This window comes from Sus scrofa, unplaced genomic scaffold (assembly GCF_000003025.6).
Source record: "Sus scrofa isolate TJ Tabasco breed Duroc unplaced genomic scaffold, Sscrofa11.1 Contig944, whole genome shotgun sequence".
Lineage (NCBI taxonomy): Eukaryota > Metazoa > Chordata > Mammalia > Artiodactyla > Suidae > Sus > Sus scrofa.
The window spans coordinates 556,325-696,650 of record NW_018085356.1 but is presented as its reverse complement, the minus strand read 5'-3'; the positions used below and the strand labels follow the sequence as shown (position 1 = coordinate 696,650).

The following is a 140,326-nucleotide window of genomic DNA, read 5'->3' as shown; positions in this document are numbered from 1 at the left end:
GTGTGCTCTCGTCAAGTCATCCGTCGGTGGTAATTTTTTAAAACATATCATGACACCAAAACCACAGGACTTGAAAGAAAAAATAGATAAATTGGGCTTCCCGTCATAGCTCAGTGGAAACGAATCTGACTAGGAACCCCGAGGTTGTGGGTTCGATCCCTGGCCTCACTCAGTGGGTTAAGGATCCAGCGTTGCCATGAGCTGTGGTGTAGGTCGAAGACGCAGCTTGGATCTGGCGTTGCTGTGGCTGTGGTGGAGGCCGGCAGCAACAGCTCCGATTAGACCCCTAGCCTGGGAACCTCCATATGCCACGGGTGTGGCCCTAAAAAGACAAAAAAAAAATTAAAACTTTGGTTCTTTAAAAGATACCATTGGGATAGTTAAAAGACAACTCTCGGAATGAGAAAAAATGTTTATAGGTCATCTATCTGATAAGGAACTAATATCTCGAATACATGAAGAACTCTTACAGCTCAACAATAAAAAGACAACCCAGTTTGAAAATGGGCAAAGAATCTGAACACACATTTTCCCAAGTAAGACACACACATGGCCAATAAATGCATGAAAATGTTGCTCAGCGTCACTGGCCACCAGGGAAATAAACGCAAGTCATAACCGCAGTGAGATACCACTCTCACCACTAGGACGGCAGTCATGCAGCAGGCAGACAATAGCAAGCGTTAACAAAGATGTGGAGAAACTGGAATGCTCACACCCTGCGGCGGGGATGCGAAACACGCAGCTCCTTCGAAAACAGATTGGATGTTCCTTCAGATGCTAAACATAGAGTTACCATATGATGCACAAATTCCACATCCAGAGATATGCCCCAGAGAACTGAAAACACCTATTTACACAAGAGTTGTACATGAGTATTTGCAGCAGCTTGATTCATAACTGCTAAAGTGTGGGAACAGTCCGAATGCTTGTTCGATGATTTCAAGTAGTGAATCGATCAGTGAAAGATGGAGTGTTGCCCAGCCGTGAAAAGGACGGAAGCACTGATTTATGCTGTAACATGGATGAACTAGGAAAACATTCTGCTGAGTGAATGAAGCCAGCCACAAAAGACTGTATGATTCCAGCTATACGCAGTGTCGGAAGAGGGAAATCCACATGGGCGGAGAGGAGAGGAGTGCTCGCCAGGGCCTGGGAGGGAGGTGGGTGCAGAGCGACTGCACATTTATTCTCAGGGTGATGAAAATGTTAGATATTAGACAGTAATCAGTGTTGATACTGGTGATGCCACACAACTTTGTGAATATACTAAAAACCACCGAATGATGTGCTTTGAAATGTGGATTTTATGGTGTGTGAATTATATCTCAAGCTGTTACTAAAAACAGTGGAATATTGTAGCAACTTTATTCCAACGATGAAATGGATGAAAACCTCGAAAGACAGACCTCACAGAAACCAAGAATAAATAGAAGTAGAATTCGTACTTAAAAAACAACCCAACAGAGAAAAGTACAAGTTCAGATAGCTTCACTGGTAAATTATATCAAACATTTAAGTAATAAATAATTTATTATCCACAAACCCTTTCAGAAAAAAAAAGCATGAAGTGCTTCCCAAATCATTTGATTAAGCCAAAGTAATCCCAATACCCAACCCTTACAAAACTAAAGAAAACCTACAGACCAATATCTACGTGAACATAAATGGGAAAAGTTAATAAAATATTAGCAAATCAAACAGCAATCCCAAAATAAGTTTAATCCATAATGACTAAAAGAGGCTTATTCCAGGAATGCAATTCAAAAGTCTATAAATTACACACAAACACTAACAGCTTAAAGAGCAAAATTCACCAGATCATCTATAGAGATACATTCGAAACATTGTGACAAAATCAAAACCCATTCATCTTAAAAACTGGCAGGGAGTTCCCGTTGCGGCTCCCAACTTGTACCCATGAGGATGAAGATTCAATCCCTGGCCTCACTCAGCGGGTTAAGGATCTGGCATTTCCGCAAGCTGTAGCATAGGTCACAGATGCGGCTCGGATCTGGCATTGCTGTGGCTGTGGTGCAGGCCAGCAGCTGCAGCTCCAATTCAGCCCTTAGCCTGGGAACTTCCATATGCCACAGGTGCAGTCCTAAAACAAAATAAAACAAAGAAGCAAACAAAGCTGTCAGAACACCGGGGAGTAGAAGAGAATTCCTGGAGTTATAAATGCATAGATAACGTAGTTTACAGTAAAATGAGGAATATTTTCAGTCTAAGACTGCGGGTAAGGCGAGGATGTTGGCTCTTACTATTTCTGCTCAGCATTGTACTGGTATCCCAGCTGAATGTACGAAGACGACAAAGAAAACTGACAAATGCAGGAAAGGAAGACATAATCCCATCTCAATTAACAGAGACTGTGTGTATGTAGAAAATCCTAAGAATCAAGAATAAAAATTATGGGGAGTTCCTGTTGTGGTGCAGCAGAAACAAATCCAACTAGGAACCATGAGGTTGCGGGTTCGATCCCTGGCCTCACTCCGTGGGTTAAGGATCTGGTGTTGCCATGAGCTGTGGTGTAGGTCGCAGAGGCGGCTTGGATCCCGCGTTGCTGTGGCTGTGGTGTAGGCCGGCAGCTGTAGCTCCGATTGCTCCCCTAGCCTGGGAACCTCCATAGGTTGTGTGTGCGGCCCTAAAAATACAAAAAAAAAAAAAAAAAAGAATAAAAATTATGAGAATTAGTAAGTGAATTAAACAATGTCAGAGGATATAAAGTCTCATAATAATCAAATGAATGGTTATACACTAGCAACAAACAATGGAAGATGAAACCATTTAATAGAAATAAAGAGAATCAAAATTAAACAATACTTAGGATTAAATTTAATGAAAGATGTACAATAACTAATCACAGAAAACTACAAAAAATTTTGAGAAAAATTCAGGAAAACCTACATAATGAAAATAGGTATCACGCTCAAGGATTGGACAAGGCAATACTGTTCAGATGCAAATTTCCCAAAATTGATGCTTGGATTCGATAAATCTCAATAAAAATCCCAGCAGACTTTTTTTAAAAAATAGAAAGTAATAGTTGATTCTAAAGTTTACATGAAAATACCAAATGACCAAAAATTGGGGGAAAAGAAGAACAAAATCAGAGAACTTATACTGTCTTCCTGACTTGATGACTCGAGAAAGCTCCAGCAGTTATGAGAGTGCGGGATTAACATAAAGGCAGAGAAACAGGTCAATGAGACAGAATTCAGTCCAGAAATAGCCTGGCGCGTGCACAGTCAATTTACCTTCAACCAAGCCTTCAAAAAATTCAGTGAAGACTCTTTAACAAATTGTGTCAAATAAGTAGTTAACCACAGGAACAAACATAAATTTCGATGCTTATCTCATACCAGACATAAAAATTAATTCAAGATGTGCCAAAAACTCAATCATAAAAGCTGAAATTGTAAAGCCTCTAAAAAGCATGTAGAATATCTTTGCAACTTTTGGATTGACAAATACACATACACAGAAATCATGAACCATGAAAGAAAAATGCTGATGAATTTATCAAGATTAAAAACAAGATTAAAGAGTTCCCATTGTGGCACAGCAGAGACGAATCCAACTAGGAACCATGAAGTTGTGCTTTCGATCCCTGGCCTTGCTCAACGGGTTAAGGATCCGGCTTTGCCCTGAGCTGTGGTGTAGGTTGCAGAGGCGGCTTGGATCTGGCATTGCTGTGGCTATGGCGTAGGCCGGCAGCTACAGCTCTGATTGGACCCCTAGCCTGGGAACCTCCATATGCAACAGGTGTGGCCCTAAAAAGACAAAAAGACAAAAAAAAAAAAAAAGATTAAAAACTGATGAATTTATCAAGATTAAAAATGTTCACTTATCAAAACCTATAATTAAAAGTATTAACAGTCAAGATATAAAAAGGGAGACAATATTTAATTACCTAAATCTGAAAAATGACTTGTATTTGTAATTTATAAAGAACTCTTACCAGTCAATAATAAAAAGACAAAGTGAGCAAAAGCCTTGAAGAGTCGTTTTTTGGAAAAAGAAGAGAGACAAAGACAAAGATATCACACAAATGGGTGATCAGCATCCTTAGTCATCAGAGGTTATGCCAGTTAGAGCCACAATCAGGTGGCACTTTATACTAACTATACGGCAAAACTTCAAAGGCTGACAACCCACGACCTGGTGAGCACGTGAGTAGCGGCCGTGCAGGCCAACCTGATACAGCGCAGAAAGCGGGGTCTGTGGTCAGCAAACCCTGTGTCCTTAGGTTCCTTCAAGGTCAGGTGGTTTTGCCAGCCGATTGTTGTGAGCTCGCAAATTAATTCAGCCCTAAATCCACAGTGTTTGGCATGAGGCCACCAAGCCAGATGTGACCCTAGTGAGGTTATCTATCACACAGCTCGGGACATTTTCAAAGCATGATCCAGGATCTGGCATCTCTTACAAACAGCTTCATTTCAGGGGAATCTGCTGGACGGACAGAGGGCTGTCTGGCCTGCCAGGATTTTCATGAGAAGAGATTTGGTCCCTTCCTCTGCTCTAACCCATGGGCTTTCTTCAGCTCTGCTGGCGTCAACCTCAGGTGCTCACAGCACCAGCCCTGCAGGAACCTCTGGGGTGAGCGCAGCGCCTGAAACACGGTCATCCAGTGTCAGGTATTTTAAGTGAATTCAGTTGTCTTTTCAGAGCCCTTCAACGCACACGCTTGGTGCTGAAGGAAATAAATTCAGAATGTTTCTTAAATCCACTTGTGTACCACCCTGCTTTTAAGCAGTTAAGAAGCAAAAAGGCATTCTTCACGCGGGGACCTACATCTATCTGGAGACTGCCACTGACCCGAGTGTTGGCGAAAACTAGGCAACCCCAACAAAACACTAAGCCCTCACCCCCTCCTTCGAGGCTCACTCAGGGCCCTCTGTGGAACATTACTGGGAGGCTCTGGAATGAGCTTAGAGTAAGCCAGGGACTGGGGATCTGGCTTGCTTTATTCCAGAAATCTCCAATACTCTCAGATAAATAAAGGAGATGGTAGCCAAAAACAGCAAGGCCATGCACCTGACGGTGCCCAGAGGAGCCGGCACATCTCCCAGCCAGAGGGCCCTCGGGTCTGCAAATGCTCCTGGGGACCCTGAGGACGAGGGAAGAGAAAGTCTCCCTCCCTGCACCCAGTCCTTCTCCTCCTCCCGACAGTGCAGCGGCCAGAGGCCACTCCCCAGCCTTGGCCACCTGTTCATGCACGCTGTGCCGGGAATACCTCCATGTGCCAGTGGGGAAGACTGAGGTAGCCTTCAATACACAGGAAAAAAGTAAGGTTCAGGTATTTGCAATTGGCCCAAGACCCCAGCTGTCAGGGGCAGTTTGGTTTCCAACCTAGGTCTGCCCAATTCCAACGTGTTTTTCTTTTTTTCTTTTTCTTTTCTATTTTTCTTTCTTTTTAGGACTGCACCTGCAGCATATGGAAGTTCCCAGGCTAGGGGTCGAATCAGAGCTGCAGTTACAGCCTACACCACAGCCACAGCAACACAGGATCCTTAACCCACTGAGCGAGGCCACACATTGAACCCTCATCCTCACGGACACCATCTCAGGTTCTTACCCTCTGAGCCACAACGGGAGCTCCTCAAAGTCTGGTTTTCAAGGGAGCACACCACATCGAGGACACTGCATGGTCTACAGGACAAGAAAGAGGAAGGTGGCATCCCTGCCAAGGCAAGAAGGACATGTTTCAGTGTGGCTGTGTCTGCAACGTTTCATGCACATTGAACCCCATGATGTTTTCGGGGAATAGATCAGCCTGGTCTAAAGCAACAGTGTGGTACAAAATTAAAATCAGTTTTCAGGCTCCTGAACTTCTGCAGAAAGGAAGCAAGCCAAGAACACTCAGCTGCAGATACTTATCCATTCTTACGGACAACAAGAATGACTCAACCAGGGCTCAGAGAACAGAGATGAGAGAGCAGAGGATTTTTCACAAGAAGTGGACGGATCAGTGCGGGGGAGCAGGGTTAGATGCCCAGCCAGGCCGGAGACCCCCATTTTGTTCCTGCTGAACAGGGCAGTTAGTTCATCGTGGTATTGTGAGCGTGCAGAGAAGACAACACATCTCCTTTCCCCATAAACCTTCAGAACAACAGGAACTGTCCCCAGGGAACCCGCCCTAAGGGGTCTCGTCCACACATGGACTTGGTTGGAGGGAAAGGTCCTTGACAGTGAGCGAGTGCCTGAAACCCCGTGGAAGGAAGCTGTTTGGGGAGGACTTGGGAGGAAATGAATCTGTCCTGCTTGAGGGAGGATTACAAACAGCCTGTCCAGGAGAGATGGCAGCGTTTTAAAGCATGACTGCAAATTCTCCGACACTTCTCCCTTCAGAGGTGGCAGTTTCCCACCCTTCCTTCTGACTGAGTGACCCTGTGACTCCTTCTTCGAATGGAGGACAATGGGAGTGACCCTCTGGGTCTCCCAAGGCTGGACCACGGAGCAGGTGCTCACTCTGGGGATCTGGCCGCCATGCGAGAATTCTGCCTCGAAGCTGCCATCTTGTAAGGAAGCCCAAACCACGTGGAGACGTGTGTATAAATGTACGAATCCATCAGAAGTCAGGAAAGAAGGGGAAACCCTAGGGAAGAGAAAGTACAGAGTAAGATGGTGGGGAAAAGCTTACATGTATCAGTAATTACTGTAATTGTAAAGAGATTAAATTCACATTTTAAGGATAAAGGTTAATAAGATGTTTGACAATAAAATGAAAACAATGTTCGACTCATTATGCTCACATGAGACACACCTGAAATAAACCACACTGGCAGGCTCATAATAAAGCAAAAGGAAAACGTAGGCCAGGTAAACCCTAAGTAAACAAAAAGAGTTTATGTTAATATTAGACGAAACAGCACTTTGAAATGTGTTCTCAGGGAGGAGTTCCCATTGTGGTTCAGTGGATAACGAACCCAACTAGCATCCACGAGGACGTGGGTTTGGTCCCTGGTCTCACTCATTGGACTGAGGAACCTCCAGATGCCGCAGGAGCGGCTCGAGAAAAAGGCAAAAAGACAAGGTCCCAGGTCCTCCAGGGAAAGGAGGACCAGGAGGCGGGTGGGGGAAGGTCCATCCTCCTCCCCCATGGCCTCAGACGAGGAGGAGGCCTGAGGTCCACTCCCTTTACCAGCGGGCTCTGGGGCCCCTTCCCTCTCCAGCCCCTGCCCAGCACTATTTCCAGATACCTTCCCTGGCAGGCGGACCTGATGGCCATGGTGCCCGGCCCCAGGCGTGTGCCCTCAATGTCCCCCGCCAGCCCCTCTCTCCACCACTTCCCACCTGCCGCCTCGTGTCCCTCCCTCAGCTGAATCCCTGCCTTGGAGTGCAAGGGGTCAGGGACAGGGTCCCCCCAGGACAGCACAGAGGGCTTTGCCCAGTCCAGCGGGGCTGCCCCCCAAGAAGGAGGGTCCCCACTCCTTTCCCTACAGAGCATGGGTCCCGCCTCTGCCCATGGAGGTGTGGACGCTTTAGCCCCAGCCTTAGCCCCAGCACAGGGTCCCTGCTTGTGTGGGGACGCGTGGGACTGGCCGCCCGGAGTCTGGGCAGCCCCAGGCTGCCTCCCTGAGCAGGTAAGAAGTGGGCCAACTGCGCCTGAGAGTGGGTCCCAGGCAGAATCCCGGCCCCTCTCAGCGCTGACCTGGCCGGCTGTCCTCTCTCCTGGTGGAAACCAGGGGCCGTGATGCACAGTCCCATGGCCCAGGGAGGATGGGGCAGGGGTCCCACTGGCCAGGCACCACGTCCTGTGCCCGCTCTCCTGATGGGCTCCACGAGGGGCTTGCTTTGGGGGGAGCTGCCTGCCTGGGGGAGAAGTGCCAACCCCAAGGTCCTGCTACAGGGCATGCTTCCTCTTTGCAGGGAGAAGGGCCAGACCGCGTGCAGGAAGGCCCTGCCCGGCGGAGTGCGCTGGCCCTGGTCTGGTCAGCATGGCCCCCCAGGCCCACTTCTTACCGCCCACAGCCTGCTCCACCCAAATCAGCACTAAATGCGATGACGCAGCTGCAGTGTGTGTGGCTGCACTCAGAGGCTGCACGCAGAGGAGAGCGGGCGCCCACCGGCTGTGTGGGCCCGGGGACAGTGGCACTGGGGGGTAGGGGGGGACTGGTGTCTGCACCTGGGAGAGGCCCCCATGGCTTATACTAGGACGAGCCGGCCCGCTCCCGCTCGTGCCCCACAGAACACGGACTGCGCCCCTGGACCGAGCCCCAGGGCCCCGTGTAGGGTGAGGTAGGAGCCATAGGCTGATGGACCACAAGGCAGAGAGGCCGCGGCTCGCCGACGTCATGTAGGATTTTGTTTTTACAGAGTTCAAGAGCAGACAGCACGGCAGATGGTGTCTCCTGGAAATCAGGACTGTGGCCAGCCTGGCCCGGGGGGGGGCCGGAGGGAGCCGACGCTTGTCCTCCATCGAGGACAAGCATGCAAAGCCCCAGGTGCCCGTCCCGTGGGACTGGCTCACCACACCCGGCGAGCACCCCTTCAGTAAACGGCCTGTAAGCGGACACCAGGCCCACATGAGGCTCTCGGCCGTCATGGTAGCCGACGCGACTGACCCTCCTGCTCGCTGCCACGTGCCACCGTGCAAAGGATTTTCTCAGCTGAGACCCACAGGTACCCCCCAGGAGGTCACCGCTATTCTAACCCCGGTTTCGAGTTGGGGAGCAGGAACCGAGGCTCAGGGAGGTTGAGCTACAGCCGGATCCCCGCAGCCACGGCTGTGCCGAGGCAGGCAACGGGGGCCTCCGAGGGGGCGGCAGGGGCTGCACTGAGAAGGGACAGAGGTGAGAGGACGGCCCAGGGGTTCAGGCAGAAGCGGCTGCCAGGCCAGGCGCCACACCACGCAGTTTGAGCCCATGAGACAGAAAACCGGGATGTGCACAAAACCACAAGCCCGTGTCCCTTCCTTGCTCCGGAACCTGCCGTCGTGTCACCGTGGGGAGGCCCCGTCGTCTCCTTTGCAGTGGGGGTGTCTGGGGTCTGCCCACATGAGGGGCAGACGGGCTGGGAAACAGATGCCCACAAAACGCAGAGGCTGAAATCAGGTTTGTGTTCCCGTCTCATTGCTCACGTCTGGGGAGCCGCCCATCCAGGCTCACTCTGAGCCCGCGGGGAAAGCTGTGGAGGGAAAGTTGCCGAAGCCTCCAACAGGTCTTCTGCTCACGCGGTGATGTCCTTCCAGCCCCTGTGTCTCCGGGGACACCCGCTGATGGCACCAAGGAGGACAGGTGACGGGGCAGCAGTGGGGCTTGCGAGCCACTGTCAGAGCTGCTGCCCCCCGGGCCCAGGAGCCCGCCTCCATCAGGCGCCCGCGGAAGCCGAAGCTACAGTGCTGAGCCCGGGCCCGTGCTCCCCCTACCCTTCCCAGCCTTGGACTGGGGGGGCCCCACCCCGCAGCGGGCTGGCCCCACTCCCCAGAAGTCTGGGCCTCTGCTCTCTTGCCTCATCAGGAGCCAAGGGCAGCTGTGCGTCACCCCCTGCCCCCCCCGAACATGTCAGTTGACTCTAAACAAACACTCCGAGAGCGCATCTGCGGGAGGGTTTCTTCTGAATTGCAAGAGAGGAAAGGGGCCTCTGAGGGGTTGCCGGGCCCTGGCGGGGCACTGGGATGAGGGGCCACGGGGCAGTGAGCACCTCGGCCAGCTGCCTCCTCTCCACAGGCCACCGTCCAGGGCCCCAGGCCCCCAGGCCCCCATCACCCTCCAGAGCCCCGCAGGGCAGGGTGGTGGGGGGCTCCCAGAAGGAGTGGGGCCGGCCCCACCCGCAGGCCTCCCCCACCAGACTCAGCAGCTCCCCGCGGGCCGCAGCCCCGGGCGGGCGGCTCGTCCAGATGGAGTGGTGGTGACGAGGGCCTCCTGACTTCCCGGAGGGTGCAGACGCGGGTCACCGCCACATGGGCCCTGGAGGGTCGCCCCGCAGCCCAGGCCGCAGCTGGCGGGCTCCTAGCCAGGGTTCGCTGGGAGCCAGGGCCTCCAGCAGAGGGAGGGGCCCTCTCCGGCTCAGCCAGCGCTCCCTGTTCCCTCCGGGAGTAAATCAGCCTCCCCGTGGGCTCCTGATTTGCGAGCCCGCACGTTTGTCCGTCGGGCTGTGCAGTTAACCAGCGCCTACGCTCTCGTCAGCTCTCCCCTGGGGGTCAGGACGCCCTTCCAGGGCCCCCCTACTTTTTCCAAAAGCGGACAGCTATCAGGCGCCCTGGGAGGGCCTCAAGTTTGCATCCAGAGGCCTAAGCAGCTCCGAGGAGAGGCCGGGGAGGCTGGGCGGGGGGGGGGCAGGGAGGGTCTGCCCTGGGGAGACGCTGGTTGGATTGGAGCACAGGGCCAGGGTCCGCTGGGCAGGGTGTTTCGAGGACTCCATGACCCTAGAAGGGGGCGTCTGACTTGGTGGTCCCGGGAGTAATGGTACCAAGACGACAGGGCTGAGAATCTCGGAAGAGCCTCCAGGGGCCCCTCCACGTCCTTATCGCCTGCAAACAGTCTGGGTGGGGGAGGCTTCGTTGTCCCTTCCGAGGACAGGAACAGAGGCACAGAGCAGCAGGGACAGTGGGTGAGCCCCCCGGCTGGGCGGTCCAGCCTCACCCCTCCTGAGAGGTCCTCTTGGAGCAGGGTGGGGGCCTGGGTGACAGACTGAGTGGCTGCGGACGTCAGGGGCGGGGACCCGGCCATCAGACTCAACACCCTTCGAGTTCAAAGCCCAAACTCTCCTGCCACCACTGCTGTGATCTTCAGGCGGGCTTCCAAGGATCTGCGTGTCACCAGGGCCAGCGACATGCACGCGTTTATCGTACCGGGTGACCGGGCAAGGGCTGCACGGTTCACTGCGGACCAGACAACCCAGCCGGGGCCCCTCCGTCCTTGCTCTTGGGACTCTGAGCCCAAAGTCTCCCTGCAGGTACATCACCCACCCCCTCCGTCTCTGCCTCAGCAGCTCTCTCTGCCCCTTCTCTCTGTCCTACAGGCACACATGCACACACATGAACACACATGCATATGCCACATGCGTGGCTGCAAACAGGTAAACGACACAGCAAGACCCCCGCCCCCACGTTGGACATGCCCCGATCTCCCCTGGAGGTGAGGGTGAATGCTGGGGAGGCTGGGGAGGCCCCCCGAGAGGCGACCCAGACCACTCGGAGGAGGCAGCTCCCCACCCGGGGTTCAGGGTACGAGCCACAGGCCAGCAGCTGCTCCCGGAGGCTCTAAATGTTAGAGTCTCGGCCTCCTGCAGGTGAAGCGTGCTCCTTCTCTCAGGGCCCTTCCTCTGCGTGTGAACGTGGGGACAACGCAGTTGGGCCACGGCCCAGGACTGGGATGTCTTTGGCTTTTTTCTGTTTTAGTAGCACTCTAACCCCCCCAGTCAGTGAAAAACGAAGATGCGAAGAGTGCTGCCCTCAGGACGGGAAGCGGGATGCACAGCACAGGGCACGGCCAGCGCCCTCCGGACCCCTGAAACCCTCCAACATCGGCTCTGGGCCAAGGCTGATACCCGGGGGCTGTCGGCTCTTCCCCCACTTGTCTGTCCTGCCCTTTGCAGACTGAGGCCAGTCGGGCTAAGAAAGTGGGGAGGGCTGTGTCCTTCCAGCTGTGGTCCTTGTCCTTGGAGAGTCTCTTTACTTGTCGTTTTTATTGTTTCAAACAGTAATACATATGCATTGAAATGAAAGGGGTTTCCGTTACACTGAGACGTGGGAGGAGGGGAGCCAGTAACAAACAGGAACCCACAAAGGATCCCACTTCTCAAATCAGTGTGTGGACATGTGGGCGTACGCATGCCTAGACAGCATCACGGAAGGTCATACGCAAAACTATTAAGAGTGGGTAGGAATGGAAAAAATAAAAATCATCAAAAACATTTTTTAGAAAGCCGATAGGATGGGGTGCCAGGTGGGCTTATGGGTGATTTATAAGTTATTTGTGTATTTTTTGTAGACTTCATCATTTTCACAGGGGACATACAAATTTTCTCTCTTTTTTTTTTACCAGGAGTACATTTTTTTTTAGCTATAATTCACAGTCCATAAAGCTCACCATTTTAAAGTGTCAAATTCAGTGGGTTTCCGTATATCCACTGAGAGGCATGCCGTCACCATTACCTAATTCCAGAATACTCTCATCACTCCGAAGAGAAACCCGGAGCCCTCATGGCCGTTCTCCCTCGGCCAGAGCCCGGCAGCTACGACTCTCCTCTCTGTCTTCGTGACCTCGCCTCTTCTGGACACTCCACGTGCCGTACGTGGCTTCACGTGGCTGGCTTCATTCATGCAGTGTGCTTGCGGGGCTCATCCAAGCCGCAGTCTAAACCAGGACTTCATCCGTTTTTATGGCCGAATAATATGTCACTGTGTGGATAGCCCACGTTTTGTTAATCCAGGCATCAGCTGATGGGCACGGATTATTTCCATTTTTTGCTATTACGAGTCATGCCACCGTAAACGTTTGTGTACGAGCTTTTGTGGGTACACTGTTTTCAATTGTCTTGGGTACCTCTGAGGGATGGGATTGCTGAGTGACATGGTGACTCTATATTTAACTCTTTGAGAAACTGCAGAACTATTTTCTAAAGTAGCTGCACAATTTTACATTCTCACCAGCAATGTAGAAACTTCTAATTGCCCCACATCCTACTCAACACTTAATAATACCCATGTCTTTTATTCTAGCCGTCTAATGAAATGATATCTCTTAAAGGTTTTGACTTACATTTCCCTAATGACTGGTGAAAATGAGTGTTCTTTCATGTACTATTAGCCATTTATATATATTCTTTGGAGAAATACCTTTTCCAGTTTTTGTCCATTTTTTAATCAGTACATTTGTCTTTTTATTATTGAGTTTTAAGTGTTCTTTCTGGAGTTCCCATTGTAGCTCAATGGTAACAAACCCGATTAGCATCCATGAGGACATGGGTTTGACCCCTGGCCTTGCTCAGTGGGTTAAGGATCCGGCATTGCCATGAGCTGTGGCGTAGGTCACAGATGCAACTCAGATCCCGTGTGACTGAGGCTGTGGTGTAGGCCGGCAGCTGCAGCTCTGATTCAACCCCTAGCTGAGAACCTCCATATGCCACAGTTACAGCACTAAAAAGCAAAAAAAAAAAAAAAAAAAAAAAAAAAGAGTTCTTTGTAGATCTAGATATGCATCCCTTTTCAGATATATTATTTGAATTTCCATATGAATTTTAGGATCAGCCTGTCAATTTCTGCAAAAAAAAAAAAAAAAAAAAAAGATGGGATTTTAACAGAGATTTCGATTAATCTGTGGCCCTCTTAAGAATATCATGCCTTCCAGTACATGTATATGGGATGTCTTTCCATTTACTTTACATCTTCTTTCATTTCTTTCAACAGTATTTTATAATTTTGATGTATAAGCCATTCACTTTCTTTGGTTTAATTTACTTGTAAGTATTTTATTCTTTCTGATGCTATTATAAATGAAATTATTTTCTTTTTTTTGTCTTTTTGCCTTTTCTAGAGCTGCTTCCCATGGCATATGGAGGTTCCCAGGCTAGAGGTCTAATCAGAGCTACGGCTGCTGGCCTACACCAGAGCCACAGCAACGCGGGATCTGAGCCGCCTCTGCAACCTACACCACAGCTCACGGCAATGCCAGATCCTTAACCCACAGAGCAAGAGCAGGGATCGAACCCGCAACCTCATGGTTCCTAGTTGGATTCGTTAACCACTGCACCACGACAGGAACTCTGAAATTATTTTCTTAACTTACATTTCAAATAGTTCATTGCTAATGTATAGAAACAGATTATTTTTGTAATTTAATCTTGCATCTTGTCACCTTGCTAGACTCATTTATTAATTCTAATAGTTTTTGCGTGTTCTTTAGAATTTTCTATAAACAATATCATGTCAGTTGCAAATAGAGAAATTTTACTTCTTCCATATACTGTCCAAAAAATTCACTTCAAATATGATATAGGCAGGTTGAAAGTAAAAGGATGGATAAAAATATATCATCCAAACATTAATCAAAGGAAATCATACTATATCAATATCTGATAAAGTAAACTTCAGACCAAAGAAAAAAACTAACAGAGAAGGACATTACATAATGATGAAAGGATCAGTCTGTCAAGAAGACATCACAATCCTAAATGTGTATGTATCAAATAAGAGAGCTGCAAATGCAATAGGTAAATTACATATTACAGATACGTACAAATATGTAAAGCAAAAAAACCAAAGGGGAAATAGACAAATCCACCAACATGATTAGTTTCTTATTGTTGCTATAACAAAATACAACAAACTTAACACAAACCTATTGTGTTACAATTCTGGAGGTCAGGAGTCTTAAACAGGTCTCCCTAAAGTCAAGGGGTTGACAGAGTTGATTGCCTTCTAGTGGCTCTAAGAGAGATTATGTTTTCTTGCATTTTCGCTCTAGAGGCCACCCACTTTCCTTGGCCCATACTTCTCCTCCTTCTTTTTCAGAGTCAGCGCAAAGCATATCTCTCTGACTCTTCTACCTCTTTCACTTTTAAGGACTTCAGTGATTACACTAGGCCCACCCTGATAATCCAAAATAATCTCTTTATCTGAAGGTTAGCTGATTAGCAACATTAATTCCACCTGCAACTTCAACTCTGTTTTTGCCATGTAACCTAACACAGTCACAGGTTCTGGAGATAAGGACATCAACATCTTTGGGGTGGGGACAGTTATTCTGCCTACGACAGTCAATTTCTTGTTTGCCTCAACTGTTATTGCCACCTCAGGCAGCTGGGATATTAAACAATTGCCACTGATTGTTTTCAGCAAATGCCCTTAAGCAAAATTCTGTTTTCACTATGCAAGGTCTGAGTCAGAACATATAAAGACAAACTCCATGTATGGGGCTGTCTAGGGAACTGCAGAAATATCACATAATGATAATTCTCTAAGAATGGTATTTAGGGGGATGTTACAACACATTAAGCCACTTCCAGTGGCTTCTAAGCTGCTGGTTTTCAAATTCATTGCTTAAGGAATTGAGAAGAGGGGCTGCCTCTGCAGGCGGGACTCCTAATCTGGGAGGTAGCCTGTGAGCGCTGACAGGGACTCTTCACAGCCCTGCGCACTCAGGATCTGCATTTTCTCCTATTGGAAATGAGATCTCAATCTAAAAATAGGCTCAAGCATCCACACAGTTTCACTTCTCTGGGAGCCAGTCACTCTTTTTAGGAATATTTACCAAAGAATTAGTGTGAAATGCAAATATTTGCTCAAATTTTGGAGGCAATGTAAATGTCCATCATTACAGGAACCTCCAGGCACAAGGAAGTACTCCCTGGGAGGGAGCCTCCAGGACCCCAGCATCTGATGGATGAAGCCTTTACAGAGGTGAGTGCCCAGCTTGGCACTGACCACACAGCCTCTACTCTGTAACACAGAGTGACACAGGGTGAATAGCTCATCCTGAGGGCAGTACAGGAGGCCTGGTGGGGGCTTTGCAACATGGCCAGGTTCAGGTGGCCTGGCAATGGCTCTGCCCCCAGGCCAGATGAGGCCAGGCTCGGGTTGGCAGAGGTGGGTTTGGGGAAGCCTCTCGGAGGAAGGGCTCACCACTTGTTCTCAGAGGAAGAGGACCCTGGCCTGAGGGGCTGGGCTGAGAAGAAGGTGGAGGGGCTGTGACAGTAACTTGAAGGTGCTGGTCCCCATGTTCCAACACTTCTGGAGGCACCAGAGGGCAAAGCTCCCTGCTGACCCAGAGAGGGGACATACAACCAACTCTGGACTCGGGCCACCTGAACAGCCCACTGGGCTTGTCCTCAGGCTCCCATCTCCACTTGAAAAATTGGAACATTTGATAAAGAAACAAATGCAGTTCAGTGGAAGAAGGATGCTCTTTCCAATGAACAGTGTTGGAACAATTCATCATTCTTGTGCAAAGAGGAAAGAAAAGAAACCACACATCCTGCCTCACATCTTATACAAAGATAAACTCTAGAGAGCTCCTGTGGTGGCGCAGAGGTAACAAACCTGGCTACTATCCATGAGGACGTGGGTTCAATCCCTGGCCTTGCTCAGTGGGCCAAGGATCTGGCATTGCCATGAGCTGCTATGTAGGTTGCAGACGTGTCTTGGATCTGGCATGGCTGTGGCTGTGGTGTAGGTCACAGACACAGCTTGGATCCCATGTTGCTATGGCTGTGGTGTTGGGTGGGAACTGCAGCTCCAATTCGATCCCTAGCCTGGGAAACTCCACATGCCTCGGGTGCAGCCCTAAAAAGACCAAAAAAAAAAAAAAAAAAGATAAACTCTAAATGGATTATACACCCAGAGGAAAACTTAAAACTCCACAACTTTTAAAAGAAAATAACAGAAAATCTTTGTAACATTAGGTTAGGCAGTGAGCCTTAGAAATGGCACCAAAAGCATGATCAATAAAAGAAATAATTGATAAACTGGACTTCACCAAAACTAAAGATTTTTCTCTCTGAAAAAATGTTATTTAGAGATTGAAAAGACAAATCACAGACCAGAAGAAAATAACTGTAAATCTCTTAAATTGACAAAGGACACACCCGGAATCCAATCAGAACTCTCAAACCCAACAATTGGAAAATAAGCAACCCAATTCTTAAAAATGAGTAATTTAAAAAATACGTCACCAGGAGTTCCCGTCGTGGCGCAGTGTTAACGAATCCAACTAGGAACCATGAGGTTGCGGGCTCGGTCCCTGCCCTTGCTCAGTGGGTTAAGGATCCAGCGTTGCCATGAGCTGTGGTGTAGGTTGCAGACGCAGCTCAGATCCCGTGTTGCTGTGGCTCTGGTGTAGGCCCATGGCTACAGCTCCAATTCGACCCCTAGCCTGGGAACCTCCATATGCCGCGGGAGCGGCCCAAAGAAATAGCAAAAAGACCAAAAAAAAAAAAAAAAATACATCACCAAAAAGTATATATGATGACAGGTGAACCCATGCAAAGATGTCCAGCATCACTGGTCACCAGGGAAATACAAATTAAAGCCACGTGAGACACTACCACATACCTGCCAGAGTGGTTAAAATTTTTTAAATTAAAAAATTAAAAAACCTCTGAAAAGTCAAGTGACAAGGATGCAGAGTCCCTGGCGCTCTCGCACACGGCTGCGGATACAGGCGGCACCAACAGTCGGTGGCTTTGATAAAGACACATCATGGGACTCAGAGAAATGAAAATCTATGTTCACCAAAAAACTTGTCTGTGAATGTTTACAGAGGCATTGTTCACAGTTCCAAGAACTGGGAAAGCCCAGATGTCCTTCAGCAGCTGTGGGGCTTTACAAAAACTCTGTAGCAGCGCAGGACCGGCCATGGGCAGGTCCACCCGGGGCTTCGTGCTGAGTGAAAGAAGCCAGAGCTGAAGGTGGGAGCCGTGGGCTCCACTCACGTGGCCTCTGGGTAGCACGGAGCCGTGGGCGTGGGGCAGGTCAGTGGTTGCCAAGGGCATGGGAAGCGGGCAGTGCTGACCACACCGCAGCACCAGGGGATTTGGGGACGAAGAGCTATTCCATGTCCTGATTGTGGTGGGGGATCATGTAGCTTTGTGCATTTGCTCCTGCATGAAGAACTTTACATAAAATACCTAAGAATCCAGTAAAAAATGGATCCCATTTACAGACCAGGCGATACCCTCCATGCAGGGTCAGGTGCAAAGAGAGCGTCCATCTAGCTCAGGAAACAGGGCCCTTTGGAGCTACTGGGACATTCTGTGGGGCCTGCTGGCCCAGCCGAAGGGGTGTCTTTGTAGTTTGAATGCATCTTACACAGAAACGTTTGTGAGGCTTTCCACCACCTGCACACTAGAAAGGATTTCGATTCAATTTTCTGAGATGATGGTTGACCCCCAAGACCTGCCCCCACAGAAGCCCTCCCTCTGTAGAGCTCTGCAGAGTGTGGGGACCCCCCGGTGTCTTTTCTGGGTGCAGACAGACCGCCCCCAGGGCCTGCCGGCTTTTGAAACACTCTGGTCCTGTGGCTGCGGCCTGGGGACAAGGTGTCGGCAGGAAGTTCATCTTGAGCTCCCAGCAACAAACAGGCTTCGCGTAGTTAAGCTGCTGCTTCTTTTTTTTTTTTTTTTTGTCTTTTTGCTTTTCCTAGGGCCACTTCTCGTGGCATATGGAGGTTCCCAGGCTAGGGCTCAAATTGGAGCTGTAGCCGCTGGCCTATGCCACAGCCACAGCCACGCGGGATCTGAGCCACGTCTGCAACCTACACCACAGCTCACGGCAACGCCAGATCCTTAACCCACTGAGCAAGGCCAGCCAGGGATTAAACCTACAACCTCATGGTTCCTAGTCGGATTCGTTAGCCACTGCGCCACAACAGGAACTCCTAGTTTAGCTTCTTATTGTCCTCAACTTGAATAATTTCATGTCTGTGTCTCTGTCAGCATGCCTCCCCTCGGACGGTGCATCAGAAACCCAGGCCAGGCGCAGGACAAGCCTCGGGCAGGAGGCAGCAGGCCCTGGAGTGAAGGGTGTGAAGGAGACACGGGGCCACGCGAAGCCCAGACAGGAGTGCTGGGCACTGGAGGGACCACACTGGGCCAGTCGTCCCAGACCCAGAATTCCAGCAGTGGGGGCAGGGGCGATGGGGGGGCAATGCCCTGTACGAGCCAGAGGGACAGAGAAGTGAGAGGACAGGGGCAGCCGGTGGGGGGGGGGCGCCTAGGAACCCACACTGCTTGGAACCGCTGGTGTCCGGTGGGCTGGGCTGGGGGACCTGAGCCGGGCCCACCACCGGCCCTTCCTCCGTGTGAGCCCCTGAACCGCGTCAGCGGATGCAGGGTGGGGGCAGTCTCCTGGGTTCTGGACTCTGGACCGGCTCCGGAGGCCGGGCCCTTGAGGGTCGGAGCTCAGATGACAGGCTGGCGTCATCTGCGCCCTCGGCCAGGTCTCCACGCCGCAGCCCGCTCGGGGCATAGTCCCACGGGGCCCTCCACTTCCCCGGAAAGCTGCGGTTGGGGAGGTCTCCAGGCCTGGACGTAGCCCCAGATGGCGACCGTCACGCCCGGACAGCTCCGGGCAGTCCTCCCACGCTCGGCCCGCGGCTCCAAGAAGGCGAGGAGCCAAGGCCTTTCAGCTCCAAACTGGGGGTTTTCTGAGGATCTCGGCGGTTTGCCCGGGAGGAAGGAGGCTGGCCGTGGGGAGGACCGCAGGCCACGGGGGGGGGGGGGGGGGGGACCAAGGCTCGCGAAGGGAGGAGCCGGGGGAGGGGCTGTGGGGCCTGAGCTGCAGACAGAGAGGAGGCCCGGGGCCCGAGGGGGATGGGCGCCTCCCGGCTGATCCCCAATCCAAGAATTACAGCCGCTGAGGGGAAGCCAGACGGGGCGTGAGGCTGGGCGGGACGTCGAGGGGCTTCCTCAGTGACACGGGGGCAGTGGGGGCGTCCCCCGGGGAAGAGCTTGGGGGAGCCTCCCAGCCAGCCACCTGGGCACTGCCACCCGGACCCCAGCCCTGCCTCCAAGGGACGTGCCTCGGTCCTCAGGGACAGACAGCACCTTCCCCCTGGCCGAGCAAACCCAGACGCCTCCTTCTTCTGGGCAAGAAAAGGGAACGCAGCTATGCCTGCCCCAGCAGCGGGATTCGGGGTTCTCCCACGGGATCCGGAGAGTCCACCCAGCTCCCGAGACAGGACCCCAAAACCACCCAGAAAATCACCAGCTGGGAGATGTCCTCCAGTTAAGAAATTAACTCCTGCTGTCAACAAGCCACAGCCCCTTTCTCCCCAAAGGCTGCTTTCTTTCCCACACGCTCCCTCCTGCAGCCACCTCCGGGCCAGTGCTTGCTGTCAGAAGGGCTGAAAATGTGCCCAAACTCGCACTTTGAGTCAGGAGCAGCCGAGACTCAAGCCCAGGGCCGCCCGCCATGGAGCCACCTCGATGGTAACCGGCCCGGGACGTGATGCTCGGGTCAAAAAGATTTGCTGCCAGAAGATCAGATGAGAGTGCATCTCAGAACAATTGTTTGAGTGTGTCCAGAACACAGAGGTGTGCCTGGGGTTGCTTCGTGAGGCTTGCAGGTGATGCGGACACGGCAAGGTGCACCCCGCCCATCGGGCTGCCCAGTGGTGTGGCCATGGACGGAGGACAGCACAAGCCTGTAGCTGAGGGGCTTCCGTCAGGACTGAGTCTTGCCCCAAAATATGCCGTTAGTGCCCAAGAGGAGAGGGCACCCAGGTGCTCAAGCGGGTTGAGAGGCTGAGGCTGAGGCTGGCAGTTGGCGTGGCCTTGACGGCCTAGGGCCCTGAGGCTCTCGGCTCCTGGCCCAAGACTCCTGGCTCCGCCCAGTTCAGGGCCTCACAGAGAACCAGGAGCTGCCCTGACCATGAGGACAAGGGGGCCTCGGGGAGGACCTGGGACCTCAGCACGAAGCCTACCTGGAGGCGGCGGCAGCCAAGCTGCGAGTCATAGCAAGTGGGAGGCTCAGACCTGGCTGCGGGCCCAGTGAGTCGGCAGGCAGCAGAGGAGGCCCTGGGTCCCCGTCCCCGCGGAGCTGGCACCCGAGCTCCCCAAGACGCACCCTCCTGCGGCAGCCCCGTCCTGCAGCCCGGGCTCCCTGCCCCCGACACCAGTGGTGCCAGAGCCCGTGAGGGGGCTCACGGGAGCCTGAGAGCCAGTCGCTAAACACACCTGTTACCCAAATCAAATTATATAACCTTACAATTCAATACATTGTATTAAAAAACAAAGTTGGACACACAAACCTCCTCACTTCCTCGTCACGTGACTCCGGTTTCCCCGCATCGTGTTTGGGAGGCACTTTGCTACTGAGGCTGGGCCCTGCTTCCTGACCACCTAGGCTGGGACCCAGCCTCCTCTGGGGCATCTGCGCCCACTCAGAGGTCCCCCCACCCAGACTCTGGAATCTCTCAGGGCAGCTCTGCCTTTAAAACCTTCACCAGGGGGTATCCTGTCTAACAGCCCCCACTTTGCCTCTGGCACCAGTGCCAAGGGGTGTCCCACCCCTCCTCCTGCTCCGTCAGTCCCCACTTGTTCCAGCCTGTCCTCATCAAGGCAGGACACATGTTCAGATAATCAAAACGAAGGCAAGAACAAGGAAACAGAAGCATTTTTTAAAGGGAGAAGAGGGGACGCAAACACACACAATAAAGCGGTGGGTCTGTGTCCAAACCCGCCGATAGTCACATTAGACCTGAGTGTCTAAAGTAAAGAGGGCGTGTCAGGGTGGATTTAAAATCACCTGTCCCTACACTCTGTACAAGAAACGCATTTCAAATATGATATTGGCATACTGGTGTTCAAAAGATGAAAAAAGTACACCTTCTGAGCACAAATTTTAAAACGGAGTCCCTATATTTGTAACAGATAAAGGGGATGTCAGAGAAAAAAGTTCATACATGAACTCAGGAAAACACAGAAATAAAAAGAGAGGTTGATGATAAAAGTGTCACTTTGCCAAAAAGACGTAACAATCCCAAATACATATGCACCTAACAACACAGCTTCAAAACACATGAAGCAAAATTCACGAAGAGAGAACTAGAAGGAAAGAGAGTCAAATGCAGAATTATAATTGGAGACTTCAGCACTTTTCTTTGAGAATAAATAGATGGAAAATCAGCAAGTATAAAGAACTGAATATCACTGTCAACCAAGGGGATCTAACTGATTTTTACTATACATTTCACCCAAGTGGAGGAGAACAAAATATTTTTCAAGTTCACATGAAACATTTACCAAGATAAATGATGCCCAAAGTCATTAAAAAATCTTTAGCAAAAGGAAAGAATCATACAAAATATTTTCTCTAACAATCATGGAATCAAACTAGATATCAATAATAGAAAGATAAGAAAAAATATCTCTAAGTGCTTAAAAATTCAATAACACTCGGAGTCCCCATCATGGCACAGCAGAAACAAATCCGACGAGGAAGCCTGAAGTTACAGCTTTGATCTCTGGCCTTGCTCAGTGGTTTGGGGATCCGGCATTGCCGTGAGCTGTGGTGTAGGTCACAGACACGGCTCAGATCTAATGTTGCTCTGACTCTGGTGTAGGCCGCAGCTAGAGCTCCAATGGGACCCCTAGCCTGGGAACCTCTATATGCTGCTAGTGCAGCCCTAAAAAGCAAAATAAATAAATAAATAACACGCTTTTAAATAATTTATGGGCAAAAAGAAAGTCTCAGAAAAATTATTATATTTAACTTAATGAAAATATAACATATCAAAATCTGTGTTATGCAGCTAAAGCAACACTTAGAAATTTACAACATTAAATGTTTGTCGTAGAAAAGGAGAAATATCTCAAAATAATAATCCAGGATTTTGCCTCAAGAATCTATTTTAAAAGAGCAAAATAAGTTCAAATCAAGTAGAAAGAAGGAAAAAATAAAGATAAGAGAAAGAATCAATGAAATTTTAAATAAGGCACAATGGAGAAAATCAATGGAAACAAAAGCTGGCTCTCTCAGACAACTGAGATCAATAAAATTTTAGCAAAACTGACAAAAAAGAGAGGAGACACAAATTGGCAATAGCAGAAATGAAAGCAGAGATATCAAAATTACATACCTTGCAGATGTTAAAAGGACACTATGCAAATAATACAAACTCTGAACACATAAAACCAATGACTTAGATTAAAAATCAATTCCTCAAAAAATTCAAACTATCGAAACTCACCCAAGATGAAACAGATGATCTCAATAGTTCTATAACCCGTAAGGAAATTGAACGTGTGGTAAAAATCCTCCTAAAAAAGAACTATCTAGGGCTGGATGGCTTCACTGGTGTGTCCTACCGAACAGTTAACGAAGAAAAAACACCAATTCTACCTAAGCTCTTCCTGAAGATGGGAGAAAACCCTTCAAGGGATGTCATGGGTCGCACTGATGCCCAGACTAAAGCCAGCACACAAAAGGGAAAACTGGGGAGCCCCTGGTGGTCTGGTGGTGAGGGTTTGGTGCCTTGACGGCCGTAGCCCAAGATCCACCCCTGGTCTGGGAACTGAGATCCCACACCAAGCGGCTGCGTGCTGCCACCAAAATAAATAAGTAATAGAAGAAAACACAGCAACACTTTCCATGAGCAAAGATGCAGAGATCATCCACAGTGGTAGCAAATAAATACACACTACGTCACAACAGCAGTAAACGATGGCCAAGTGGGGTTTATTCCAGAAACGCAAATGTCCTTCAGCCGGCGGGCGGAGACGCGAACCGAACCGCGGAACATCCGTAAAAGGAGCCCGACTCCGTAATAAAAAGGAGCAGACTGTTGACACCTGCAACAACCTGGATGGATCACGAATGCACTGCATGCAGGGAGGAAAATCAGCCTCAAAAGATTACCTACTGTATGGGTCCGTTTACATAATATTCTTAGAAGGGCAAAGTCATACCGCTGGGGAACAAAACCGTGGCGACCGGGGCTTGAGATCCGAGGGAGAGGGTGACGGTAAAGGGATGGCGCCAGGGAGCTCCCGGGGTGATGAAAAGTCTACACCCTGCTTGTGGTCGTGCCCCCACACAGCTCTAGATTCACGAATTTCACACCAAGAAAGAGGAAGGAAACCAGGGAAATCCAAATAAGCTGTTTAATTAAGAGTTTGGTACCAGTGTCAGTTTTCTTGTTTGGTTTTGCTTCTGTTTCTCTTTGGGCCACCCCAGGATACGGAGCTTCTGGGCTGGGGATCAAATCGGGGCCACAGGTGAGACCTAAGCGGCCACTGCGGCAACAGCCAGGTCCTTTAACCCACTGTGCTGGGCTGAGGTTGGAACCTGCGTCCTGGTGCTGCAGAGGTGCCCCCAACCCCATGGCACCACAGTGGGCACTGCCGCTTTCTGGCTTTGATAAGCTTTGATTTGATACTACTTCGCGGGGACGTGTCACTGGGGAAGGCGGGTAATGGAGCGAGGGAAGCCCGCAGTGAGTCTGCGGCTTCCCTGAGTCTAACGTTATTTACAAATTCAAGGTTCTTTTTTTAAAGGGAGGCCAACAGGACAGACCCTTCGCAGAAGATCGACCCCTGGCCCGTGGATCTGTGAGGCGGCACTCCGCGTCATTCGTCACCAGGGAAAGCAAACTAAAGCTCCGAGGAGACGGCCCCGCTCACCCGCAGAAAAGGCGGAAACGAAAAGCACCGACAGCCGCAGGTGTTCGGCGAGACGCAGACGCGGAGGAACCGGAGGAACCGGAACGCTCACGCCGCCCGGCAGGGGAGGTAGAGCCGCGCGGTTGCCCTGGCAAACGGGCACTTTCTGGACAGTCAAGCCCAGACATTCCACTCTGCAAGTTTGCCCATGGGCAGCGCAAAGACGGGCACTTCGGAAGGGCTGGCGCAGCTTTATGCGTCATGGCCCCAAACCGGGCACAATGGTGGACAGACTAGAAACATCGGTGCCCAGGTGCCTGGACAGAAGGACTGTGGAACAGCCACCGATGAAACACGGAGCAATCAAATGTGGATGCATGTCAAGCACATGCAGAAGCCAAAATAGCACACGCACGGTGAAATTGTGTGATACGAAATTAACATAGAAACAGGAACGAGATTCAGAAGATCCGTCAGTGATGAGGTGGGGCGGGTGGGGCAGTTTATTGTAAAAGGCTGTGGGATCCTCTTGGAGCAATGCATACATACGTTCTCCGCCTTGATCATGAGGTGGTTACACAGCTGTATAAACGTGTCAAAACGCAGCAAACTCTGCATTTAAAAGGGGTGCCCCTTACTGTATGCACCTACACAGACAATGCATACTGAAGCTCAACGCATCTGATTTTTAAAAGCCCCTCCTGCGGGAGTTCCCTTTGTGGCTCAGCGGTTAACAAACTCAACTAGGATCCATGAGGATGAGAGTTCAATCCCTGGCCTCACTCAGTGGATTAAGAACCCGGCATTGGAGTTCCCGTCGTGGCGCAGTGGTTAACGAATCTGACTAGGAACCATGAGGTTACAGGTTCGATTTCTGGCCTCGCTCAGTGGGTTAAGGATCCGGCGTTGGTGTGAGCTGTGGTGTAGGTTGCAGACACAGCTTGTATCCCGAGTTGCTATGGCTGTGGTGCAGGCCGGCAGCTACAGCTCCGATTCGACCCCTAGCTTGGGAACCTCCATATGCCGTGGGAGTGGCCCTAGAAAAGGCAAAAAGACAAAAAAAAAAAAAAAAGAATCCGGCGTTGCTGTTAGCTGTGGTGTAGGTTGCAGATGCGGCTCGGATCTGGCATTACTGTGGCTGTGGTGCAGGCCAGCAGCTGTAGCTCCAACCCAAGTCCTAGCCTGGGAACCTTCATATGCCATGGGTGTGACGCTAAAATAGCAAAAAAAAAAAAAAAAAAAAAAAAGTCCCTCCTACATTTCTAAACACCCCCATGGGTGATAAACCCACAGAGAACCACTAATCTGCAGTGACTATTATTCTGGGCCCAGTGGGACTCACCTGTGGCTTTGCAACTTGCCCAAGAGACTCTCCAGAGCAAGGGCGGTCGGAGAGCCATGGCTACAGCAGACACCTGCCCGTCTGCCCACCACCCACTCCCCATTTTGCTTCGTAACGGACCCCGTGTTACCCCCGTGTCCACCTTCCACGCCTGGCTCAGCTCCAGGGACAGACCCAGAGCAGGGAGGGCAGCCAGAGCCCATGACCAGGCTCTGCTGGGCAGCAGGGCACGAACCATGCCTGGCAAGGAGGTGAGCGAGGAATCTGCTGGGGGTTTCTGGAAAGGTCTCCTGCTCCAAGGAGATGCCCCAGGGCGAGGTGGGCCCTTCCTTGCTCTGCCATTCCCAGGAGACCGGCTCCGGGGTGCCTGGCACCTCCGGCCCAGCCCGGCTGGCCGGCAGCACGAGGAAGTTCCTTTCCAAGCCTCCCTGAGCAACGTCCTTTGCCAAAAATGGAAAGACTCTCGCATGGCCAGACATCTGCGAATCCAAAGCGTGGGGCAAAGGCAGGCGATGCTGCAGGAAGGGCAGGGAAGTTCACGGAGAAGGGGAGAGAAGCAGAGCAGCCGAGCTCACCTGGCCCTGCTTGGACCTGACGGGGCCTGTGGCTACTTACCTGCAGAGAAAGCTAAACCCTGGGATTCAAGATTTATTACAAATTTTACCCGTAGTTTCCAAGAACATTTCATCAGAGCCCGTCTTTGCGCAATCATCGTTGCCTCCTCCCAGCGGGGAGGGAGTTTATTATTTTCTTCTTCTCCAGGTCTGTTACTCACAGGGCTTCTACTCTTATTTTTAAGTACGCAGATTTTTTCAACCAGAAAAGTGTTTAATTCAAGATTCACACTTGGAGACCCCCTACCCCTGAGGAAAAACGTTAGTTTTGCTGGACACACAGCAGTGTTTAATGGGTGACACGCGTGGTCACGTTGCTTTTTAAAAAGGAGGTGATGGCAGAGGCCCACGTCAGCCCCTGAATCAGGAGGTTCGGGGACAGGCCCCCCCTTCCTCTGGGCAGATACACCCCCCCCCCAGAGTGTGTCCAACCTTGACCCAGGCTCTCCGGGTCTGGTGACTGACCGGCTGACAACGTCCATTCCAGGGGTGGCCTGGGAAAGAGAGCGTGAGGCCTGGCCCCGGCTCAGAATGAGGCAGGGCTCTCAGGGTGGACAGGAGAGCCGGAGCCAAGTCACCACGCCCAGCAGGCTCAGCAAACACAGCTGGCAGGACAGGTGTCTCTGTGCCCTTGCTCCCCGGGGCCTCGCCCTGCATCGCACGGGGCCTCCTGTCCCAGGGGCTGCTCAGGTCCAGGCAGGCACAGGGACTGTGCTAGAAAACCGTCAAGGTCCAGCTTCAGAGCAGAAACCCCCGGGCCTGGAAGCAGGGTGGCCCTGGGGAGGGGGCAGTGAGGGGCAGGGTGATAACACGGCGGCTGCACTGCAGGGGGAGCTGGGGGGGGCCAAAGCGGGAGAAAAAGCAGGGGTGGCGGCCGGGCAGAGCCAGCCTGGCCCCAGGGTGGCAGGAAGCCTCCATCCTGGTTTCGAAGGCGGGACGGAGGGGCCTCAGCTGTGCCTGAGGAGGTGGGAGGGAGCCAGAGGCTGGGAGGAGGGCCTGTGGGGTCCCCCTCGGTCAGCACCCGATTTACACGGAGCCCCTCCTCAGATGACCTACTGTGTGAGGTCACCAGCCCTTCAACTCGTAGAGCGGTCAGAACCCTCTGACTGAAGCGGGGCACCCTGGGCCCCAGGTTCCGCCAGCTCCCCAGCTGGAGGCCCGGGCTGCCTGGCGGGGCCTGGACAGAAGAGCGCAGGAGCGCCATGTGGGGGCCAGGTCCCAGGTGGCGGCTGCATCCACTGCCAGCTTTGCCCAGACAGGTCAGCTTTGTGATGCAGGTGCTCCCGGAGGCCTGTGCATCCTTAACCCACACGGACCTGCGGCCCCTCCCGGGGGCAGACAGCTGCATCCGCCCTGGGCCCTGAGAGCCCCCTCCTCCACTGCCCCCCACCCTGCAGGCGCTGTACCAGGAGGGGGACCTGAGGGCCACGTGGGAGGGAGCCGCCTGGGGTGCCGGCTGGAGGCCTTCCGAGGCCGGGCCGGTGAGCACGGCGACTCCCACACAGAGGGACACAGGCTGCACGGGACAGGCAGCAAGGCTCCATTCCCTGGCCACACGGAGTGTCCCTGGGGACAGCCTGATGCAGCCCAGCTGTCCCGTGAGTCACGCGGACGCCCACATCTGGAGGCCCTCGGCCCGCTGCCGGCTGGCACGCAGGCCGCCGTGGAGACGGGATGGGAGGAGCCTCCGGCCCCACCCGCTGCCCCCGCCTCCCCCTCTTCCCCTGAAACAAGGAGCTGTGGGTTTGCCTTCTGCTGTGGGGGACTAGGTGCAGGGCCAGTGGTCAGGCGACACGGCGGGGAGGGGCTGGCCCACCTGCAAAGTGTCCTGAGATGGCAGGAGAGCCTGGGGCTCAGGGCCTGCTGACCACTCCAGGCAGCCCACCCAGTAGGTCCAGCTGGACAGGGAGAGATCTCGCAGGGAGCTGTGGGGTCTCCAGACAGGTCCCCAGGGTCAGGCGGCGTGGTGGCTGATTCCCTGTGCCCTAGAAAGCGAGCTTGGGACCAAGGAGTCAGGGCCGGAAACCAGCCAGGGCCCCGAGGCCAAGTGCAAAGAGGGCCCTGGAGCCCCCGGGCAGGGCTCTTCATCTAACAGAGCACATGGAGGAGGGACGAGGCTGTGTTCCCCCACACGGGTCCCCCCTCCCTCCCTGCGTTCAGGACAATGGTAACATAAGCAGGGGAAGACAGCACGTGCCAGCCTCTCCTGCAGCTGGTGGCCCATGAGCTGTCAGTGCAAGTGTGGGGACAACCAGGGAGGCTGCAGGGAGAAAGCTGACTTTTCCAGTAAGAGCTGCTGTGGGTCCCTCCCTGGTGTCCTGGGATGTAGGCGTGAGGGCAGCAGCTCCAGCAGCCATTAAGAACCATGAGGCAGCTGTGAGGATGGAGATCACTTATTAAGAGTGGCAGAGCAGGAAGACTGGTCTGCATCCTCCCTGCCGGCGCAGCAGAGCCACCAAACTGCGAGAGGGTAAACCCTGTGCGGTCGGCCACCGTTCGGAAACAGGCTGATTCAGTTCTGGGCTGGGCAGGGCTGCTCCGTGGCAGGAGGAGGAGGTGCAGGCTGTGAGCCGGGGCCTGAGTCACACATGCTCCTCACTCAGCATCTCTCCCTGACGCTCTTGTTGTATTTCTTTATCTTTATTTATTTTTTGTTTTTTATTTTTTATGGAAGTGTCATTTCTTTAGAGTGTTTCAGGTGTACAGCAAAGTGAGTCCGTGATACATACATAGAGATACACACATATATTCTTTTTCAGATTCTTTTCCACTACAGGTTATTACAAGATATTGAATGTAGTTCCCTGGCCTCCACAGCAGGTCTGGTTTTTATTACATATAGCAGGGTGTATTTGTCACCAAATTCCAAATGTAACCCTCCCCTCTCCCTTGGTAACCGTAGGTTTGTTTTCTATGTCTGTGGGTTCCCAACACCCTTGAAAGGCCTGCCCCCCACAGCAGTGGGTCCTGAAGGCAGCTGATCTCAAGACTCACCAGGGAATTCTGTAGGACCATCAAGCCCCTGGCCCCACCCAGGGCTCCACACGTCCCGGTGGCTCAGAGAACATCTCCACCGTCTGAAGACTTAGCCGGTGGGTCTCAGAGTGGGGTCTAAAGACCCCAGGGTTCCTGAGCCCCCTCCAGGGGTCTGTGAGGCCAGATCCGTTTCGGCGATAACGGATGTGCCTTCCTCATGCTCCTTCTCCAGCACATCTGCAGAGCCCACAAATTCCCTGGGTGGGTTTCAGACCCCACACGGCAACAAGCCCTTAGGAGGTGAATTTTATTGGGTTTTGGTCTTGTATCAAAGGCCATCCACAGCCATCTAAGAGTATCCTAGCTACACTCTTCCCTCCAGCTCTGGGTCTGGATGAGGCCAGGCTTCATCACATACTTTGTCCAAAACAACCTGTCACGAGAGCTTCCAAAGGCGGATCTGAAAACCAAGCTTTCCTCTGGACGTCGCAACCTTGTACAAGGGAACCAGAGCGCCGCTCCTCCCACAGTGGTTTTATTTTTGGTGGAAAATATAGCTTTTTAAATTAAAAGTTTTTATGTTAACGTGCAATGGGTGTATCCTTGCTAAGGCTCAATAAATAAATACTTTTAAATGTCTGGTTTCCTTTCTAATAGCACATTGGCAGATAGGAAGCGCTGTGCAGTTCCCACAGCAGAGAGCGGACTAGGCCTGTGAGACCGGAGGTGGCTGCAGCTGAGGTCCCTGGAGACAGGTCCCAGGTGGGGTCCCAGAGCCGGGCACTTCCAGATCTTGCTCAGCATCTTCTTCCCGCCCCTCCTCCCGTCTCCAGGGTTACGCCCTCTCTTTAGCCCCGCAATCCTTACGGAAAAATGTGGCGTGGGTCTGGCAAAAGATGCCAGGCCTTGGAGACTGTGGCTGGGCTCCCCACAAATCCCCGCCGGACGCCACCCTGCAGCTGGGCGTGCTCGGCGGCTGCTGCAGCGAAGGGCACAGGCCTTACAAACGATGAAGCCTTTCTCCTTGTGCCCGTTACGGTCATACTTGACGAGGTACAGCTCATAAAAAAGCAAGGACGTATTTTAAGTGTAGGGTCCGACGACTTTTCACAGATGCACACAGCATGTGACGGCCCCTTCATTATGCTCTGCGACCTTCCCGCACCCCTGGGCCCGGAGCAGGTGGTCTTCCCTGGACCCTCCCCACCCCCCGCCCCCTTAGGCTGCCACTCACCTGCTCCCAGTCACCAAACATGACCTTTGCCTGTTCTAGAATCTCTCGGGAACAGAATCACACAACACGCCTCCCTCGGTGCCTGACTGACCTACCTCCCCCCCCCCCCACGCTGCCACGAGTATCAGGACAGGTGGTCTCACGGAGGAGCCGTGACCTGCAGTGTGGACAGACCAGCCTCTCTCCCTGCCAGGCTCTGGATGGTTCCACTTTTTGACTATTACGAAGAAAGCTGATGTGGACACCTGGTGCACGTCTTTGTGTGGACATGTTTTTACTTGTTTGGAGGAAATACTTGGGAGTGGAATGGCTGGGTCACAGGGAGTGTAAATTTAACTTTATACAAAACTGCCAGTCTCCCAAAACTGCCGCACCACGTGAAACTCCCACTGTCAGAGGCTGAGAGCCCAGTGGCCTCACACCCGAAGGACGGTCAGCATTCTAGCACACACGCACTAGCAGCTTCGGTGGAATCTCGCCGTGGCTTTAATCTGCATTACATTAATTACTTATATTAACTATACGTGATCTATAAAATATATTCCATGTATTAAAATGACTGTAGCTTTATCCTAAGTCTTAACAGCAAATGCTTTAAAACCTCCAACTTTGTTCTTCTTTTAAAGATTACTTTGAACTTCCACGTAAATTGTAGAACCCGTTTTCAACGTCTGGTTTGCTTCGTGGGGTCGACGGAAATCACATTAAATCTAAAGGTCAGCTTGAGAACAACTCTTAAGCTTAGTAACACTGAGCCTCCGGCTCCATGACTGTGATCCACTTCTCTACCTCCCAGGTCTTCTTGAATGACAGCAGCGAGTTTTAGTTTTCAGTGTTCGGGTCTTCAGATTTGCCGCTAAGTCACACGTGTTTTTGATGCTACCGTAAAGGAGAAGAGGTTCACACTTTTCCCCGCTTGAACACAGACATCCAGGTGAACTCTCGAATCGACGAGGCGCCAGGCCGGCGAGCGTGGATGTCCAGTCCGCAGGTCCCACCGCTCAGGGGGCAGAGAGCGGGACCAGGACTGCGGGAAAGGGCCCCGAGGCAGCGGCCCCTGCCCCGCCCTCTGCGGAAGCCTTTTCATCTCTGCCACCCGACTCCCTGGAGCCGGGGGCCTTCCAAAGTCAGTGTGTCCCCAGGGCTGCTCCCTGCCGCAGTCCTCCCCGGCCCCAGCGCCCCTCTGGCAGGACTTCAGAGGGACCGCCAGCCTCCTCGCCCACGTGGCCCACATCTGGCCCAAGCACACACTTCCTCCCTCCTCCTCCTCCTCACCTTCCTCCCCCAAATGGAGCGTGCCTGGGTCCCCTCGTCCCCAGCCTAGCCCTGAGCCTTCTCCGCTGGGCAGCGCGGCAGGCGGGGCCCCAGCAGCCGAAGGAGGGGCACCTGCAGCTGCTGCCCAAGGACAAGGCCTCGCCAACCTCCCGCGTCCGTGAGGCTTGCGCTTGGTGACCGGGCCCCACAGGGCGAGCCCAGCGGAGGCTTCAACCCCAACAGCGTCGTCCGCGTCCTCCGTGCACGGAGCCGCAGCAGAGTCCGGAGCCTGGGAGGTAGGGGGACAGTGGAGGGCGCCCTGGGCTGGCGGGGGAAGCTGAGCGCTGCGACAGGGGACTCGCGGGTAACAGACAGAAGCGCAGTGCTGTTCCACGGTCATTCAGAGCAAACGGATCCAGGGGGTCGCTGGGGAGTCAGGATCCTTCCAGCAACGGCTCTGCCCCCTGGGGCCTTGGGTACCTCCCCCGAGCCCTGCACTCAGGCAGCTGAAGGAAAGGGCGTGTGGACGGTCCCACAGAGGTGGTTTCAGGAGGCCTGGAGGCAGCATCCATCGCCTCCACCCACAGCCCAGGGCCAGCGCCCACCCAGCCCATCCAGCGGGAAGGAGCCGGGGACCAGTGTGAACCACGTGCCCAGAGCTCGGTGAACGCACCGCGGGCCTGGGTCCAAGCCCCAGGCCTGCCGCCCAGGCCTGTGCAGCTCAGCACCAACGGTCTCTCTGGGGCAGGTCTCCGCCCGCCCGGGGGCGCTCTCCCTTCCCGACCCTCCACCACGCCTCTCTGGGGCTTGATGTTCTGAGACCCCCGTGGTCTACAGGCCAACAGGGAAGCTCAGGCCAGGAGAAGGAGCTCCAGGCCCCTCTCTGCGACTCCCGCGGCCGGGGAGGGCCACGCGTGGGCCCACCTTGCAAACGCACACTGGCCCGTTGCACGTCCCGACAGGAGACGCGCCCTCCCGAAGACCTCAGCTTCCCCACCCGTTAGTCACCGCTTCATTTTGACACAAATTGCCGAGTGAAGTATCAGTGGCCGTATCAGCGCTGTGCTGTGGTGGATAATTCTGCACAGAAAACTGGGAGAAACAGGAAACAAAAAAGAAAGAAAAACCATTTCGAAATGAAAAAGTTGAGTCCTCGTGGCAATAGACTGAAAACTTAAAAAAGAAAAAAAACTGAACAATTATCGCTCCTGCCTGTTTTTCATTAAATGGACAAATCTGTGGAGGCTTGATTGTTTTGTGGCCTGAACAAAAATACCATGAAAAGTACATGTATGAATAGCTTCGCTTTGATCCTTGCCAACCTCGCTCAGTCGTAACTTCGAAAAAGAAAACACTTTTTCATTAACTTTCCACTGATTTTAAGGAGATCAGACATGAGACCTCCTTTTCCCAGCTGAGGATCTCCCGGCCCAGGCTTTGCTAGAAGGTGCGCTCGGGGACCTGCAGCTGGTGTCGCGGGAGCCACACGCTGTCCCTCCACGCACCGACAGCCCTCGGCAAAGGGCCAGAGCTCCCGGGCCACGAAACCTCTTTCCTTCCCCGGCTGCTTAGTCATCTCCCAAGTCGTTGGCAGTTGTCTGTGGCCCCCTCAAAACGTTTCCATTTATGGTTAGAGTTCGGCCTTCCCAGCTGGTCACACAGATGGGAAAGCTTAAGCGAACAGAGCAGCCAAAGCCAGAGCCGGGGGCTGCTGGCGGAAGGGGGCTCCTTGGGGGGATGATGGACAGACCGCCCAGCCAGGGGCCTGTGGGAAGGGCCAGCTCCGGCGGGAGTCCACGTCCTTGCTGCCTCCTGCCTGGCACGCACAGCACACCCGCCCATGCGGCCACGGGGCTGCTACGGCCGGTCTGTCGCCCGGCTGGTCCTATGTTTATTTAACATCGAAGGGTCCCCGGAGACTGTGAGTCGCCCGGGGCAAGAGCCACCAGCCCACTTGGGGGGGGCAGAGGGTGTGGGAGGGCCCAGGGTGCCCACCACGGCCCCAGACACCTGGAGACCAGAGGAAAGGACAGGCACCGGACAGGAGCCCCCAAGCCTGGCACCTCCTTCGAGCCCACAGCACCTGGCGGTCTGGCCCCGCAGAGCCCACCTTTCCCGTCTCACTCCTCCTCCTCCTCCTCCTCCTCCTCCGAGGCCGCCCGGAAGGGGACCCCAACCGGCCAGCAGTCTTTCTAAGAGGAAGCCTCCCGTCCTCCTTCACGCTCTCCGCTAAAGCGCCACTTTCCAAAGAGCAGTTTCTCCCTTGACGTCACAGTAAAGAGTCAAGAGAAAAGCGTTCAGCCCTTGCCTCTCAGTTCCGTCACCTGGACGAGAGCTGGGCTGTGTCTGTGCCACGGGCTGGGCGCGCAGTGCAAGGAGGGGTGGCCTTGGTGGAATGTTTGCAGTTTTACTCCACGCCTTCAACAGAGAGGCTTACTTTTGTTCCCACAACCACCATCCCTTCCCAGAAAGAACAAAACCTCCGATTCTCTGCGGGCTTTCCTCGCTCACCCAGGCCGGACCTGTCGTCACGGCCCAGAGAAGTGTCTGTGTGCCGGAAGAGGTCCGGATGAAAGCAGGCAGGGCCCAGCTCTACCCAGGCCGGTCCTGGCATCCTGTGGCTGGTGGAGCAGGTGGTGGGGCCCTGCCACCCTCATCTACAGCTGCGAAGGCTCTGAGGACCTGCTCGTCCTCACTGACCAAACACGACGTCCAGAAGGCTCAAAGCATGCCTCTCACATAAGCCCAGGACGAAGACGAGAACAATGCTCCTGGCTCCCTCCTGAGGAAGCAGGGAGCAGGCAGGGCCTGCTCGGATGGGCCTTAGAGGAGCAGGGACGGTCTGCCCTCAGGGAAGCCTTCCTGAAACAAGCCTCTGAGTTCTGCCTGCGGACAGTCAAATCACAGCCTTCAGAGTTACCACGGAGGGAACCCTGGCAGCTGGGGTTTCTAAATCTTTCTTGCAATGCAAGTGCCTGACTTAACTGGGATTGCCAGTCAAGGCCGCCACTTCCAAGCCCGCTGTCTTGCATGACACAGTGCCAGGCCCAGCAAGATAAGAGCCAGGCCGACCCCTCACACACCCGCCAGGCTCCTTCATCTTAGAGGTCAGGCTTGGCTGCAACACTTACGGACCATTGGGCCTCCTGCTTTTTCTCTTCCTGCTCTTCAAATTCCTATACTTTGTTTGAAATCCACCAGCAAAGCGTGAGCCCAAGAAACCCTAAGCCTCCGCCCATGACCCCAATAAAAGCCGAACCCCAGGTCCACACGTGCTCTCTCTACCTGTAATCTGATGGGCAGGCCCAGGAGTACAGTGTAATTTCCAGAAACTATAAGTAATAAGCCTTTACTTTTTCAAAGTTTCCTGACAGTTACCTCCAAAGGGCATCTTGCAATCGCAGTAGAAACACCAGGGCCAGTCCAACCACAACCTCCTCACTGACATGCTGAGACCAGCACCAAAGAGCTACCCTCTGCAGAAAGGGAAACCAGAACGGAGTCGGAGTTGCTGAAAGAGCCTCCAAAACGAGCCAGGAAGCCACAGAGGAAGCAGGACACACGGCCTTCTCAGCGCAGATGAAACCTGACCTTCTGACCACTTACTGCCCCAACGAAGGCATCCAGGGCATCGGACAGAAACTCGACATACTCACGGGACACCTGCCCTAAACCAGCTCATTGTTGCTTAAGGACAAATATCCCAACTTCTTATGTCCAACCCAGTTCTCTCTGGGCAACTTAACCTTGAGGCCTTCTGTCTTTAGAGGCCCTGACTCCGTCTCTTCCCCAGAACACTCTGGGTTTTACCCAAATCTGTGTCTCCGGAATGGCAGTTCTCAGGACTCCGAAGCAACTCTTTGTTCTCCGCAGCCCAGATGCTGATTCTCAGTCAACACTTTCTCCCAAACACAGAGGACTTGCACCTTTTCTGGAAAGAGGCTGCCGGCCAACACGGAAGGTCTGAGAACCCGAGCCCCAGTGAATGGTGATGTCATCGAACGCAGGGGCAGAAAGACTTGACATACGCACGGGGGAGCGGCTACACCACACCCCGGCGTGGCGCTGAAAGGACCGCGCACTCACCTTCCTGCTTTATGTCCAGGTTTTGAGTAACCAAAGACCTGGGGTAAGGATGCTTGAACACCAACGCCTGTCCAAGCTCCTCCCACCCTGCAGTGTGTCCGTTTCTCTGTCCTTTCTGTCCTTCTCACATGCAGCCGTTTCCAAAACACTGGAACACTGTTGTTATTCGTACTCTGTGTTTTGCAGAGCTGTATGCGACGTACTTTAAATTTTGAAAAATTAACAGAATGTTTGTATTTCTAAAGGGAGTGCTTGATAGCGCTCCCGTGACAGTCAAGCTCCCACCGCGCCTTCAGCCCTCCAAGCTCTGTGTCAGATTCCCCAGGACACAAATGGGCAGGGAGAGCCAGAGCGCCTCATGCTGGAACGCTGAAGCTTAAAGGGGTCATGTGTGGATGAAGCCATTTCCTAAAAAGTCACACCTGCGAATTCATTTTTGGAGGATGCTGGGGGGTGGGGGAGGACCTCTGACTTTCGCTGATACAGTAGCCACAGTTTAAAAGCAACAGCCTCGCTGCTCCCTGGGCAAAGTGCCTCCCCACCCGCCCAGGCTTCTTTCCCATTTGTCATGGCCTCGCAGTTCTAGGAAAATATGCAGGAAACTGTTTTATTTTGGAGGAGCAACCAGGTAATCCCACAGCCCTGGGATGCTCCCTTCCAGTTCTCTTCTCCACCCTCGGATGTGTTGCAAAGCTCAGAGTTTCCAGCTGTGGCTTCACTTAGCCTTGCTTTGTCAGTGGGGAGGGACCACGGCAAAAAAGAAGCATCGAGAGAATCCAGTCAGCCAAAGCTCACAGTAGAAAGCGGTCATATGGTGACCACAGTGAGTCATTCTGGATGGGGCACAGCACACACATCCCCGCCCCTGCGGTCTGGTCCTCTGGGAATTTCCAGTGGAAAGTCTCTGTTTCCGACCCAGGAACGACGGGATGGCCTGTCCCAGTGGGAACACTTACAGATTCATTGCAACACCATTCCATTGGGCTTCTGTGGATCTATGTTTGCTGCATCCTGTGCGTCGTCTCAAAGCGGGGAGGCGCGTAACCTCAGAGGGCAGCAGGAAGAGCTTTCATACAGGAATCGTTGCTGGGTCTCGGACGGTGGCTGAGACTTGGATACGAGGAGATGGGCAGGCGCTCCCACGTTGGGAAGAACAGAAGGGCCTCAGGCACCGTCCCTGGGGACCGGAGAGCATCCGCTCGGATGGTGCTCCTCACCAACCCCCAGGCCCGGGCTGCTCTTGGCTGAGAGCATCCTTCGCGTTCTCCGCGTATGCCAACGCCTCCCCGCCTTCCTGAACTGCTTATGCAGCCCTGGTTCCCAGGGGCCCCAGGCTCAGCCTCGCCCGCCCCTTCAATCATCCAAAGGGCCATCAATACATCCCGGCCTCGGCCTCCGCTGGGACCTCTCCTGACCGCCCCTCCCCTTCCCACGCCACTTCAGGCCTTCTTCTCGACCCCTATGTTGGTGCTGCAAGACATTCTTACATTTTTTCCCAAACCAGGCGTGAATTTCCCTAACTCCCAGCTGTAGGGATCACCTCTCTGTATATGGCGCGGGCTCCGCCTCTGGCTTCCAGAAAGGTGCGTTGTCTGAGGCTGGTTTCAAGTGGGGGGGGTGGGGGGTGGGGGGAGAATTAGATGACTTCGCTCCAAGGGCACCTGAAAAACCCAGTATACTGTGTTTGGTCAACAAGCATGATCCTCCGGACGTGGCTGCCCCCCGCCCAATTCTGAAATAGTCAAATTACACAGAGTTCTAACGAAGCGCTAAGGCGACCTTCCTTCCCCCAGTCCCTCCGTCCCCTCTTCACCCACTCCTTCCGAGGGCTGTTCACAAAAGAGGACAATGTAAATCGGAAGAAGACAACACCAAGTGGAGCCATTTTAAGAACATGAATTCCCTCCCTGGTTGGTTTATGAGGCTGTCTCAATCATCAGGCTACGAGAAGAGCACGGAGGACCAAGCACTCAGAACCGCCCAAATCTTCGGAGACGGGGTCTCAGCCTTCAAGGCTAAAGCGCAGACTCCGAAGCCGGCACCCTCAGCCTTCCGCTGGTCTGCGGCCTCAGCGCCCTTTCTCGCTGCTTTGCGATTAGGCCTTGATAACCCCCAACAGGCCGCCTGCCTGGCGGCGGGCCCAGGACCACCACGCAGCGACCTGGGACGAAGGGTGCGGAGCTTAGGGAAGCCCGACCCCAGAACGCCCCAGAAGAGGCGGAGCAGCAGGGCCCCCCACGCGGCAGGGAGCCGGACCCCGACCGGAAGCCCACCCGTCCCGCCGGAAGTCACGTGCTCCTGGTCAGGCGGGCTCCGCGGGCAGGCGGACCTCAGAGTCCCTGGAAGGAAGCCCCGCCCCGGCCGGAAGTCACGTGGACCTGAGCCCTTGGGCCCGGGAGGCTGTGCGGCCCCTGGGCCTTGGCTCCGCCCCCCGGTGGTGCCGCTGCCGCCGGTGCACAGGGTCCTCCCAGCGCTGCGTGGGCGCCTGTGCAGCGGCAAATCTGCGTGAAGTGTCTCTCCCACCTCTGCCTCCTCCCGCCGCAGAGGGGGGGCCGCGAAGCCAGTTAGGAGGCCGCAGACGAAGGGTGCTCCTTGCTGCGTTATTCACAGCAGCCGGAAGGTGGGAGCCATGCAGCTGTCCGTCCGCCCGCGGGTTGAAAGGACAGATGAGGTGGTGTCCACGCAGTGGGATGTTCTCCAGCCAGAGGAAGGCTTGACGTACTGATCCCTGACGGGTGTGGACGAAACTTGCAAACACTGGGTTCTGTGAGAGAAGCGAGGTGCAAAAGTCACACTTGGATGACTATTTATATGAAGCAAACAGGGAGCAGTGAGGGCGGGAGGGAGCGCGGCCTCACCGGCACCTTCCCTCTCCCCGTGCAGACATGTGCGGGACCCTGCAGAGCTGGTATTTGCAGGGCGCAGTGACTCTGCTAAGTGCCACTGAATTGTACACTTTAAAATGGTTAGAATACAAGTGTTACCTGGAAGGAAGGAAGCAAGCAAGCTTATGCCGCCTCTGTGGTAAGTGCCTTGAAGCCAGGCACTGTGTCTGAGTCTTTTTTTTTTCCCGACACCCCCCCCCCACCTGCGGCGTATGGAGTTCCCCGGAGGAGATCAGATCTGAGCTGCAGTTGCTACCCACGCCACAGCTGCAGCAACAACGGGTCCTTAACCCACTGTGCCTGCCGGGTGTTGAACTTGAGTGCCAGCTGTACAGAGACACCAATCTTGTTGTGCCACAGTGGGAAGTCCTGTCTTTTTGAGGCGCGCTTCCCTGGAAGGCATCAGTGATGGCACTGATGGTTGTTGAGGAGTGATGGAAATGCGAGTGCTAAGGCCCCAGGGTGGTGGACTGCCACTTTACGGGTAGACGGGAGCCCAGTGACTGCCCAGAGTGGCCAGCTGGCAGCAGAGCTCTGATCCACCCATGGGCGTGCTTGCCTGGCCCACCGCATGTGCAGTGCCTTGTCCTCTGGGGCTTGCTGCAAAGACTGGTCTCACCCTGTCCCATGCCCCGGAGAGGGCACTGGCAGTGCCTGGCATGGCGCGTACCTGGACCTGCATTGCAGAAGGGCCGCGGTCAGTTCCTGTGAGCCGGGGTGAGCTCCGCCTCTGCTGGCCTGTCTCATTTGGCCCTCTGCCTTGCCTTTAAGTTCACAGCCTCCTCCTTTCCTGTGCCCTGAGTCCTGATGTGTAATTGCTAATAGCACCCCCTCCACTCCTATTTATAACCACTAAATAATGCAGCCCAGTGTCTCCCTGCAGTGGGTGGTTCTGTTGAATCCACTCAGCGACCTGAGGCTCAGCCAGGGCAGTGTGATTCTCCCTACCCTGGCTGAGAGTTGCTTCACGTGGTGGCCCCTCTCCTGGCCTGAGACAGAGGGGCGGCCCGTTCCACTGTGAAAATGCCAACTTGCTCCTCCGCTTCCTGTGTGTGAGTGTCTGCGTGTGCATCTGGGCGGGGGCGGGCCTGGGGGCGGTGAGCAGGACAGAGCGGAGGTTATTGGAGCCTGGCTTGCGTGGGCCTCCTTTCTCCGTGCACACACACTTTTTTGAAGTCAGTTTGGATTTTTGTGGAAACTTTATTTTGGTATTTTTCCCTCTTGTTTCTCTGGTAACATCAAAAACAAACACACACAGCTGTGTCACCTGGCTCCCAGCTATATTTTTCCAGCAGACACCTAGCACTGGAAACTCGGCAAGACTTGGACTCCAGAAATCCAGACTAGCTCTCACTTAACTCCTTCCCCCACATATCACGCTGTGCCTCACCCTCGCCACAGAGCTGGCTGGATAGAGGGACGGCGGCCGGGGGGGAAAGAACTCGACTCCTGTATCTTTGGACCCTGCCCGTGATGTAAATACAAGAACAAAACAAGCTCACAGCACTTGCCTTTTCTCCTTCTAACAACCAGAGCTTTTGATGGTGGAATAGCCTGTCTCTACCCTGAAGCTGAGGGTTCCTTGTCTTAGAAATCACAGAATCCAGTTGCTAGGAAAACGTTGCTCCTTTATTCCAACTGTGTCATTGTAAAATGAAGCAGCTTAGGAGCAAAGAGAAGGCCACACAACCAATCAGTGGCAGAGCCAGAAAGAGCCACTGTCGTTGCTGGCTTCACCCCCTTCCCAGCATTTGGCTGGTCCCCAGGAAGGCCACCGCGTGTGCCGTCTGGAAGGCCCCAGGCTCCCGCAACCAGCTGCTTCACCCATTCAGTTTCTGCTGACTTGTTCTATTTTTGTTCTCAATAAGGAATATCACATTTTGAGCCAGCTTTGAATCTCAAATAGGTACACTGACAGTACCGAAACTTTCCTGGCACATACTAGTGGAGCAAGCAAATATCCCCTTGCATTCATTAATCCTGAACACCTACTGTGAGCACGGCCCGTGCTGACGATGCGAGGGCAGAAGAGGCCGGGTCTCTGCTCTCAAGAGCTCGCAGGGTTCCTGGCCTCCTGCGCGGCGACCCACAGGCCACAGGGCCGGGGCGTGCCAGCCGCCACACGAAGCACAGACCTGCGTGGAAATGGGCTCCCCTTTCTCAGTAGTTTCCAGAGTCAGAATGTGTGTTGCTTTGGCTTCTCAGTAACAGAGTTTAATACTTAACCTTCAAAGGAAACAAAATCGTAAACCAATTCTTCAAACTCCAAGTGTCTTGCTGGTCTTTGTGGGGACACTCTTTCCAGCCCCTGTCTCACTGTCATCTTTAGCAATTGCTTAGCCCAGGCCTCTGCTGCAGGATAAAGCAGGGAGGCTCTCAGATGATCTTACTATTGTTTGCAGGATGTGATTTTATTGAGCACTTACGTATAGTCAGTGAGAATATAAACAAAGATAAACAAGGCCAATTTACAGACTTTACAGCTGACAGTAAAGTTTGGGAAGAGAATTTCAAGCAGAATCGTAATTTGAAAAACAACATCTAACTCTCCCAATTTGAAGCCCTTTAAAAATATCTGGGCTAGAAATTCCCCACCCCCTTCAAAAAATGTGTTTAGGCTAAAAGCCAAGGGAGAGGCTGGCTGCCACCCGGAAGCCAGTCCGGATCCACTGAGGCTGTCAGCTCTCTTCCTGCGAGGGTCCCAGGCCCAGAGGGAGGGCAGACCTGGGACAGCCAGGGACGCAGATGCTGCCCGACTCTTGTCTCGGCTGAGCGATGGCAGCGTCTCGGTCGCATCAGCAGCTGGAGAAGCCTCAGGACTCTCCCTGAACGAGCAGCCCTCAGTGGCAGACTCACTCCCTTCCAGCACGGTCTGCACTCCGACTGCCACGGCCCTCCTCGCGGGATGCCAGGGCTTAAACTACACACGGGAGGTCACGGGAAACCCTCCTCCCTTCCTCTGGCGCTGGAGGCATGTTCTGATGGGAACATACTTCTGTCTCAGACCAGGTGCACCTGAGTCCTGACTTGGCTCTAAGCAGCGGACCGCTGAGAGAGACGTCCGGCAAAAACAGAGTAAAGAACATCACTGGACTGAATGTAAAACGCCACCATCTGAGAAAAAGCCACAAGAGGTGTCAGTCCGGATCTTTCTCGAGAAGCAGATGTCACGACAAGACTAGCTGTGGAGCCGGGTCCTGGGGAGCCACCTGTGAAAGATAGAGGGGGCGCCGGGCGGCGGGGTGGGGAGGGGCTGCTGCGCTCCCGCCGAGGGTCTGGGGCCCAGTCGCCCTCCTGGCGCCTGTGCCACAGGAACGGGCCGCGTTGGTGTTCCCACTCGCTGAGCCTTTGGGTCACTCGGCTCCCCCAGCCGGCTCTCCGCCCTGCCCTGTGCTGCGCGGGCCCAGGCAAGGGCTCCTTCGCGCTCCCCACGGGCCTCTCTGCCAGGACAGCTTAGCGGGGAGGCTCAACGGCGTGAACCGCTGCCCCACAGCGTCCACAGGCCTCGGGGCCACGGCGACCCTCGTCCTCTCCCTCCTGGTCCCCTCGGCGGGGCAGCCCTCGCCACGCAGGTCCACACAGCTCCCGCCCGGGTGAGACTCAGACCTTTGATCTGCAGGAGCCGGAGCCCTGGCGATCAGAGCTGCTCAGGCCTGCTCTCCCCGCATCCATCGCCTTAGGACCGGAAGAGAGCGCCCAGAGGCACCCAGGCCAGTCGCTGGGCTCTCAGAGGGGTCCAACCCAGCCTCCTGCTTCCTGTGATCAGAGCCCTGCCACGCTGGCCACTCCTCAGCCGCTGGCCCTGGACAGAAGAGTCCAGAGTGCCCTGTTAGTCCCAGGGGGCCTTTGGGGGCAGGACTTTCAACCCTGCAGAGTCCAGTGCTGCAGGGCCAGGAGGCCCAAGTCCCCAGTGGCCGGTGGGAGGGATGGTAGCTGGGTTACTTAGACCATCGGTTCCCCAACCCAGATGTTCTTGCTGTTGGGGAGACAGTGCCATGCAAGTGTCTGGTTTAGCACAGACCCGCGTCCTGAAGGAGGGCGCTTCTCCCGCCAGTGTTTCTTCTCACTGGTGTCCCGCTCTCCTGTGGCGCACTGGGGACCGCCTGGCTCTGGCTGGTGCAGAGCAGGGCATGACCAGTGGGCCCCATGGTCATATGCCCACTCCCTGTGCCTTCGCTGTGCTGCGGGTCCCAGGCTGGGGCCCAGCCTTCTGTGGCCGTGTGGGCTGAGGCCCTGTGAGCAGGGTAAACCCGTGCCCGGGCGCCCATTCACCGAGCTCTTCCCAGATGGAGGAAGCCCACGTGGCTGACTTGCCACCAGATGTCCCGCTGGGCTCCTTGAGCAGTAACGGGGCCGGGCGCTGTTCTCTGCTGCTGGCGGCCTAACATTCCGCACTGGCTGCCCCTTCTTGGCATCTTCCCAAGGAAGAGTCAGCTGGCGACTCCGACTTTCCTGCCGCTTCTTCTGTGCTATTTCCTGGGGCGGTAAGGAGTGGTACCAAACCTTCCCGCATCACGTCCACTCCTGAATGCCCGTTCCCCGTGCCTCCAGCCCAGAACCCCCACTCCGCAGTCCTCCCCTCCTGCGTCCGGACCAGCTAATCATGCCGGTGCCGGTGCCTGGGAGTCTGCATGTCCTAGCCGTGGCCCTTCTCCTGCCACACAGAGTGGGTGGCCGATGCCTGAAGCACCGCCTAATGGGTAGCTCTCTGCTCCCAGCCTGTGACTGGGATGCAGCCTCATCCATCCTCAGGAAGTGTTTTGAAAATTAAGAACCAAAATATTGGAGTTCCTGTCATGGCGCAGTGGCTAACATATCCGACTGGGAACCATGAGATTGCAGGTTCGGTCCCTGGCCTTGCTCAGTGGGTTAAGGTCCCGGCGTTGCCATGAGCTGTGGTGTAGGTCGCAGACGCAGCTCGGATCCCGCGTTGCGGTGGCTCTGGCGTAGGCCGGCAGCTGTAGCTCGGATTAGACCCCTAGCCTGGGAATCTCCATATGCCGCAGGAGCAGCCCTAGAAAAGGCAAAAAGACAAAAAAAAAGAACCAAAATATCAAAATAAGTGGTAAACTAAGTCATGCTTAGAAGAAAATATATAGCTTTACCTGTTTAAATTAGAAAAGAAAAAAGTCTAAAATCAAAGATCTGGATTTTTTCCTTAATAAGCTAGAAAAAAGAAAAATTAAACCAAAAGTAAATAGAAAGAAAATTTAAAATGAAAGAGTAGACATCAATGAAATTTAAAACATACCAAAAAGTAAGGAAAAGTCAACAAAACCAAAGCTAGTTTAATGAAAACTTCAATAAAAATGATAAATATCCAGATAAACTGATCATAAAAGAAAAAACACAAATTATCCATATCAGGAATGAAACAGGGATCCAGCACGACAGACTTTGCAGATATGAAAAGGATAAGAGAATGCTATACTTTTATTCTCCCCAAAATTAACAACTTGGAAGAAATGGAAAAATTCATTGAAAGATGCAAATTACAAAACGGAATCAAGGGGAAAAAATAGAAAATTTTCTACAGCCTAGGATCCCTCATGAGCATAAACGAAAAATTCCTGAACACAGTCAAATCCAGCAGTACAATCTTAAACATGCACTGGAATCAGGACGTTCCCGTGAGGCACCGGCGGTTTAAGATCTTGAGTTGTCACTGCAGCAGTTCAGGTCACTGCTGTGGTGCGGGTTGGAGCCCAGGCTCAAGAACTTCCACATGCCACAGAAGTGGCCCAAAAAAATTTCTTAATAAAATAAAATTTAAAAAATAAAAATGCATCATGATCAAACAGGGTATTTCCCATAAATGCTAGATTCACTTAAAACTGAAAAATCAAAAAATGCAATTCCCTATATCAATAATTTTTAAAGAATGGTATCATTCCAATAGATGTAAAAAGAGCATTTGCCAAAATTCAACAGCTCTTTGTAATAAAATAAAATTTTAAAAAACTCTTAGAAACGAGGGATTGGAGTCCCCGTGGTGGTGCAGCAGAAATGAGTCTGGCTAGGAACCCTGAGGTTGGGGGTTCGATCCCTGGCCACGCTCAGTGGGTTTGGATCCGGCATTGCCGTGAGCTGTGGTGTAGGTCACAGACACAGCTCAGATCTGGTGTTGCTGTGGTTCTGGCGCAGGCCAGCAGCTATAGCTCTGATTCGACCCCTAGCCTGGGAACCTCCATAGGCCGCGTGTGTGGCCCTAAAAAGCATTAAAAAAAAAAAAAAAAGGAAAAAAGAAATCAGGGATAACAGGAAATTTCCTCAACCTGACAAAGAATGTCCACAAAAATCTCATAGCTAATTTCAATCTACTGTAAAAGGCTGAATCCTCTTGAGAGAAGGAACAGGCCAGGATGAACTTGCCACATTAATCAGACTAAGTAGACTCACCATCCTCATTTAACACTTCATTCCAGCCAGGCCTTGCCCTCAGCCTGGCTTTTTTTCCAAGAAAAAGAAATAAAAGGCATACAGATTGGAAAGAAAGGAGTAATATCATCTTTGTGCACAGGCAATATGATTGCGTAGCTTAAAAATCTACTAAAGAAATCTACTAAAATGCTACAAGAATTGACATGTGAACTTAAGAAAATCACAGAGTACGAGATCAACAAATGCCTTCCCCCAAATAAATTGTATTTCTATATTCTGGCAATGAACAATCAGAAGTTGCAATTTTTAGGCATCCCCTTCGTGGCTCAGTGGTTAACGAAACCAACTAGGATCCATGAGGATGTGGGTTTAATCCCTGGCCTGGCATTGCTGTGGCTGTGGTGCAGGCCGGCAGCTGTAGCTCCTATTGGACCCCTAGCCTGGGAACCTCCATATGCCATGGGTGCCGCCCTAAAATAGCTAAAAAAATAAATAAAGAAGAAGAAGTTGCAATTTTTAACATGTAATTTATGATAGCATCATCATCAACAACACAAAAGAGAAATGCTTAGGAATTTGACAAGATTAGTCTGTATTCTGAAAACTGCAACTCATTACTGAGCGAAGTCAGAGATCTAAGTAACTGGAGACCTATACCATGTTCATGAACTCAAAACACATCGTGTTAAATGAAACTCTCCCCAAAATGACCTACAAATCCAGGGCAATTTCAACTGAAATATGAGCATGTTTTTGGAAGAAATCAACTGGCCGTTTCTAAAATTTATGTGGACATGCCAAGGACCTAGCATAGCAAAAACAGTCTTTGAAGAGAACTGTGTGGGGAGACTTAAACGTTTACTGAAAAGTTGCAGTGATCAGGAGAGAGTGGCATTGATACATTGCTATATCCATGGAAAAGAATATAGAGTCCAGAAATAGACCCACTCACATCGTGTCGAATGGCTTTTAACCAAAATGTCAAGCTCATTTGATGGGGGAAAAATAATCTTTCAACAAATGGTGGTGGAACAACTTTTTATCATGATGGAAAACACATGTATCTTGAATTTTACTTCACAGCATACACAAAAGTTAACTCAAAATCATCAGCCTGAATCTAAATTTAAAACAATAAAATTTCTAGAACAAAAGACAGGAGAAAATATTTTGCAACCTTGTGGTAGGCAATAATTTAAATAAGACACAAAGAGATGAACCATAAAATATAAAAATCACTAAATTGGACTTTATCAAAATAAAAATATTTTTCTCTTCCAGAGGCACCATTAAAAAATGAAATAAAAAACAAGTCACAGACTGGATACAAATATTTGCAATGCATATATCTGACAAAAGATTTGTATCCCAAATAGCTAAAGAACTTTTACAACTCAGTAATAAAACAAATGTTTCAACAACAAAAAAAATGAGTAAAAATTTGAATAGACACATTTTCAAAAGACATATACAAATGATCAATAAGATCATTAAAAGATGCTCAAGATCATCTGTCATTTAGGAAAAGTAAATTAAGTCTCAATAAGATACCCCTACACACTCACACACTGGAGTTACTCAGATTTGGAAGACTGACAGTGTTACATGTTGGCAAAGATGCGAACTAACTAGTAAGAATATGAAATGGTACAGTTGCTTTGGGAAGCGTAGTCTAGACAAGTGAAAGAGACGCTCACCTGGGACCTGTCGGTAACACTCGTGGCTGTTTCCCCAAGAGCAGTGAAGATGCATGTTGACAGAAACATCTACATATTGTTTATACTTGTTGTATCTACCGTTCACATGTATGTGTTGTCTAAAGCAGGTTTATTTACAATAGGCAAAATCTCGCACCGAAATGTCTACCAGCAGGTGAACAGGTGAGCTGATTGTGGTACATCTGAAACCAACAACACTTATGACCGGAACCCAGCCAGAATCCAAACTGGGACTTGAATCCACAGTTTTTAAATGAGAATCACTCACCTGCTGTCTGGACTTCCGAGGTTCAAGTTCTTTGTGTCTCAGCACAGAAGGAATTCAGCGCGAGACACAAAGTGATAGTCAAGACATAGATATTTAGATTAAGTGCTTGTGAGAGATGCAAGCGGGCAGACAAGGAGGCTACAGGTTTATAATCCAAGGGGAGTGGGGGGGAAACCCCCTCTTCCTTTTTCTTCAAAGTTGTTTGTCTTCCTTGTTACCCGGTGAGAGAGTGTTTGACCCTATGAGGTCAGACCAGGACGGTCATGGTGCTGATTCAAATCATCAGAAGGGTGGTCCCTAAACTCCTGCCCTTGGTCTGAACCGAATGCAGGGCTCCCCCCACCCCCACAACGACCCGAGGCATGTCTCACGCCCCCCCAGTTGAGCAAGCCTGCCTTGTTCTGACGGCCCTCCCGAGCGGTCACCAACCCACAGTGATCTCCCGAAGCTCCCCAGGCCCCCCTCCGTCCATGGTCCCCCACCGGGACCCCACAATCACAGGTGCAATGATGCTCCTCCATCCCTGTCACACCCATGCAGTGGGACAGCGTGCAGCCACGGAAAGGAATACATCGTGGATTGACACGGCGGCACAGATGAACCGCGAAAAGCTTATTCTGAGTGAAAGAGGAGCACTGCATTATTCCATACAAAACTCAAAAACAGTAAATCTGTAGTGACAGGAAATTAATGTTCGTCTGAGGGTGGGAAGTGAATTAAATGCAGAAGGACATAAATGGGACAATAGGAAAGTTTTAAAGCTTGACTGACAGGCTGGTTACAAAGGTGCACATTTGCCAAAACTCATCAGACTGTGTATTTAACGTTGGTGAAATTTAGAGGATGTAAATTATGCTTCAATACATTTAACTCACAGATTTTTTTTTTTTTTGCCAGTATGGAAAATTCCCTGAATAACCCTGAACTTTCACAATTAAAAATGCTGGATCGCCCCCAAAAAAGTAAGTTGTGAGTCTATCTTACTTTGTAAGCCATGTAATCATAGTGCAAGCCCGTTGGCTAGAAAATAATCTCCATCTTCACGGCCCAAAAGAAGGTACAAGGTGTAACACAGCCAGTGAGGACGTGTAAAGAAACACGGTGAATCTTTTATTATCCGAAAATTTTTCAACAGGTGGTTTAAATGAAAGTTCCACGCAGATGGTCCGTTGGTGGCGCCTCTACGGCACACGTCAAAGGACCGAGCCCCGAACACGAAGCGCTGATGGTCGGGGACGCGAGAGAAGCGGGCACGGCTCCCAGGGAGTGGCACTTACCCCCCACAGGGCACGTCTCTGGGCCCGGATCTCTCCACCAAGGACCCGCTCTGCCGAGACTGAGGTCCCCACACGGCTTTGCCAGACAAAAAGGAAGCCGGAGCAGTTTCGCGCCCACGCGGTCTCTCTGGGAAGAGTTAAGGCTGCGCTCCAGGGAGAAGAAGGTGGCACAGTGTCTGCCATGCGAGACAGCAGCGCGAGCAAAGCTAGGCCCGCCGGACAGCGTTCACCACGTTCACGCGCGGCAGCTGCACAGCAGACCCGAGGTCCTGGGAGAAGAGCTGCTAAGACGGGAGGAGCCCTCGGAGCCCAGTACTCCTGGAAGGTTCCCGTCTTCGGGGCTGGGAAAAGGCGCTGTCACCCTCTGCGGGCCCTACTCTCTTCGGGGGCAGCAGCGCTTGGGCTGCTCCCGGGCCTCGGGGGACACTGCACGCTGGCTGGTGTCCACTGTAAGCTGAGTGTCTTTTGACCCCCAGGCCTCCGAGACGGGCACACACGGCAGCCCTCCAGCATCAGACGGGAGGGCTGCCTGCGGGATGGGCCTGAATGGCCCAAAGGCACAGGACGTCACCTGAAGAAGTGGCCCAGGTGCCCACGATCCCATGCCCGCTCCTCTGCCTTCGCCCCCTGGGGCCTCCTGGGGGGCTCCCCACGGTGAGCGGAGCGACAGGAGGAAGACACGCGCCTGGTGTGCAGACGGTTCGGCACGATATGCAGACAGCGCCCACGGGCGTCCCACTCTGGCACCACCATGTCTCCCGGGGACAGCCCAGGAGGTGGGCAGCAGGGAGTCCCCCAGGCCACGCACCTGGCTGGGCACTTTGAAAAGAGAAATGGCCAGACATGTGTTTACACACGATTCATGGGCTGTGGCCCGTGGCTGGATGGTCGGGGACGTCAGGGCCGAGACTGGAAAAGAGGGACAAAGCCATCTGAGACGACGAATGCGGACGGCGCTCTCTGAGGAGGGAAATGTGGGGACCGTGTGTCCCATGTGGATGCCCAGAGGTGCGATCACCCCACTCGGCCTTTCCCGGCCGCCCTGCCATCGTCCATGAGCAAAGGGGCCAAGGCCCAGGGATGAGGGCAGGCACGGCCCCCACTCACCAAGGCTGACCTGGCCGCTGGTACTGCCGAGAGTCCAACCGGCCAGCAGCAGGGACCAACCTGAGCCCCTGATGTGGCCCACTTCTGGAGTGACCGTGCAGCCCCCGATGGCCAGTTGATCACACAGGGAACAGCATTTTGTCCTTACAAGAATAGACCCTGGATTCAGATGTGCCAAGATGCTGCTGCTGCTGAAACTGCCCTCGTGGACTCAGGACGCCTCAGGGACCGCGTGTTCTGCACGCGCTGCTTCTGCTCCTGCGAGTGTGGCCATGCCCCCCCCCCCCCCAGCTGGGCGGGCCTCCATCTGCTGCCCTCGGACAGCGCTGCTCCTGGTTCTTGGGCATTTGGAGTCAGGCCAGGACTGACACCCTCGGCCCGCCGATGCTCTGGCCTCGGACTCGGGCCAAACACACGCCAGCTGTCCTGGGTCTCCAGCTCGCAGAGGACAGGCTGGGGGGCTTTTCGGCCTCCAGAGCCACGTGGGTTCACTCCTGTGATACGTCTCCTCTAGTGTGTGTCTACGCAGAAATAGATCCTTCTGCATTTATCTCTAGCATATGCATAGGTCTCTAGCGGCCTATACAGACACTGTGTACAGATGCTGTAGACACTTCCAGATGTGAACACAAGTAGAAAGCCCAAGAACCCTGACTAACACTCTCGCCAAGGCCCCCAGCTGGAGCCACAGAGCCGGCCTCAGGCCGGGGCCCTCTCGATTCTCCTCGAACCAGAGGTGCATCCTGTGCCTTCCTCTGCACTCTCATCCCGGCCGCCACCACACACTGGCCCACGGGCGCTGCCGTGGTAGAAGGTCCCAGTGGTTTCCCTGGGCTGCTGCCCCCGCCCCCCAACAGGGTACAGCGCCAGCCCTCCTGACTCCAGCTAACACAGCAAAGGAGGGGAGATGGGCCTGTTTCCACGTCGTATTTCAGAAGTTTAGTCCCTAGGGGGTGAGAGGGACCTCAAGTAGGGTGGGAGCTTCCGGAAAGATCCTGCTCACAGGCCAAGGCTGGGAAAGGCATCTTTGGCAGAGGAAGTGATTCAAGGCTTCAGTGGGCACCCAGCTGCCGGAGAGAAGGCCCCAAGCAGGGCCACACGGAGTCAGATCAGATGCCCTCGGGCCCCAGAGGCCCCATCGGAGAAAGCAAGGCGGTCACCGGGGCTGTGGGCTGGCAGGGTGGGCTCCTGGCTCCTGGTTCAGCCAAGGCCCCACTGCCTGCCTCCAGCCTCCACCCACGAAGGCTTCCTGGATTCCCTGGAGAGGGTCAGAAAATTCCCGGTGATGGGGCTTTAACTGCCATGGTGCCAGGGCACGGGGGCTGAGCAAACACTGAGCTGAGCTGCAAGGAAATGAAGATCGCAGAGCCCCGGCATCACGGAGGGAGGCCGCATGGTGCCACAGGGGCCCCTCAGAGAGGCCTGGGCCTGCCAGGCTGGAGCAGCAGCCCCTGTGGAGCCACAGCACTGCACTCTCAGGCGGGACCCCGGCCCACCACGCTGCCAACTCCTCAGCGAAACCAAGGTCCAGGCCAAGTGGTCCCAGACAGGCTGGCGCAGCGCAGGTCCCCAGCCTCCCCGACCCCAGCCCTCTCAGGAGCCAGCGTGGATGGGAACGAAGGCCCCGAGGGTCTGAGGGTCCAGGAAGCGCCGCAGAGCTGCCCTCAGACTCTGCGCTGGCGGGACCCGTAATTGGAAACAGACCTGCCTGTGACTCAGAGGGAGCCGGCGCCACCCTCCCCCACTGGCTCACACAGGCTTCTTAATAGGGGTTCACTTCCTGTGCACCCCCCTCGGTCTGGCTGACGTGTAGGCCACACAGCTGATCTCATCCAGCCAGGATGTTCTAGAAGGTTCTGCTCCCGTGCACGTCCACATTGACTCCGGCAGAGAGGTGACCACAATTCCATGTGCCCACCAAGAGCACCTGGGTACATACACACACGTGCGTACATACACACGCATTCCCTTACATGTGTGCACACAGACGCATACACTTACCTGCACACATGCACATATACATGTAACACATACACTTTCATGCACACACGTTCCCTTACATGCGTCCACAGAGACACACATGCACGCTCACAGATACATACACACTTGCATGCTCGTGCGTATAGACATGCATGCGCACATCCACACACATGCACGTGCAGGTACCGACACATACACAGATTCATGTGCACATGAGCATATGCGTGTCCGCATATGTGCATAAACATGTGCACACATAGACAGGCGTATACACACACATGTGCACACTCCATCATGTACATACACATATGCACATGCATGCAAACACATGCCTTGTCATACAGACACATGCAGGCACATGTGGAAACATGCATTGTGTACATGAACTTACATGTATGATGCACACACACACACATACACAGAGCACATTCCACCAGCTCCTTGCGCCTGCAAGGACGTGGGATCCCAACTCACTGAAGTGATGACAGGGTTCCCAAGGCCCTGCCCCAGGCCCCACTGCTGGGGCTCTGCTTTGGGCAAACACAACGGAGAGCAGGCAGTGTGCCCTGGGGACAGGAGGGACACCTAGTCCCTCCCGCCAGCTGCACGGTGCCCCCTCCTCCCTTGTTGAAAAGTGGCCTTCGTTTTTCACACTCAGGGCGAAGCAGCCCTGCTCTGTGTGTGGGGCGTGTGCACCCTTGTGGGTGCACCGTGGGGTATGTGTGCCCTGGAGTGTGTGTGCCCTGCGGGGGTGTGTGCACAGTGGGGTGCATGCCCTGAGGTGTGTGCACCATGGGGTGTGCATTGGGGCGTGTGCCCTACAGACTTGCCCATCAGCCTGAGCACCTTGTCCTGTCTGTCTCTCATCCCGTCTGTCCCTCAGCCTGTCCGTCGGTCCGTCATCCGTGTTCCCCGCCCTCGCTCCTGGAGGAGATGAACTGCCCTGGCCACACCCACCTGACCTCTGGCTTCCCAGCTCTGCACCCCACTCCCTGTGCCCGGGGAGTAGCTGGGAACTTTTTTATAACTGAGGTACAATTGACATAACGTTAACATTAGTTCCAGGCGTACAACGTCATAATTAGATATCTGCACACATGACGAAACACCCACCTCAAGTCACATTTACAGCTTTTTTCTTGTGATGAGAACGTTTCCAGATCTACTCTCCCAGCCACTTCCAAAGAGGCCACACCCTGTTACTAAGTGCATGGCAAACCTGGGACTTAGTCACTTCATAACTGGAAGTGTGTCTCTGACCCCTTCGCCCACTTTGCCCACCGCCCCCCACCTGAGGCAACCACAATCTGTTCGCTAAACTCAAGAGCTCAGTTTTTGGGTTCGGTTGGGTTTCTTAGATTCCGCGTGTAAGTGAGATCATACGATGTTTGTCTTTCTCCGTCTAACTTAGCACAACATCCTCAAGGGCCATCTCCGTTGTCATAAGTGGCGAGATGTTCTTCTTTTTACGGCTGCGTGATGTTCCGTCGTGTAAATGCACCACATCTTCTTTATCTGTTCAGCCATCGAGAGACTCTGGGGCTGTTTTCACGTCTTGACCATTGTGAGCCGTGTCACAACGAACATGGGGCGCGTGTGTCTTTTTCGAGGTGATATTTTCACCTCCTTCGGATAGAAGCCCAGGAGTAGGATTGCTGGGTCATATGGCTCTGTTTAGTTCTTTGAAGCACCCTGTGCTGTTTCCACGGTGGCTGCATCAATTTATATTCCCGCCAACTGTGCACAAGGGTCCGTCTCACTGCCAGCACTTCCTACTTCTGGTCTTTTGGAAGACAGCCATCCTAAGCGGGACACCTCATTGTGGTTTGATTGCGTCTCTCTGCCTGGGAGTGACCTTGAGCATCTTTTGTGTGCCTGCCGGCCATCTGCGTGTCCTCTCTGGAAGGGGGGCTCCCACTGGGAACTGGAAGCATGTTCGGTGCCAGGCAGATGCCAGCCCTTGAGTCCAGTTGGCCCTGAAAACGGCTGCTAAATGCACAGGGCAGATGCAAAGGCTGCCAGCCCTTGAGGACTTGGCAGAAGGGGACCCAGGGAGCCTGTTAGCTTTACAAACTGCAGCTTAGCCCACCCTCTGCGGGTCAGACGTCCTGGCGCACCGACCACAGGACCACTGGTCGGGGCTGCCATGGGAGGCTGTGGCCACCCTGCTCCAGCTCATTTGGTTGTTGGCTGAGATCAGTTCCCTACGGCTATGACCTCAATCTCCTGGCCGCGGTCAGCTGAGGCCACTCTCAGCTTCCTCCACGGGGCCCCTCCATTTCCGAAGCAAAGAACCCCTCACCCCGAATCCCCCTCGGGCCCCTCTTCTGCCTCCGTCCAGAGAAAATGCATCTCTGTAGGGGCTGTGTGGTCAGGTCCGGCCACAAGTGGCCTCCCCGAAACTAAGTCCAGCCTTGGTTACACCTGCAAACGTGCGCCCAGGCCTGGCCAGGGCCTCTCAGAATTCTGTGCTGTGGGACAGAGCGGGACTCGGCCCTGGGCCCCGGGAAGGGCGGGTTTCCTGGGAGGCGAGGCCGGGGCGGCCCAAGCCAAGGGGGCCACCGCACAGCCCCAAGGACCTCACGGGGCGCAAGGCGACTCGCCTGAGACAGCAGGAGGCAGGAGACGCGGAGCAGCAGCGAGCGGACCGCCTCCCGAGCCCCAGACACGGGGCCTGCTCGGCACAACGTGAGGCCGTTTCACTGTCTCCGCGGCGACTCACCAGCAGCCTCGATTCCTTCCGATGAACTCGCTGTGACACACTCACCTGGACCAACCTCCGGGAATGTTTTCTTTGAGTGACGAATGCGGCTCAAACCCCCAGGTTCCGGAACCTGTGCCGTTACAGGAACCACCATGGCCAGGTCCGCCGGCCCCGCAGGAGACCCCTGGTCCCCAGCCCTGGGGACTGAGGCGGGCCCAGAGCGGGCAGGAGGGAGGGAGGCCCTGCCTCAGGGTCTCTGCTGTGGGGGACTGGCCAGTCACCACGTCTATGGCACCCAGACTCCAGGGGCTCCCTCTGCCCAGAGTTCCTGGTCCAATGGCAACTGGCTCAGAACCACGAGCTCCTTCCAGCCCCAGGCAGCAGGATGCCCAGGCCGGGACAGGCACGCGTGCCCTGATGTGCAGCAGCCATGGAGGCTGCCACCATCAAAGGTCAGCCGTGGGCGCACCCCTCAAGCAGGAGAGGGAAGCCCAAAGACACCCACGGTGCCCGGAGTGGACGGCAGCCCCCATCCCAGAGGCCCGGAGGCCGGGGGACCAACCGGCCAGCTTCAGCTGCTCAGGGCTGACAGGTGAGGCCAATCCCGCTCCCGCTGGCAGCACGTGGGGTGATGCCCTCTGCCCTCCGTGGGTCGTTCCCTTGTTCTGAGTGCAGAACCCCTCACGTGGGGATGGGGGAACCATGGCTGACAGCCAGACGCCCGTCCACCCGACTGATGACCTCATGTGACATGTTACAGGGGGACCGAGACGAGGTGGGAGCCAGTGGCCAGCCTCAAGCTGCACAGCAGAGCCCTGTGTGAGGCCCCCCGAGCCTGGATCCCTGTCAGTGCCCTGGGTGGGCAGAGGGCAGAGGGCACGGGCACAGAGACAGACTCTGGGGCCGTTGAGAGGCGGGCCGAGACCCTGCCCGCTGTGCCAGTGCCCAAGGCCTGAGGGCCGAGAGAGGCCAACGGCGAGCATCCAGCCCAGGCAGCGCCAGAGCCCAGGCACAGGAGGGCAGCCTGAGGCCAGGCTGAGAGGGCAGGGCAGGAGGGCACGAAGACAGCCGCCTCAGTGGCTTTATGTCAGGAAGAGCTTTCTGGGTCCCCAACCTGGCTGCGCACCCTGCGCCAGCAGGGCTTGGACCACTGCGCTCAAGCCTGGGCCGCCGAGGTCAGTCCTGGAGTGAGCAGCCCGTGCCGCCGGGGCCCCGCCCTGAGGGAGTGCCCTGGCCCTCGTGCTCTCACTCAGCAGCCACCACCGTGTTCTCCAGCGTGGCTGTGCCCTCCGGGCCCACCAGCAGCTGCCTGCCCCTCCCTCCCCGTCTGAACACCAGCCCAGAGACCTTGTTCTTGGCCCAGGTGGCTTCCCAGAGACCACCCTAGCCCTGACGCCCGCGGGCCGGGCCTCGACGGCAGAGCTGGGCAGGGCCCTCACCTTAGGCCCTCATGTCACCCGGCGCCAAGCCTGAGACTCCTGGCTGCAGGGCAGCACTGCAGACCAGCGGGGAGAGAAGAGCCTTCCGGAGGGCCTGGGATCTGGCGGGACACGGGGACCTCCCTCCAGGAAGGCCTCTGGCTTCCACTCGGCACGGGGAGGCCAGGTGACAGACACAGGCCCAGTGAGAGGACAGGCCGGCAGGGACCTGGGATATGGCAGGGTGGCCGGGGTGACCTGACAAGGGGTCTCAGAGCAGGTGGGAGGTGGGCGCCAGGAAGAGGGGGGAGGGGCGCCGCCAGGCTCAGACACGGCAATGGCACAGGCCAGGGCAGGACGGGCAGGGCAGCTGGGGCCACGGCCAGAGGAGCGCCCAAGCAGGGCCTCCATCCCAGCCAGACACTCAGCAGCCAGACCCGAGCTTGGAAGGGTGCCCTGGCCAGGCTGCTTCACCGCCAGGTCCGAGGTGGGGGTGGCGAGGGCTGACGTCTCCTGCACGTGCCGCCGTGTCCATACACCAAGGGGGGCAGGGGGTGACACAGGCTGGCCTCCCTCAACCCTGCCCACGTGACGAGGAGGGCCTGGGCCAAGGCGGGAGCTCACCTCCGGGCCCTGCCAGGGGTGCGGGCAGCAGCTGCCGCTTCAGACCCTCCAGCGAGGGAGCCCCCAGCCTGTAGGGAACGCCATGGGGCCTGTGGCATCTCCGAGAAGCCACACTCTCGATTAGCCCAAGCCCTGGAAGCAGGGCTCCCTTGAAGTCGCTGCCAACTGGCAAATCTGTCCACTCTCCACCCGCAGAGCCGGCTCCCCGGCCATGGGCCTGCAGCGCTCAGCGTGCTGCTCATTTGTCCTGCATCTCAAGGCTGCTAATCCTCAGACAAGCTGGTTCTGTTTAGGGCTTGATTTGCCAGACAGTTTAAAATCCTCTTCCTGGAGTTCCCGTCGTGGCGCAGTGGTTAACGAATCCGACTAGGAACCACGAGGTTGCGGGTTCGGTCCCTGCCCTTGCTCAGTGGGTTAACGATCCGGCGTTGCCGTGAGCTCTGGTGTAGGTCGTAGACGTGGCTCGGATCCTGCGTTGCTGTGGCTCTGGCGTAGGCCAGTGGCTACAGCTCCGATTGGACCCCTAGCCTGGGAACCTCCATATGCTGCGGGAGCGGCCCAAAGAAATAGCAAAAAGACAGAAAAAAAAAAATTAAAATCCTCTTCCTGCCAGAAGGTGGTTCGAGCCAGGAAGGGTCCTTCTCCGTGGCTGATGTCACTGAGACCCCTCCCAGAGGCCGCCCAGGCCAGAGGCAGTGGGAGGGCTCTGTGCCCGGCTGTGACAGCCCCCTTCCTGATTTCAGCACAGGACAAGCCCCCTTGGGGGGTGGGGGGACGCACGAGTCCTTGAGTCCCAGCCCCACAGCACAGGAGGTGGGGGCTGTGGAAAGGGGTCCCTCCACGTGGCCCGAGGTGCCTTCCAGGCAGTGCCCCTGATTTCCAGGGGACGTTCCATTTACGATGCTGGGGCGTCTCCCTGGCTTGGCGGGCCCTCTGCTTCCTGACACCTTCCCTGTATGTCGGGCAGCGAGCAGTGTGTCCAAGCAGTAAGTGGCAGCCTGACTTGGGATTCAGTGTCCAGTCTCTGGTCTAAACCACTCCCGGTCAGTTTTGGCCCCAGGCCTTGAAGCCCAGCTCTGAGAGAGGACCCAGGCCCTGTGCCCTGCTCTGAGGGGCCCCCTCCCCTCTAAGGCCAGAGTGGAGCTAGCACGCCCTCAACACCCCCCTCCCATGCAGTGTGTGACCAGCTCTGCCCTGGGCCTTCCGCACCTCGGCCCCCGCCAGACTTCTCATGGGAGGTGACAGACCCCATGGCTCCCGTGTCCCCAGCCGTCTGCATCAGTACACTCCCGCCACCCCACGGGAGGAGTGAGAGTGGGCTCCGTGCTGGGGGCTGCCAGCCAGAGAAGCCAGTGGCCCCCCCAGCCCTCGTGGTAGAGTCAGTGGGAGGAGCAGAGGGGAACCCGGCGGAAGGCGTCATTGTGCTGGCAGGAAAATGGGGAGCACATGGGGACACTCCCGGCCACTGCCAAGTGTGAGGGCGCGTTGCTAATAGCGGAGGGTGGGGCTCGTCGGGGTGGCTGCTGGCTGTCCTCAGAGGCATTCTTGGCTTTCTCTTCTTCTTTCCATGTGGGACACTCAGATGCATGTCTCGGGTTCAGCTCGGCCGTTCTCACACCATCAGGCCTGCCAGGACACGTGGGCAGACAGCGGGGCTCACACCTGCCAACCGAGCTGGGGAAGAGGCCGGAGGGGCTGAGTCCTGACCCTGCACCCGGCAAGGTCACCTGCCCGGGACCCCGTGCCTGGTGCAGGTGCTAGGAAGAGCCCCCGTTGACAGAGGAGAAGCCACAGCTCGGGGACTCCAAGACCTGGCCGGCATCGCAGGGCACAGGTACAGATGCAACGACCATCTTCACGCCAGTAAATTGAGGCAACTTATTCGAAATAAACACTTTCTCCACAGACACATTATCTTCTAAACCAGCTCAAGAAGAAGTAATTCTACATTTGGCGTTCCCGTCACGGCTCAGTGGACATGAATGTGACTAGTATCCATGAGGGCACAGGTTCAACCCCTGGTCTCGCTCAGTGGGTTACAGATCTGGTGTGTCCGTGAGCGGTGGTGTAAGTGACAGACGTGGCTCAGATCCCGCGTGGCTGCGGCTGTGGTGTGGGCTGGCAGCTGCAGCTCCAATTCGACCCCTGGCCTGGGAACCTCCAAAAGACAGACAGACAGACAGACAGAAAGAAAGAAAGCATCCTGCATTTATTAAGGGAATTGAATTCGTTATCTGAGAGGGCTTCTCTGGGGAATTCTATCAAACTTAAGAAAGAAGTAACGCCAATCCTATACAAACTCTTTCAAAATATGGAGGGAAAGGGGACATTTCACAACGCATTTTAAGAGGCCAGTGTTACCCTGATGCCAAAACCAGACAAAGATATTCAAAGAAGAGAAAAGCACAGACCAACATCCCTCGTGAATGTAGACACAGAAATCCTCAACAAAACATCAGCAAGGAGAACCTACCATTTCAGAAGAAGAGATAATGTATCACGACCAGGCGGGTTTATCCCCAAGATGTCGGTTTGGTTTAAAAGTTTGAAAGATCAAACAGTACAATTCACCCTATTAACAGAAAAAGGGAGATGAGCCTATTTGATTTCCTCGACAAACACAGAAAATGCATTTGACAAAATAAAACTCCTGTTTATGAAAATACTCTAAGAGAACTCGGGGGAGTTCCCATTGTGGCAAAACAGAGGCAAATCCGACCAGTATCCATGAGGACGCGAGTTCGATCCCCGGCCTCACTCGGTGGGTTAACGATCCAGCGTTACCACGAGCTCTGGTGTAAGTTGCAGATGCCACTCAGATCCCGCGTTGCTGTGGCTGTGGTGCAGGCCGGCAGCTGTAGCTCCAATGTGACCCCTGGCCTGGGAACTTCCATAGACTACAGGTGTGGCCCTAAAAAAACAAAGAACAAAAAAAAAAAAAAAAGAGAGAAAGGAAGAAAGGAAACCAGGAGCGGAAGGCATCGTCAACGACATAACTAAAATGACTCTGCTGCTAATTCATTTTGAACATGAAAGGAGGCTTTCTCTCTAACTTTGGGAAGCAGTTAAAGGTGTCCATTCTCACTCCTGCTCTTAGTGCTGCAGGGTTAACTGGTGCACAAATCTAAGAAAAGAAAAGACATTTAGGTTGGGAGTTCCCATTGTGGCGCAGCAGAAACGAACCCGACGAGGAACCATGAGGTTGCAGGTTCGATCCCTGGCCTCGCTCCGTGGGTTAAGGATCCGGTGTTGCCGTGAGCTGTGGTGTAGGTCACAGACGCGGCTCGGATCCCGCGTTGCTGTGGCTGTGGTGTAGGCCGGCAGCTGTAGCTCCGATTGGACCCCTATCCTGGGAACCTCCATATGCCACGGGTATGGCCCTAAAAAGACCAAAAAAAAAAAAAGGAAACATAAAGCAGAACTTCAGGAACGGTGGAGAGAGGACTTCTATGAATCCACGCCTTCGTAAAAGCAATGAAATCACTAGCAAAGTTATCTAAATTAACCTTTTCTGAGCTCTGGAGATTGACCTAAGGGTTACAACAATCTGAAGAGTTTATTCCAGAAAAGCTTCTGTACCTCGGGAAGAATAAACTACCGAAACATGTTATGTGAATAAACAGACCTCGAAACACTGTCAAGTGAGAGAAGCCAGACACAAGAGACCACACATGTGATTTCATTTATATGAAACATCCAGAAAAGGCAAATCTGTAGAGACGGAAGCAAACCTGTGGTTCTGTGGCCGAGGGTTCCCTGTAAGCGGGCACACGGGCTCTTACGGGGCCGGGGAAGCTCCAAAGCTGGCCTCTGATGATGGTGACGTCACTGGCCAAAAGCAGTGACTTGCACACCTGAAAAGGGTGAATTTGTGTTATGTAAAATATCCCTAAATAAACCTATGTTTTAAAACTATGCACAGCCCTTGCTACTCTCTCAGCTCTAGGGAGGCAACACCTGGAACGCCAGACCCTCAAAGGAGCAGGGACCCTGGTAGACACGTCAGGCCCTCAGCTGGGTCACTTAGGAAGTTGGGCTCTAAACGTGAGAAGAAACTGGTGACGCATCAGCCTTCACAAAGCATAACCTGCAACTGAATTACATCCATCTCCGACTGGAAAATGGTGACCTGTCCCTAAACGTCACTGCCCACCAGAATAAAGTTAAACCCTAGAAAAAAGGACATAAGGTTAAGAAGAGCCTCTACAGGTTTATATTTTGCTTTCTATTAAAAAATATAGGAGCTCCCGTCCTGGCTCCGTGGAGACGAATCTGACGAGCATCCATGAGGACGCAGGTTCGCTCCCTGGCCCACTCCGTGGGTTAAGACTCCAGCACTGCCATGAGCCGTGGTGTAGGTCACAAACACGGCTCAGATCGGACGTGGCTGTGGCTTGGCAAGGTCTCGGCGCAGCAGAAATGAGGTTCCAGCAGTTAAGGCTCCGGCGTGGCCAGGAGCCAACGACGAGGCTCGGATCTGGCGCGTCTGTGGCTGGGGTGCAGGCGGCAACCGTAGCTCGGATTCAACCCTAGCCTGGGAACCTCCACATGCCACGAGTGCAGCCCTAAAAAGCAGAAAAGAAAAGAAAAAGGTCAAGCCTGAAGGACAAGTTAAGAGCAGACGCTGTGGAGGAGAGCGCCGGCGGTGGACGGGACCTGATGGAAACGGCTAGTGTGGAACTGACGGCCAGAAAGAGAAGACAGACAGAAGGGGCTGAGGCAAAATTTTCAGAGATAACAGTCAAGAATTTTCTCAAAGTGATAAAAGGCTCTACCGCAGATTCAAGAAAGGCATATGCGCATGTGCCAAAGAGGAGGGCTGCGAGGAGCACCAGACCCACGGGCGCGTCACCGTAAAACTGCCACACAGCAAAGGCGAGACGCAGCGGACAAGAAAGGCACATCGCCTTCAAAGCAGCAGCAGAAAGACAGGCCCCCCCAAACCTGGAGCCCAAGGGCAGCAGAACGTCTCTTTATCAGCCGCTAAATGGAATTCTTACCGGGGAAACGGGCTTCAAAGCGGAAGGGTAAGGAAAAAATTGTTGCGACAAGTGAAAATGGAGAAAATGTTTTGCCAACAGACTTGCTAAACTAAATACTAAGGGAGTGACAGTCGGCAGTCTCTCAAGTGGCCCCAGGGTCCCTGCAGAGCTGGGAGGTGACGCTCCCCGGTCGGGGCCTGCAGGGTGGGGGTCAGGGCCTGTGAGGGGTCTGCTTTCTATCCCACGCCCCGATGCACCTTTTCAATTTTGCATGATGAGCAAGTGTTATTTGCTCCAAAATAAATAAATGGTATTAAATAAACTTTCAATGTTAACCATTAGAAAAAACTTTAATTAGTACAATTTAAAAAGCAAAGCAAAAGGATGTCTCAGGCGGATCCTAGCAGTTAAGGATTCAGCATTGTCACTGCTGTGGCTCAGGTTCGATCCCCAGCCCAGGAACTTCCACATGCTGTGGGTACAGCCAAAAAAATTTTTAAATTAAAAAAAAACAAAACAAAGGAAAGTCACACGGCTGACAAAGAGACACTCCTCCCCCTGTCAGACAGAGGCCCTGAGATGGGGGCGCCCCGGACCCCCAGGACCTGGCCTTCCTCCTCCCCCCAGAGGAAGCCAGGAGCCGTCATGACGCCGTGACCCCGCTGGTTGCAGCCCCAGGGTGTGGCTGCCTGGGGACCTCACCGCCCCGCAAGCCAGGCCAGCCCCTGGAGTGTGTGTCGGTGCGGTCCGCCTGTGCCAGCAGCAGCTGGACACACGACATCCTGGGACACTTTCAGTTCAATACAGCAGAGCTGCTCAAGAGGAGGCATAAATATCTTGAAGCGTTTTGAAAACGAATCCTTGTAGCTGAGGTGTACTCAGAGGTGGCCGAGGGGGAACCACCACTGCTGGTGGGATCAGAAATTCAAGACCAAGAGTTCCCGTTGTGGCTCAGTGGTAAAGAAGCCAACTAGTATCCCTGAGGATGTGGGTTCTGACCCCAGTCTTGGTCAGTGGGTTAAGGATCCAGTGCTGCCGTGAGCTGTGGTGTAGGTCGCAGACGCGGCTCAGATCCCACGTTGCTGTGGCTGTGGTGTAGGCCAGCAGCTGTAGCTCCGATTTGACCCCCAGCCTGGGAACCTCCATATGCCGCAGGTTCAGCCCTAAAAAAGACAAAAGACAAAAGACAAAAAAAAAGTTCAAGACCTAGCGTTTCCTTCCCCCACCTGTCCCCCTTGAAAGCATCCGTCCCCTGTCTGTGAGGCTCTTGTGACACAGGGCACATTAGCTCAGGCATGTGCAGGGAGCTCTGTGGACCCCACCTCGGGGGCTGCTCCCCCCAGGCTTCACGTCCGGAGAAATGGCGTAAAGACCCTTCAGGAACACGCATCATGGCCAGGTCAGGTCGCTGGAGCTCACAGCCCCTCTCCAGCACGTGTCCCCCACCTGGCCACCGGGTGCCCTGGCCCTCTCGGGGCTCCCACTGGCAGTGAGCACAGGGGTGCATGCCAGCTGTCACGGTGCCCTAGTTGTCACCATACAAGCGCTCCATTGCCCAGCATCCTGTGAGGTTACTCCGGCTAGGGAGGTGGCTCTGGCTTAAAACAACAAAGGCGCGGCTCTCCCACCAACTTGGAGCTCGCACTGTGACACATGGGCTCCCCCGCATCGCCCGCTAAGGGCGGGGGCTGTGGCTTCTGGGTTGTCCCTGGGGAGTGGGAATTGTGCCGTCCGTGCCATGAGTGAGCCAGGGACATGTCAGTACACACCCACCTTCTTAACTGTGTCTCTGCAGCCACGACAGCAACGCCCCGCCACCCAGCACGGTCCTGCAAGGTGCCACATGGAACCACTTAAGGCTTCCCCTGCCTGAGGACATGTGGGCAGAGGACAAAGCGGTGCTTCCTGGTCCCGTCCCCCCCCACCCCACTCCCGCCCCCGGCCCTGCGGGGTAGCCAGGCCCACAGCCCAGGCTGCTCGCTCCTGCCCTGAGGGCTCCCGGGGTCTTTCTCCAGCAGTTGGCCGGCCTCCCGCACGACTGAGTCCAGACCCCCCTCACACCCGTCCCTGGAACGGGGCTGAAGGCAGCGGAAAGGCGGGCACGTGACGCTGCCATCCGGGTTCCTCCTGGGAACCTCGCGGGGCGCGAGCATCCGGTGCCAATCTCAGCCGGCCCTGCACCGGTGGGGCCCGAACCAGAGGCCGTCCAGGTGCCGACGGCAGCATGGGTCCAGGTTGGGGGACTGGCTGGGGTGCCCTTCCGTATTCCTCTGCACCTCGTCATCCCCAAGCTGTCCCACCTCTGCCTGCAGGAGCGAGGGGACAGCGAGGGCCTGGCACGACCGTGGCCCTGCGCTCCCGCGGAGGAGGAACCACCCAAGGGCGAGGAGGGAGCAGGCCTTCTAGAACATCAGAACGAGCCCCTCTGGGCATGTTCCTGGGCTGATGAGGGGCGGGCTCTTGAGGCCCAAGGACAGTACAGGCCGATCGATGCCCCCAGACCTAAGTGGAGCAGGAGGCCTCACTGGTTTTCAGGAAACGAGGGGTGTCTGCACAGCTAGAGGACCCCAGGCACCCCAGCAGCCGAGGTGGGCTGGACCGGGGCGTGCTGAGGCTCTCGGGCCCCCTTGACTCTCCACAGAATCCCAGGGCCTGCAAGGCCTGTGTGGCCGGGGCTCAGGATTTACCTGCTCGGCTGCTCCAGGCCAGGCAGCGATCACCCTGCAGCACAAAGGCACAGGGGGCGGGCCTCGCCTCCACAGGCCAGGCAGCCCCGCAGGAAGGTGAGGTCGCCCTCCGGCCTGTCCCCTCCGCAGCTGAGGGCAGGAGCACGCGGGCGGCGTCTGTCTGCAGAGCTGAGCAGGGCGGCAAGCACGCCGGCCTCGAGCCAAGGCCGTTCCGCAGAGGAAGGGGCGGGAGCACAGTGTTCCAGCAAGGCCATCGAGCAAGGGCCCGGCCTCCCCTGACGGGTCCAGCCCAAAGCAGAGCCCGGCGTCCCCCGGCACAGACCTGCGAGGCCAGGCAGCCCCCTGCTAGGAGCCAGGACGTGTCTCCTAAAGGCCTCGCTCCAGAGCCGGGGCTGCAAGTGGGCCGGCCCCTCACAGCGCCTCTGTGGACCTCTTGCCTTCTGACCCTCCAGGCCTGTCCTCATCCAGGTTGCACGGGACTCGCCCCCAGCCACAGCCTGGCAGCCAGCAGACAGGCTGGGTGGCCTCCGATGAGGACACCCGCTGCATCCCAGCCCCGTCTTGAGGTCTCCGGTCTTCCTGGCCAGGGCCTGACTGTCCCAGGGCAGCGATGGCCAAGCAGCCGGCATGCCTGGGGCCCGGCCACCTCGCTGCCATTTCCAGCCACTGACCAACCCTCAGCTCTTCCCTGCAGGAGACGGGGGTTTCTTTTTCAGAGAAAGAGACCTATGGCTCCCCCTCTGAGCCTTTAACTGCTGGCTCACTGCCTCACAGTCCTGTGACCCCTCTGCTGGGCCATCAGCACAACTCAGTGCTGATCAGCCAGCAACCCCCCCCACACACACACACACACCTGCTTGTCACACCTGCAAGGCGCTCCTTCTAGTGGGACATCTTCCCAGCTCACCCCTGGTGGAACCTAGCCATCGGGCCTCCTCCTTGTGCCAAGGACGATCTGCTCTCCACCTACCAACCAGGACGGGGTCCTGCCTAACCCTCTCCTGCACTCCTGCGTTCCCTGGGGTCCTGGGAGGAGGAGGCCCCAAGGCAGGGTGGGATGTGACCAGAGTCCTGGGTCACAGCATCCAGGATCCAGGGAAGGAGGCTCGGTATGATGGGGTCCCCCAGACCAGAGCCGCTGGCTCTGGGTGAGAGAAGTGGCCGCCCTCGGAGCAGTTCCTAGACGGTCCTGGCTGTGTTGGTAGGGACACCCGGAGCCAAATTAATCCCTTAAGGGCTTTGGGTCTTGTTTTTGGCCCCGCGAGTAGCCCTCATGGGAAGTTGCCCCAGAGAGAGAGGAGGCGGGTCCAGGGGGACAGCTCCATGCAGGGCCCTCAGTCGGTGGTGCTCCAAGGACAGAACGCGGCTGCCACACTCATGTGCACCTGTGGACACACAGACACTCAGCACACGCTCCACACACACTCACACCCTCATACACAGACAGACACACTCACACGCTTGTGTCCCACTCACCTAAGTGCTCCCTGCCCCCAGGCCCCACTGCGCACAGGAAAGGGCCCTGGGGAGGAGATGAGAGACTGGTACTGCCCAGGGCGGGCACTGGTGGGTGACCAGCCTGAGGGGCCTCTGGAGGCAGGAGCGGGTGGGAGGCAGTAGGCGGGGGCTGGGGCACAACAGCAGACGGGGCGTCGAGAGGCCCGGCCGCAGGGGTACGTGCCTCCCCCTCACACCAGGAAGCTGTCCCCCCTCTGCGTCAACAGTCACTCCTGCTGGGCTCACTGAGGACACAAAGACCCCTGCCCTGGGCCACCTTCCCTCCCACAGAAGGTGGGACTCAGCTGCACCAGAGTCAGCGTGCCAATGGCGGGGCTGCGAGCAGGGAAGGCGGGCACTTGGGGCACACCCAGGTGGCCAAGAAGCTCCAGGGTCTCTCTCCTCTTGGGGAGGGCGCTAAGTCAGAGATTTGCAAAGCTGTTGGTCTGAGGCTGCAGCCGTCCCCTCACTGCTGGGTCCCCTTCAGGGAGGGTGGGGGTGGGCCCTATGCCAGGGCCCAGGACCTCGCCCAGCCCTGCCTGCACCCCACCTCAAGGAGGAGCACTGGTCCTGGGGGGCTGACACTCCAGGGTGGGTGTGGGGTAGAGACCCTCCCCACCCGCTCCCAGACTCCGCTGAGGTAGGGACCTCACAGAGGCCCCAGCGCCCAGGCCCCAGCGAACCTGGGGGTTCCTCCGCCGAAGCCGGGGCCCTGTCAGTACCACCTCAGTCCCACCGGGAGTACTCGAGGCCGCCCTGCTCCTCCCCAGGCTGCCCTTCCCCTCTGAGGGCGGGGACACACGTTGTGACCCGTGGGTCACAGAGCTGAATGTCCCTAAACGAGGAAAAAGCCCCCAGCCTGGCTGGTCCTGAGCTGGCCGGGACCCTGGGCCTCCCAGGGCCGCTCCTCAGAGGGACGCGTGAAGGGCGAGTGGGAGTCCCCAGGCCCCGGAGCAGACGCCTCGGTCGCCAGGAAACGGGGGGTGGGCCGCAGTGGGCCGGGGACTTCAAGTCGGAACCGCAGCAGGAGGCCGGGGAGGTTCGGACCTCGACCTCGCCGGGACAGCTGGGCAGCCGCTCTCCCGCCCCCCGCCCTCTTGGCCACCTCCCCGGGCCCTCCCGTCCCCTCGCGCCCTTGTTCCGCCGCCTCCCGTCCCCTGGGATCCCCCTCTTGGTCCCCCGCCGCCACCCCTGGCCCCTAGGGTCCCCTCCGTCCCCGACCCGCCGCCATCCGCGTGGCCGCAGCGCCTCCCGGTGGCTGCGGTCGGCTGGGGGCGCGGGGCGGGGGCGGGGGGCGGGGAGGGCGGGGCCTAGACGGCGGCCCCGCCCACGGCCCCGCCCGCCCGCCCACTGGGCCGCCGTCTCGCGCCGTCAGGACCCGGAGCCTCTGTGCTTGGGACGAGTCCGGCGGAGGCGCCCGACGCGCGGTCAGGTAAGGCCCGGAGCAGCGCGGACGGCTCGGTGCCGGACGCGGGAACTTTGCCGCCGCTCCTCCGTCGGGCGGCGCCCGCGTCGGTGGCCCCCACTTTCCCCGCCCGGCCTCGCTCAGAGCCCCCCAGCTCCGCGCCTCAGGCGTCTGGGTGCGGGGCCGTCCCTGCCCGGGGCCCCCATCTGCAGCCAGACCTTTGGCGGGTCCTGGGAGGTTTGGTTCTGTCTCTGGACTGGAGACACCTTCAGATTGAGGGGCCCCCACACGGAGCTGGGCACAGGGTCACCAGCGGTGCCGGCCCCTCTCCGCTGGGCTGAGAGAGAGCCGATCTCTCCCCCTGGAGGGATTGGCCCTGAGCATGAGCTCCAGAGGGGCCAGCCTCCCGGGCAGCAGGGGAGGGGGGAACCTGACACCCTCGGGGAGAACAGGGGGTGGGGTGTCTGAACCCCAAGAACAGGAGAGGAGGGGTCTCTGACGCCCCCAGAGAGAACAGGGGAGGAGGGGGTCTCTGATTCCCCAAGAACAGAAGAGAAGGGGGGTCTCTGACACCCCCAGGGAGAACAGGGGAGGAGAGGCTGTCTGAACCCCAAGAACAGGAGAGGAGGGGTCTCTGACACCCCCAGGGAGAGGGAGAGCAGAGGTCACAGCCCACCGTCTGCAGGAGCCCAGCCCGCCCCATTCCTCTGAGGCCGGAGGACATCCCCCAGGAGTCTGTGCAGGGAGCCCGGGCAGGGGCTGAGTGGGCACGGGGTGAGGCGGGAGCCAGGCTGACGGCCAGAACCACTCCCCTGCTGGGCGGTCCCCTCAGGCCCAGGACTCCTCACCCGCCCAGTGCCCAGGGGAGCTACTCAGCAGAGCCCGCACCCACTGGGGGTGGGGGCGTCAGCCACTGAGGGGACTCTGCTGATGCCAGTAACGGCAACGCCAAAGACGGCAGGACGGTGCCCGGGTGTGCCTGCATCCTGCCCAGGTCCCCTGGAATGCTGTCCCTGTACCAGGGAGGAAGCTGATGGCTCCCACACCCACAGGCCACCCAACTGTCCCCAAGGAAAGGAGCTTTCTCACAGATTGACTCCCAGGAAGAAGGAGGCTTGAGGTCCCCAGATTTCCCGGGTTTTTGGTTTTGTTTTTTGTCCTGTTTTTCTTTCCCAGTGAAGGAGCTCTGGCCTGGAGGCCATCTTACGCTGGGGGTTATTCCCCGCCTGCCTCACCAGGGCTTGGATGCGGGCGGGACATCTGGGGCTCCCAGGAGGCGGGGGGAGTCTGCCTGCCTTCTGCCACTTGGAGGCAGGAGAGCTGGGCAGGGGAGAGGGCCTGGGTCCCCGGGGCATAGGTGACTGGAAGGGCTGGCCACGAGGGGCCCAGGTGCGTCCCCTCTGCAGGATATTGGGCTCAGTGGGCCACCGGACCACTCTGGCCACTGCAGAGCTGCCGCCCGGGGCTGATGAAAGTGGCCTGGGAGGCCTGTGGAGGCCACAGCAGGGCGGGCAGTTGTTGGGCACGTCTGCAGTAGAAGCAACGTCCAGGAGGAAAGCTGGGCTCGGTGCCAGTCGCCCTGCCTCGCCCATCTGCACCCACCTGCCTCCTCTCTGGCCACTGCTTTCTCATCCGCAGAACAAAGTCAGACGTCAGAGCACCGCCCCCTTAAGGCGAGGGCTGCTGGGGATCTCCAGGCACACGGTGTCACCAGACCTTGTGTGCAGCTTTACGAAGCCGGGAAAATCTAGCTCTTGTGGTTGTTTTCAGAAAAACTCAAAGAGTTTGATTCTTTCCTTTTAAACCTGGACTCATTGGCCCAGGTTCCAATGAGTCAGTCCTTCCCATGGCTTCTTTCAAACATCTGTGCAAAGGCAGGGGCACCCTGGTGTGGGGCCACCTGCAGAGAAGCAGGCTTCGAGGGCGCTGCTCATGAAACAGGACGTGGGGGGCGGCCCGCACCCTGGAGCATGTGTTGGGGTTGGGCCATGTCATACAGCAACACCGGCAAAGACCAGACGCGGATCCACCCAGGGGATCCGAACACGTCAGCACACGCTGCACCACTCCAGGGGTGGCCTCCTGGTGGCCCGTTGTAGACTCTGTGACGCCTGGATGGGGATGCCGGTTGTGAGGGCCTCTGCTCCCAGGAGAGCAGAGTCTGGGTCAAAAGTTCTGAAAAGTGTCAAGACTTGCAGACCTGTCGCCAGAGCCACCAGAAGCGCGGAGGCGGGCCTGCGCTCGGTGTGGGCAGTGTCTCTCGGGTCGTCGAGGGAGGGCGCCTTGCTGCTGTGTCCGCAGGTCCTCGGCTTCTGTGCGGCTCCGTCACTGACCGTTTCACTGCCGTCACTTTCCTGGGGAGGATCTCCCATGTTCTTCGTGCTCATTTTCTACTAATTTGTAAGGGTTTTTTCCCCTGATTTTTAAAAATTGTGGTGAAATGCACATAACATAAAATCCACCATCTGAACCGTTTCTGAGCGTTCAGTCCAGTGGTGCCAAGCACACTCATACCTTTGTTTCATCACCATCCATCCCCGGAACTCTCTTCATCTTGGAAAACTGAAACTCTGTGTCTCTGGACCCTCACTCCCCAGCCCCCGCTCCCCGGCAGCCACCGCCCGACTCTCTGTCCCTGTGGTTTCTGCGATGCTCTGAGTACCTCTGATGAGTGAATCACACAGTATTTGTCCTGGCCACTGCGAAGCTGCCGCCCGGGGCTGATGAAAGTGACCTTATTGCACTCAGCATAACGTCCAGGTTCATGCATGTCGTAGCCCGTGTCAGAAGCTCCTTCCTTTTAGGCTGAATCATGCCCCGCTGTGTGGACGCACCCCGTCACGCCTACCTGTTCATCCGTCAGTGGATGATGGGGTTGCTCTCACATCAGTTACACCACTGCCAACGGTACAAAGAGCTCTTTGAAACCCTGCTTTCAGGTCTTTTTGAGAACATCTATTCCCAGTAGCAGAACTGCTGGATCGTATGGTAATTCCATTTTTTCTTTCTGAAGAATCACCATATTCTGTTTTCCATCCAGCTCTGCCATTTCCCCACCAAAGCCCATCTCCCTTTATCCTCTCCAGCACTAGTCCTTTCCTGCTTTTTCACAGGATCGCCTAAGGAGCGTGAGGTGGTATTCATTGTAATTTTGATTTGCAACTTGATTCATTGTAATTTTCATTCCTTTGTAAATTTGATTTCCCTAATGATGAGTGTTGTTGAGCATCCTTTCATGTTGTGTTAGCCATTCGTACAGCTTCTTTGGTGAAATGACTGTTCAAGTCCTTTGCCCATTTTTGAATCAGGTTGTTTGGGGTTTTTTGGTTGTTGAGTCTCCGTTCTTATATTCTTATATTCTGGATATTAATCCCTTATCAGATATATGATTTGCAACTATTTTCTCCAATTACATAGGTTGCCCTTTTGTATTCTTTGGCCACAGCTGTAGCATGTGGAAGTTTCTGGGCCAGGGAGCCAATCCAAGCCCCAACTGCAGCAACGCCAGGTCCTTAACCCACTGTGCCACAGTGGGAACTCCAATGTAGATTGCCTTTTGACTCCGTGGATAGTGTCTTTTTTTATTATGATGAATTTGTTACTAAAACCAACTGTCGACTGTAAATGACAGACTCTATGCTCTTTTTTACTCACTTTGGACATTAATGACTGGACCCAGGGAGTTCCTGTTGTGGCACAGCGGAAACGAATCCGAGTAGGAACCATGAGGTTGCAGGTTCAATCCCTGGCCTTGCTCCGTGGGTTAAGGATCCAGCATTGCCGTGAGCTGTGGTGTAGGTCGCAGACACGGCTCGGACCTGGCGTTGCTGTGGCTGTGGTGGAGGCTGGCAGCTGTGGCTACGATTAGACCCCTGGCCTGGGAACCTCCATATGCTGCAGGTGCGGCCCTGAAAATACAAAAAAAAAATAGGAACCAGAACTGCAGCGGTGACACCGGGCCTAACTCGAGCAGCAGTGACTCTCGCCATCATGGGCGATACCTTCCCTTTTTTTCCAGGGTTTTCTGTGGGAGGGAGGAGCACCCAGTGTGGGCTGAGAACTTCTGAAAATAGGGAGAAGAGCCTGAAATACTCCGACCTTGGCGGCACTGACATGCTGAGCAGTATTTGCGGACACTGGTCATGCCTGGGGTCACCAGGTTAAAACCTTTCCACTGTTTCCCGGGCGACAAGTCCGACTAAGGAGTCCACCGCTCTGGGGGCTGCCAGGGAACTGGCGGTGCCCAGACAGCCGGCAGTGCCTCCGGCGCGGAGCCCCGCGGGCAGGGAGGGCTCACTTTTGCTCGCGGGGCCTCTCCTCCGGCTTTCCTCTCTCTGCCCCGTCCTCTCCTTCCAGCGCCAGCGCCCGCGCCCGCGATCGTGAACCGGCTTCGACCTCTGCCCTATCTTGCGCTCTCAGGAGTGGTCCTAGCGGGGCGTCGCTCTTCCGTGACCCCCAGACAGCGGTTCTGAAGCGGTACCGCGCCCTTTGGTGAACTGCGTTGGTTCGTTGTGCAAAAAGCAAGCTCATGTAAAAGGGGAGAGCCTTGAGGGCAGAAGCTGCCAACTCCCCAAGTCCCCGTCCCCCTCACGGCCTGGCTGGCCGTCCCCCTGCTTGGTCCCCTCGTGGCTCCTGACAGCCTCATGGCCAGGAAACACACCCGGGGAGAGGGTTCCGTCAAACATGTGCCGTCTTTGCGCCCGAGTGGTGTCTGCATCCGTCAGAGCTGTCCCCTAACTTGTTGAGCCTGTTTAAAGGTTTGTCATGTCTCTGAGTCCGTTTGGGCTGCTGACAACAGGAGCAGGACAGCAAGTCCCACTCTGGGTTTAAAAGCACCCGTTCCCCACCTTTCAAAAGTCAAACCCTCGCAGGTCAACACCAGGAAGCTGCCCTCCGGGCTCAGGACCTCGGAGAGCCCCCGCACGTGCTGTGACTCGGCCAGGTGACACAAAGCTGTGTTCGGTCTGCATTCACGGTCCGTGATCACAGCCAGACCAGCCAGCGCTGCGGGGCTTCTCCCTGAGGAATACACAGCACTGAAGCCCTTTTCTCTGGGTCCAAGTGGGTCGGGCGCCTCCGTTTCTGAAAGTGCAGCCGGGCAACCCACTGGTCATTCTCTTCTGTCATTTTGTTTCCACTCTTTTGTTGCAACTACTTTGACTCCATTTTGCTCTGATGACTATTGCCAGACATCATTTCAGATCCACTGCCAGCTGCAAACATTAGCAAGTAAAGCATTAGGCATTCCTTGAATTCTCCAGCATTTTGTTCTTGTGAAAATGTCCGGTGCCCATTCGCCTGAGGTCAGACCTTGAAGGCCTTCTCCAGATGCTCGTCTGTCTTCAAAGGCTCAAAGACTCCTCTCGTTCCTCCTGCCCTTCGGTAACAGGCCCAAGTCTAGTACTCATGTTGTGTGTTTGAAAGTCAAAATAAGGATCAAGAGCCGGACTGGCTGCTAGGTCCTTGCTTTCAAAGCCCTTGGGGGACATTCCAGAGGGTGGCACATAGCGAAGCTGCCCTTCCCGTCCCGAATTCCCATTACCTTGGCTCTGGGTGGACTTAAAGGCTCCACATGCTGGGTCCTGGGTCCACACCCGCACGTCCCACCTCATAGCCCCAGAGCCTCAGCGTCCACCCCCACCCCACCCCCGACTCCCCGCCCAGCAGAGGCAGCTCCACCCACAGTGAGCTGCTCAGACCCCGCCCGAAGCAGTGGAGGCGGGAAAGGAGGGCCCTGGGCCAGTGTCTTGTGATGCACATTTTTTTTAAACTTTCATGAAATCCAGTTTATCTATTTTTTTCTTTATTTGCTTGTGCTTTAGGTGTCATATTCAAGAAAGCATCACCAATCTAATATTGTGAAGATTTTGCCTTATGTTTTCATCTAAAAGTTTTGTATATTTTTTCTTTTTCCTTTTTTTATTTTGGTCATTTTTGTCATATTTCCTAGGGCCTCACACGCGGCATATGGAGGTTCCCAGGCTAGGGGTCTAATCAGAGCTACGGCTGCTGGCCTACACCACAGCCACAGCAACGCGGGATCCGAGCCGCATCTGCAACCTACACCACAGCTCAGAGCAATGCCAGATTCTTAACCCACGGAGCAAGGCCAGGGATTGAACCGGCAACCTCACGGTTCCTGATCGGATTCGTTAACCACTGAGCCATGACTTTTTAGGAAAAAGTTTTATGTATCTAGATCTTTCACTTAAATCCTGGATCTGTTTTGGTTGATTTTTGTGAATGGTGTTGGGTGAGGTCCAGCTTCACGCTTTTGTGTGTGCGGACCCGTCTTCTCATTCTAAGAACAGGTCCCTCTTGGTCATGATGGTTAATCCTTTTTCTACTCTGTTGAATTCTGTTTGCTAATATTTTGTGGAGGATTTTTGTATCCATGCAGATAAGGGGGTATTGATCTGCACTTTTCTTGTGTTATCTTTGTCCGGCTTTGATATTAGGGTAATGCTGATTTCATAGAATGAATTTAGAGGTATTCTCTTCTATTTAATTGTTTTTGAAAAGTTTGAGAAGTATTGATGTTAGTTCTACTTTAAATGGTTCATAAAATTCAGCAGTAAAGCCACTAGGTCCAGGGCTTTTCTTTGTCAGAATATGTTCAGTTACTGATTCAACCTCCTTACTAGTTGTAGGTCTCTTCAGAATTTCTAGATTGTTCCCTTGTGGCATGGCAGGTTAAGGAGACAGCATTGCCACAGCTGTGGTGCAAGTTGCACCTGTGGCAAGGTTCAATCCCTGGCCCCAAAACCTGCACATGCAATGGGAGAAGCCGTTAAAAAAAAACATACAAATGTCAGTTTTGGGAGTTCCTGCTGTGGTGCAGTGGGTTAATGGCACGGCTTGTCTCTACGGCATCGTCCATTCAATCCCTGGCCCAGCACGCTGGGTTAAGGATTCAGCTGAGGATGCCAGCTGAGGATCCAGCATTGCCGCAGCTGTGGTGTGGGTCGCAGATGCGGCTTGGATTCAGTCCCTGGCCCAGGAAGTTCCATATGCCTCAAATACGGCCAAAAAAAATTCTATTCCTTCAAGGTTTTGTCCTTGTGGGTTTGCGTCTCAGGAATGTGTCCATTTTGTCCGCGTCGCCTGATTTGTTGGCATGCAATTAATTGAGTGTTCTGTCAAATCAGGGGTAGCCTCCCTTTTCATTTCCGGATTTAGTACTCTGAGTCTTCTCTCTTCTTTCTTAGTCCATCTAGTAAAGGTTTGTCCGTGTTGTTGATCTTTGTGAGGAATCAACATTTAATGATTGCCTTTCATTGGTTTCATTGATTTTTCTCCTTTGTTTTTCTGTTATTGATTTCATTTATCTCTAACCTTTATTGTTTTTTCCCTTCTGTTGCTGTCTAATTTGTGCTTCTTTTTCTAGTTCCTTAAGCTGTAAAGTTAGGGTGCTCATTTGAGATCTTTCTTGTTGTTTATGTAAACATTTAAAGCTGTAAATTTTCTACTTCATGTTACTTTCACTTTCTTTCATCGATTCATGTGTCTTGCTCTCAGTTTTCTCAGTCTCTGAGTAGCTTCTAATTTCCCCTGTGATTCCTCTTTGACCTACTGGTTGTTTAAGAGGGAGTTATTAATTCCCATAGTTTTGCGAATTTTCTGGTTTTCCTTCTGTTACTAAAGATTTCTAAAGTTATCTCATTGTGATGAGAGAAGATACTTTGTATGATATTTTCTTTCTAAATCCGGTGAGGCTGCCCTTGTTACACTGTTGTGTCGGCTTTTAACCCCTTATTGGTCGTATCCTTTGCAAATGCTTTCTCCCACTCAGTAGTTTGTCTTTCCGTTTTGTTGATGGGACCAAACTAAATTAAAAAGCTTTTGTGCATGTGTTTATTTTTGCTTTTCTCCCTTTGTTTTAGGAGAGGGATCCAAAAACAAATAATGCTGTAATTTATGTTCCTTCTGTTTTCCTCTAGGAGTTTTATACTACCAGTCTTCCAGTTAGGTCTTTAATCCGTTTCGAGTTTATTTTTGTATATGATATTACAGAATATTCTAATTTCTTTCTTTTGGGTTTAGCTGTCCAGTTCTTCCAGTACCATTATTGAAGAGACTGTCTCTTCTGCATTGAATTTTCTTGCTTCCTTTGTCATAGATTCACTGACCATAAGTGTGTGGGTTTATTTCTGGGCTCTCCGGTCTCGTCTGTTGATCTGTGTGTCTGTTTCTGTGCCAGTACCATTCTGTTTTGATTACTGTACTATGAGCACAGTCTGAAATCAGGGAGTGTGATTCCTCCAGCTCTGTTCTTCTTCAAACTAGTGCTATTGTAGCTTTGGTTTCTAACTCCACATTTTGTTTATTCATAATTTAAAGGGTCTATGTGTTAAAAATAATATGTGCTTGTGTTTTGAGGACACATAAGGTATAAATATGTGATTTGTGACACCAGTAACTGAAAAGGATGTGGAGGAAGCTTTTGAAGGGGCAGATTTTTTTGTGTGTTACTGAAGTTAAGCTGGTATAAATATGCACAAAAACAAATGAGGGATGGATGTAAATGTTTTACTACAAAAATCAGCTACATACAGAAGAAGAGAGTAATGCAGGAAATAAGGAACAAAAAAGATGTAAGACAAATAGTAAAGAAATAGCATTACTGCAGAAGTAAGTCTCTCCTTATCGGTTACTTTAGTTGTAAATGGATTAAATCCTCCAATCAAAAGACAGAGACTGGCCAAACAGACTCAAAAAATGAGATCCAACTACGTGCTGTCTACAAGAGAGTCACTTCAGATCCAAAGACATACATAGGTTGAAAGTGAAAGGATGGGAAATGTTTTTCCATGCAAATAGGAACCAAAAGAAAGCAGACACAGCTGTACTAATACCAGATAAAATGGACTTTAAATCAAAAAGAGTTACAAGTGACAAAGACGTTATATATTAATGAAAAGTTTAAAACAACAAAAATATTACAACTGTAAACACACAATAACAGGCCATCAAAATTTTTAAACCTTAAGATTATGCAATCTTTTTTTTTTTTTTGTCCTTTTTTTTTTTTAAGGCCACACTTGCAGCATTTGGAGGTTCCCAAGCTAGGGGTCGAATCACAGCTGTAGCTGCTGGTCTATGCCACCACCATAGCAACGCCAGATCCAAGCCTCTTCTGTGACCTGTTCCATGGCTCATGGCAATTCCAGATCCTTAACCCACTTAGCAAGGCCAGGCTTCGAACCCACAACCTCATGGTTCCTAGTCGGATTTGTTACCCACTGAGCCACAACAGGAACTCCAGATTATGCAATCTTTTTTTTTTTTTTTTGTCTTTTTGTCTTTTTGCCATTTCTTGGGCCACTCCTGAGGCATATGGAGGTTCCCAGGCTAGGGGTGGAATCGGAGCTGTAGCCGCTGGCCTATGCCAGAGCCACAGCAACACGGGATCCGAGCCGCGTCTGCAACCTACACCACAGCTCTCGGCAACACCGGATCGTTAACCCACTGAGCAAGGGCAGGGACCGAACCCGAAACCTCATGGTTCCTAGTCGGATTCGTTAACCACTGCGCCACGACAGGAACTCCAGATTATGCAATCTTGATCATACATTGGGAAGATGATCGCCTGGCTCTTGGTCTATTTTCACTCTGCACGTGTAGCTTCGTTGTAATGAAGATGATGTGGGAACCCAGTTATGAAGAGTGTGGACTCAGAATCATGTTGCCTGGATTTGGACATCAGCTATTAGCTGAGCACCTGGGACAGGTACCTGTCTCGGTCTCAGTTTCCTCATCCGTGAATTGGGGATTCTAAGCACCAATGTCTGAGAGCTGTTATGAGGGTTAAAAGAAAAGATGTAGCAAAATGTCTGGTGCAGAGTAATTACAGAAAATGTTTCACCGTCATTTCTTTCTTTTTTTTTTTTTTTTTTTTTTTTTTTTTTTTTTTTGGTCTTTTTGCCATTCTTAGGCCACTCCCGAGGCATATGGAGGTTCCCAGGCTAGGGGTGGAATCAGAGCTGTAGCCGCTGGCCTACACCACAGCCACAGCCACGCGGGATCTGAGCCACGTCTGCAACCTACACCACAGCTCACGGCAACGCCGGATCCTTAGCCCACTGAGCAAGGCCAGGGACCAAACCCGCAACCTCATGGTTCCTAGTCGGATTCGTTAACCACTGAGCCACGACGGGAACTCCCGACTGTCATTTCATCTTTTCTATTTTCTTTGAGACTTTTTGGTGCACGTTTTTTTTGCACTCAGTTGCTTCCGTTTCCTGGACTTTATTTGGGTGAGGTGGGATTATCGTGTTTCCAGTCACATCGTGAGCCCTCTTTCCAGACTCCTCTCACTGCTCTGAGAAGCAGCTGTCTCCTTTCCTCAGCTCTCATACGGTGTTATCGCATTTGTGTGTGGTCTGTTGGCCATTCCAGCACCAAACCCACAAATTCTTCGTTACTGTCATTATATTCCGTTATAGCTCTTGATACTTTCATCATCCTTTGTTTTTTTATTTTTCTGAGCTACTCTTATTCCAGGTGAATCCTAGATTCATTTCGTCAACATGCAATAGCAAAAAAGCAAAAGCTTTTCTTGGAGGTCTTAATCAAAATTACGTTCAAGTGTGGATTCAGTTAGAAATAACTCATATTCTTACATAGTGAGTCTTCATCCAGAAACAAGATCTCCTCCTCCGTTGGGTTCCTTAGAAATTGGGGGAGGACCACTCCTAAGTCTTGTGCATTCCCAGATTCCTGTTAAGTTTATTCCTTGGATTAATGTTGTTTTTCTTGCTAGCGTAAATAGCATTTTTCCATTACATTTTCTAGCTGCTTGTTGCTGATAGAAGAAAATCTATAGACTTTTTAAAGCATTTTTCTTATAACTGCCTCATTGAATCGTCCTTTCTCTCTCCCTTAATTTTGTTCAGTTGACTTTATTGGGTTTTCTAGGTGGATTGTCGTATCTTTAATAAGAACAGGTCCCATCTCTTCCTTTCCAGGATTTATACTCTTTTCCTTTTTCCTCTCTTATTGTGTTGGCTTCCAACAGAACAGTGAATGATAGAGTGAGATCAGCACTCTGTCATTTTTGGTTTTTTATTTTTCATACTATAACGGTCATTCTTCAAGAGAGGGGTTTTTAATCCAGAGTCAGTTCCGTGGATGGACCCTCTGAATTAATGAAGAAAAAGATTTCTGGGAGTTCCCGTCGTGGCGCAGTGGTTAACGAGTCCGACTAGGAACCATGAGGTTTCGGATTCATTCCCTGGCCTCGATCAGTGGGTTAAGGATCCGGCGTTGCCGTGAGCTGTGGTGTAGGTTGCAGACGCGGCTCGGATCCCGCGTTGCTGTGGCTCTGGAGTAGGCTGGTGGCTACAGCTCCGATTGGACCCCTAGCCTGGGAACCTCCATATGCCGCGGGAGCGGCCCAAGAAATAGCAACAACAATGACAACAAAAGACAAAAAGACAAAAAAAAAAAAAAAAAAAAAAAAAGATTTCTGTATATGAGTAATCCGTGTGTTTATGTCTGGCGAAATTGTCCAGATTCTTAAAGCAGCCAGTGACCCACAAAGATAAGGAACTCTATTCTCTATTTTAGCTTTTGTGTAAAATTTGGTAGTGGCTATCGATTTAAAATTTTTATCGTTTATCATGTTAATCCAACTCCTAAGGTTCTTATGAGATTTTGCGTTTTAAAAAAAAATCACAAGTAGATGTTTGGGGGTTCCGCTAGAGCAGTTACCCACATAGCTCAGTGTTAATGCCCTTCGCTTTACCATGCTTTGCGGATATTTTGGTTTTTACAAGTCGAAGGTATGTGGCAACCCTGCATCGAGTAAGTCTAGGCATTTTCCCAATGGCATTTTCTCACTTTATGCCTCTGCCACATTTTGAGAATTCTTGCAATATTGTATGCTTTTTCATTGTCATCTTGTTACGGGGACCTGCGGTCAGCAGTCTTTGATGTTACTATGATAGCTCACCGGAGGGCAGATGATGGTTAGCGGTTTTAGCAGTAAGGAATTTCTAATTGTTATAAACATCATTTTTTAAGATATAGCACCACTGCACACAGTAGACAATAACATAAACATAACTTTGATATGCGCTGGGAAACAAACAAAAAAATTCCTGCCACTCCCTTTTCTGTAGTATTTGCTCTATTCTGGTGGTCTGGAACCAGATTCACAGTATCTGTGAGATATGCCTATACGTTATTTTCTTTTTATATTGATATGATGTACATTCACGTATTTCCTCAGAGGGCATCATTATTTTCATCTTAGCTGATAGATTTTATTTTTCTAACACCAGTTAGGATTTTTGCAACTATGTTCCAAAGTGAGGTTTATCCTAAAGTTCTTTTTAGGGATATCTTTTTTATTAAGTTTTGCTCTTAGGATTTTCCAAGTTTAAAAATGAATTGAAAAGAATCTTATCTTTTTCTGTCATAATAAGTTAAATAGCAGAGAAGCATTTGTTCTTGAAGATGCAAAGGCTGTTTGGGCCAGAGCCTTTGAGAGTGTATTTCCTTCCAGCCTTTCCATTCTTCCTGAAAGGCGAGACCACATCCCAAAAATGGTCTTTCATTCTCATTAGCTTAAAGCTGCTCTTCTATGTTTTTAAAAACGAACAATAAAAAAACCTCTTCATCTACCATTATTTTACTTATTCTTAAATGTGCATGTTTCTATATTTCTGCTTCATCATTTTTATTTTCGCTTAGACTTGCTAAAATCTTTTTCTATTTTACTGGCCTTTTTGAAGTACCAGCTCTAAGATATATTTATTATTCTACTGTGGGTATTTTTAACCACTTGATTTATTTTTCTCTCTCGCTTTCCTGAGGTTTATCCCATTAAATTTTTTTGTCTCTAGTTTCTTTAACCACATGCCTAATTTGTTCCACTAATATTTTATAACATAAAACCTCAAAGGCTATGTATTTTCCTGTGACTATAGCTTTGGCCTTCTCTCATTTGTTTTTAGGTGTACATTATCATTGTCACTTATTTCTACGTAGCTTTTGCAAAATTCCTTGCAGAACTTTTTTTTTTTTTTTTTTTGTCTTTTTAGGGTTGAACCTGCAGCATATGGAAGTTCCCAGGCTACGGGTCAAATCAGAGCTGTAGCTGCTGGCCTACCCCACAGCCACAGCAACACTGGATCCTTAACCCACTGAATGAGGCCAGGAATCAAACCCACGTCCACATGGATAGTAGCAGGGTCTGTTACCACTGAGCCACGGCAGGAGCTCCCCCTAGCGGAACTGTGTAAGGAATGGTGTAGGGGTGGCATAGCCGCAAGCCCGTCTACATCCGAGATGTGAATCCTTGTGCATGAAGAGAAGGAAACTGGGAAGCCGCCCTCGGGTCGTTGCGTTTGCCTGTCGGAATTCCGAATCACTGTCTCATCACCTTTCTGTACTGTCTGGAGGGAGCGTCTGATGCCCACGGGCATGACTTACTGCTGTGTGAGAACGTTCCCCAGAACCCAGTAAGCATTTACTATCGCACAATTTCTTTGCATCGGGAATTCAGGCGAGGCTTAGCTGGACGGTTCTGGCTCAGGGTCCCTCAGCAAGTGCCGTCAGGATCCTGGCCAAGGTCTTGGTCATCAGAAGTCCATGGCTGCTTCTAAGGCGGCTCCCTCTCTGCTCTCTGCTGCCCCGTTTCCTCGCCTCGTGAGCTGCTGCACTGGCTGCTTGAGAGTCTTCACGTGACGGCAGCCGGCTTCCCACTTAGTGAGCGATTCAAGGGAGAACCAGGCAGAAGCCCCCCTGGCTTTTATGACCCAGCGCCGGCACTTCTGCATTACCCTGTTGGGGACACAGGCCAGTGACACCTCAGTGTGTGAAGAGACACTAAGGGCAGGAATCTCTGCCAGCCAGAGGCATTAGGGCCCCCTTGGAGGCTGCATACCCCAGGCCAAAATGATGGGCGTTTTTCTCTATTTTAGTGTTGCTATTGTGCTCTCCCCCCGGGTAGATATTTTTAGAATTTTTCATTACATTTGAGAGAAAGATTTTCCACCCGGTGCAGTTTATCATATGTGCGTTAGTGTGCAGTGTGAGGTGTATGATTGTGTGGTGTGGTGTGTGGGGGGGTGTTTGTGTGTGTGTGTGTGTGGTGTGAGTGTTAGTGTGTGGTATGTGTGTATGGGAGTGTGTGCTATGTGTGCAGTGTGGTGTGTGTGCATGCACACGTGGAGAACAGTGCCAAGCTGGGCGCAGTCTCCCTGGTGCCTCGGTTCCCTCCTCCGTCACCTGCAGGGGACAGGATCTGGTAGGACTCATGGCGCCCTTGCCGGGGTCTCTCCCCCGTGGGGCAGCAGGGTCAGGGGTCATGGAGGACGAAGCTGTGCCCACATCCCAGTGCTCGGCCCTGACTGGCCCCTGACTAGGGTCCCAGAGTGGCCCTCACCAGTGTTGATGGCTCTGGACCCTCGGCTCTGACTCCCTTTGGCTTCCAGGTGCCTCAGAGCCCCTGGACCCACCTTGTTAGCTCCCACCCCAATTGCGTGTTGGCCCCCCAGCCGCCCTAAACCAGCCTCCTCTCAGCCAGGAGCTCCCTTCCTCTCAGCACTTCCCTCAGTCTGGGCATATCTATCACCTCCTGCAGGAAGCCCTCCTGGATTTCCTGACGTTCCCACTGAGTTCACTTTAATCTTAGCGACTGTTGGCACCCTGCAGGGTCATGTGCCGGAGGGCAGCTCCAGCAACCAGGGAATGAACGGCGTTGGCTTTTGCAACGGAGGCAGCCTCTTTGTCCCTTCTTTCAGGGCGCTGGACTGCTCAGAGTTTATTGGCATAAGTGGTTGATTATATAGACAGTTTTTCACTACAGATTACATCACAGTGTTAAAAGTACGTTGGATAACTATTAGGCTTTGTTTTTTGGTCACATGGTACAGTAGCAATACGTCATGTTTTAAAATCTTCAACTGAAGTAAATGGAGTGAGTACAATTCAAGGACAAACAGGTGCAGCCTATCATGTGGGAAGGAGGAGACCCAGCACAAACCATCTCATGGCAGCCAGTTCCCACAAGCTGAAGCTACAGACGCAAAAATCCCGTCTTCAGACTAGTGTCTATCTTCAAAGCGTTCTTGGCAGGGAGACAGTGTGGGAACATACAAATCAACTTAGCCAGCTACCGCTAAAAGTTTCTAAACTCAAGGACAAAACTCACAGCTGGGTTTCTTTTGATCAAGAATAATATATGTCTAACTTCTATAGACCTCATTAAAATCCTAACTCTAAAGTGTGCTGTATAACTAGTTAGTAGATAAACACTATGTTTTAATTAAGTTGGATTTGAATAGGGGAAAGTCCTCCAGGATGAAATTCTTGTTATATTATTGTTGTAATTTTGTTAAATCGCAAATCACCACAGGAAAATAAGAATGGGAAATAAGAATGATAAGCAAATAATCAGGAAAGTCTGAGGAAAACTGAATAACAGATAAAGCAGCAGGAACGACTGGGTCACCCAGAAACAATCCATGTTCTCGCCGCAAACGTGGAAATTGTTTTCCCGGGAAGCCCCAGTTCTTCCCCATCAGCATCAACGTGAGAGCCGCGTAACCTGAGGCCTGCCCTGGGCTTGCACCGCACAGGCAGGCTTCAGCCTGCCCTCGGTTTTTCACCGTACAGGCAGGCTTCTATCCTGACCAGAAGCCCACCCTCGGCTTGCACCGTTCAGGCAGGCCCCTTTGTCTGATTAGGAGCCTGCCCTCGGTTTTGCACCGTTCAGGCAAACTGCCTTCCTCGGCTCCTTGTATCTTCTCGGCTCCCCGCAGTCATGACTGCTAACTGCAGAGTCACAAGCTAGCTCTTAAGCTAACCGTGACCCCATGCCCAGGGGAGGCAGGACCAGGACCTGTTCACCCCTGACTATGTCAGGATAGCCCGTCTCACCTTAAGCCCGAGTGTAGTAACACCTGCCCCACGAATGTACCTCCTCTCAGCAGTGTGAGGTTTCCACAGTGCTGAGGGCATCACCAGGAAGACTGACCAGGGTGCCCCGACGCCTCCGCTTCCCCGCCGACTCTCCAGGCACCACCTCTCGCCCAGCCGTGCGGCCCAGGCTGCCGGCAGGGCCCTGAGCCCGCAGCGGGTCTGTGTCTTCAGCAGCTTCACCCTCTGTTCCAGGGGCTCCGAGGGGCAGTGGGGGTTTGTGTGAACCAGGTTGCAGGGTCCCCACCAGAACAGCAGGGCGACAGGCCCCTTCCTCGCCCTCCCGCAGAGAGTCCCCTCAGGCGTGGGGTGGCGGGGAGGGCCGCGAACATCCCACAGAAAGGAGCCCAGAGCCCGTGGCCTCTGCACCCACCTACGTCTGCGGCCCCGCCCCGAGCCCAGGTGCCGGCTGGCCGCCGCGCGTGCTGCTCCAGGAGGGCAGGGGACTTGGCGTGCAGTGGCCACGGTCTGCAGCACAGCTTCTTCCTGTTGCAGGATGTCAGGGCGCACGGGTGCCGCCAAGATGCTCCACAGCCCCTGCTCCGCCCTCCTGCTCTGGGGGCTCCTGGGGGCCGTCCACGCCCAGCAGCAGGAGGTCATCGCCCCAGGCACCTCCGACAGGAACAGCTGCCCAGGTACCACCGTGTGGGCGCCACAGTGGGGGTGGGGGGGGCAGGGGCGGGCGGGGCCGAACCAGGACAACCACGGGCCTGGCCCCGGTGACTCGTGCGTGCCCGCAGAGAAGGCCGACTGCCCGATCCACGTGTACTTCGTGCTGGACACGTCGGAGAGCGTCACCATGCAGTCCCCCACCGACAGCCTGCTCTCCCACATGCAGCAGTTCGTGCTGCAGTTCATCAGCCAGCTGCAGGACGAGCTCTACCTGGACCAGGTGGCCCTGAGCTGGCGCTACGGCGGCCTGCACTTCTCCGACCTGGTGGAGGTGTTCAGCCCGCCGGGCAGCGACCGGGCCTCCTTCACCAAGAGCCTGCAGAGCATCAGCTCCTTCCGCCGGGGCACCTTCACCGACTGCATGCTGTCCAACATGACCCAGGAGGTCCGGCGGCACGTGGGCAAGGTGAAGGTCAACTTCGCCGTGGTCATCACCGACGGCCACGTCACCGGCAGTCCCTGCGGGGGCATCAAGCTGCAGGCCGAGCGGGCCCGGGAGGAGGGCATCCGGCTCTTCGCGGTGCCCCCCAACCTGCAGCTGAACGAGCAGGGCCTGCGGGACATCGCCAGCACGCCGCACGAGCTCTACCGCAACAACTACGCCACCATGCGCTCCGACTCCACGGAGATCGACCAGGACACCATCAACCGCATCATCAAGGTCATGGTGAGCTGCCGGGCCGCCCGCCCGCCGGCGGCGGCAGGGACGGAGGGCGGGGTCCCCAGACCCCGCGGGCGAGCCCCAGTCCACTGCCCGGCCCCGGTCACGCCCTGAGGGAGGCGACTGAAGGGGGTGAGCCCTGGCCGGGTCCCCGCCCAGACTCCGAGGGGACCGCACTTCTGGCTCCCTGCTAACCAGGGTCTTTCTGTCTTTTCCGCAGAAACATGAAGCCTACGGAGAGGTGAGGGCACCTCCGTTCCCGCGGCCCCGCTGGGAGCTGCCCGGCCTCTGCGGCGCTGACCCAGCAGAGACCATCCCCCGGGGGCTGGACAGTGAGAGGAGGGAGGGAGCCGGGCCCCTCTGCGCCATGTGGGGCCTGGGACCCCCATCTAGACCAGGGGCCAAACCACGCTGCTTAAACCCGGGAGGTCGGCATGCGGCGCGTCTGTGGAGCCCACGCCAGGGTGGGGGGGGTGGCCGTCGAGGCTGAGGGCTGTGCTCTGGGCCGATGGGCACCGTCCCCCTGAGCCGGGTGCCCAGCGCGGGACCTGCAGCTCCAGGCCCCAGGTGCACCTTCGTCCATGGCCCGGGCTTCTGCAGGCCCACCCTTCCTTGGCGCAGCTGCTCAGAACCACGACGGTTTAATGTGCAGGCCTGAGGGCGGACTGACCGTCGATGATGTAACCCTCCCACTGCTGGTCCCCGCCTAACCCAGCCTCGACTTCAAAACTTGGCCAGAGCACTCGTGTGGACCCCTGACCCCCACCCCTGGTGGGCACGGGGGCCTCCTGGGTGCCTCCGAAGCCTGCTTCTTCATGCAGCCCCAAGCTCAGGACGGCCCAGCGTCCCGAGGCTGCGGGCTCCCCGCTCCCTCCCTCCTGGGACTCGTGGCCTCACGTGCTGCCCCTGCTTCCTGTTTCAGTGCTACAAGGTGAGCTGCCTGGAGATCCCGGGGCCCCCCGGCCCAAAGGGCTACCGCGGCCAGAAGGTAAGGCGCCCAGACTCCCCGGGGTGTCTGCACTGCAGGAAAGGCCTGACCTCTCCTGAACTCCAAATCTGGGACTACTGCACCTCAGATGGACCCCCCGCTTCTCACCTTGGAGGAACCAAAATTCAGTTTTTATCAGCCTCCTTTTATATGGCATTTTGAGAAAAGTACAAACACTTTTTAAGATTTTGCCCAAAAAATACTCCTGTAACTACAGATGTGATAAATTCATTTGAGTAATAAAAAAAAAAAATGAAAAAAAAATACTCCTGTAAGCAAGCATGCCAAGTACATAAACTAACGGGAGGTTGATTCGCACGGGGCACCCGCTCTTGTCACTGATTAGCTTGGGTGTCTTTAATGGCTGCACCTGCAGCAAATGGAAGTTCCCGGGCCGGCGATTGAATCTGAGCCGCAACCGGGACCTACGCCGCAGCCAGAGCCACACCAGATCCTTTAACCCACTGTGAAGGGCTGGGGTTTGAACCCCATGCCTCTGCAGCAACCTGCGCCACTGCAGTCGGAATCTTAACCCACTACGCCACACCGGGAACTCCAAATAAGTAGGCTTTAAGGGGTCAGGTTGGCGCTGCATTTTCGTAGCAACGGAGGTATATAAATGAAGTCCTTCCAAAATTAGTGTCGGAGCGTCAGAAGCACCAACGATTCGTGTCGAAAATCGTAAAGAAAAGAAAGAGAGGGGAAAGCAACCCTGAGGAGATGAGCGCCATTGAAAATACTGTTACAGGAGAAGTTATTACCAGCAGGCTTTTTGCTTTTTTTTTCTTTTTTTGCTTTTTAGGGCCCCACCTGCTGCATGTGGAGGTTCCCAGGCTAGGGGTCAAATCAGAGCTGCAGCTGCCGGCCTACACCACAGCCACAGCCATGCCAGATCCGAGCCACGTCTGCAACCTACACCACAGCTCATGGCAACACCAGATCCTTAACCCACTGAGCGGGGCCAGGGATCAAACCCACGTCCTCATGGACTAGTCGGATTCGTGTCCACTGCGCCACAACAGGAACTCCCCAAGATGCTTTTTCCTAAGTTCAGGAGAGTTGTGTAGATGCTTGGCTTCCAGGCTGCCGCCTAGACACTCCCACTCCCTCCCTGGCCACTCCAGTCCTGGGCCAGGGATGAATTAGCCGCTGGAGGGGCTGTGGCCGCATGGCAGGGCTGTGACTCTGGTCCCCGTGGTTGGCGTTGCTGGAAGCTGCCGCAGGGAGCTCCGTGGTTAGCATCTGGGGGGCAGAGATGGAGCAGGAGCACAGAAGGAGCCCTGACCAGGGCGCGGCGGTTGAGAGGCCTCCACCCGCCCACCGCGCCTGTGTCTGTTCCCATTCTTTTCCCCGCTCCTTCCTCCCTGAGCACGTCTCCCTCCTCCCCGTCTCAGACTGAAACTGGAAGCGTATTAACACATAGGTGCCTGTGCGTAATACAGTCCATCGTTAAACCCTTCATTCCAAGGAGCGTGGGCTTCGCAAGGCTTCCTAAAGCCCCGGCCTGCGGAAGGCAAGTTCCTTCGCTGCCCTCCAGGTCTAGAAGATCTGATGTCGTGACATGAGAGGTGGGCACGGTCCAGGCCGGCCACAGAGGCGGGGCCCTGCAGGCCAGTCCGGGCGCTGCCACCCCAGCGCTGCCCGCAGGGTGGCTTCTCCGAGAGCCGTCGGTCAGGGTCAAAGCGGCCCTGTCCTGATGGAGACCTGGAGTCTTGGGGTCAGCTGACCCAACTCTGGGATCTCTCAGTGTGGCATTGTCATCGTCACCTGAGTGGGGCCAGCAGCTCTGGCCACACTGACCCAGGACGCCACTCTTCCACCTCCCCGGAGCCGCGAGGGGTCCCTGGTGGCCCAGCCCGCCCCGCCCCCTCACCCCGTTTACTCCTTTTTCTGTTGTCTGCTTCTAGGGTGCCAAGGGCAACATGGGTGAGCCCGGAGAACCTGGACAGAAGGGGCGACAGGTGAGCTAGTGTCCGTCCTGCCCCACCGGTGGCCCAGCGCCCAGGGCTGGGGTTATAGCCACGGCCCCTTGTTCTTCCACAGGGAGATCCAGGCATCGAAGGCCCCATTGGATTCCCAGGACCCAAGGCAAGTTGCTGCCGGCCCCGCCTGGGTGGCTGGGGACACGGGGACAAGCCAAGGGCTGCGTGGCTCCAGGAGAGGCCAGCTGCCGGTCAGGGTGTGTCTGGGCAGCCCTCCATCCCCGCCCCCGGCCTGAGGACGTGAACCTTCTCGGTATTTCCGACGCCGCTGTCCCCAAAGCGAGCGTCCAGCCTGAGCCCTGCTCTCTCCTCACCCCGCCACCCCCCACCGCCTGATGTCGGCCCTGCCCCCTGCCCCGGGGCCCGCGGGCACCAGCGCACAGACCAGTAACGCTGCTTCTCTCTCCTCCCCACCTCAGGGGGTTCCTGGTTTCAAAGGAGAGAAGGTGAGTAGACTCTGGGTGGCCAGACCTCGCATGGCCCTGGGAGCCCCGGCCCTAACCCCCTCGGCAGCGTCGTGCTGCTGCTGGTGGCCTTCTGGGGCCCCTCTGGCCTCGTGTGTGGTCCGAGGACAGACTTGGGCCCCGAGGCAGTGGCAGCCGTGATGTGAAGACGCACAGCTAACGGGCCTCCTTCATCCTGCGCAGGGCGAGTTTGGAGCCGATGGGAGGAAGGTGAGCAGACGGGTGTGCGGGGGGGCGGGGGGGACACTGCTGGGAAGGAAGGGCCGCGGGGGCTGACGGAGTCCTCCTCCCCTCTCCTCCAGGGCGCCCCCGGCCTGGCCGGCAAGAACGGGACCGATGGTCAGAAGGTACAGTGCGCCCGGGGCTCTGTGCATGGGTGGGGCAGGGGTGCCCAAGGCACTTCCAGGTCATAGGAATGCCCACGACTGTCTCATGACCCTCGGGTCCTGCCAGGGCTGGGCCTCCGGGCCCCTCCAGCCACTGCCCGCAGCCCGCACCTACCCAGTGGGCCCGGGACAGGTGGGAGCACTGCAAGAGCTGGAGCGGACATTTGCGCCTGAAAAGCAGGGCACAGCCTTGCAGAAAGCCCAGCAGAAAGCCCAGCCTGACCCGCAGGCCCCACCTCTGCCCTGGCAGGGGGCTCACACATGCACGGGGCACCCACACGCCACAACTCACGTCACATGCGTGCACACACACATCCCAGGTGAGCACACGCGAGGGGGCGCCACAGACACCCATGCTCCCCCCCCACCCCAGGGACTCCCTCCTCTGCAGAGGCCCCACCCTGATAGTGGAGCTGCTGACACAGGCGTCCCACAGTTGGTGCCCAGTACGCTGAGAACTGGCACCATTGGCGCACACGTCGTGGGGGTGGTGTCTCCGGAAACCTAGCTCTGATGCATTTCCTGCCCCCTCTTCTCCCTCAGGGCAAGTTAGGGCGCATTGGACCTCCTGGCTGCAAGGGCGACCCCGGCGATCGGGTGAGCGCAGCACTGCACCTTTGCCTTGACTGCTGGTCCTGGGAGATGCCAGACGCCGGCAGGGCGGGGAGGGCGGTCATCAGCCTGCGGGCTGCAGCGGGGGACCCGGGAGCCAGCAGCTCAGCTCCTCCCTCCTGCCCTCCTCTGCCTGTCCCTGACCCCTCCAGGGTTCAGCCGGGGCTGGGGTCACACATGACAGATGCCCCCTGGGGTCTCCTGGGTCAGGTGGAGCGGCTGCTACAGAGTCCCAAGGGGCTCCCATGTCTGCGCCTGTCCAGTCGCCCACCCAGGCCCTGGGGGGTGGGGAGTGGCAGCGCATCCAGCAATGGGGTGCTGGTCTCCCTCCCCCCGCCACCTCCCCTCCTCTCCTCCCCGCCCCACCACCGTGAGCTCATGGGAAAACGCCAGCGCCGCATGCAGCTCAACCCTCTTCCTCTCTCAGGGCCCCGACGGTTACGTGGGGGAAGCGGGCAGCCCTGGAGAGCGAGGAGACCAAGGTGCCAAGGTAGATGGTCTGGCCAAGGTGGGGGGGTGGTGGCAGGCCAGAGCCCGTGGGTGGGTCACCCCGGGTGGCCTGCTCCCTTCCTGCAGCTTCAGGCCCGAGGGAGACGGCCCGGCTGAGACACCCAGCAGACAGGACAGAGGGCCGTGCCGTGCCCACACACCGGGCCATGCTCCACGGACCTGGGAGGGGTTCTGCCTGGCCCCTGGGGTCCAAAGGACCTGAAGCTGATTTCTCCAAACCCTTGCAGGGGGATGCTGGCCGCCCAGGACGCAGAGGACCCCCGGGGGAAAACGGGGCAAAAGGAAGCAAGGCAAGTGTTCCCGGCGGGTCCCTGCTCTCATGCCCCCCACCCCAGTGCTGGCCAGCCTCCCCGTCCCCGCTGCCAGGCCACGGCGCATACGGCACCCCAAGGCAGATGCGGTCCCACCTGAAACGGGGCGAGAGTCCGCTCGGCGCGGGCCCTCCCCACGGGCAGCCGCACAGTGGCCGGGGGTCCCCTAGCGGAGCTGTCTCCTCCCCGCAGGGTTACCAAGGCAACAACGGATCCCCGGGAAGTCCGGGCGTGAAGGGGGCCAAGGGCGGGCCTGGGCCCCGAGGACCCAAAGGCGAGCCGGTGAGTTCACACCGCCTGCAGGCCCTGTTGCAGCCGGGGGGTGGGCACTGCCCCCTGGGCCCGGCCCCCCGCCTCACCCTCCTGCAGGGCCGCCTCAGGGCACCCCGCTCTGGGCCTCTCAGCCCACGTCCTCCAGCTTCTGCAGTGCGCCTCCTCATCCCAGGCAGCAGACACGAGGGAGGGCCACCGACGATGGGCCTGCAGGCCCAGCCACACTCCTGCAGGACACCCAGTGGCAGTGATGTGACCCCACCTTGCCCCGCAGGGCGCCCCTCAGGGCTCCACCCGGACCCAGGCTCACCCTCTGTGGGTCCTACACAGCGCCCCCACCCGGCCATCCCCCGGTGTCCTGCAGCAGGGTGGGTGGGTCCCAGTCCCAGGCTGACCCTCAAAGGGGCCGCGTGCCGAGGCCTGATCCGAAAGGGGACTGGGTGACTTATCGGATAGCCAGTCCAAGCTGGGCCCCAGGCACGATGCCTGAACTCCCAGACTTACAAGCTGACCAGGCCTCGTCATTTCCTGAAGTCTCGGCTGGGACAAAACTGACCCGCATCCAGGATGCGGCTCTCGAGAGACCCCAGACCCCAAAACCCAAGTCCTTTGGGGGGAAACAGTATGGGGCTTCGGTGTGCCCCCAACCAGGGACCCCCCCCACACACACATGCCTATTCTTTGCAGGGGCGCAGGGGAGACCCTGGAACAAGGGCGGCCCGGGCAGCGATGGCCCAAGGGCGAGAAGGTGAGAGCCCTCCGTGGGAGCCCCAGGTGCTGTCGGCCGAGTCTGCGTCTTTACCAGGGTGTCATCTTGGTGCCAAGGGGTCCCAACACCCCCTCCACAGTCCACCCAGGAGAACAAAGGCGACCCCAGGGCCTGGCAATCAGGGGGCACTCCCCAGGGACGGGGACAGCAGAAGGCACACCCTGCCCAGGGGCCTGAGCAGGGCCAGTTCCACACGCACCATGCACAGCTGTGCAGGCTGCGCACTGCTCCACTGCACAGCACCCAAACACACCCCCCCACACACACAGACACACACACACACACACACCAGTACACAGCAACCACACACTCAGAGCACATACACATACTCACAGACGCGCACACACAGCACACACACCCATATACAGATGCACACACACACATACCGATACAGACACACACAGCATGTGTGCATATGCGCACACACACCCCCACGGTTCTGCAGCTGCAGGAGGAGAACCCGAGGCAGCTCGCTCCCTTTGAAATGCAGGCAAAGGGCCAGAAGCAGGGAACTGAGTGGCCGCCCCCGGCTGTGCTGGGCCAGGCTGAGTGGGCAGGGCAGCTGTTCCAGCATCACCCTCTGCAGGCTGGGCCTCGTGTCCCCAGAAAGCCGAATGCCCCCTCCCCGACGTGCCCCAGACTAACCGGGCCTCTCTTCCCACAGGGGGACCCTGGCCCTGAGGGCCCCCGGGGCCTGGCTGGAGAGGTCGGCAGCAAAGGAGCCAAGGTAAGTGGGGCAGCAGGTGGGCATCACGGAGGCCCCTGGCTGGAGGGGCTGCACCGAGAACCCCCTTGCGCTCTTCTGCCCTCCCCCCGCCCCCTCCGCGGGCATCCACAGTGAGTGACAGCAGGGCCCCTTTCTTCCCAGGGAGACCGAGGCCTGCCTGGACCCAGAGGCCCCCAGGGAGCTCTTGGAGAGCCCGGGAAGCAGGTCGGTAGCAGGACGCCTGGAAGGGCCCACAGCTGTGGGGCCCGGGCCCCTCACTGCCCTTTGACCTCATCTCCCTCCCCCGCCCTGCAGTCCTCTTGGGTCCCAAACTCAGGCGGGCAAGATACTGTCCCCAGAGTAAATTTGGGCAGCAGAACGGGGGGGCCATGGGCACCTCACTCCCTCACCTGCCCTGAGGGGGTCCAGCCCTAAGAAGCAGGGGTGGGGGAGGCGGTGGGGGCCTGGGAGCCTGGGTGTGGCACAAGGAGAGGAGACCCGCAGGACGCCCAGCCCCAAGGGGCAGCAGTGCTGCCCGGTGGGGGCAAAGCTAGATGTGTCATTCCCCCATCCCCCACCCCGCTTCTTTTCTGCCCTCAGGGATCTCGGGGAGACCCCGGCGATGCTGGTCCCCGCGGAGACTCAGGACAGCCTGGCCCCAAGGTAGGCCTCTCCCCACCTGGCAGGACGGGCCTGGGGCCTGAGCGAGGCACCCGGGAACGTGCAGGCCCAGCCCCCTTGGTGTGGGAAGACATCACGGGGCCGGGCAGCACCCCTCTGCCGTGTTCTCACCCTTGGGGGTAGCACGGCCCCCAAAGTGGCCCTACACACGCGAGCCCCTCCCCAGCCACCCTCAGTCAAGCCAACCATCTCCACCCCTCCCGCTGGACCTGCCCTGACCAGCCTCCCCCATCCTCCAGGGAGACCCCGGCAGGCCTGGATTCAGCTACCCGGGCCCCCGAGGAGCACCCGTAAGTCTGGCATGGGACAGGGACTGGGGGTGGCGGTGGGCTTTGTCTGGGGGCTCCTGACTTGAAGGTTCCTGGCAGTTCCTCCAGGGCCTCCTGCCTGGGGCCCGGGGCAAGGCCGGGAGCGCCCAGGGGCACCGTCAGGAACAGAGGCAGGTCCCCCCACAGCCTGCGAGGCGCCTACAAACCTTGATAACAGAACCTGCCCGTCCATGAAGGGAGGGGCTGCAGATCTCGGGGAGGGGGGGGCTGCAGAGGCAGCAGCCCTCAGCCTGTGCTGACGGACCCCTGTGCTTCCTTCCAGGGAGAGAAAGGCGAGCCTGGCCCCCCTGGCCCCGAGGTACATGCCGTGCGGCCGGAGCTGAGCGGTGGGAAACAGCCGTGTGCCAGTCTCTTTCAGACTGAACACCTTGGCCTGTGGGATCGCATCTGACCGACCCCCACGGCCAAGTTCGGGTTTCTCCTAAAAAAGCGTGTCCCTCTCGGGCGGATCCCTGGAGGTCTGGGAGGCAGAGGGGAGCAGTGCCGAGCTCTGCATTGTTAATGGGGGGGTCCTGTGTCGCAGGGGGGCAGAGGTGACTTTGGCTCCAAAGGAAGACCGGGGACAAAAGGCCAGAAGGGCGAGCCTGTGAGTAGCCCCTGCCCCATTGCCCCGTCACCCAGGGCAGGGCCGGGTGCCGGGCCCACCCAGGGCGTTGCCGGAGCCCACCTGCCCTCTTCCCTTCTCAGGCGGATCCTGGTCCCCCTGGTGAGCCAGGCCCCCGGGGCAGAGAGGAGCCCCAGGACCAGAGGTAAGTCAGTCACCCATCCGTCCGGCCTTCAGGCCACAGCCCCAGAGCCAACCAGGCCAACAAGCCCCCTCAACCATGTGGTCAGTGGCGGGGGATCCTGGAGGGGCCACGTGAGAACAAGTCGGGCGCTCCCAGCCTTGGTCGTGGTGAGCGTCACCTCTCAGTGTCACCCTTCCTCTTCCAGGGAGAGCCTGGCCCCCCAGGAGACCCCGGCCTCACGGTAGGTGTCAGTCAGGGATGGAATCAGGGTCCACCTCCCGCCTAAAATCTGAAAGAAAGGGCAGCAGGGCCGGGTCAGAGGGCGGTGGCAGGGCCGGGTCAGAGGGCGGGCGGCAGGGGCGGCAGACTTCCTGCGGAAGCCTTTCCCAGCCCTTCCCCTCCCCCCCACCCCCGCTGGGTTGCAGGAGTGCGACGTCATGACCTACGTGAGGGAGACCTGTGGATGCTGTGGTGAGTTGAGGCCCCCACACGGTGGCAGAACGGGGCCGCTGTGGGCTGGGACACTTCTGTCCTTGAGGTCTCTTGTCCAGGGGTCAGGGCCATCCGTCCGAGTCCTGCCTTCCCCTTTGCGGTCACTGCTGCCCACCACACCCCTGGCTACACACCCCTGGGGTCTGGGAGTATCCAGGGATCAGCGCTGTCACCTGCTCACCCCTCCCACTCATCCCGCCCCTCTGCTCACCGGGCTCCTCAGCTCACCTCGCCCACCTCCCCCTGCCCCCGCCCCTCCGCTCACCCCGCCCCTCCGCTCACCCCGCCCCTCCGCTCACCCCGCCCACCTCCCCTGCCCCCCCCCCCCCCCCCCCCCCCGCCCCGCCCCCTCACCACGCCCACCTGCCCCGCCCCGCCCTTCTCCCCCTGCCCCCGCCCCCCCTCGCCCCCCCCCCCCCCCCCCCCCCCCCCCCCGCTCGCCCCGCCCACCTCCCCTCACCCACTCCTCCGCTCACCCCGCCCCTCCCCTCACCACGCCCACCTCCCCCTGCCCCGCCCCGCCCCTCACCCCGCCCACTTCCCCTGCCTCGCCCCTCCGCTCACCCCGCCCGCCCCACCCGCAGACTGTGAGAAGCGCTGCGGCGCCCTGGAGTGGTGTTCGTCATCGACAGCTCTGAGAGCATCGGCTACACCAACTTCACCCTCGAGAAGAACTTCGTCATCAACGTGGTCAACAGGCTGGGGGCCATCGCCAAGGACCCCAAGTCGGAGACGGGTCAGCTGCACTGCCGTTAGGGGGAAGGGCGCGGCCTGGCAGCCAGGCTCCTGGCCGCTTTCTTGAGCAGAGGCGCCAGGGGGCAGGTCGCCTGAGATCCGCCATGAGAGCGCGTGGACGACAGAAGTCCAAGGGGAGGACCTCAGAGGGCGTCTTAGCTCTGCCGAGGGCCTCCCCTCACGTCTGTGCTGCCCCCGCAGGGACCCGCGTGGGTGTCGTGCAGTACAGCCACGAGGGCACCTTCGAAGCCATCCAGCTGGACGACGAGCGCATCGACTCGCTGTCCAGCTTCAAGGAGGCCGTCAAGAACCTCGAGTGGATCGCCGGCGGCACCTGGACGCCCTCGGCGCTCAAGTTCGCCTACAACAAGCTCATCAAGGAGAGCCGGCGCCAGAAGACGCGCGTGTTCGCCGTGGTCATCACCGACGGCCGCCACGACCCCCGGGACGATGACCTCAACCTGCGCGCGCTGTGCAACCACGACGTCACGGTGACGGCCATCGGCATCGGGGACATGTTCCACGAGAAGCACGAGAGCGAGAACCTGTACTCCATCGCCTGCGACAAGCCGCAGCAGGTGCGAAACATGACGCTCTTCTCCGACCTGGTGGCGGAGAAGTTCATCGACGACATGGAGGACGTCCTGTGCCCAGGTGAGTGGGGCGTCTGTGCGAAGGGGCAGCTGGGGGCGCCCCAGGCCGCTGGGGCGCCCCCCGACCCACCTCTTTTCCTCTCTCCTAGACCCCCAGATCGTGTGCCCCGACCTTCCCTGCCAAACAGGTAAGGCCGGTGCTGCTGAGCGCCCCTCAGGCACGCCCGCTGCCCTGGGGGGAGGGCCTGCAGGGACCCCAGAAAGTGCCACTGCAGCCCCCCCCCAGAGAGAAACCTCAGAATCCAGATGTGTGCATTCAACTTCCTAGACCCCAGTGCTTCCGAGGAGGGGGCTGGGAGTACTTCCCACCTGGCCCACGTGGGAAGTGGCGCTGCCATCCCAGCACTGTGCTGGGCTCTGGAGCTGCTGGTCTTGAACCCAGATCTACTGTATGTGTCCCGGAGGGACAGACACCCCAGGGCCATCCCAGCTCCCCCAGGCAGAAGCCCTGGACACAGTAAATGAAATGGTTGCTCTTAAACCCTCGTGGAAGCAAGCATGTCACCAGCCACGGTGGGCAATTGACAGCTGGCCCTGATGGCCAAGCCACTGCCTCTGCTGTGGTCCGCTTGTCCCTCTGGGAGCAGACTCATTTAAGGGGCCATAAACCCCACCCAATGTGCTTGCACTAATGTGGGAGACAGGGGCCCCACAGAGGCTGCCCCGAAGGGGTCCCTCGGGGCAGGATGGCATCAGCCTGCTGCTGCCTCTGTGGCTCTGCTGCAATGACCAGGCCATGGAGCCCATGGAGGTGCCCTGTGGCAGCCTGCCCTTGCCAGCCCACGTCCTGGAGCCAGCCCTCGACCCTCCCGCTTGTTGTGGGTGCCCAGCCTGTCCTAGAAGCATTGAGATGGGCCTCTGGTGGGGGCTGCCATGCCGGGCTGGGCTGGGATGTGTGGGCAGGTCTAGCACTGATGGGAACTGCATGGCCTGTGTCCGCATCCGTGTCTGCCACGACGTGAACGTCTGGGCAGGCCTCTCAGGGGTCAGGTGGGCCCCCTGGGCAGGTTCAGAGGCAGGCTGAGGGAGTGTGCGGAGCTGGGGACGGGGTCCCCGCAGTTGTTCTGACAGAGAACTTCCAAGGAAATGCTCACTGAGGTTGTACCAGTGACCACTCCGTGGCCATTGGCAGGCTGTGGGCTCATCCCAGAGATGACCTGGCCTGGGGTCCCCAGAAGATGGCTGCGTGTGGTGCCCAGAGCCACCCCGAACCCCAGGGCTGGCCCAAGAGCACCCACCCCAGTCTTCACGAGGGCGAAGGGGCTGAGCTGTGCCCCTGCCCCTAGGGCGCCTGGGTCCTTCCAGGATGGGGCCCCACAGTCAGCTTGTCCCTGAAGGGCAGAAACCTGACCCCAGCCCCTGGTCCCAGGGCCCAGCGGTGCTCCTGGAGGGGAAGCTTCAGGTTTCTCGCCATGGGCGAAGTTAGCTGAGGTTCTCTGTGGACCCTCCTTATCCAGCTGAGGCCGTCCCCGTTCCAGTTACTGAGTCTTTATCATAAATGCATGTGGGATGCTCTCTCTGCACCTGTTGATAAGATCAGGTGGGTTTTCTTCTTCAGCTTCTTGATGGGATGTAGTCTGTTCATTGATTTTTGAGTGTTGACCAGCCATACAGACCGAGGATACACCCCACTGGGTCGTGGTGTATGCATGTTTTTTATATACATGGTTGGCTTCAATTGCTAATATGCTGTCGGGGATTTTTGCCTCTGTGTTCATGAGTGATCTTGGCATTAGCGCGCTTTCTGGTGATGTGTCTTTGTCTGGTTTTGATGTCAGAGTCACACTGGTCCCCAGCACTGTGCTCTCGCTTCCCCTGAGCCCCCAGGACCGACGGTGAAAGGGAACAGCGCCCTTAGAGAGCCCTCCCCCTTCTCCTAACCACCCCCTCTATGAAACTCACACTCTCGTTCTCCTTTAAAGTGACTAGAAATTTCCAATTAGACACAGTGACCACAGGGAGAGAAAGCAGGTGTCACTACAGAGTACGCTTTTAACAAACAACCTGCTTGACACAAGTGGACTCTGGCCGGCTGAGGGCTGAGCAAACGGGGCACTGGGTGGATGCTGCCAGCTCTGACATGGCCCTGACCTTCTGGCCCAAATGGCCCCATCTACCTAGAGGCTCAGCCACATCTGGGCTTGGACCAGGCCGGGGGGGGGGGCAGCCCAGCTGGGGAAGAACCATGAGGCCAGACCCCGGTCCAAGGCGGCCAAGGCAGATTTCCTTCCTCAACCGACAGCTGCTGCAGGAGGGAGGGCCGGGGAAACCTGAGCCCAGCTCCCCAAACCCAGGCAGGGCCTCTGGAAGGCTGGGCGCCCTGAAAGCAGGGCACAGGGCAGGCGGGGGAATGGGCCAGGCTCCCTAGGTGAGCTAACAGGGCATCCCAGGGGCACGCTCAAGTCAGGGAGCAGTGGCGGGGGGTGGGGGGTGGCTTAGGCGGCTGGCTGAGTCTTTGCTCCCTGGTCCCGGGGACATGGCTCTGGGCAGAGATTCACTTCTAAAGAGCGGAGGAGGATGTGTAATCCCAAATCGTCTAAAGAAACTGCCCTATGAGGAGGTCCAGGGCCCACCTGCCCATCCCCAGGTCTGGGCGGGAACAAGCCGGAAGTTCTCCTGGCAGCGCCCAGCATCCTAAGGGGGCGGAGTCTCCCAGGGGCGGGGCCTTGAGCAGCCCGCAGCCGCCAGGGCGCCCTCAGTCTCAGCAGCGGTTGAGAGTCTTGAGTTTTGCGGGTTTTCCGAGCTTCTGCACCCCATCTCCTAGGGGCTGTGCCTTGCTCCTGGCTCCCCAAAGCCACATTCATTTAGCTTTGGCACTCTTGGCAACAGTCGGGGAGCTGCGGCCCTACCCCCACTCCTTGTCCGACCCCCTCACTGAGCCTAGTCCACCTGCCTGGCTTTGGTCCCTCCTCGTCTCCGAGGACAGAGGCGACTGGAGGCCCGCTCTCGCCGACCAGGTCCCTTAAAGCCTTCTCTGGAATCCCCCGCAGATGGAGCGTGGCCTGGCGGCGAGCCCCCGGTCGCCTTCCTCCGCACGGAAGAGGGCCCGGACGCCCCCTTCCCCAAGACCATCCCCCTGATCCAGCAGTTGCTAAACGCCACGGAGCTCACGCAGGACCCAGCCGCCTACTCCAGGCTGGTGGCCGTGCTGGTCTACACCGCGGAGCGGGCCAAGTTCGCCACGGGAGGCGAGCGGCAGGACTGGATGGACCTGTTCATTGACACCTTTAAGCTGGTGCACAGGGACATCGTGGGGGACCCCGAGACCGTGCTGGCGCTCTGCTGAAGCCATGGGGCACAGCCCCACCCGGCTGCATTAGCTCCCAGGGGCTGCCCACCTTATGCTGTGGGGCTTAGGACGGCAGGAAGCTATTCCCAGTCTGGAAGCCGGAAGTCCAAAAGCAAGGTGGCCCTGGGCCACGCACCCTCTGGACCTCCAGGGGAGGGTCCTTCCTGCCTCTCCAGCTCCTGCCTCTGCCTCTATGGTCACAGGGCCTCCCCCTTCATAGCCCAGCCTCTCCTTCTCTCCCCTACAGGGACGCTTGTGGTATTTAGGACCCGGTAATCCAGGGTGGCCTCCCCACTCGAAGGCTGTAACTTAATCCCACCTGCAGAGTCCCCTTGTCATCTGAGGTTGTGGCCACAGGCTCCAGGATTAGGCCGCAGGCATCCTTCGGGCGCCATCGTTTAGCCAAAAGGAAGAGCAGAGCCTCATAAACAACCCCAGGCTCCCGCTTCACCTCTGGCCTCTGTGCCCGCCTCCCCCCGTACGTTTCTCTGGGCTCCTAGGTTGATACATTGAGGAAAACGCTCCCCAAACCTGCAGCCCTGCATGTCTGGCTCTGCTCACAGGGGTGTCACAGTCCAGGGGCATTCGGGGAGCTTGCCAGGCAGCGCCAGCCCCAAGCTGTGTGGGTCCTCTGCACCGCCGCCAAAATAAGCTGCCCCAAGAATAAGCTCCTTAAAACACAAAAAATCACCTGCCAGAAGGCCTGGCTTTCTCTGCGGGTGGCCTGGTGCTCGGGGCCACATGCCCAGTAGTGTCCCTCGGGGGCTATGAGCACATCTCTAACGTTCTATAAACGCTGACAAGCAGGGAGTGCGAATGCGTGCTGTGGTCCACGACTTGTTGGGATGAACGGCTGCCTGCTTGCCTGGACCTCAGGGGTCCCCCACGTAGGGGGTCCCCCAGTGCCTGTGGGGCCCAAGCAGAATCCTGAGCCCCTCTATTCGGTGGCAGTGGGTCAGGACCTCCTTCCGATAGGATCTCTGCATTCCTGGTCTTAGGTCAGCACAGCTGGGCTGTGAGCAGAGTCCTTTCCCGCCCAGGTCAGGAGGGGTGCAGGTGGGTCTGAGGACCAGCCCCGTCCCTGCGCAGCCACCGTGGAGGTTGGGCTTAAGATCTTGGCCGTGACTGGGGAGGGGCTTGGCTGCAGGTTCCTGCAGCATGGGCAAGACCCAGCCATGGTCCCACGTGTGTGCAGAGTGGGTGTTCAGGCTGTGCAGTGGCCCAGCCTCAGCCCTGGCTGCAGCCTTGCCCCCACACCATCCAGCATGTTCAGGGCTAGTGACTGCCTAGATGGGGAAAAAAGCCTCCTTAGGTAACTGAGTCACCTGTGCCCACTGCCCACCAAAGCCTTGTCCGGTCAGAGGGGATACGGCCTATTGTCTTTCCAATGCTCCCGCGGCTGGGAGAGATGTGACCAAGGCCACGCAGCCCTCGGGCAGGGGGCCCGAGAGGCTCACGGCCAAACATGGGTCCCTGTGTCGCAAATCTTCATGAGGTGCTTTTCACACAGTCACAGATAAGATGACGGCTTCTCCCCCCCGCCCACTCCTGTGGATCGTGGCCCTTTGGGGCACATCCAATTCTTGGGCCAAAAGAAGTGGCTTTACTGACCCTTCCTGCTTGTCGGCAGGAGCCTGGAGGAGGCTGATGGTGCTGGGAGGGTGGGAAGAGGCCCTCAGCCTCAGGTCTGGGGACATTTCCTGGTGGGAGCACAACCAGGAGAGATGATGTGGGTCCCAGGGAAGCCAGTGGGACACCAGACCCCCGTCCTGGGCGCTGGGGGGAGTCTCCCAGCCACGCCCGACCTTGGGCGGAGTTGGGCGGAGGAGGCGGGCCCGGGGCGTGGCCAGAGCGGGCGTGGCCGGGGCGGAGCGGCGGCGCCTCGCCCGGGTCGCCCGCGCACCACACCGTCTCGCCCCCAGAGTTGTACGTGGCCCAGTGCACGCAGCGGCCCGTGGACATCGTCTTCCTGCTGGACGGCTCCGAGCGGCTGGGCGAGCAGAACTTCCACAAGGCGCAGCGCTTCGTGGAGGACGTGTCCCGGAGGCTGACGCTGGCGCGCAGGGACGACGACCCGCTCAACGCGCGCGTGGCGCTGCTGCAGTTCGGGGGCCCGCGCGAGCAGCAGTGGCCTTCCCGCTGACCTTCAACCTGACGGTCATCCAGGAGGCGCTGGCGAGCTCGCGCTACCTCAACTCCTTCTCGCACGTGGGCACGGGCATCGTGCACGCCATCAACCAGGTGGTGCTCGGCGCCCCGGCCGGGGCGCGCCGCCACGCCGAGCTGGCCTTCGTGTTCCTCACGGACGGCATCACGGGCAACGAGAGTCTGGAGGAGGCGGTGCACTCCATGCGCAAGCAGAACGTGGTGCCCACCGTGGTGGCTGTGGGCAGCGACGTGGACGCGGATGTGCTGTCCAAGATCAGCCTGGGCGATGAGGCCGCCGTCTTCCGCGAGAAGGACTACGACAGCCTGGTCCAGCCCGGCTTCTTTGACAGGTTCATCCGCTGGATCTGCTAGCGCCCCCCGACCCCCCACCCCAGCCCCCTGCCCCGCCCCTCCTGGCCCCACGAGCCCCACTCCTGGCCCCCCGACACCCCCTGGGCGCTGTCCCCCTGTCCGTGGTGCTACTCAGACCCCAGGAGGGGTCCTGCACGCAGAAGACTGTCTCTCCTCGTGTGGGTGTAAAGTCAGCAGTGGAGGACCCCCGCCCACCACCCTCGGTGCCTTCCGACCATGCCCCGCCCGCTATGCCCTCTTGGGACCCGGGGGCTTCCTGGGCCGGCCTCTTTCAGCCCAGCCTCCTTCCCAGACCCATCCTCCCTCCAGTGCCCTCCGCAGGCTCTCTGCCAGCCCTCCTGGCCCGGCTCCCAGGTCTCTGGGGGTCACTTGCCCCCATCAGAGTGAGTGGTGACCACAGGCCCTGCCCCCACTGTGTACACACTCCCTAGCCCAATAAAGGCTTTGAACCCCTTTGGCTCCCCAACTCCCAAGTGTCTGTGCCATGGGGATGCTGGGACCATTCACATAACCCATGCTCACCCCTTGGGGTCCCCCAGATTGCTCTGTGCCTCAACCATGGAATCCACCTCCGCTTGGTTGGCTTTGGGCTGAAAACAGCGCTGACCAACGAAATCTCTCTCTGTCCCCAAGCGGGGCCTCAGCACGTTAGGATGTCTGTTTGCATGGGGATATTTTAAGGAGGGAGCCTGATGGTATAGACAGGTCAGGAGGATTCTGTGGTGGGGCAGACACGCTTGGTCACAAACACTTAGCTCAAGCGCCTTCCTGAATGTATCTTACATTTCACTACAAAACGGTGAAGGAAAAATCGGGAAAGAATGAGGGAATAAAAAGCATATTAAGTAGGAGTCTCTCTGAACTTGAAAGATATCCAGGCCTCTGGTTAAGTAGAAATAAAATTCAGCATTTGATCTGCTCTCTTTACGTAGTGAAGGAAGGAAGCATTAAGAATCTCTATCTACTCGTGTTTGTGGTGACCTAAATAAACACTACACGGACAAAGAGGGAATTCAGTGATTTCCTGAAAAGGACACGAAGGGGCTGGTGGGGACGGGGCGGTGGGGCTTCTCTGCGGGAATCTCTGCAAATCCCAGGTTTGGGACCACGGATCACTCTGCCTATTTTAAAAGGTGGAGCCTCCACCTGCAGCTGCCTGGTGATGCTGGTCCCGCAGCAGCCAAGCAGACCTCCAGCCCTCGCAGCTCGAAGCCTCAAGGGTGTTACCCTCCTGGGGCAACACAGCCACCTGCCTGGGCCTCCAGGTCCCCCAGGGTCCCCCCACACACACTTCCTGCCTGCTCCACCTCCTCCTTGGCCCCACCCAGGACCCCAAGGCCCTCCCTCTATCACCATAGAGTCTGATAGAGGGTCTGCCAGGTGGGGCTGGGTCTGCCTTGTAGCCCCCAGTCCTGGGGAGTCTCCACACCCACACTCCCTCACCACCCTGGCCCTGCAGGGGACATGGCAGAAGACAGAGGGCCCCTGGTCCCCTGACCTGGCTCCCCCACCACTGGGCCTCGCCCCGAGCTTTCACTGAGAAGTCAGCACCCAGTGCCAAGGACCCCTTCCCGGGACCCCCGCTGCGAGGCTTTGCCGTCTCTTGCTGGGACATGGGAAGTGGCCAAACATCACCGTCAACTCCTGGCCACCTGCTCCTTCTCCTCTCCTGTCCTGTAAGGAGCTGGCCCGGCCACCCCTCACCTCAGGGGAACCCCTGGTGCCCTCACCCATCGGGCAGCATGGCCCATGTCGCTCCATGAGAAGCAGAGGTCCTGCTAGGAGGTTCTGTCCCCCAATTGCTCTGGTGATGGTGCCGGGCTCTGGGGCCCCACACTCAGACATTGCGGGTTCCCTCCCTGCCGCTCAGCTCAGCCCTCCCCAGTCCCCCACTGGTCCCCCACACAGCCTGCACACACTGGTGTGTCATCACTTTACTGGAAGCCACAGGTGACAGAAGGTGATGCCACTGCCCCCAGAGCCCCCCCTTCCTTGCCCCCCACTCCCTGCCCTCTCCGGGCCCCCCAGGACAGGTCTGGAGGCCACCCTGTCGTCCAGACAGTGAGGGGCCACAGCAAGGACAGGGTCCAGGGAGGTGCCCCTCCCGCCGTCACGCCTGCCGGGCCTCCAGCCGGTCCAGCACCAGTGCCGCCTGGGTCTTGGCTTCCTGCAGGAGGCTGGAGATGCGCTGACGGACCTGACGGACACAGGGCCCGACATCGCCACGCCTGCCCCGCCCCGAGCCCGCTGCCCAGGCCTCCCTGCCACCTCCCGGGCTGTCCACTCTGGGTGACCCCGGCCCCTGATCTGAGGGCCCAGAGCTCCTCACGCGTCTCTCAGTGGGTATGGGAGGCGCCCGTCTGTCTTTCCTGAGATTTGGGGCCAGGCACACCCCAGCTCCCCCCTCCTGGTCTCCTCACTTTAGCCATGACTGCCGAGGGCACGGCTGCATCCCCAAGGCCCAACCTGAACGGACAGCTCTCAAGTGGCCTGCGTGTCATCTCGACGCCCACGTGGAGGCCAGCCACCTCCCTGATGGCCAAGCCCAGCCTGGCTGGAGCAGGAAGGTGGAGCCGCTGGCCCTGGAAAAGGCCAAGGGGCTCCCTTTCTGAGCTGGGACGCCTTTTTAAGGATGGTGGCAACGTCACAGAGCACGTGGGTGTTGGCCAGGGCTGGGGACAGGGTGACTGCAGGGGGACGAGACTGCTCCAGGGCGAGACAGGGTGTCGCACAGACCGTGGACACGCGCGATGCCGCGTTAACATGAGTTCCGTCCTCTGCGACTTTTACTCCGACCACAGCAAGAGCGACGTGACCACAAAGGCTGAAGCCGAGGCAACCGCAGGGCTTGCCTGCTCTGAATTCCCACGCCGCCCACCGGGTGACCCCGCCCTGGCCAGAGCCTCACGGGAGGGAGGGAGGGAGGGCAAGCTGGCGCCACAGAGAACCCGAGAGAAGGCCTCAGGACCCCCGATGCTCGGGCCCACGAGCCAGGCCTCGTCACCAGCGGGAGGCGGAGGAGTGGCTCGCCAGATGGGCACGTCCCTCCCTCAAGGACCCGCTGGCCAGGCCCCCGCAGGCCCGCGTCTGTGAACGCACCCCGAGGGCACCCTCCAGGCCTCTCGGTGGGCCCGCCAGAGCCCCTGCTCACCTGGGCCTTAAACGCGTCATCCGTGACATCTTTCAGGTTGATGAGCACGTTGAAATAGGCACCAAACACACCTGTCTCCAGGGCCTTGGCTGCCACCTGCAACAGCCACCAGGCAGGGCCGCGTCCGGGATGGGGTGCGTGGTGAGCTGCGCCCTGCCCACCCCTCAGCCCAGGGTCACGGGCTGGGGCCTCAGGCCTCATGTGAAGCGCAAGTGACGAGCCCGTGGGCTCCCAGGCGGCGGCTGGGCCGTCTCCTCTGGCCCGTCCAGAAACTGGAAGCAACCCCCCATCCCCCACCTTCTAGCAACTCCTATGCGTGAGGCCCCGCCTCCCGCACGCCACTGAGTCTGGTCACTGGGGCACAGGGTGAGCCTTCGCATGGCCCTCTGGAGCTGGGAGTCACTGGACAGAAGGCCACCCTCGGTGGCGGCGCGGGGAGGATCCAGGGCACGGGGTGGGGGACCACTCACCAGCCGGGTCCACACTCCCCAGCCTCGGGCCCTGACCGCATAACCAAATGCTGCCTCGTGCTGGGCCTGGCAGGAGCTGGCAGCAGGGGGGCCCTTACCCGTGAGCACGCGTGTTAGATGCTCATATGCCCCACCCGGCCGAGGGGTCAGGCAGCGCACAGATGGGCACCAGGAAGGGCCTAGAACTTGAAAACCTCAGCCTCTGTGCTCAGACAGCTGCCAGAACATTCTCAACAACTCACAGGCAGCCACCTTTCCAGGGAGAGGGGACACTTCTCTGCAGCCTCAGGACCAGGCACGGAACAGGTGTCTTCCCTGTAAAGACCCTGTGCCATGGGCTCGGGATGGGCAGCACACGTCCGGGCCTGCTCGGAGCTCCTGGCCCCGAGCCCTCCATGCGCAGGCCGTGGACAGGTGTATGCACACCTGAGAGCCACCCTGGGGCGTGGGAAGAAGGAGCAATGGCCAGGAAGGAGGGGCCGGGGCTTCCTGGGGGACGGTTGGGTATGGAACCTAGAGACACATCTGCGTTTCTGCCCCTCTGCCTGCAACCTTAACAAGACCCTGGATGCCCGCCTAGAAGTGGGTAAGCGAGCCGGCCCTGCGGCTGAGACTGACCACGACGCCCATGAAGAGCTGTGTCCAACCTGGTCCAGTAAACACCCAGGAAAGGGCAGTGGTGCCCACACGCATCCACACTGCCCCCACCGCGCACCTGCAGGTCAGATCGGCAGGCCAGGTTCCCACACAGGGCCAGCTCCTGCAGTGCCGGCCACAGCGAGGCCACCGTCTCCGCCAGCGCCAGGGGCACAGCCACTGCCTGCCTCAGCCCCTCCTGCAGGGCAGCCGCACGCCTGAAAGCGAGGGGCCAGTTGTCAGAGCCGGGGGTACCCAGGGACTGGCAAACCACCCTGCCAGCTCTGCTCCGAGCAGACAGACCCAGGGTGGGGCCCACAGGGAAACAGGTCTCTAATCACAACCCACCCCAGAGAGGGACTGAAGGCCTTTCGAGGTGCCTGGACGTGCGCGGCCCGGCGTAGCACCACCCCCAGCCACTGCCCACTCACCTGTCCTTGTCCTCGGGTGTGTCCTTGGGCAGCTTCATCGCTTTCTGCCAGGGCAAACACAGACACGCAGGGGTGAGTGACTGCGATGGGGGGCCTGTCCCCGCCACACAGGCCCCCGTAAAGGGAAGGGCTCCGGCAGTGCCCACACCACCCTGCAGGGTCAACACCCAGACGTGCTCCTGCCCGTTCTGGGTTGATCGGCCCTGGTGTCAGGCCTGCTGGGAGCCAAAGGGCTAGGCCAGAGGGCAAGAGGTGCCCAGACCCAGGCCCGCCCGCGGCACAGTCTCCGGTCACAGCAACTGTACAGCCTCCCAGATCCAGGCATGAGCTTCAAGGCCGGAACCCCTGTCCAGAAGGTGCCACACAACCAGCGTCCTCCTGGGAGCGGTCCCGCGAGGCGTCCTCCGCTCGTGCTGTGAGCACCTGGCTCCCATGCCCGCCGACCGGCTCTGCCCACGGGCAGGGTCTCTGGACGGGTCAGGGCAGCTGGCCGGGTTCGGGCCCTTCTGCTTTCGTTGTTTCGGCCAAATCACCACCCAGAAGTCGTTACCAGTCTGCTGGCCCGTCAGCAAACAGTCCCCGGACCCGACCGGAGCCAGGTTCCGCCAGCACCGACGCGCGGCTCCAGTCCCCGGCGCTCTGCTCTCGCCCGCGGGACCTGGGCTCTGTCTCCACGGCGCAGCTCTCTGCCCACTTTGTCGGGTCTGCTTCGCGCAGCCGTGTCTGTGTCCACTGGAGGCGGCCCACCGGTCAGGCGTGTTTTCTGATTCCTCGTGAGGCTTGTTTTGGGGACGGAGGGAGCACACGGCCACCTCTCGACGCCGTCTAGGAATTGCTGATGTATTTGGTGGGCCGTAAGGATGTTTTCTGATTTTTTTCAAAAGTCCATCTTCGGAGTTCCCGTCATGGCACAGCAGAAACGAATCCAACTAGGAACCATGAGGTTGTGGGTTCGATCCCTGGCCCCACTCAGTGGGTTAGGGATCCGGCGTTGCCGTGAGCTGTGGTGTAGGTCGCAGACACGGCTCGGATTCCGCGTTACCGTGGCTCTGGCGTAGACCTGCGGCTACAGCTCCGATTCGACCCCTAGCCTGGGAACCTCCCTCCATATGCCACGGGTGCGGCCCTAAAAAAAGACAAAAGCCAAAAAAAAAGTCCTTCTTGTTGCTGACTGGGAACATACACCAGCGCAGTGTCTCCTGTTGTCACATATGTGTGTGTGTGGTGCTCTCACGTGTGTGTGATGATCTCACACGTGTGTGCGTGATGCTCTCAAAATGTATAGAAATGGCCCTCCCGTAGCCCCGCCACTCCACCAGTGCATGTGTGTGTGAGGGAGAGAGATTGCCACTGGCTCTACATTTATTTTCTCCATTTTGTTTTAGGTCTTCTCTAAACTACCCCTTCTGCTATTTTCCTTTTTCTCTCCTTTTTTTTTTTTTTTTTTTTTTTTTTGCTTTTTTAGGGCCACACCCATGGCACATGGAGGTGGAGTCCAATCGGAGCTATAGCTGCCAGCCTCTGTCACAGCCACAGCTACACCAGATCCAAGCCGCATCTGCAACCTACACCACAGCTCATGGCAACACTGGATCCTTAACCCACTGAGCGAGGCCAGGAATCGAACCCACATCCTCATGAATGCTAGTGGGGTTCGTTAACTGCTGAGCCACCATGGGAACTCCCTATTTCTCTTTCCTGTCTTTTGATTAGATTTTCATTTTCTACTCCTCTTCCCATTTGTTCTACATTTATTTGTCTTATTTCTAATTTCGAGTTGGAATTTTTAGCATTTGTTCTTAATATTAATAATTATATATTAATATTTATACGTGTGCTTCTCTTTAAACACCTCTCCATGTCCGAAGTTCACCAGAGCACAGCTGCCTAAAGACCCGTGGGAGGCCGTCGCTAAGGCCGGCCTAGGGGGCTGTTTAAACTACCCAGGAAACACCGCACCCAGGAAAGAGCAAGAGAAAGACTGAAGATTCGATGACATAAAAACACAAACTCGTGCTGTCAGAAACCAGCACAAGTGAGGTCAAAAGTCACGCAGTGCCCCCTGCCTTGCCAGAAGTTGTGGTGAGCGCTAAGAGAAAGGAGAGAAAAGGACCCTTCGCGTTCCTGAAAAGGACATAAAACCGCTGCACAATGCCTGGAAATGCCCCTCCCGCAGCTCCAGGCGTGATGAGGCACTCCTGCCAGGGCAGCACGGCCACGGTCGTGGGACTGGGGGGCAAGGACCACTCCCGGCCTCCATCTGCACAACTGCTACCAGGGCCACGGGGCAGCATCCTTCAAAGGGGAAACGCGCCCACCCTGGGGCCACAACCCTTCCCAAATCACTGCTACAGCCTGCCCACCACGTGCGTGCCCAGCGACGGCTGCCAGCGGTGCGGGGACTCAGCTTCAGTCAGAGGGTCACCTCCTCTGTCGTGACGCCCTCAGACGAGACTGTCCCCAGGTGCAGACTCAGGCTCACATCAGCGCCCAGAGGTCACCCCCAAGGTCACCTGGCCCACGTGCTCCTGCCCCTGCCCATCCCCAGGCGGGTCCGGCTCCCTCCCTCCCGCCTCTCCTGGGTGCCCCCCAGTGGATCTGCTTTCAGACGTGCCTGGGACTTCCTCTCCTTACACTCCGACCTGTGCCCCGGCTCTGACAGACGCCCTTCTCTGCCGCCCTCCTGGACCCAGTCTGGATCTAGCCACCTGCACGTCCCGCCTCACTGGAGGGTCCCAGCTCCGCGGTGGCCCTTTCCGCCGGGGGCTGAACCGTCCTCTCTGACCTCTGAGACGTGACACCCAGCATTTCTCTGGGAAGGTTTCTGCTCCCGCCCTTCCCAGGACCTGAGCTCTTCTGGGGACCCTGCCCTGCTCCAGCGCCTGAAGGTCTGGGTGCCGGCCCTTCAGGGGACTCAGAGAGAGCTGGGCCGGGGGGCACTGGGCCTGGCCAAGCCTGGGGCAGGTGCCCTTCTCCCCTCCCACCCCGCCCTGTGCCAACCCCACTGGGCTCAGCCCTGCCCAGGCGGGAGGCAGGGGCTGAGGGCAGCGAGCCCGCTCTCCCCTCCGGCCCCTCCTCTGTGACCCGGCCCAGGCTTCTCTCTGTCCACAGACCCCGTTCTCGCTGGGGCTGCTTGGCGGGCGGGCGGGGGGCCGTGTGCACACGCACCAGGTAGGCCTCGAAGGCCCGGGCGTCAGCGTCCACCAGCGAGGTCAGCTTGGCTGAGGCCGCGTGGAAGGGCGGGATCAGGCGGCGCATGGTGGCGTCCAGGTGCTCGAACTGGCGCCGCCCGTAGGTCATCAGGCCGACCATGGAGGCCAGCGCAGCACCCTGTGGGGGGGGAGCTCGTGGGACCCACCAGGCCGGCGCGCTGACCCCGCCGGCCCCGCTCCGCGCATCCCAGCCCAGGCCCCACTCACCATGGCTGCAGTGGCTGCGGCCACAGAGCCGCCCCCGGGGCCGCCGAGCGGGAGCCCACCTCGCGGACAAAGGTGCGCAGGGGCTTGTGCAGCAGGCTCTGCTCAGGCCCAGCTTCGGGGACGAGGTACCTGCGGGGGCGGGGTGCAGGCGTGCTGGGGGCGGGTGGTCTGCCTTGGGCAGGGACAGGGGATGGGGGCACAGGGTCCTGGGTTGTTGCTGCCAGGCAGGGAGGCTGGGGCCAGGCCGCCCTCCCCTTGCCCGCACCAGCACAGGGGAGGGGCCTGGGCCCTGTGGGCACCACAGCTGCGGGGTGGGGGCTGACCAGACAGGACAGAGCGAGCCCCACGCCTGGCGATGGAGCGGGGTTCTGGAAGGGCTGCGGGGTGGGGGGGCTGCTCACTCGATAATCCGCTCCTTGGGTTTGAAGGGAGCCAGGGAGTCCAGGCCCAGCCGATTCACCACCTGGAAGAGGGGCCGGTGACCTGGAGTCCCCTCGACGGCGAGGCCCCATTGCTGCCACCCCAGGGGCCTCTGGCCGCCCCCGCCCACCAGCAGCCAGCGAGGCAGGTCCCGGCCCAGCGCAGGGGCCCACACGACCTCTGGACCGTCACCCGGTCACCCGGGCCTGCGGCCGGAAAGAGGCCGGGACAACTGCCTCCTGGGACAAGATTCCAGCTGCCCGGGAGTCAGAGCCGCTCTGGTTCTTGAAGGCCGGGCGGCCTCATCTGTCCAAATGCCAGACTTGCGTGACGAAGAGCCCATTTTACTTAAATTCAAAATAAAGTCGGAAATGTCTCAATTTCAGAGCAGAATTCTTTCCACAGAAGAGCCCTGCAGACGCTTTACAGTCCTGGGGGGCGGCAGCACAGCCCCAGCCCCGTGAGCCTCAGGCTGCACTCTCCACACAAAATAGCAGGTGACGAGCACAGCCTGAAGCAGTGAAGCCCAGCCCGGGGGACGGCCTGGCACCCCGAGGGCTGGCCCTGCGCAGAAAGCCCCAGAAAGAGGAGCAGCAGCATCAAGCGTGTATTCCAGTGCCGGGGAAGCCAGCGGGACATAACGCACATCCTTCCACGCCAGAAATGCCCAGAAAGCCTCCCCTCCCGGAGGCTGGCTCCCCTAGAGGCGTCTGAGCAGCCCCTCCAGAGTGGGGGTCAGACTGGAGACCCCTGAAAGACGACGTTGCCAAGGATGAATTAGGAAAAAGCCACCGGCCGCAGGAAGTAACTGGGGACGTCCTGGTCTTTGACGTGCCTTTGGTGAAGCAGGAAAACATCTCTCCTGGGAACTCTAACCACACGCCTCCCCGCCGGGAGGAGGGCCACGGTTGACACAGCATCCTCTCCCTGCGGAGTCCCACAGCCCCAGGCAGAGCCTCATCTCAAGCGATCTCAGAGGCAAACGCCAGCAGGCATCGGAGAAGTGCCACGGAGCAAAGTACGGAGAGCGGGCCCAGCATCCAAGCCACAAACGCAAGAACACGCATCACGCTGACGGTCGACAGACACGAGGGCTTGCAAAGAGAACTTCAAAGACTGCCGACCTCAGAATTTTCAAAGAGTATGAAAAAGCGTGTGCAAAGAAGAAGAAACGCATCAAACGCATTAATAAGCGTAAACACATGTGGGGGTGAACGCTTCCTACAGAGGATGCAGCTAGAAAATTCTCGATGCTGCTAAAACTCGCGGCTGGAATTTCAGAGGAACTGAGTGTTTACACGTCCTTAAACTACCTCCCCGCGGAGCTTTCATTAGCGACAAAAGCAGAAACAGAAACGGTGTTGTGACCTAGGCAGGGACGCCAACGTGCAACTCGAGAGGGACCCAGGTCACGCCGTGGGGAGGACACCACACCGCTTCCGTGTCCCTCCCGCCAAGCGCGCACAGCCGCAGCCAGCCCTGGGCCCACAGATAAAGTCCCCAAGGAACCCTGCTTGGAAAATTAGCTTGATTGTGAAATCCAGCCACAGACAGATGGGAAAGGGCAGAGGTCAGAGTGATGTCACGTTCAGAACCAAACTAAGTGCCTGTGCAGAGTTGATACTGCGGATACGGCTCTAGAAGATAAGCATTACAATATGACAGTGTAAAACAACAGCGCAGCCACTGAAATCTGGAGCAGGCATGGCCACTCCCACAAGGGCGTTATTTTCTTGTCTTTCTTCACCAAGAGTGGAGTTCCCGTCGTGGCGCAGTGGTTAACGAATCCGACTAGGAACCATGAGGTTGCGGGTTCGGTCCCTGCCCTTGCTCAGTGGGTTAACGATCCGGCGTTGCCATGAGCTGTGGTGTAGGTTGCAGACGTGGCTCGGATCCTGCGTTGCTGTGGCTCTGGCGTAGGCCAGTGGCTACAGCTCCGATTACACCCCTAGCCTGGGAACCTCCATGTGCCGCGGGAGCGGCCCAAGAAATAGCAACAATAACAACAACAAAAAGACAAAAGACAAAAGACAAAAAAAAAAAAAGAAAAGAAATGACAAAAACAATCCATTCTCAATTGCATCAAAAAGAATACAAGACTTAGGATATTAACTTCACCAAGGAGGCGAAAGACTTGCACCAAAAAAACTACAGAACATGCTGAAGGAAGTTAAAGACACGGTGAAGAGGACACAGCCACGTCCGTGCTGGGAAAACAGAGCTGGAGCAGCCCCCAGAGGGATCTGAGAGCCAGGGCCACACAGAATCCTGGACGGGGGGGGCGGATGGCTGCACGACTTATAAATGTCTTGAACACCGCGACCCATAACTACACCCAAAACTGGCTAAGATGACGAGTTTTATGTTACACATATATTAATTAAAAAAAAAACTGAAAAAGTATTTAACCACCAAAAGCAACCCCCCCCCCCATGTACCACAACAAAAACATCAGGAACTGGAGAGGAAGCCACGACAGGACCAAGTGCCACGTCTGCGACCCCACGGCAGGCCCAGCGCACAGGCCCGACGCGCCCCCCACCGAGGCCCAGCGGTGCCTCAGACACGGCATTTTTGACAAAGGCAATGTTTGTGGCAACCTTGCTTCAGCAGGTCTCTTGGTATCGTTCTCCCAACACTTTCCTGACAGCACCTGCTCACTTTGTGTCTGTGTCACATCCGGTAACACTTGCAGCGTCTCAAACCCTCCGCAGCAGGAAGAGCACAACTCTGAAAGGCTCAGGTGGCCGTCAGCCTTTTTGGCAGTAACGTACTTTGAAACGAGGGATGTACGTGGTTTGGTTGGTGTTTTAGAGAGAATGCGCGGCTGCACAGACAAAGCCCACGGCCGAGTCTGAGCACAACTTTCTACGCGCCGGGAAACCAACACCTTCCTGTGAGCCGCTGAACTGCAGGGGCCCGGAACCGAACCTACGGTAACTCCAAGGTCTGCCTGTACTGACAGGAATTGGTCAAATTGGTACATCTGGATAAAGTCAAACATAGAGCTCAACACGTTGTTGTAAAGTAATCACCAGAATACCTCAAAACCAGAGGAGCTCCTCCATTTAACCCAAAGGAAACCACGGCCTCTCATGCCTAAAGAAAGGATGCGGTAGTCCAGCCATTTCTGCTCAGTTAGTACACACGAAAGGATAAATTCAATCTCCAAAAGCCAAAAACTTTCAGAAATTCAATCATGTGCTCAGTGTCAAAAACTCCCTCGAAAGAAAGAAGGGAGTTCCCACTGTGGCTCAGCAGGTTAAGGACCTGACATAGCGTCCATAGGGGTGAGGGTCTGATCCCTGGCCTCACTCATTGGGTTAAGGAGCCCTCATTGCTGTGGCTGCCGTGCAGGCCTGCAGCTGCAGATCCAATTCGACCCCTAGCCTGGGAACTTCCATATGCCACAGATGGGCTGTACAAATAAAAATAAAAAAACAGAGGAGGCGGCGGCCAGGCCTGGAGGACACGAGGGGTGCCGGCCAGAAGCCCCCCCACCGCCCCCACCCCGCAGCCGGCCCGGCCCCGCCCCTCCTCCCGGGCCCGACCCCCCACCAGCCGGATCCGGTGCTCGTCCTGCAGCAGGAAGAGGTTCTCCTTCTCGCAGTAGAAGGCGGCCGCGTCCAGGAGGGCCTTCAGCGGCACCAGGCCCACCAGCTGCGAGCCCACCACCGGGAGGCTCAGCTCCTGCGGAGGTCGGAGGTCAGGACGTGGACGCCCGGAGTGCTGGGCTGGAGAATGCTGCGGGGGCGGGGGAAGACTGCGGGGACCCGCCCCCCTCACCTGGGCTTCTCTGCAGGTCTCCTCGAAGACCGTGTGCAGCCCGGTGACCTCAAAGTCCAGGAGGTTTGTAGACACCTGAGCCAGGTTCTTCTCGTCCAGGTACCAGCCGATGGCCTGCACCTTCTTCAGGCGTCCTGGCTGCGAAGGACGAGGCTTTCCCAGACCCGCCTGCCCCTCCGCTCCGGGGCCCTGAACTGACAGCCCCTTCCTTAGCCGACCCGAGGCCTCCTCCTACCCGAGCCGAGGTGGGCGGGGCCTGAGACTGTGCCGGCTGCCCTGACAGTGGGGGGCGGTGGTGAGAGGGGGTCCTCCTCCCTCTGCCTCTGCTCCCTCATCTGAGCGGGGGAGGGGCTGCCCACCACGGGAAACCCAGGCCCCGCAGGGTCAGCACCGGGGCGCCTGTCCCCCGAGCTGCAGGGTCAGAGCAGGCCCTGCCACCGGCCAGCACCCCACCCACGCCCTTGTCCCTGGGGCTGTGTCCCTTCCTCCCACCCACCCCTCACTCAGAGCCCAGCTCTCGCCCTTGGAGCCACTCAGGCCACCTGGGGGGACCTCTGACTTCAGCCAGAGCACAGAGGATCTGGGGGTTGCTATGCTTTCATGTTGTTTTTGCAGAACCAAGTCTGCAGGACGCAGCTGCCCCCGGCCCGGGCTCTGGGGTGGGGCTGCCAGGTGCACATGGCATCACCCTCCACCTCCTTCACCAGGTATCTCGGGGTCTACCTGTGTCCAGCTTGAACTTTCTGTGAGAGGGATGCTCAAACTAGGTGACAGCCACTGCGGCAGACTTGGTGGATCGGGGCACCTAGGGGTCCCCGGGGCACCTGGGGGTACTGGGGGCCCCCGAGGGCACCCAGGGCTCAGAAGCATCTGTTTCCCAGCAGTGGACACCCTGGTGGGCTGGTCAGCAGGTCCACCCGTGGCACCACCCAGCCCCGACCCTCTCTGGCTGGCCCCTCGGACTCCACAAGGACATGCTGGCCCTCGGGGGTCCCGGGCACAAGCCGGCGGCCGCCCACCTGGTCCTTCCCGCGGCCCTGCTCCCGCAGGTCGAGGGCAATGCGGTGCGCCTGCTCCCTGGTGCTGAGCAGGTTGATGTTGAACGCGAGGAGGAACTTCCGCGCCCCCGCGACCGTGGCCCCCCAGCTGGGGACGAAGGCGCTGGGGCCGAAGTCAGGGGCCCACTCGGCCTGCTTGAGCTGTGGGGACACCACCAGGTGAGGGGGGACGAGGGCCCCCCGCCCTGAGGGCCCGCCCCAGACCGCCCGCCCTGGCGGGGGACACGCACCTTCTCAGGGAGGGCCTCGTACTCCCCAGCCCGGAGGGCGGGCAGGGACTGGCGACCGGCCGTCCGCGCCGCCTCGCCGTAGAGGTACACTGCAAGGGGAGCCTGCTCAGGCCCCGGGCCGTGGCGGGGCGGGACCCCCACCCCTGGAGGGGGCAGACGCCCCCCATCGCTGGGCGTTAGCAGTCACTGACCTGGGCACTCCGTGGGGGCCACGACCCCTCCTCTGCCCCGCCCCTGCCACCCCTGCACAGACGCCCCAGAAAAAGCCACTGCCCACCCACAAGAATCAGGAGCAGACTCGAGGGGCTGGAAGGATATTCAGATTTGTCTCCAAAACGCATTTTCCTTGAACCATAAGCATGTACACACTTTAGGGAACGCAGACAAAAGGGAACGAAACTCACCAACCGCCAACACCTGCACAAGCTTGGTGACACCCGGCGTGCTGTGCCCCAGCCCCGGCCCAGCCCACAGCGCAAGGGCCGGGCCTGCGCCCCAGGCTCACAAGTACCCGGCCCGCCCTGCGCTGGGCCTTTCCTTGGTTGGGTTAACGCCCCAAAGCAAAGTCATCCTGTTGGGGCGCGGGCGGTTTAGGGCCCTCCGTGCTGCCCAAGTCCTCGAGGAACAGCCGCTCCATCCCGCCGCCCGGCAGTGTCAAGCCGCGCCTGACACGGCCCCGTCTGTTCGAGCGGCTTGTACCAGTTTGTCTCATGGTGGGAGAAGTGGCACATACTCCTGCCATCACACACCTGCCCCATAGGTTCCTTTTCTTAAAATCCGCACGTTTAAGGATGCGAGGGCGGAGATCCAGGAGGGACGCCCGCTGCTGATAGGAACGGACGTGGGGAGGGTCAGGCTGGGCCCCGCACTCACCTGGCACCCCCAGCTCCTCAGCCAGCCGCTGGCCAAAGGCCTGGGCACAGCGCACGCACTCGTCCATGGTGACACCGCGCACCGGGATGAAGGGGCACACGTCCAGGGCGCCCATCCGAGGGTGCTCCCCTGTGGAGAGAGGGGCAGAGGCGGTCCAGGTGTGGGACGTGGGGCGGACGCATCCGCAGACACGACCGCCAACTACCAGCCCGGTGCCACAGCATCTTCCTGGGGGACCCCTCCCTCTCCTGAAGCCACGCGGACGAGCTCTCGGTAGTGGGGGGGGACGGCCTCCACGTGCTGATTACAGAGCGTCCTCTCTCTCTTGTCTTTTTAGGGTCACACCTGCAGCATATGGAGGTCCCCAGGCGAGGGATCGAATCCAAGCTACAGCTGCTGGCCTACACCACAGCCACAGCAACGCGGGATCCGAGCCACGTCTGCGACCTACACCACAGCTCACGGCCACACCGGATCCTTAACCCACTGAGCAAGGGCAGGGATCGAACCTGCATCCTCCTAGTTCCTAGTCGGGTTCGTAACCCACGGAGCCACAGCGGGAACTCCAGAGCACCTTTCTCTTAACGGAGTCCCGCTGGGGGTTAATGGTCAGCAGTCCCCGCCGCCCCCTCCCCGCAGGCGGCGCCCCCTTCGGAGGTCAGCCTCCGTCTCTCTCCACCCGTTGGGATCATTTGCAACTTCCCTCCCCCACTGTGAGTGGCCACAGCCCCTGCCCTTTTGACCAGCTCCCCGTGCGTCCACCGACCTTTGACCCTACCGCCCAAAGAATGTGTTTGGTTTGTGGGCTATTGGCAGGTCGGGCCGTGTCCCCACACCCGGGGCCTGCACAGGGCTCTCGGGCCCCCTGAAACGTGGACGGGGTCCAAGGAGCATCTGGCCGGCCATCAGCCCCACGCCCTCTGCAGGTCCCGCAGGCCAGGCGGCCGCTGCGCTCAGGCCCTCACCATGGTGCCTGCTCATGTCGATGAGCTGGTAGGCGGCCCGGGCGGCATTGAGGGCCCCCTCCACCACATCCTCGGGGCGCCCCACGAAGGTGTAGACGGTGCGGTTGGTGGAGGGGCCGGAGTCCACGTCCAGCAGCACGCAGCCTGGGGTCTGAGCCACCGCTCGGGAAATGGCATCAATCACCTGGGGACAAAGCCAGCTCTGCACCTCAGTCTCCCCACGTGGAGGAGGAAGTGGGAGCGGCAGGGGGGCCGTGCCCTCTGCCCCCCACAGATGCGGGCCGGGCACTTGGGAATTCCCCAAAGAGCAGGAGCCCTGGGGACGAGGCAGCGGGAAGCGCCTCCGGGAGAAAGTGAGGCAGGAAGCAGACACCAGGCAGAGGGGCGGCCGGGCCGAGAAGGTGACCTTCAGGCAAGGTCACAGAGGGTCAGGCTCCCAGGAGGCCTGCATCTGGGGAGGCCCATGAAGGGCCTGGAAGCTTCCAAGGCTGCAAGAAGCCCCACCCGGCACCCTGCCGGTTTCCTACAGATCTCAGGAGCATGAGAACAGCACCCACCTTGCAAGACAGGGGGTGCAGTGCACGGCGCCGGCGCCCGCACACAGCCCATGGGGTGGGCTGGAGGGTCCCGTTTTTACAGAGAAGCCAAGTCATCTGCCCTGGCTGCCCGCTGCCCTGTCCCCACTCCCCACGCACGTCCCTTTAGAAGATAAGCCCCCACCCCACCCTGAGCCTCCTGTGCTGCCCCCGCCACCCCCACCCATGACACCTCACCTCCTGGTTTTTCCCCTCCGAGAAGTTGGGGACACATTCCACCAGCTGGGACATGGCCCAGCCGCAACCTGGACGCTCCTCTCACAGGCAGAGGCGGGAAGGAGGGACAGAGCTCTGGGCCCCGGCGGGTCCTTTATACACTTGGCAGGCCCTCCCCGGGCCCAGGCTTCTTATTAACTGAAGCCGAGCGCGGAGGGCAGCGGGGCCTGTGCAAACACAAGGCAGACCTGGGGGTGGGGGAGGGCAGAGCCAGGACCCCTGGAGCTGTGGGGGGCGGGGAGGAGGGCGGAGGGCATGGGCTCCCCTGGAAGAAGCACCTGTGACCTGCCCCACTCCCAACCCGGGAAAGTCCTCACAGGCCTGGCCTCAGGTCAGCCCAGGCTCCAAGCCAGCTTGGCCCAGGCCCCCGGTGACCCTCTGGGTGGCCCTCCAGCCTCTGCTTCTTCATGTAACAGCCGAGCCTCAGGGCCACAGGGCGATGAGGGTCTGTGAGACCCCAGCACTGGACCTGGCTCTCAGCAGAGGCAGCTCCGCCTGGCCAGGCAGGAGAGCTGGGGGAAGGGTGCATGCAGGTGCCTGGGTGCTGCCCATGGGGCAGGCAGGGGAGGCTCGCCTGAGAGCGGCTGGCTGTTGCTGGGGCCAGAGGCTCCCACTAGGGGGCGACACACCCCAGGTCAGAACCACAGGGCCCTGGGCTCAGGGGGCCAGCTGGGTCAACTCCCACCTTAAGTCCTTCGAGGATTTGTTTTGCTTTTTTTTAGGGCTGCACCTGCAGCATATGGAGGTTCCCAGTCCAGGAGTCTAATCGGAGCTGCAGCTGCTGGCCTACAACACAGCCACAGCAACGGAAAATCCAAGCTTTGACTGCAACCTATACCACAGCTCACGGCAACCCCGCATCCTTAACCCACCAAGTGAGGCCAGGGATCGAACTCGAGTCCTCATGGATACAAGTTGGGTTCTTAACCCACGGAGCCGCAATGGGACTTCCTCCTTCGTAGTTTTTGAACAGGGGGTGTTTCCATCCCGCAAAGGCCCACCAGTCACGTGGTCATCCTGGCAGCCCATGGACCCCCACAGGCCCCTCCCAAGAACCGGCTGCACCCATGTGTGGCCTTCCCAGAAGCAGGCACCCCACACAGCCTTGGGGCGGTCAGTGTCGGAGGTGCTTGCCACCACAGGGGTCTCTCAGGTCCCCAGCCGACTGGCCCTTGGGAAGCCCCCCATCCCACCCAAGCAGCCGTTCACGGGGACTGGGAGAGGGGGAGTGGGTGGGCGACTGTGGGTGAACATGTGTGTGTGGCGGCCGTACCGCCCCCAGGTCCCAGGAGGGGGTGTGGGAGCCCCAGCAGCAGCTGGCACCCTGCAGGCTCAACCAGGGCAGCTCCCAAACCCAGGTCCTAACCCCAGGTCCCACCCAAAAGAACCTGCAGCCCCCCCCGGGGGGGAAGTGCCTGTCAGGTGGCCCTGCGCCAAGCAGAGGCCCCCACAGGGTGGGCGCTGGCACCTGGGAGGGGAGGGCAAGGGTAGGCTGAACTGTGAGACCCCTGCCCAAATTTATGTCCTGAATTCCTAATCCCCAGTGTGACTGTGTTTGGAGACGGTGTTTGCAGCAGTAATTAGGTTAAAACGAGGTCGCTGGGCTGGGCCCTGGTCGTTGCATCCTTCTGTGATGACCGCTCGACGACACAGGGAGAAGACCGCCGTCTACACGCCAAGGGAAGAGGCCCCAAGAGGAGGCACCCAGCACACCCAGGTCCCAGACTTCAGCCTCCAGAACCGTGAGATGATACATTTCCACTGTTTAAGTGGCCCGTCTGTGGTACTGGCTGCAGCACCCAAGCTGACGGAAAGACGCACCAGGCCATGAGGAGCAAGGGACGGGGCCCCTCGCCCCTCCATCCTCACGCCGTAGCAGAGAGGGAACCAGAGGCCCTCCCTGCCAAGGCCAACCCAGGAAGGCTTCCTGACTGCAGGGCTGGGCTTGGGGTGAGGTGGGGCCCGGGGCGCTTTCTAGGCCTCAGGAGAGACGCAGCCTGGCAGGAGCGGTGCTCTTTTTCCCGCGGAGACCCCTCTGAGCCAGGGCTTGGCCACGGCTGGGGGCGTAAGAGGCCCGGATGGGACCCAGTGCGATGCTGGGATCAGTTCCTGAACGCAGGTGCCATAAAGAGCTGCTGAGCAGGGCCCCTAGAGGGCGCCACCACGTACAGGGAAAAGAGACCTCGCCAAGGCCGGGGGCTGGATTCTGTTCCCATCTTCCAACCGGAGAGGCCTGGCTCCCGTTCCAGAACCCGGCAGCAGACAGCACATAAACCGGCTGCCCTGGGCCCACCTCACGGCCCCGCGCACCCACCCAGTTGCCGGCCTGAAGCTCTGCTGCCTGGGTCTTGAAATCCCTGACCTGGCAGCCAGGAGCCCGTGTCTGCCTTGAACCCCTGGCTCAGGCGCTACCCTCGGGAGACCCCCACTGGGCGGGACCCGCTGGCCCTTTCAGACCCCCCCCCGGGGGGGGGGAAGGGGCCGGGCCGGGGGCAGCGCCTCCGCCCTCAAAGAGCAGCGGGAGAGGAGCGACAGCAAACAGACGACTTTAATGCAGGGCCACTCGCCGCGCAGGTGTGGGCGGCGGGGCGGCGGCAGGTGCGCCCGCGGCCGGGCGGCCGGGCGGGCGGGACAGCGCGGGGTCGCGGCCGGGCCCTGGCGCCCTCGGCACGCCCTCCCGCGGAGCGGACGAGGAGCGCGGCGCCGGGTTGCAACACGCGTTTATTGCAGGAGGCGCGGGGCGGCGGGGTCACCAGGCGAAGAGCGGGCGGCCGTCCTCCTTGGAAAGCTCGCACAGGCAGTTGAGCAGCAGCAGCGAGTCGCCCAGGAACTTGGGGGGCACGACGTCGATGACGAGCTTGCGCAGGGCGGCCGGGCTGCCGTGCAGCGGGTTGGCGCGCAGGTCGGGCCGCTGCTTCAGGATGCCGTAGGTGTTGATGAGGAACTCGCTGAACGCCGGGTGCACGTCGCGGCTGTAGCCCAGCCGCTCCAGGCGCGCCGTCAGCGTCAGGTAGCGGTGCGTCAGCTCCCGCAGCTTCTTCTCGTCCACGGAGCCGTCCAGGGACTTGATGGACGTCTGCGGGCACCGGCACGGGGGGTGGGCGAGGCCGCAGGGAGGCGGGAGGCGGGAGGCGAGGCCGAGCCAGGGCCAGGGCGGACAGGTGAGGCCCTGTGCGTGGGGAAACTGAGGCCCGGAACCCGCCCCCGCCCCCGGTGTCCCTCCAGCCGTGCTGGGGGCAAGGGCAGGGAGACCCGCAGGAGGCGTCTTGCCAGCCAGGCCTGAGCCTCAAAGGGCCCCGCGGCTCCGAGCCCTCCTTCCTGAGACTGTCCCAGGCCACAAAGCACAGGGCGCTTACAAAGGACCTCATGGGGCCAGCTCATCACACCCCCCGGCACGCGTGCCTCGGACACCACTCGGCCTTGCCGAGGCCTGCAGCTGTGTGAGCGCCGTGGGTGACAGGGCTGCAAGGGCACCCCAGAGCAAGGATGGGCCCCTGGGTGGGGAGGGGAGTCCTAGGGCATGCAGGGACGCCCCCCCCCGGGGGTGGGGGGGCAGGGAGGGGACCCCAGGCAGGAAGGCGCACCTGCTTGATCTTCTCAGGGATGTTGGACACAGTGAAGCCATAGAGCCGGGTCACCCCTGGGAAGACGTAGGCCAGGATGCGCCGGTCCAGCTGGAAGGCGATCTCGCCCACAATGCGCCCGTCCTTCTCTGTGCCAGTGAAGCTCTGGATCTCTGCAGGGGAGGTGGGGCGTGAGACGGGCCACAGGGACGCCTCCTCCCTGTGCTCTAGGGTCCACCCAGGTGTGGCCACTGTGGGTGTGGGGGTGAAGCCTCAGGGGTCCCTGCAGGGCCTTCCTGCAGGGCCCTGGTTGTGACCTGAGGGGCACCCTCCTCCCCGCAGTCAAGGGCCCCACTGTGAGGCAAACACAGATTTCAAAGGAAACTCTGAGTGTTGCATTGCCAGAGTGGAAAACGAGCTTTCCCCTCCTCCTACTGTCGGCATGGTCCCTGAGCAACCCAGGTCCCAAGGCCTTTCTCCCGCCCTCTGAGATGGACGTCAATATTTTAAAAGTCGGCTTCATAGCCCAGGATTGTTTTTCTTGTCCCCCCGTCACCAGCGAGTCTGCCCAGCACATGCTCAGGGGTGACCACCCCACAGAGACCCGAGCCCTGTGACCAGGTGACCTTGGGATGGGCTACACGTGTCCCCCACCTGAGGGTGGGGTATGATTAATTCAGGCACACGTATGTAACACGTGTGGGTCCCGTCTGCGTAGCTGCGAGAGGCGGTGGGACTGTCCTGGCAACCTCTTGGCATTGAAGGCGGGCCTGATGTTTATGCAACAGCGAGACTCTGCTGCGCTGCGAGAGGATCTCTGGGTTGGAAGGAGACGCCCTCTGAGAACCACGCTGTTACCGCCAACGGTTACCACCAGACACCCCTGGAACTTTCCACCCTGCCAAGGGGCTTGGATGCGTGCAGCCCTGCTGGTCTGTCCGGTGGCCAGCAGTGCACAGACGGGCTGGGTGCCATGCAGGGGCGAGCTGGCACCCCGGTCCTGTTACCCCCAACAGTCATGGCCCCCGAGGGCCCAGCCTGACACTCAGGACCCCCTACCACACGGAGAGGTCAGTCTGACTTCCCACCTTTGCTGGCAGGGCTCGGTGGCCTGGGGGTCGCTGGGCTGCCCCTGGGGACTCTGTGCGGGCTGAGCGCTGGGCTCCTGGACCCACCCTGCTGTGACCGCAGGCAGTGGTTTGCCCTCCCTCAGCCCCATGCTGTGACTTTGTCCACATAACCACGCGTCCCCGGATCCCGGAACGTGGCGGCCGGTCCACACGGGCTTGCCAATCCAGGTGTCGGCAGCCCCCTCCTTTGCAGACAGGCTGCTGACCGAGGGGCTGCTGGAGACACCTGTCCTTCTGCTCACTCAGCCACACTGTGCAGGTGCTGAGCGGGGGGCGTCCAGGGATCAGACCGAATTGAGGCCAGTCCGGGTCTCAAGGGAGATGAGCTCTACAGGCAGGGGTGGGGCCTGGGGGGGTGAGGGGCCCCAGGGTCACAAGGTCACAGAGTTAGGGAGGCAGAGGGCCAGGTGTCCGAGAGCCGAGGAAAAATGCTGGGGTGACCCTGCGGAAACAGGGAGCCACAGAGGGTGTCGAGAAAGTGATCTGGCAACTGCGGCGGGAGCATCAGGATAGACTCTGGAATCGCAGGTAACCCGGTGACAGAGGCTCAGAGGGGCCATCAAGGCCGCCAGCAACCGGCCGGGCTGCGTCCTCCCCCTCCTGGAGCATCTGTCCTTCCACGACTTGATTCGTGCCCCCAGTGACCCTTCGAGGGGCCTCCGACCCCACCTGCAGACAAAGGGACCCGGGCTGCGGGCACTGCTTCCCACTCACTTTTATTGTTTTTCCCTTTTAATTAATTGAGATATAATTCACATTATGCGATTCACTGCTTTTGGAGTTCCCATCGCCGCTCAGTGGGTCAAGAACCCGACTGGTGTCCATGAGAATTCGGTCCGATCCCTGGCCTCGCTCAGTGGGGGGACCCGGCGTTGCTGCGACTGTGGTGTAGCCGGCAGCTACCGCTCTGATTCAAATGCCCAGCCTGGGAGCGTCCGTATGCCACACCCGTGGCCCTAACCAGACAAAAATTAAATAAGTAAATCATAAAATTCACTTTTCTCAAGTACGAAATTCCGTGGGGTTTAGCATATTCATCGAGTTGTACAACCATCACCACACTCTAACTCCAAAATGTTTTTATCACCAGGAAAAAGCCCTGGACACATCAGCAGCCACTCGCAATTCTCTACCCCGTATCCACAAATCTACCTGCGTCCCTCCAGATTCACCCCTTCTGGGCCTCACGGCGCGGTCCTGGGACCGGCACCCCGCTCAGCTGCACGTCTCTACTTCTGAGTGACTAACACGCTCCCTCATCTTGCTCATCCCTCCTCCGACAACAGGCGTTTGTGCTGTTTCCACTTTGGGGCTGCTGTGAACACTCACACCGAAAAACCTCTGTGTGGACAGAGGTTCGAAGCCTTTCGGCCGTATGCCCGGAAGGGAATGGCTGGGACCCGGGAGACTCCTTGCGGAAGTTCTCAGGCTCGGCCCGGCTCTTCTCCTCGGTGCCACGTGTGTGGGTTCCCATCCCCACATCCCCTGCAGCACTGTCCTTAAACCACCCTCCTGGGGAGGAAGTGGTAGCTCACTGGGGTTTTCGCTGGCGTTTTGCTAATGACACATCGAGCTTCTTCTCATGTGCTCCTTGGCCACTTGCGTGTCTTCTCTGGGGAAAGGTCTGAGGTCTTCGGCCATGTTTAAGCTGACTGTCTCTTTGGGGCCGCACCCGCGGCCTGTGGAAGTTCCCGGGCTAGGGGTCGAATCAGAGCTGTAGCTGCTGGTCTACACCACAGCCACAGCAAAGCTAGATCCAAGACACATCTGTGACCTACAGCGCAGCTCACAGCAACGCCAGATCCTTAACCCACTGAGCAGGGCCAAGGATCGAACCCCCATCCTCATGGAGACTGGTCGGGTTCGTTACCCTTGGGCCACAACGGGAGATCCTGATTGTCTCTTTCCTGTTGAATAAGAGTTCTTACACATTCTGGATACTATTCCCTTATCAGATACACGATTTACACACATTTTCCCTCATTTCCTGAGTTGGTTTTTCACTTTTTTTCTTTTGAGGGCCACCCCAGCGGCCCATGGAGGGTCCCAGGCTAGGGGGTGAATCAGAGCTGTAGCCGCCGGCCTGCACCAGAGCCGCAGCAACGCGGGATCCGAGCCGCGTCTGCGACCGACACCACTGCTCACGGCATCGCTTGGATCCGTGACCCACTGAGCGAGGCCAGGGATTGAACGTGCGTCCTCGTGGACTCCAGTCAGACATGCTTCCACTGAGCCACAACAGGAACTCCCGGCTTTTCCTTTCCTGAAATATTCCTTTGAAACACCAAAGTGTTTACTGTTGAGAAAGTCCCATCTATCTTCTTTTTCTTTTGTTGCTCATGCCTTTGGTGTCACAGCTAAGAATCTATCGTCAAATCCAAGGTCATAAAATACATATGTGTTTTCTTCTAAGAGTTCTATTGTTTTGGCTCTTTGGGGTCTTTTAAGTCTTTGATCCATTTGAATTAATTTTCACATGTGATATGAAGTGCAACTTCATTCTTTTGCATGTGGAGCCCACTTTCTCAGCACCGCTTGTTGCAAAGACCGACTCTCCATTGAACTGGCTCGGCACCTTTGGCAGACATCAAACCTGAGTGCACGGGTTTAGGTCTGGATTCTCAGCTCTGCTTCATCGACCTGTGCCTCTTCACCACCACAGCGTTGATCAGTGTGGCTCTATAGTAAATTCTGAAATTGTGTGCGAGTCCTCCGACTCCGCTGTCCTTTTCAAGCTCGTCCTGCCAAGCGTGTCCATACGTGTTTTAGGATCAGCCTGTCAGCATCTGCAAAGAAGCCACATGGGATCTGGATGGGGTGCCACTGAAATGCGTAGACCATCTTGGGGGAGTTGGCCGTCTTGATGTATTAAGGCTTTTCCTCCACGACCACGAGCTGGTTTGGCATTTACTCGGGTCTTCCTTGATTTCTTTCAACCATGTTTCCTAGTTTCCCGGGTCCTCCTTCCTCATCACTCGCCAGGGCTGCAGAAGGCACCCAGGAATTAAAGCTGGGACCCAGACACACTACACAGAAGCATGTTAGGAAAAATGGGGGGCATGGAGGAGCAGGGTGCAAACTCCCCCCACCCCACCCCCATATCAATACATTGATCTCATCAGGAGTCAGGCTGTCTCCCTGCCCCCCCACCTCTAAAGTATACATTAGGTGAAATAAATGAGCTACACCTAAGACGACCTAGAAATCATTTCTAGTCCACCCGGGGCCTTCCAAGATTCAGCCAGAAACCGATTCCTCAAAGAAAATACTCAATAAGATTGATGAGTGAGTTCCCAAGTGGCTCAGCAAGTTAAGTACCTGACATTGTCACTGCAGTGGCTCCAGTGGCTGCTGTGGCATGAGGTCGATCCCTGGCCCAGGAACTTCTGCATGCCACAGGTACAGTCAAAAAAATAAAAAGATGGGTAAACTTCTAGGACTTCTTACAGAAAAAAAAAAATGACAACTACCACTATCAGAAATGAGAGATGGCTCACCACAAGTTTTACAGACATTAAAAGGATAATAACTGAACATTAAGAACAACTGTATGCCAATAAATTTAACAACTGGGATGTATCCAAAGAGACACACAAGCTCACTTTTGTGAGTGAACTACCAAAGCTTGCTCAAGAAGAAACAGAAAATGTGAGTAGCCTAATCACAACTAAGCAAATTGAATTTGGGGGGGTAGGGGGAGAATGTTCCTACAAAGAAAATTCAAGGTTCAGATGGTTTCAGTGGTGAATTTTACCAAAACCTAAGGAATACATAAAGCCAATTCTATGCAAACTCCTCTAGGTAATTAAAGATGGAACAATTTCTACTTCATTCACTGAGGCTAATAGCAACCCAATACCAAAATCCAAAACTGCCACTATGAGAAAACTATAGGCCAATAGTCCTCACAGACTGCAAAAATTCCTAACAAAAATTTAGTAAATTGAATCCAACAATACAAAAAAATATGATCCGTCATGACCAAGTGAGGTTTATCTTAGGAATGCAAGGTTGGCTTATAACTCAAACATCAGTCAATGTTAGCCACTGTATTCGTGGACTTCGAATGAAAACCAAATGCTCATCTCAATAGTTACAGACAAAGCACTCGACAAACTCCAAAATCCATTCAGGATAACTCTAAGCAAACAAAGAATTAAAGGGCATTTCCGCAACCTGAGAAGGGCATCTACAAAACACAGCTATCATCCTACTTAATGCTGACAGACTGAATGCTTTCCCCCACATCAGAAAAAGACAAGAATGCCCACTGGTGCCATTTCTATTCAACACTGTTCTAGCCAATGCAATAATACAAGAAAAAGAAATTAAAGGCAAACAGATTAGAAATGAAAAAATAACTTTGTCTATATTCACAAATGACATGATCATCTGTCTTAAGGAATCTACAAAAAAAAAGCTACTAGAACAAATACATGAGTTCAGTTAGGCTGCAGGATACAGACTGAATTTGTCAGTGTTCTTTGGAGAAACAGAAACAGAATTCTGTGTGTGTGTGTGTGTGTGTATGTGTGTGTGTTTATCATAAGGAATTGGCTCACATGATATAAAAAGTCCCAAGATCTGAGAGGCTGAGTCAGCAAGCTGGAGGCTCAAAAGAGCTCATGATTTCGTCCTAGTCTGAGTTCAAGGTCTGAGAACCAAGAGAACCAATGATGTGTTTCCAGTCTAAAGGACTGGAGGCTTGAGACCCGAGAAGAGCTAAGAGTTCAGCTGCAATCCAAAGGAAGTCAGGCAGGAGGAATTCTCTCTTACTTGGAGAGTCAACGTTTTTGTCCTATTCAGTCAATGTTTTTGTCCTTCAACTGATTGGATGAGGCCCACCCACAATAAGGAGGCCAATCTGTTTTACTCAGTCTAATTGAATTAAATATTAAATGCACCCAAAAACATCCTCCCCGAAATACTCAGATTAGCATTTGACCAAATATCTGGGCACCTAATGGCCCAGTCAAGTAGACAAAATTAATAATCACGGGGTCAATATACAAAAATCAATCATGTCAATATACTAGAAACAATCAATTCAACTTGACAAAAACAATATTATTTATTTAACGTCAAAAAAAACAAAATACTAAGGGGTAAATTCAACAAAAATGTGCAAAATGTGTAAAACAGAAAACTATAAAACATTGCTGAGAGACAATGTCCTTTTTTTGTTTTTTGTTGTTGTTGTTGTTCTGCTTTTTAGGCAGATGGAAGTTCCCAGGTCAAAACAGAGCTGTTGCTGCCACCCTACAGCACAGCCACAGCAAAGCTGGATCCGAGCTGTGTCTGCAACCTACACCACAGCTCATGGCAACACCGGATCCCCCAACCCACTGAGCAAGGCCAGGGACCGAACCCGCATTCTCATGGATACTAGTGGGATTCGTTCCCCTTCACCACAACGGGAACTCCCAACAGTGTTCTTTTTTTAAAGGACTAAATAAATGGAGAGACACAGAGGAATACTTTGGAGATATTGCTGCTTTAGTTCCAGACACCACATAAAGTAGATATTGCAATAAAGCAAGTCACACGATTTTTTTGCTTTCTCAGTGCATGTAAAATTAGGGTTACACTGCAACTTTGTAAGTTAAACATACTCCGATAAAATTTTTTTAAAGTTAGGTTTACACTATATTTTAGTCTATTGTGTGCAATAACATTATGTCTGAAAAAACAAATGTACAATCCTTAATTTTAAACTACTTTATTGCTGGAGTTCCTGTCGTGACGCAGCGGTTAATGAATCCGACTGGGAACCATGGGGTTGTGGGTTCGATCCCTGGCCTTGCTCAGTGGGTGAAGGATCCGGCGTTGCCGTGAGCTGTAGTGTAGGTTGCAGACACAGCTCGGCTCCCTCGTTGCTGTGGCTGTGGTGGAGGCCGGTGGCTTCAGCTCCGATTCGACCCCTAGCCTGGGAACCTCCATATGCCACGGGAGTGGCCCTAGAAAAGGCAAAAAGACAAAAAAATAAATAAACAAATATGTAAATAAAATACTTCACTGCTAAAACAAAATGCTGAGCATCATCTGAGCCTTCACTGAGTTGAGTCATGACCTTTCTGTGGGGGCAGGTCTTGCCTCAGTGTCGCAGCTGCCGACTGACGAGGCTGTGCTTTGCCGAAGGCCGAGGCGGTGGTGGCGATTTCTGGAAGAGGCGACGGTCACGTTTGTCACGCCGATTGAGTCTTCCTTTCAGGAGTGATTTCTCTGCAGCATGCGATGCCGTTTGCTGGCATTGCACCCAGGCTAAAACTTCCTTCAAAATTAAAGTTAACCCGGAGTGCTTACTGTGGCACAAGGGCATCGGCGGTGTCTCGGGAGCGCTGGGATGCGGGTTCAAACCCCGGCCTGACAGTGGGTTAAAGATCCAGCATTGCTACGGCTGCATCTTAGGTCGAGACTGCAGCTTGGATCTGATCCCTAGCCTGGGAACTCCATCTGCCACAGGCAGCCAAAAAAAAAAAAAAAAAAATCAAAGTTAATCCTCTCAAACCCTACGCTGCTTTCTCGACTGAGTTCATGCAATGTTCTAAATCCTCTGTCATTTCAGCAATCCTCACAGCGTCTTCACCACGAGTAGATTCCACCTCAAGAAACCACTTTCTTTTGTTCATCCACAAGCAGCAACTTCTCATCTGTTAAGGTTTTACCAGGAGATGCAGCAATTCAGTCACATCGCAGGCTCCACTGCTAGTTCTGGTTCTCTTCATGTTTCCACCACATCCGCAGTTACTTCCTCCACGGAAGACCCGAAGCCCTCAAAGCCATCCACGAAGGTTCTTCCGAACTCCTGTTAATGCCGGTATTTTCACCTCTTCCCAGGAATCACAAACGTTCTTAATGGCATCCAGACGGGGGAATCCTTTCCGGAAGGGTTCTCAGGTGACTTTGCCCAGATCCAGCAGCGGCCCTGTTGTCTATGGGGCCATAGCCTTGAGAAACGAGTTTCCTCAACGGTAAGACTTGAAAGTCAAAATTACTCTTTGCTCCGTGGGCTGCAGGATGGATGCTGTGTCAGCAGGCATGAAACTACATTCATCTCACGGTCCGTCTCCACGAGGGCTCTTGGGTGACCAGGGGCATTGCCAATGTATTTTCAAGGGAATCTCATTTTTCTCTAGCTCTCAACAGTGTGCTTAAAACATTCGGCCAACCGTGCTGCAACCAGATTGCTGTCATTCAGGCTTTGCTGTCCCATGTATAGGGCACAGGCAGCGGCGCTCTGGCACAATCCTAAGGGCCCTAGGATTTTTTCAGATGGTCAACGAGCAGTGGTTTCAGCTTAAGCCACCGGGGGCATTAGAAGGGAGCCAGCCTGTCCTTTGAAGCTTTGGATCCAGGCATTGACGTCTCCTCTCTAAAGTCCTACTTGGCATCTTCTTCCAGCATGAGGCTGTTCTCTCTACAGTGCAAAATGCTGTGCAGTGTGGTCAGCTTCGTGAAGGATCTTAGCCAGACCTTCGGGGTGACTTGCTACAGCAGCACTTTTACCTTACGAAGAGAACTACTTTCCTTAACCTCATGAACCCACCTCTGCCAGCTTCACACGTACCTGCTGAAGCTTGCTCACCTCTCTCAGCCTTCACGGGCTTAGAGAGAGTCAGGGGCTTGCCGTGGATGAGGCTTTGGCTTCAGGGAGTGTTGCGGCTGGTCTGATCTTCCATCCAGACCACTCAAACTGTCTCTATGTCAGCAATAAGGCTGTTTTTTGGTGGGGTTTTTTGGATTTTTTTTTAGGGCCACACTTTTGGCATAAGCAAGTTCCCAGGCTAGGGGTGTCATCGGAACTGCAGCTGCCGGCCCACACCACAGCCACAGCAATGCAGGATCCGAGCCTCATCTGCAACCTGCGACCTCAGCTCACGGCAACACCAGATCCTTAACCCAGGGACTGAACTCACATCCTCATGGATACTAGCCAGGTTCATTACCGCTGAGCCACAATAGGAACTCCAGAGATAAGGCTTTTTTATCATTCGTGTGTTCACTGGAGCCCTTTTAATTTCCTTCGAGAACCTTCCTTTGCATTCACCTCTTGGCGAACTGTTTGGTGCAAGAGGCCTAGCTTTCGGCCGGCTCGGCTTTCAACGCTCCTTCCTCACTCAGCTGAGTCCCTTCTAGCTTTTGATTTTAAGTGAGAGCCACGGGACCCTTCCTTCCACTTGAACACTTAGAGGCCACTGTAGGGCCCTTAGCTGGCCTAATACCATTGTGTCTCTGGGAACAGGGAGGCCTGAGAAAGGCAGCCAGATGGGGACGGGCTGGCCGGTGGAGAACACACATATTTAACCACTAAGTCTGCTGTCTGGTCTTGCATGGTGGGGCCCACGGTGTCCCCAAACGATTGCAATAGTAACATCAAAGGACACCGGTCCCAGACCCCACAGCAAAGATCATCGTCATGGGAAGGTACCGGAGCTCCGACTGCAGAGCAGTGGGTTAAGAACGCAGCTGCAGAGGCGTGGGGTCCGTCCCTGGCCCAGCACAGGAGCTTAAAGGATCTGGCATTGCTGCAGCTATGGTGTAGGCATAGCTTTGGCTCGGATTCAATACCTGGCCCAGGAACTTCCATATGCCACGGGTATGGTCATAAAAGAGAAAAAACCAAAAGTAAAAATAATGGGAAATTATGAAATATTTCAAGAATTAGCAAAATGTGACACACAGACACTAAATGAGCAAATGCCTTTGGGAAAATGGTGCCAAAAGACCTGCTCAATGCAGCGTTGCCACAAACCTTCAATTTCTGAAAAATGCAAAATATGTGAAGCACCGAAAAGGAACGTGCAACAAAACAGGCTGTGCCAGCACAGTGTTCACAGGCCCACAGGCTCGGAGTTGTTAAGGTGCCATTTCCCTGAAAACTGATCTAAGGGACCTGGACCGTTCCAGTCAAAATCCCAGCCAGCTTTTCTAGTGGAAATGGACAGACCGATTCTAAAATTCATACAGAAGTGCAAAGGACCTAGAATAGCCAGAACATCTTTGAAAAAAGAACGAAGTTGACGAACTTAACACTCTGATTTACAGGCTTATTAGAGAGCTACAGCCACTGAGACAGTGTAACTGCAATCAATACACACAGATAAATGAGAAAGCGTATGTGTCTGAGAAATACACCTGATTCTTGACAAACACGACAAGGTCACTCAGTGGGAAAAGGATAATCTTTTAAAACACTGGGGCTGGAACAAATGCCTACCTAAGGCCAACCTCATACCATGCACGAAAATTAACTTGAATTTGATCAGAAACCAAATGTAAAACCAAAAACTACTCGACTTCCAAACAAACGTAGGAGAGAACCTTTGTGACTTCAGTTTGTCAAGATTTCTTAAGGAGGATACAAAAAAGCCTGAACTTACAGAAAAGAAAAAAATTAATAAATGGGACGTCGTCAAATTAAATAGCTTTGCTCTTCAAAAGACACGTTGTGAAAATGGAAAAGCCAGACCGGGAGACCATGTTTGCAAAACATACCCCCAAAGGGCTTCTATCCAGAATATACAAAGAACTCTTTTTTTTTTCTTTCCTTTTCTAGGGCCGCTCTCGCGGCATATGGAGGTTCCCAGGCTAGGGGTCGAATCGGAGCTGCAGCCACCGGCCTACGCCACAGCCACAGCAACGCTGGATCCTTAACCCACGGCGCAAGGCCAGGGATAGAACCCGCACCCTCATGGTTCCTAGCGGGATTCCTTAACCACTGCGCCACGATGGGAACGCCCGGAACTTATTTGTTTTTAAATGGTCCCAAGACTTGGGCAGACGCCGCCCCCCGGCCCCGCAGGCCCCGGCTCCTCCCGCGGGGCGGAGGGCGGAGGGCGGAGGCGGCGCGGCGGGACCACCCTCCCAGCGCCCGCAGCAGGCGCCCCCTACCGTTCAGGTAGTAGCTCCTCCGGGTCCTGTCCCCCGAGGGCAGGCTGCACTCCGAGAAGCACACCTTCTTGGGCCGGCCCACCTCCCTGGGCTCCAGCAGGGTCTTGTCCGCCAGCGGGTCGTGCAGGGGGCTCAGCAGCGGGGACGGCTTCCCGTCGGAGGCGCGGGGCGCGCGCAGCTCGGGGGCGCTGAGGAAGGCCTTGAAGGGCGCCTGGGCGGCGGCGGCGGCGCAGCCCGGGGAGGCGTCGTCCTCGCCGGAGAGCGGGCCGTGCGAGCACAGCAGGTCCTCCAGGGAGGAGGCCTGCAGCTGCGAGGGCGCCTCCGGGACGCCGGGGAACCGTCCGAAGTCCGGCCCTGCGACAGGGAGGAAAGGGGGTCAGGCTGACGCGCCTCCAACACCCGGGAGCTGGGGGGCCTCCTGCTCGCGCCGCGACGACGGAGGCGGGCGAGGCGGCCGCGGGCGGCGCGGCCCCAGGCAGCCGCCCCCCGCCGGCGCCCGCACACGCCCCGCAGCCCGCGGCGGCCTTCGCGCGCCGCCCAAGCTCTGCTGCGGCTCATCCGACCTCCGCCTGACTCGGAAACAGACCTTTTCGCTGCAGCGTGATCGCGTTTCGAGATTTCTCCACGGCGAGTGAGTCCTTTGGTCGCTCGCTGGTTCACGCAACCGCTGCCTGGCACACGTGTGTGCGCGCGCGCGCGCGCACACACACACACACACAGACCTTTCTACCCACCACCCACGGCTGCGCGTGGGGCTGCCTCCAGGTTGCCCTGCAAACGCCAAGCCGTGAGCCGCAGCCCTCCGACGCCTTCTTGCGCCGCGCAAGTACCCTCCGCGTCTACACCCGGACTCGGGCGCGGGCTGTTGAACTGTCTCGGCTTTCTCCACGACCACCAGCCGTTCAGCAACGCTTGGTGTGGGCAGACCAGCTGAGGACACGCACGGCTTTCCCCTAAACCCCGTGAAGCTGAACACCTTTCCCACGCTGGCCTCTGGGGTCTGCTTTCTGTGCGGCGCTGTCCTTTGCTTATTTTCTCGGTTGACTAGTCTTTGGAAGGGACAGGCATCAGTTGCTTTGGTAGCCTACATGTTAATTTCTCGTTAAAACGTGTTGTCCTCTCCCAGTGGGTTCCTTGCTTATATTTTAACCTTTTTATGGCAACTCTTGTCAGGCAGAATTTTAAAAAATTTTAATATAATTCGGAGTTCCGGTCGTGGCGCAGTGGTTAACGTATCCCACTAGGAACCATGAGGTTGCGGGTTCGATCCCTGGCCTTGCTCAGTGGGTTAACGATCCGGCGTTGCCGTGAGCTGTGGTGTAGGTCGCAGACGCGGCTCGGATCCCGCGTTGCTGTGGCTCTGGCGTAGGCCGGTGGCTACAGCTCCAACTCGACCCCTAGCCTGGGAACCTCCATATGCCATTTGAGTGGCCCTAGAAAAGACAAAAAAAAAATTAATGTAATTTAATTAAATTGTAATATAATTTAATAAATTATTAAAATAAAAACTTTAACTTATCAATTCTTTTGTGATTTATGAAGTCCTTTCTTTTCTTTTTCCTTTTTTTTTCCTTTTTATGGCTGAGACCGCGGCATATGGAAGTTCCCTGAGCCAGGGGTCGAGCTGAAGCTGCCAGCCTACACAGCAAATCCAGATCTGAGCCAGGTCTGTGGCCTACGCCACAACTCGTGGCCATGCCTGCTCCTTAACCCACTGAGCGAGGCCGGGGGATCAGACCCGCATCCTCATGGACACTAGTTGGGTTGGTTACCACTGAGCCACAGCGGGAACTCCGAGAATGAACTCTTAAAGAAAGCAAAAGTTCGAAAATCATAAAAATAACAGCAGAGATAAACTTGAAACAGCTCTACGGCAAGTCCAATAAAATAGGAAAACTGTGGAAAGCTACCTCAGAGACATAGAAAACATAAAGGAATACAATCGGAAATGAGAAAAGTGTTATCAGAATGACTAGGAAGATAATATTTAAATTATAGAAATATTATATACAGTTGAATATATATACTTGTTTTGTTTTTTGCTTTTTAGGGCCACACCTGCGGCATATGGAGGTTCCCAGGCTAGGGGTCCAATCAGAGCCACAGCTGCCAGCCTACAGCCACAGCAACATCAGATCCGAGCCGTGTCTGTGGCCTACACCACAGTCACAGCAACGCCAGATCCTTAACCCACTGAGTGCGGCCAGGGATGGAACCCGCAACCTCATGGTTCGTAGTTAGATTCATTTCCACTGCGCCACGACAGGAACTCCTACAATTGAATATTAATTGAAAACGTTAATAAAAGGAGAGATTGGAAATTATTTTTAAATGACTCAATAAGAAGTAGAAAAACTAAATGGACCAATGAACAAACAAGAAAAACCCAGAAGTCATAGAATAATTCTGCTCCAAAGGACTGTAGACGTGGGTTGTGAGCAGGTAAGATCTTTCAAGTTCCCAAACAATTCATAATTCCTACGTCAGCTAATGAGGCTGGAACACTGCAAAAATTAGGACGCCTGAGTATTAAGCTTATAAATTTGTCACAACTCTGATATGAAGTCCCTTTAAATACACCCCACAGAGAGGAAACTGGAGCCCAGATTCGTGTAGGAAGACAGTCCAGGGATCCTGAGCAAAGCCCCATCCAGACGCCACAACAGACACCGCTCAAGCCCCAGACCTGTGGCATCTTGCACCCTAGTAAGACCCCACGGATGAGCTGTGGGGAGCAGTGGAGGGCACTTCCACCAGTGCCGAAATGAGGTCATAAATATTGAACAAATGGGCCGTTTTTCAATTGTTTGGTTCTTTAAAACTAAGGACTGAAAAGAGACTTCCCCAGCATCCGGCCTGCATATGCCCCCATCCTGGACAGACAGGGCCGGCCCTGTTCACCGCCTACAGGAAGTGCCCAGGCCAGGATCAAACCCGTGCCACAGGATCCACCCGAGCCACTGCAGTGACAATGCCATATCCTTAACTCACTGAGCCACCAGGGAACGCCTGAGGAATAAAGACAAAGACAGAAGCAACAAGTATATGAGCTGCCAATCTCCTTTAAAATGATCGTTTGTAAACAGAGCAACTACAGACCTAGAACAGAGAACGAACTGGAAAACTTGGCAGAAGAAAACAGCTGGCTATAGGATAAATAATTACAAATCAACAGCTTTCCAAAGTATTGCAACACCGATAACTGAAAACACAGTGGCAAAGAAACCCCATCTCTACTCACAAGTCACCGAGGGTGCTCCAGGGACAAGCACACAATGCGAAAGATTTATTTGTGAGAAACAGCTGAGGAGATGTGAAGAAACCACGCCAAAATAGCTTAATACGACTTAATACAAATGCAGTAGACAAGTCATGCTCTGGGTAAATGTAAGAAAAAGAAACGTGAAAAAATTAGCCTCCCGTCTGAGCCAGTGATCCTGCTTTTAGGAAAACATACTCTAAGGAAATAACCCTAAATCCGAAGTTTGCTTCTCTTTTTTTGGCCAAGCCCATGGCCTGTGACCAAACCTGCACCAGAGCAGCGACCTGAGCCCCTGATGCAGGGACAACGCTGCATCCTTCACCACTGCACCACAGGGGAGCTCCTAGAGGGCTCTTGCTGGGCCATTTACCTCAGGGTAAGAAGGCAGAGCGGCAACTTCAAACATAAGGTGACAGTTCATTGAGCGGCGGTCCAATTCAAAGGCTCGGGGATACCACGCATTTAAAACGTAACGACGCAGTGACAATTCTACCCCACGTTCAGGCCCAGCGGCACGGAGACCACTCGAAACTCTTTCCAGTCGTCTGATGTCCACCCAGACGAGAGGGACAAGAGAACAGGGAAGGCTCTGGGGCGCCAGGGGGTCGGGGACCACGATGGTCCGGGAAGGCGGGGCCGGGTTGGCCGGCGGACCGCTCCCTCGGTCCGTTGAACCCCCGGAGAAGCAGCGCTGTCGGTGACTCCGCGCAGTGGGAAAGCGCGGGGTGCAGCAGAGGGTCCCCCTTCCGCCTCAGCTCTCCAGCCGCACAAGACCCCAGGGATCCCCGACAGCGACCATTCAGCAGGTGGCAAAGCTGGAAGGGGACCCCTGTGGGCCGAAGGGGGTGTGGGGAACCCCACAGGGAGCAGGGACACCCCAGAAGAGGCCCAAAGGCACGGCAGCCAGCTGGACGGTGGAGAAACGGAAGCGCAGCACAGCCCCACCCCGTTGGGTAACCAGAGGGACCCCTGGACACACGTGCACAGCCGCAGAAAGTTCAGAGAAGCCCAAGAAAATCTGACGCGGCTGCCCTCGGAGGGGAGCCAGGAGCACACACTCCGCCCTGGCGGATTTCTAAGTTTGCCCTGAGTAACGCTGCTGAATGAGAAAAACAGGTTTTAAGGCACATCTTGTTTTGAACGCAACGCAACTGAGGGGCCGTGAGCCATGCTGGGTGCTCGGCCCGTCTGTCTCCAACCTCAGCTGCTCGCAAGCACTCCTGCTGGTTCTCCCAACTCCAGCCCAAGGCCAAGGCTGCAGGAGACTGGGCCCGGGCATGGGGGTGGCCCTGAGAGTAGCCGGGGCCCACGCCGGGCTCCAAGGCCTCTCTCTGGAAGGCTTGGTGGCCTCAGGCTGGCCAGGGGCTGGGCCCCTGGGGAGTGGTGCCCAGCAGGGTCTGGGCTTGCCCACGGGTGCGGTGCCGACCACGATCCCAGAGCCTCTGCCCTGACTCTGACCCTGGGCAACAGCCCGGAGCCCACTCCTCTGGCCCAGAGAGGGGGGAGCAGGGGCGGACCCAGAGAGCCTGTCCACAGGTGACCACGCGTTGGCTGTGTGTGTTGGCTAAGGGAGGCCCTGGCACGACTCAATTTGGGGGACAAAGTGGCAGGAGGCAGTTGGCACTTTTCACAGTGCAACAGGCCCGAGGACAAGCACTTTGTGCAGCGGCCACCCACAAGATGTCCCTCGTAGGCGGAGACGGTGGCCCTGACCTTCGCAGGGTGTATAACCAGACACATCACTGCGAGGCTGGTCCCTCCTTTTCAAGCGCCTGGTGACAACTGTGTGCCTTGGCCACTGACAGGAGCTCAGGACATGAGCCCTGAGGTTCCTCCAGCCACCTCTCCTCTCCCCGCCGTCCCCCAGCTGGTCAAGGTCCCTCAAGCCTGGAGGTGCGGAGATGCTGCGAGGGGCCCTCACGCCCCGGAGACACGCACGCCCCGTGTGCAGGGCGCAGAGGAGGGACAGCCACCGCCTTCCGCGTGGGCCGACCCCAGAGGCGCCAACGCCTAGGGCAGGCCCCTGAGCCATGCACACAGCCCACTGGGAGCCAGCAGCAACCTTGGAAGCAGCTTCGACAGTGGGAAACCTTTCCACACCCTGCCCTTGGCTCGTCCGAGAGAGCAGGTCCGCAGGGCTCAGGCACCGCGTCTGTCCCGCCGCCACCACCGCCCCGGCTGGGGTGCGGCCTCTGCACCCTGCCAGGTGCTGTGAGCGATCCCCGGCTTCTGGACACGGAGCTCGCCAGGTCGCAGGCTCCATCCCCTGTCTGCCACGTCCCAGCCACCCCGAAACTAGGTGATTTAACAACACCCTAAATCACGCTCCACGTGTGGAAAGAATTTTTCCTCTAAAATGTTTAAAGCAGAACCACCTGCTCTTGCCGAAGGTGATCAGAGCCTGTTTTCCCTGTGAAAAGTCAGAGGCGCTGGAGTGGCTCCTGCATGACAAGCTGGGCTACGGCTCCAACGTCCCTCCCCACTGGGGATACTCAGGGTCCCCGCCCAGGCGCTGCTCAGCCCCGTGCCTTGCCTTGGTCTTGGTCAGCGGCTAGCACGGTGGGCACGCTGGCCGGGCCGAGGGACGAACGTGCCTGTGGCTCCGAGGAGAAGAGGAAAGCAGCCTGCCAGGCCCCCCAGCGCCACCAGCCCCGCCAGGCTGCCGGGCCAACCTCGGCGCATGCGGATGTCCTGTATCAAGCGACAGGGGCAGCACCCGGGGGCCACGGACGGAGCCCCACCAGCTCTAGTGGTCACCCACTGGCCCGTTTTCCAGGCACAGACTCGGTGGCCCTGCCCGAGGACACGCACCAGGCGGAGGGAGCGCCTGGGTCCTGGGTGGGGGGCCCCTGCGGGGACGGAGGCCGCCGGACGCGCCACAGGGGCTCACCTGTGCTCCCGGGGGAGCAGGCCTCGGGGTAGGCGGGCGCCTTGGGGAAGAGCAGCTCACGGCTCCCGCGCCCACAGGGCTCCTGGCAGCTCTCGCTGAGCAGCCGCTTCAGCATCTGGTTCTCCTTCAGGAGGCGCACCTGCTTCTTGAGGTCCGCGTTCTCGCTCATGAGCCTCTTCATCAGCTCGCTGCCCTCAGCCATGGCCGTGCCCGCGGTGCTCACGTGCGGGCCCGCGGCCCCATGGAGCTGCAAACCCAGTGCCCGTGGGCGCTCCAGAAACGCCCAAGACCCCGGAGTTCCAGGCCGCCCGGCCTTCCGCAGCCTTGTGATGTCGCCTTAAAGGGGCGGCCACGGCGTGGAGGTGGGGTGGGAGGGCGGGACGGGCAGGTTCTAGATGGGGCCCCGGGGAGCCTGGGCCAGGCATGATCCAGCACGTTCCAGGAACAGCGGGAACACGGGCTGGGGGAAGCGTCCGGTCCGCAGGTGCCTGCCCTGAGCCTCTGGCGGGGCCGCCCTCCCGTCCCGAGGCCACCGGCCCCTTGCAGTGCAGCCCAGAGCTGGGGGTGTCTGGGGTGCAGACACACGGCCGTGACCCCCGCGTGCACACTTGAGGAAGGAGGCGGCAGTGGGCACTGGGGGGGGGCAGGAGGCCGCATGTTGGCACCCACAGCCCATAGAGCTCCAGCGGGTCTAGGGGACAGGCAGTTGGAGGCCACCTGCTGACCGCACTCCGCTGGCCCGAAGGGTCCCCACAGGGACCACACGCAGTGACCGTTACTGGACCTGAGGGCACCGACCAGGGCCCAGGCCTCTGGACCAACCCGAGAGACCCTCAGAGCGCGGATTCAGTCCTCAGTCAGTGTGACTCGCTGAATCCACCCACCCAGAAGGCAAATAAACTCAGCCTGTTTCCTGGCTCCAAAGCAGCAGAGGGGGAGTTTCCATCATGGCTCGGCGGTAACAAACCCCACTAGTATTCATGAGGACACAGGTTCGATCCCTGGCCTCGCTCAGTGGGTTAAGGATCCGGCGTTGCCGTGAGCTGTGGTGTAGGTCGAAGACGTGGCTCGGATCTGGGGTTGCTGTGGCTGTGGTGTAGGCGGGTGGCTACAGCTCCAATTGCACCCCTAGCCTGGGAACCTCCATATGCCGCAGACGCGGCCCTAAAAAGCAACAAAGCAAGCAAAGCTGCAGAGGCGTCTACTCCTGCTTCCCTGAGGATGGACGTAGCCCGCGGAAAAGCAGCCTGTCCTCCCACCTTCAGCCCAATGCCCAGTCCCCCCGGGCAGCGGCAGGGGTGGCACACGGCATGAAGACTTTACTCCCCGGGACTAAAAACAGAGTGTGATGTCACCTCAAGGAGACAAAGCCTTGGCTCAGCCCACACGCCCGGAGACAGCAGAGAAAGACAGCACCCACCGAGGATGGGCTCCCAGGACGGAGGGCAGACGCCCACCCCAGGCTCCTGAGAACAGCCCGCGGGCAGGACTGGCCCCCCTTGGAGGGCCCCTTCCCACCACAAGAAAGCCATCAGGACGGGGTGCCCTCCAGCCCCCCTACCCTGTGACCCTCCCGCCAGTCTTCCATCATGACGCGTCCCCTTTAACTCTTCACTGGGTTCAACCCGCTCATTTTTCAAGTATTTTCTACGCTTGTGAGGGAAACTGATCTGTGTCTCCGTTTCTTATCATGTCTCATCTGGTTTTGCTGTCAATGACTCACTGACCTTGTCAAATGCGAGGCAACAGATTCACCCTCCTTTATTTACAGAAGAGTTGGGTTAGATTAAATGTTTGCTACATCCACCAGCAAAGCCATGTGAGCCCAGAGTGTTCTTCTGGAAAGTTTTAAGTTTCTAATTCAGGAGTTCCCGTCGTGGTGCAGTGGTTAACGAATCCGACTAGGAACCATGAGGTTGCAGGTTTGATCCCTGGCCTTGTTCAGTGGGTTAAGGATCCGGCGTTGCCGTGAGCTGTGGTGTAGGTTGCAGACGCGGCTCGGATCCCACATTGCTGTGGCTGAGGCGTAGGCCGGTGGCTACAGCTCCGATTGGACCCCTAGCCTGGGAACCTCCATATGCTGCGGGTGCGGCCCAAGAAATAGCAAAAAAGACCAAAAAAAGAAAAAGTTTCTAATTCATTCAATTGCTTTTTTGTTGTTGTTTGTTTGTTTGTTTTTGTCTTTTTGTCTTTTCTTGGGCCGCTCCCACGGCATATGGAGGTTCCCAGGCTAGGGGTGCAATTGGAGCTGTAGCCACCCGCCTACACCAGGGCCACAGCAACTCGGGATCCGAGCCGCGTCTGCAACCTACACCACAGCTCACGGCAACGCCGGATCCTTAACCCACTGAACAAGGCCAGGGATCAAACCTGCAACCTCATGGTTCCCAGTCGGATTTGTTAACCACTGCGCCACGACGGGAACTCCTCTAATTCAATTTCTTAGGTAGATACGAAGTCACTTAAACTTTCCCTTTCTCCTCACACCCAGCCCGATGACACGCGTGTCTTTCCAGGGACCTGTCCTCGAACTCCAGGCTGTGAATCGCTGCCGTGACGTGGTTCTCATTTCCTCCTGTCCTCTCTGCAGTCTCCCGCCTCTGAGGGCAAGCAAGCAGGTGCCGCCAAGGAAGGAAATCGAAGCGTGAAAGTGCAGAAGGAGCGTCAGCGGGTTTTCTAGGAGCAGGTCGAGCCAGCAGACAGCGGGACCCGCGCGGCCAGAGGGGAGAGCGGCAGGCGAGGCGGCCGGCGGCCCCCCGGGTCTGTGTGGCGCGCCCTTCCTGTGCCCGGACAGGCTGTTTTTCTCGCGTGGTCAGACTGTTACTTTTCTCAGAGCATCAGCTTTGGGTGTCACTGATCTCCATGAGGTTTCGGTAGCATTCGACTCCTACTCTTTGTCTAATATTTCCTTTCTCCTGCTTACCTTGGTTTTAAGGGCCTTTAGATGGACACTCGGATCATTGATTTTAAACCCCATGGACAGCATTAATACGCAAGCCTGTAAACATTCCTCTAAGTACTACTTTAGTTACACCCCACAATTTTTGATAACATGTTTTTATCTTTATTCACCTTGAAATTTTTTCTAATTTCCCTTGTACTTTCATTTTTACCATAAATGTCTGTTTCTGCTATTATTCCTTTTCCTGAAAACCACTTTGACA

General features: G+C 56.4%; 3 protein-coding genes and 1 long non-coding RNA gene across 4 annotated transcripts; 1 reads left to right on the top strand and 3 right to left on the bottom strand.

Annotated features, from left to right (window-relative positions):
• Positions 1–30,941: 30,941 nt before the first annotated feature.
• Positions 30,942–39,547, bottom strand: LOC110259167. Its single transcript, XR_002341357.1, has 3 exons — positions 39,110–39,547; positions 38,078–38,318; positions 30,942–37,215 (listed from the first exon to the last, which is right to left on the bottom strand). It is a non-coding gene; the product is annotated as an uncharacterized LOC110259167 (long non-coding RNA).
• A 26,868-nt stretch (positions 39,548–66,415) lies between these two features.
• On the top strand, positions 66,416–101,180 carry COL6A2 (collagen type VI alpha 2 chain). The gene is given in 32 exon segments (XM_021082499.1): positions 66,416–66,514; positions 82,910–83,049; positions 83,155–83,753; positions 83,968–83,988; positions 84,670–84,735; positions 86,643–86,696; positions 86,779–86,823; positions 87,137–87,163; positions 87,365–87,391; positions 87,484–87,528; positions 88,111–88,164; positions 88,607–88,669; positions 88,917–88,979; positions 89,193–89,282; positions 89,961–89,983; positions 89,985–90,021; positions 90,707–90,769; positions 90,911–90,973; positions 91,349–91,411; positions 91,669–91,719; positions 92,021–92,056; positions 92,282–92,344; positions 92,446–92,482; positions 92,485–92,507; positions 92,692–92,727; positions 92,912–92,957; positions 93,563–93,586; positions 93,589–93,714; positions 93,915–94,367; positions 94,456–94,494; positions 99,578–99,781; positions 99,784–101,180. Coding segments are annotated over 31 exon segments (3,072 nt in total). The 5' UTR covers positions 66,416–66,514; position 82,910; the 3' UTR covers positions 100,176–101,180.
• A 915-nt stretch (positions 101,181–102,095) lies between these two features.
• On the bottom strand, positions 102,096–116,468 carry FTCD (formimidoyltransferase cyclodeaminase). Its single transcript, NM_214275.1, is given in 15 exon segments — positions 102,096–102,372; positions 103,327–103,422; positions 104,512–104,650; positions 104,864–104,907; positions 108,032–108,193; positions 108,283–108,310; positions 108,313–108,411; positions 108,684–108,745; positions 112,261–112,392; positions 112,489–112,626; positions 113,508–113,687; positions 113,777–113,865; positions 114,650–114,778; positions 115,615–115,798; positions 116,388–116,468. Coding segments are annotated over 15 exon segments (1,623 nt in total). The 5' UTR covers positions 116,442–116,468; the 3' UTR covers positions 102,096–102,285.
• A 2,666-nt stretch (positions 116,469–119,134) lies between these two features.
• On the bottom strand, positions 119,135–137,450 carry SPATC1L (spermatogenesis and centriole associated 1 like). The gene is made up of 4 exons (XM_013990236.2): positions 137,163–137,450; positions 131,011–131,364; positions 120,011–120,162; positions 119,135–119,502 (listed from the first exon to the last, which is right to left on the bottom strand). The coding sequence occupies exons 1-4, from the start codon at positions 137,362–137,364 to the stop codon at positions 119,176–119,178; spliced, it is 1,035 nt and encodes a 344-aa protein (XP_013845690.2). The 5' UTR covers positions 137,365–137,450; the 3' UTR covers positions 119,135–119,175.
• Between the last annotated feature and the right edge of the window lie 2,876 nt (positions 137,451–140,326).

Coding starts and splice junctions, on each gene's coding strand:
- SPATC1L (XM_013990236.2), bottom strand. CDS start 137,364: ATGGCTGAGGGCAGCGAGCTGATGAAGAGGCTCATGAGCGAGAACGCG. Junction 131,365..137,162: donor CTGCTCCCCCGGGAGCACAG/GTGAGCCCCTGT, acceptor TCCCTGTCGCAG/GGCCGGACTTCGGACGGTTC. Junction 120,163..131,010: donor GAGGAGCTACTACCTGAACG/GTAGGGGGCGCC, acceptor CCTCCCCTGCAG/AGATCCAGAGCTTCACTGGC.